Source organism: Heterocephalus glaber, unplaced genomic scaffold (genome assembly GCF_053883595.1).
Source record: "Heterocephalus glaber isolate CG9 unplaced genomic scaffold, H.glaber_assembly_v1.0 deba00001504, whole genome shotgun sequence".
NCBI classification, from domain to species: domain Eukaryota; kingdom Metazoa; phylum Chordata; class Mammalia; order Rodentia; family Bathyergidae; genus Heterocephalus; species Heterocephalus glaber.
Window position 1 is genome coordinate 25,936,721 of NW_028258324.1, and position 133,089 is coordinate 26,069,809.

General features: G+C 37.7%; 2 protein-coding genes and 1 pseudogene across 10 annotated transcripts; 2 read left to right on the forward strand and 1 right to left on the reverse strand.

Annotated features, from left to right (window-relative positions):
- The first annotated feature begins 11,520 nt into the window (after positions 1 to 11,520).
- Hps3 (HPS3 biogenesis of lysosomal organelles complex 2 subunit 1) lies at positions 11,521 to 54,867 on the forward strand. Of its 8 annotated transcripts, none has more exons than XR_015440859.1 (18): positions 11,545 to 11,866; positions 18,725 to 19,219; positions 19,762 to 19,933; positions 20,030 to 20,115; positions 23,834 to 24,026; positions 30,052 to 30,133; positions 36,799 to 36,953; positions 37,893 to 37,998; positions 39,900 to 40,081; positions 41,049 to 41,229; positions 41,977 to 42,210; positions 43,395 to 43,580; positions 43,921 to 44,109; positions 45,058 to 45,165; positions 48,733 to 48,939; positions 50,994 to 51,088; positions 54,208 to 54,337; positions 54,433 to 54,866. XR_015440859.1 is itself a non-coding variant. In XM_004834422.4 (18 exons), the coding sequence occupies exons 1-17, from the start codon at positions 11,650 to 11,652 to the stop codon at positions 54,333 to 54,335; spliced, it is 3,012 nt and encodes a 1,003-aa protein (XP_004834479.1). In that variant the 5' UTR covers positions 11,545 to 11,649; the 3' UTR covers positions 54,336 to 54,337; positions 54,433 to 54,867. The 8 variants fall into 8 exon arrangements, 3 of the variants coding, with proteins under 3 accessions (XP_004834479.1, XP_004834478.1, XP_004834481.1); XM_004834422.4 differs by having other exon boundaries at positions 50,998 to 51,088; positions 54,433 to 54,867; XM_004834424.3 differs by adding an exon at positions 13,696 to 13,835 and having other exon boundaries at positions 11,732 to 11,866; positions 50,998 to 51,088; positions 54,208 to 54,867.
- Cp (ceruloplasmin) lies at positions 43,651 to 96,099 on the reverse strand. Of its 2 annotated transcripts, XM_004834419.4 has the most exons (20): positions 95,603 to 96,099; positions 86,676 to 86,923; positions 82,907 to 83,119; positions 81,938 to 82,111; positions 79,908 to 80,162; positions 78,763 to 78,934; positions 75,860 to 75,999; positions 74,544 to 74,696; positions 73,559 to 73,773; positions 70,837 to 70,987; positions 69,163 to 69,375; positions 67,878 to 68,088; positions 66,339 to 66,478; positions 64,953 to 65,081; positions 62,091 to 62,197; positions 60,342 to 60,558; positions 59,737 to 59,876; positions 58,561 to 58,723; positions 47,643 to 47,747; positions 43,651 to 44,106 (listed from the first exon to the last, which is right to left on the reverse strand). In XM_004834419.4, exons 1-19 carry the CDS (start codon positions 95,746 to 95,748, stop codon positions 47,656 to 47,658), a joined length of 3,279 nt encoding a protein of 1,092 aa, XP_004834476.1. In that variant the 5' UTR covers positions 95,749 to 96,099; the 3' UTR covers positions 43,651 to 44,106; positions 47,643 to 47,655. The 2 variants fall into 2 exon arrangements, with proteins under 2 accessions (XP_004834476.1, XP_004834477.1); XM_004834420.4 differs by lacking the exons at positions 43,651 to 44,106; positions 47,643 to 47,747 and adding an exon at positions 55,606 to 55,746.
- Positions 96,100 to 117,392: 21,293 nt separating this feature from the next.
- Positions 117,393 to 118,717, forward strand: LOC101720573 (DNA polymerase epsilon subunit 3 pseudogene; annotated as a pseudogene).
- Positions 118,718 to 133,089: the final 14,372 nt, after the last annotated feature.

The window sequence follows — 133,089 nt, forward strand, 5'->3', positions numbered from 1 at the left end:
TAAGGCCGAACAGAGAAAAGGCACAAAGCAAGGTAAGAAACTAAAGGGAAAGGGGGGAAAATAAGAAATAAAAGAGCCAACAACAGTAGAACATCATGACAAGGATGAGTCAATATTTCTCAATTATAACTATCAATGTTAATGGCCTCAATTCACCAATCAAAAGAAACAGACTGACAAAATGGATTAAGAAACAAAACCCAGTAATATGCTGTATACAAGAAACACACCTAACTCAAAAGCAAATCCATAGACTGAAAGTAAAAGGATGAAAAACAGTTCTCCACGTGACAGGAATCCAGAAAAAGCAGGTGTAGCAATCTTATTTGCAGAGAAAGTAGATTTCAAACAAAACTAATTAAGAGAGACAAACATGGTCACTACATACTTGTGAAGGAAACAATCCAAGAGGAAGAAATGACAATCCTAAATATATATCCACCAAATACAAATGCCCCCAACTATGCAAAACAAATATTAATGGACATGAAAAACCAAATAAGCACTAATATAATTTTATTGGGGGACCTCAACACTCCTCTATCAAAAATAGACAGATCATCTAGAAAAAAATTAACAAGGAAATTCTAGAACTGAACCAAGCTATTGAACAATGGACATAATAGATGTTTATAGAGTATTCCACCCCCAAAAATCAGAATACACATTCTTTTCAGCTGCACATGGGTCATTCTCCAAAATAGATCATATGCTAGTTCTTAGGACATATCTAAGTAAATGTAAAAGAATTGAAGTTATCCCCTGTATATTATCAGACCATAGTGCAATACAATTGGAGATCAATAACATAAGAAACTGCAAAACTCCCACAAACACATGGAAATTGAACAACACCCTCCTGAACAACCAATGGGTGACAGAGGAAATTAAAGAAGAAATTAGACAGTTTCTACAAGTAACTGATAATGCCAGTACAACATACAGGAATCTGTGGGACACAATAAAAGCAGTTCTAAGTGGGAAATTCATAGCAGTGAATGCCCATATTAGGATAACAGAGAGAATTCAGTTAAATAACCTAATGCAGAACCTCAAGCTCCTAGAAAAAGAAGAGCATAACAAACCCAAAGCTCGTACAAGAAAGGAAATTATAAAGATCTGAGCAGAAATCAATGCAATGGAGACTAAGATAACGATACAACACATCAATGAATCAAAGAGATGGTTTGTTAAATGAATAAATAAAATCGATAAACCTTTAGCCAACCTTATCAAAAAAAGGAAAGAAAAGGCTCAAATCCATGCAATTAAGAATGAAAAAGGTGAAGTCACAACAGATCCAGCAGAAATCCAGAGGATCATCAATACCTACTTTGAGAACCTGTACTCTAATAAAATGGAAAACACAGAAGAAATGGACAGATTCCTACATACATACGAATTGCCAAAGTTAAATGAAGAGGATACAGAAATTCTAAACACTCCAATAACAATCAGTGAAATTGAAAATGTAATAAAAAACTTACCAACAAAGAAAAGCCCAGGTCTGGATGGCTTCACTGCTGAATTCTTTAAGACATTTAAAGAAGAACTATCACCATTACTCTTTAAACTCATCAAGGAAATTGAAAGGGAAGCAATACTTCCAAATTCATTCCTGGAAGCAAGTGTTACTTTGATCCCAAAACCAGGGAAAGACCCAACCCAAAAAGAGAACTACAGGCCAATCTCCCTAATGATCATAGATGCAAAAATCCTCAACAAGATACTGGCAAACAGAATACAGAGGGTCATCAAGAAGATCATACACCCTGACCAAGTCGGATATATTGCAGGGAGGCAAGGATTGTTCAACATCCATAAATCAATAAATGTAATACACTGTATTAACAGAGTCAAGGACAAAATCACATGATTATCTTAATAGATGCACAAAAAGCATTTGACAAAATCCAACACCCTTTCATGGTAAAAACGCTACAGAAAATTGGAATAGAATAGAAGGTCTTTATCTTCAACCTGATTAAGGCTATCGATGAAAAACCAACAGCCAACATCGTACTAAATGGTCAAAAACTGAAAACTTTCACGCTAAAATCAGGAAAAAGACAAGGATGCCCACTATCACCACTCCTGTTCAATATTATTCGGGAAACATTAGCCATAGCAATTAGAAAAGATAAAGAAATAAAAGGAATAGATAGGAAAGGAAGAAGTGAAACTGTCATTATTTGCTGATGATATGATACTTTACATAGACGATCCAAAAAACTCAGGCAAAAGTCTTCTAGACCTGATTGACAGATTCAGTAGAGTAGGTGGATACAAGGTCAACACTCAAAAAACAACAGCCTTCTTACATGCAAATAATAGACCCATTGAGGGAGACATTTGGGTAATAATTCCTTTTACAATAGCATCTAAAAAAAGAAATATCTAGGAATCAACCTAACAAAGGAAGCAAAAGACCTCTACACTGAAAACTACAGCATTCTGAAGAAGGAGATCGAAGAGGATATAAGAAAATGGAAAGATATCCCTTGTTCCTGGGTAGGAAGAACCAATATAGTGAAAATGGCCATACTTCCAAAGCTACTATATAGATTTAGTGCAATTCCAATTGAGATCCCAGCAGCATACTTCATAGACCTCAAGAAAACAATCCAAAAATTCATTTGGAAGCAGAAGAAACCTAGAATAGCAAAAGCTATTCTGGGCAACAAAGACTTGGCTGGGGGTATCACAATCCCCAACTTTAAACTATGCTACAAAGCTACTGTGATAAAAACAGCATGGTGCTGGCAAAGAAACAGACCTGAAGATCACTGGAATAGATTAGAAGATGCAGAAACAACTCCAGATATACTCAGCCACCTCTTCTTTGACAAAGGAGCCAACCACCCTCATTGGAGGAAAGATAGCCTATTTAATAAATGGTGTTGGAAAAGCTGTATTTCAACCTGCCAAAGATGAAAACTAGACCCATACCTATCACCATTCACTAAACTAAGATCGAAGTGGATTAAAGATCTAACTATTAAGACAGAAACACTAAACTTGCTAGAAGATAAGTTAGGTAGAACTCTTGATGACATTGGCATAGGAAAAGACTTTATGAATAAATCTTCAGTAGCACAGAAGCTAGCACAAAGAATCAAAAACTGGGATCTCATCATATTAAAAAGCTTCTGCACTTCAAGAGAAACTACCAACAAAGCAAAGAGACAACCTACAGTGTGGGAAGAAATTTTTAGCAGCTGTACCTCAGACAAAGGTCTACTATCAAGAATATATAAAGAACTAAAAAAATCAGACCCCCCAAATTCAAACACCCAATTCAAAAATGGGCATCCGAAATGAACAGACATTTGCCAGATAAAGAAGTAAAAACAGCAAATAAATATAAGAAAATATGTTCAACATCACCAGTCATTCGAGAGATGCAGATGAAAACAACACTGAGATTCCACCTCACCCCACAAAGAATGGCTGCTATCAAGAAATCAACCAATAACAAATGCTGGCAGGGTGTGGAAAGAAAGGAACCCTTCTCCGTTTTTGGTGGGAGTGTAGACCGGTGCAACCACTGTGGAAATCAGTATGGAGATAGCTCAAAGAACTAGGACTACAGTTCCCATTTGACCCAGCTATTCCCCTACTGGGAATCTTCCCCAAGAATTAAAAGAATCATACCACAGCAATATATGTGCACCTTTGTTTACAGTGGCACAGATTGTAATAGCTAAAACTTGGAAACAGCCCAAGTGCCCATCGATTGGAAACTGGATAAAGAAGGTGTAGTTTTTTATAAAATGGAGTACTACTCAGCCATAAAGAATTAGAAACTAGAGTCATTTATAGCTAAATGGATGCATATTGAGGCCATACTCTTAAGTGAAATAAATAGGACACACATGTGTAAATACTGAATAGTTTCTCTAGTGTTAGAAACTGAAAGTGTAAATGAGGATGAAAATGATTAAAATGAATAATTGATAATTTAAAATAGGAAAAGGTCCAAGGGTTTGGGGGTGGCGGGAGGGGAAGGGGAAAGGGAAGAAGGGAAAGGAAAAATTATGAGAAAGAAAAAAAAGTGGAATCAAAGTCTGTGTAAATAGGGAAGGGTGCAGGGGGTGAAGGGTGTACAGGTAATGGGAGAAAAAATAAGAACTAAGATACATCATGTTCAGGTACAAACACCCAATGATAAATGTAAATGTATTGTATACCTAAAATGTACCAATAAATATATAAATAAATAAATTTTTTAAAAAAGGAAAGTTTATGCAGCAGAATGAGCCAATGTGAGGACAGAATTTCAGATATAGAAAATAAGAATGCAAATAGTGACCAGGAAAAGAAAAATTTCTTTAAAATTGTAAGGGACCATGAGAAATCAGTCCAGCAGTTGCTAGATGATGCAAAGGACAATAACATAAGACTGACTGGAGTCAATGAAGAAACAAGAAAGATTTCAGATGACATAAAAAATCTGTTCACAGAAGTGATGGCAGAATACTTCCCAAGCAGGGGAAAAGAACTTGAGATACAGATAAGTGAGGCATATAGGAGTCCAAATAGCCTTGATAAACCCAACAGATGTTAATGGTCTCAATTCACCAATCAAAAGAAATAGACTGGCAGAATGAGTTAAGAAGCAAGATCCAACAATATGCTGCATACAAGAAACACACTTAATTCAAAAAGAAACTCATAGACTGAAAGTTAAAGGGTGGAAAACAATATTCCATTGGATGGGAACCCGAAAAAAAGCAGGAGTAGCTATCGTCTTTGAAGATCAAGTGGATTTCAAACTAACACTGATTATGAGAGACAAAGAATGACACTACATCCTTTTAAAAGGGAACAATTCAAAAGGAAGACAGGACAATCATAAATATATATGCACCAAACACTAGTGCGCCCAACTATATAAAACCAATACTAACAGACATGAAAAATCAAATAAGCACAAATACAATAGTAGTGGGGCACCTCAATACCCCACTGTCACAAATAGGTCAACTAGACAAAAAATAAGTAATGAAATACTAGCACTCAATTGAACTCTTGAACAAATGAACTTAACAGATGTTTACAGAGTGTTCCACCCCACAAAATCAGAATACACATTCTTTTCAGCTGCACATGGGTTGTTCTCCAAAATAGACCACATACTCGCTCATAGAACATGTTTAAGTAAGCACAAAGGAATTGAAGTTATCCCCTGTATATTATCAGACTATAATACAATGAAATTGGAGATCAATACCAAAAGAAAATGCAAAAATTTCATGAACACATGGAAACTGAACAACACACTTCTGAATAACCAATGGGTCACAGAGGAAATTGAAGAAGAAATCAAATGATTCCTACAATTAAATGACAATGCCAATACAACATATCAGAATCTATGGGACACAAAGCAGTTTTACAAGGGAAATTCATAGCAGTGAATACTCACATGAAGAAAACAGAACAAGCTCAATTACACATCCTGATGCTGAACCTCAAGCTTCTAGGAAAAAAAGAGCAGGACAAACCCAAAGCTCATAAAGGGAGGAAATTACAAAGATCAGAGGAGAAATCAATGCAATGGAGACTAAGAGAACAATACAAAAAAATCAATGAAGCCAAGAGTTGGTTCTTCGAAAGAATAAACAAAATTGACAAACCCTTAGCCAACTTTATCAAGAAAAGGAAAGGCCCAAATCCATGCAATTAGGAATGAAAAGGATGAAATGACAATGGACTCAGAAGAAATCCAGAAGATCATCAATACCCACTCTGAGAACCTATACGCTAATAAGATGGAAAAAAGAGAAGAAATAGATTCCTAGATATGTATGAATTACCAAAGTTGAATGAAGAAGACCTAAAAATTCTAAACAACCCAATAGCTATCAATGAAGTTGAAAATGTAATGAAAAACTTACCAACTAAAAAAAGCTTGGGTCCTGATGGGTTCACTGCTGAACTGTACAAGACATTTAGAGAGGAACTACTTCCACTACTCTTTAAACTCTTCAATGAAATTGAAAGGGAAGCAATACTCCCATATTCATCCCTGCAAGCAAGTATAACCTTGATCCCCCAAAGCAGAGAAAGATCCAACCATAAAAGAGAACTATAGGCCAATCTCACTAATGAACAGAGATGCAAAAATCATTAATAAGATACTGGCAAACAGAACACAGAAGAGCATCAAGAAGATCATACACCCTGACCACGTGGGATTTATTCCAGGGATGCAGGGATGGTTCAAAATATGCAAATCAATCAATGTAATACACTACATCAATAGAGCCAAGGACAAAAACCATGATCATCACAATAGATGCAGAAAAAGCATTTGACAAAATCCAACATGGATTTATGATAAAGACCCTACAAAAAATTGGAATAGATGGTCTCACGGTCTCTACCTCAATCTGATAAAAGCCATCTATGAAAAACCAATGGCCAACATCATACTAAATGGTCAAAAACTGAAATCCTTCACACTAAAATCAGGAACAAGACAAGGATGTCCACTATCACCACTCCTGTTCAATATAGTTTAGGAACCATTACTCACAGCAATTAAACAAGAGAAAGAAATAAAAGGAATAAAGATAGGAAATGAAGAAGTCAAATTGTCATTATTTGCAGATGACATGATACTCTATATAGAAGACCCTAAGAACTCCACCAAAAGTCTCCTAGACTTAATAACCAAATTCAGTCAAGTAGCTGGATACAAGGTCAACACACAAAAATCAACAGCTCTCCTCTACATGAACAACAGACTCACTGAGAGAGAAATAGGGCAAACAATTCCTTTCACAATAGCATCCAAAAAACTGAAATACCTAGGAATCAACCAAACAAAAGAAATCAAAGACCTCTTCTCTGAAAACTATAGCACTCTGAAAAGAGAGACTGAAGAGGATATCAAAATTGGACAGACATCCCCTCCTCCTCGGTAGGAAGGATCAACATAGTGAAAATGGCCATAGTTCCAAAATTGCTATATAGATTCAATGCAATCCCAATTGAAATTCCAGCAGCATACTTCACAGACCTTGACAAAACAATCCAAAAACTCATTTGGAACAAGAAAAGACCTAGAGTAGCAAAAGCAATCCTAGGCAACAGAGACACAGCAGGGGGTATCACAACCCCCAACTTGAAACTATACTATGAAGCTACTGTGATAAAAACAGCATGGTACTGGCAAAGAAACAGACCTGAGGAACACTGGAACAGATTAGAAGATGCAGAAACAACTGCAGACACACTGAGTCACCTCATCTTTGACAAAGGAGCCAAATGCCCTCACTGGAGGAAAGATAGCCTCTTTAACAAATGGTGCTTGAAAATTGGGTTTCAACTTGCCAAAGATTAAAACTAGACCTATATCTCTCACCATGCACTAAACTAAAATTGAAATGGATTAAAGATCTCAATATTAAAATAGAAATGCTGAACTGGCTGGAACAGAGGTTAGAACTCTTGAAGATACTGGTGTAGGAAAAGATTTTATGAACAAAACCTCAGTTGCCTGTGAACTAGCACAAACAATCAACAAATGGCATCTCTTCCTATTACAAATCTTCTGCACAGCAAGAGAAACCACCAGCAGTGTGAAGAGACAACCCACAATGTGGGGAAAAATTTTCACCTGCTCTTCCTCAGACAAAGGTCTACTTTCTAGAATCTGAAGACCTTAAAAAAATCAGAACTCTCACATTTAAAGACCCAATCCAAAAATGGGCATCTGAAATGAACAGACATTTCTCACACAAAGAAATAGAAAAGCAAATAAACATGAAAAAAATGTTCAACATCACTGGTCATTCAAGGGATGCAAATGAAAACAAAGCTAAGACTCCACCTCACTCCAGAAAGAATGGCTGCTATCATGAAATCAACCAATAACAAATGCTGGTGGGGCTGTGGAGAAAGAAGATCACTGCTCCACTGCTGGTGGGAGTGTAGACTGGTGCAATCACTGTGGAAATCAGTATGGGCATAGCTCAAAGAAGTAGGACTGCAAGTCGGATTTGACCTAGCTATTCCCCTGCTGGGTATCTTCCCCAAAGAATTAAAAGAATCATACCACAGTGATATATGTGGGCCCATGTTCATAGCAGCACAGTTTTTAACAGCTAAAACTTAGAAACAGCCCAATTGCCCATCAACTGGAGACTGGATCAAGAAAATGTGGTTTTTTTATAAAATGGAGTATCACTCAGCCATAAAAAATGAGAAATCAGAGACATTTATAGCTAAATGGATACACATTGAGGCAATACTCTTCAGTGAAATAAATAGGACACACATGTGTAAATATCAAATAGTTCCTCTAGTGTGAGAAACTGGAAGTGTAAATAAGGATTAAAATGTATAATAGATAATGTGAAACAGGAAGGAAAGGGGTAAAAGGGAAGGGGAAGTGGGAGGGGTAGGGGAAGGGGAACAAGGCAATGGAATTAATATGAGAAAATGGAAAAATGGAAACAAAGTCTTTGTAAATGGGGAGGGATGGAGGGGTTGAAGGGAGGGCTGGACAGTGGGGAAAAAATAAGAACCAAGAGAGATTATGTAAACATGCAAATTTCCAATGATGAATGTCATTATATTGTATACCTAAAATTTACCAATAAAATTAATTTTAAAAAAAGATGTACATGCCAATCTAGCATGAGACAGCCAGCATTGTTATGTGTATGTTATGTATCAGTTATAGCACTTAGAGATGCTCAAACACTGTGCAGTCCAGGCAATATCACATGATGTACATCTATGGACAGAATCATTCTTCTTAGATGGCACTCTATTGAAGGATTACAAATTTAGGTAAAAGTTTCTTTATGTCATTTAATAATGTCATCATGAATGTTATGCTAAAATGTTGTTGCTCCTTTGATCGCAAGTTTTCTCAGTGAAGCTTTATAATTATGTTAACATTCTTCAGTGATTCAACTCCTAAGACAACCATGATTGGTAAGAAAAATAACAATTCCTTTATCATACTGTATATTTCAAGGTGTTTAATATCTAGTTAAGATCATAAGATTAAACCTACTGCTATTCTGTTACTAATATAACAGATCTCCTGGATGTTCAGCAACTAAGTTTTGGGTACCAGAGTTAAAAGAAAACTGGGCTGGGCTGGGGATTTAGCTCAGTGGTGCCATGCCTGCCTCACAATTGCAAGGTCCTGAGTTGGATCCCCAGTACCCCCAAAAAAGATAACTGGACTAAGAGGACAGCCAATATTTTGGCCCTGGCCCTTCAAGGTCAATAGGACTAAGGACATGAAGGGACCTTTTCATAGGATCCTACAATTTTGGTGGGACCTCCATTTCCTCAATCTTCCCACAGGAAGATTGCTGGACCCCAGAAGACAGAAGTCAACCAATGAACAGTTTGCTAAGAAGTAGGGTTACCAGAGAGAAAAACATCTCCCATGCTTCTACAAGAAATCACATGGTCAAGCAAGACCGTGACCTACCCTGGTGGGTGACACTGATAGAGGAGCTGAGAGGCTTTGACATGGTTCCAAAAGTAATGCCCAAGGAGCCTTAACTGACCTTAATAGATAGCAAGAGGTTAATTTTGATTAACACAGGTCTCAATCTAACTTGATTTTGAAAAACTTAGTAGAAGAGTATAACCAAGGAGATACAAAAGTAATAGTAAAGTAAGCTTAACATAAAAAGGGGCTCTAATCATTGACCCCTGCTGACAGTTTCCAGCTATACTTGTAGACAGGTCTAGGCACCAGCTGGTTACAATTGCTATTCCAATCCCTTAATGGCAGAGTTTGGATGTACTCCTTCCCCAATCTGTCTTTCCATTTTGATGTTCATGCTTTGGTCATTCATGCTTTACTTTCTTGAAAAAGTTTATGCTTGCCAAGAGATTGCTAAACTCCTGGTCATCATGCAGATGGAAGCAAGCATAAAAGTGCCTGGGATTAGTTACCCCCACGTAAAGTCTACCCAAGGGACATACGAGCCATGCTTCATACATGTTGTACTTTATCCCAGATAATCATGATAATGTAACTGCAGCTCTGCAGGAGACAAAACACAGAGGTTCAGGCAATACAACAAATGTCTCCAGATCCCTCACAGAGTTCATGAAATTCATGGAAGTCCACTATCTTAGATTTTTCTTTTTATAGTGCCAGTTCTCCTCTTTTTACTCACCTATTTATTATTGCCATGCCTAATCAATCTGTTTCAAAGCTTTCTCACAAAGAAGACTGCAACCATTTCATAGGCAGTTGCCAAAGATGACATCAATAAGGTTCTCCTTCTTTAGTCCAGACAAAACCCCCAACCTCTGCCACTCGTCAGAAGGAAGTAGTTAAGAAAGAGATGCGCTGCCCATTTTCCCTATCTAAGCATAGACAGTCTGCAATGAAGGGTCCACTGCCACCATTCTGACAGTGACCACTCTAACCCCTCCCCCAGCACAGCTGGACCCAGTAACTCAAATCATTATCAGCCCTGCTGCTGATAACAATCACTACTCCCTGTGCTTTCCCAAGTCTCCCCCTTGGGCAACTATTAACCCTTGTGCTCGCTCAAGCCTTGATCTTGGCAGGTAGCTACAACCCCCTTTCACTGAACCCCTCCCCTCCATGACCTTAAAAAAGACCCCATAGCTTGTACAAGAGGAACTGGTCCGGTCTAAGTGTCAGAGCAGTCTCTGTCTCAGCTTTGTTCTGAAATAAACCTATCTTGTTGAGCTTGTACTTTTTTTTCTTTTCCTTCTTTTTCCTAACATTCCTTTTATGCAAAACAAAATTGCTCAACCCACACTACATTATTTTGTAGATGAATTGGAAAAAGTAGCTTTAAGTAAGACGTACTTAAGTTAAGTCTGTTAAATGGGGAGGGAGATGGGGAATGCGACCCTAAGTTTCCTGTTGAGATGTCAGATCCTATATAGGATATAGGCTACAGGATGGTTTTGGAAGCACTGGACTGACAGCTAGGGGATTTCCTTCCTCATTTTACACTCTGGGGCTACAACTAACCTTTTGTCAAATGCTCACAAGATGTTGTCCTCAGATTCTGTTATTCAAAACAATACCTTTTTGCAGAGCACCATCAAGGTTTTCCTCTTTGCAAAAAAAAACCTTACTAAAATCTTCCCTATTTGCGAGCAACTCTTTAATATGTTTACTCCCAAGGTGAACCAGGCATATCACATTTGTTTCTGCAGCCTCATTCTTCAGAAACTCAAAGACGACTGAGAAGACCTGACCTGAGCAATGCTCCTGAAGCAGGTAAGAAATGGTACAGGATAGCAGAGGATTCTTTGTTACAATGTGTCCAAGGACCAAAACATCAGTCTCACCCCCAAGAAATTACATGCAACGATAAACGGAAGGATACAGGGGTTCCTGGACCTGCCTAGCTCAGAGCTTGAGGCCAGGAAGCAAGCCTGCCGCAGGACGCAGACCTGGAGGGGCCTGGAGGGCGGGGCTTGAACCCTGGGGCCCAGCGAACTGCCCTCTACGCTCCCACCCCGCCCCGCCGCGGCCCCTTTAAGCAGCGGCGCTGGCACTCACGTGACTCGGCGCCGCTGGGTCGCTCGCGGAAGCGGTCTGGTTCGTGGTCGGCGGGGGTCTCCGGGCGCCCAGCAGGGCTGGCAAGCTGGCGTGGCCTGCAGCCGGGCGCAGGGATGGTGCATCTGTACAACCTGCACCCGTTTGGGTCGCAGCAGGTGGTTCCCTGCAAGCTGGAGCCAGAGCAGTTCTGCGGCGGGGGGTGCGACGCGCTGTTCGTGGCGGCCGGCTGCAAGGTGGAGGCGTTCGCCGTGACAGGCCAGGAGCTGTGCCAGCCGAGGTGCGCCTTCTCTACGCTGGGCAGGGTGCTGCGCATGGCCTACAGCGAGGCCGGTGAGTAGCGGCGGGCGAGGGGCGCCCGCGCTTGGGTCTGGGGCCACTTCTGTCAGGAAGGGCGACCGCCCAGGGCGGGGAAGGGACTGAGATCTTCCCGGAACCTGCTGTTGGCCTCTGTGCTGGGGGGGCGGGAGTGCTGAGCTGTGCGGGAGCTGTGTGGTTGTCGTGGCAACCGAAGGTGTGACCTTGCTTCTAGTGGGGCGGAGTCTCTGACAACTGCTAAGCTTTAGAGCCATCCTCTCAGAGCGGCCTGTTAAAAATGTAGAAAATTTCAAGAACGAGCAAAAGTGGGATGACGAAATCGTATTCTAATGCTTATGGTTCAGTACTTCCCGTCCTCCAAATTATCCCAACTCATAGCCAGTCCTTTTCCATCTGCACCTCCATCCACGTCTGGTCGGGTTTTAAGTGCTCATAGTCATTTGTGTGCTGATTTTTAAGTGTATGTAAATGGAACTTGGTCTAAAATTGTCTAGTTGTTCCCTCTCTCCTCCCTTAAAAAGCTGTAAGAGCATAGATTATATTCCTTTCCACCAGAAATGTGAAGCACTAGCGGGGGGGGGGGGGGGGCGATGATTGGATGGGCGTGTCCTATTGTAGGAAAATCCAATTTAAAAAAGTACTCTTTCACATTACAGAAGGATTTACCATAGGATTCGTCTAACTATCCATTGCACTTAATCTTTGATTCCTACTCTTCAGGAGGGATATAAAGTACAGGATTTACGGTGGAAAGAATGGTGATTGTGGTACTAACAAAGTGGAGACCATGAACCTGGAAGGTTACAGATTTCTCTCTCTCATCCCTACTCTGCACCCAATTCAGTATGAGTTTATAGAAAACTTTGGGTCTCAATTTCTGCTTTCTTAAAAACGTTGAATTATTAAATCAGTGATTTCCAGATGTTGGGAATTTTGTGACTCAATTAAAAACTGGAGCTACCATACCTAGTATCTTTTGTCAAGTAAAGATACATTTTTTAACAAAAAAACCTTAGTATTTACAGTCACCATTATTTATAATAAAGGATTAGTTTAATTTTATGAGCAAATGACTGTGCTATGATTATTTTTCTTTTCTTTTCTTTTTTTTTTTTTTTTGGTACTGGGATCGAACTGGGGTCCTTGCGCTTGCAAGGCAGGCGACAGAACCACTGAGCTAAACCCCTGGCCCGATTATTTTTCTTCTGACTAAGGACAACAGCAGTTGGGGCCTATATAGCACTCCACTTCGAAAACTACTCATTGTCCCTAGACATTCCTTTTCAGCACAAAAATTCTTATTTTTTCTTACTACGGGGGATTGAACCCAGGGCCTTTGCACTGAACTACATCTCCATCCCTTTTTATTTATTTATTTATTTTTATTTTGAGAAAAAAGTCTCACTAACTCACCAAGTTGCCCCGGCTGGGCTAGTGCTTGTGATCCTCTTGACTTAGCCTCTCAGAGTGCAGGGTTATGATCATATTTTTTATAGTATTGATAGCTTTCCCCCACCCTGTCCTTTGGAATTTTTACCTTCAGGAGTGCCATGGAACTGGTGATGCACATCTGTAATCCTAACTACTTGGGAGGCTGAGGTAGGAGGATCACAAGTTTGAGGCCAGCCTGGGCAATACAGCAACACCTTAACTGAAAAATAAATAAATAAATAAATAGCATTGTATTGAGTAAACACACTCACCTGCTCACCAGTTTCAGTGTGTGTGTGTGTAATGGGGGTGGGGAATATATACATGACTTGCTTTATTGTTTCAACTGGACTTTTATTCTAAAATTTGAAACGGCAGGCATTACATAAACCTCTGATTTTCTTGCCTGTCAGTACTGTTGATTCCTAGGATCCTTGGATGTCCGATACCTATACATCAAAATCACCTGGGAAGCTTAAAAAAAGTCCCCATGCCTGGGCCACACCCTCAGAGATCCAGCATAGTAGTTTCTCTGGAATCTGCCAACACTGGGGTGAGTCAGAGATGAGCCAGGATTGAGAAACACTGACTTGAGCCACGCTGGTTTCATGAGACCACAAATTGCATGATAATTTCATTAATAGAGGCCTTGAAGAACAAAGGTATTTTTATAATCTGGTGGTTGGCTGCCTTAAAAGAGTTCAAAAGTGATGTGGAATGACACAGTATCATTGTTTATGTAGCTCAAGGGCAGCTTTCCACCCACAGCTTAAACTTCAGCTTCTGGGTACAGCTTCTATTAATGCACTCATAACTGAAATTGAATAGGGTGACTCCTGGCTATGCCGATATCCAGAAAACTTTTCTTCCACTTCTCAGTGTTTCTCTTTTGGCCCCTTCCTCCCACAACCATTGGTGGAACCTGGGGATTTCTGTTCTCACTGCCCAGAGTCCTCCTCTGTTGCAAATCTCTCCTTGTCACAAATGGAAAGAGTTCATATATTTTAATTTACTATAAATACTGTGCAGGTCTCTTACCCAAGCAGAAAATATTTGCAGTTTTTAAAAAAATCTCAAATCAGCTGAAAACTATTCTCTTTGTATCAAATTTGGGGAATTAGGAAGAAAAGTATGTAGAAAATTTGAATAGTTTTGAATTTTTAGTATCATGATCAGTAATTTTTTAAATTTTTATTTAATGAATATAGATGATTTGTAAAGTAAGAAAAAAAAGCACTGGGCACATAATGCTTAAACATTTAGTTCCCTTTCCTTATGAAGATAATCACCTCCACAGAAGCCTGTAGACTTATTTCTTCAATTTGAGAGGCAGCATTATTGGGGAATGAACATGGGCCTTTGAGTTAACCTGATCCAGATTTGAGTCCCTGCTCCATTATTTGTTGGCTTTGTGGCCTTAGGCAAGTTACTTAGTTTGAGCTCAGATTCCTGATCTGTAAAATGGGGAGGTGAAATACATATATTGAAGGACTATTGTGAGTTTTAACTCAGAATTCTAAGCCTCTCCATTATGCCAAGTATAGTGGCACATTCCTATAATCCCAGTACTCAGGAGGCTCAGGCGGGAATATGGCTTGCTAATTTGAGGCCACCCTGGGGTACATAGTGCTTCAAGGCCAGCTTAAAATATAGCAAGACCTTGTCTCAACAAACAAACAAAACAAAACAAAGCAAAACCTCTCATCATAAGCTTTGTTAGGCAGATTGCTTAGCAAGTGCTAGTTCATTGCATGTAGAAGAATTCATTAATCTGAAAACACAACAGAATGTGACACAATCTATAATTATCAGATTTTATTTTTTATTTTAGTGTAATACATGTAGATATCAATAAAGAAACTATAAAGCACTCTTCTATAAAAAATTAAACAAAATTTTATAACAAAATAATTAAAGAATAACAATAGTTAATTCACTCTGTACCATAATCTTAAAAGAATGGCCAAAATGTTATTCAGAATATAAGTTATATACAGAAAACATTCTTTTACAAAAAAGAGATAGATAATAGCACAAGACTTTCTTTTCAGTGAACTAAGAGAAACTAGTAGTATAAATGAAACAAATTAACATGTACATTGAAATATTTTGGAAACAATGGAGAATCTGGGATATTATTTGAACTTACCCACATTTCCTATTTATCTTCTAATATGCTCTTTGTTTATATATGTATATATTTTGAGCTTCTAATAAGAGAAACCTTATGATATTTGAACTTTTGTGTCTGACTTATTTCCCTTAACATTATGTTCTCAAGTTTCATTCATTTGCCTACTGGATTTTAAACATGAATTACTGTATGGACTTTATCAGTGAAATAGGTACATATTTATAGGTGTAAAAATAAAAAGCTTTTGTAGTAACTAAGCAAATATTCTTACTTTTAAAATTTATTTATTAACTTGAATATAATAAAAGAAAAATAGGTAAGTTGGACATCCCCAAAATTAGACTTTTGTGTATCAAAGGATTGAAAAGGCTAACAGATTGAAAAGGCTACTCACGGAATCAAAGAAAATATTTTCAAATCATTTATCTGGTAAGGGATTCATATCTAAAATATATGAAGAACTACAACTCAATAACAGCAACAAAGTTGATTCAAACCAAGAGTTTGAATAGATATTTCTCCAAAGAAGACATATCAGTGCCCAAAAGCACATAAAAAGATGCTCAAGGTCACTAGTCATTAGGGAAATGCAAATTAAAACCATAATGAAATACCACCCATATTCATTAGGATGGTTATCATTTTAAAACATGAGTAAATGTTGGAGAGGATTCGAAGAAATTGAAACCCTTATGCATTGGAACTCATAGGAAAGTAAAATATGCAGCCATCTAGGAAAACAATGTGTTTCTTAAAAACAACAATAACATGAAATTACCATATAATTCAGCAATTCCACTTCTGCCACTTTTGGGTGTGTACAGAAAAGAACTGAAAGCAGGGACCTGAATAGATAGGTGTACACCAATGTTCATAGCAGGATTATTTATAAGCTGCAACTCAAAGGGCTATTGACAGATGAATAGATAAAATTACAGGCTATTAGCTTTAAAAAGGAATGAAATTCTGATACATGCTACACTATGGAGCAACCTTTAAAACAATTACTGTGCAGTTCTACTTATGTGCGGTATTGAGAGTAGTCAAATTCATGGAGAAAGAAAGTGGAATGATCAATTGCCAGGGTCTGTGGGAAGGGAAGAATGAGGTGTTATTGTTTAATGAATACATAGTTTTGGAAAAGATGAAAAAGTTCTGGAAGGTAGTGATGGTTGCAAAACACTGTGGATGTACTTAATGGCAGTGAACACAGTGAAAAACTTACTATACATGCAGGTATTTGTAAGCATCCTACCAAGATTTCAAGGAGAGCAGCTTCACACTCCATCTGTGTGACTTCAGTAACCACTGTCAGGGAAAAGTTGGCCTTTTTTTGAAGGCTCTATTATTTTGAAGGAGGAGGCAATTTGCTCGTTCATCCCTGTAAGTGTCTCCAGGAAGGGGCTACTCTGCTTACACACTGCTGGATGTAGGGAATGTCAGTATAACAGCAGCATTTTAACTTCAGTTTATTGCAAAAGCGCTGTTTTATGAAATAGTATTGGTATTATAGGTTCTACATTCAGAAGACAGAAGACCTGGTTAAATCCTAGACCTATCCCCTGCCCTCACCAACAGAATTCTAAAGGACAGAAATTTAAAAGAACTCTACTAAGCCAAGTGTGGTGGAGCACACCTATAACCTCATAACTCTGGGAGGCTGAGACAGGAATATCTCAAGTTTGAGCCCAGCTTGGCCAATTTAGAGAGTACCTGTCTCAAAAAAAAAAAAATGTTTAAAGGGCTGGGGATATAGCTCGATGTGAAGGTACTGGATTCAATCTGTAAAAAATGAACTCCACCGTAGTAGAAAAAGATGAACTGTCCAATATATTTATGTAATTCAGAAAACATGGGACTATTTAAGCTAAAAAGGAAATTTCAGAAGCCAAGAAGGAAACATAGAAGGATACATATCTGACTACATAAAAATGATAGGGTAAAAGAAGCCAATAAGCAAAGTCAAAAGTAGACTAAAATTAATCACTGTGCATGGCCAATGAAGGGTTAGTATCTTTTTTTTCCCAGACAACTTCAATTCCTTAAGAAATATAAATCAACAACTTAATTAAAAAATGGGAAACTTGCAGAAGAGTAACTATACATGGATGACATATGTAGAAAAAAACCTAGTTTTAGAAGCCGCCTATGTAATATAAATTGTACCAACTATTAGAGTCCCTGTTTCTGTTGCCACATAAAGTCACTGCTGGTAAGTAGCATATTCAGACAGTTCTGCGGGAAGCATGAGTTTCTCTCATATAGGGTGGCAACCTGGCAGTACCTATTAAAGTGTAAAGTGGACCTGTTCTTTGGCCCAACATTTTCACTTTTAGAAATCTATCCCATCCCTACCCGGCCCCCCAACCACCACAGTAAGTATATAGGTATAGGCCTGTGCATTCCAGGATAAAATAGGGTGGCAAAAACCTGGAAGTGCTTGAATATATATTAGTAGGGTAGTTAAGTAAATTATTGCACATGTGTGTATAACATATAATGAAAAAGATGTTAGATATCCATGTATCACCTTGTGGGGAAATATTTATCAATCATTTAAAAATATTGCAGATTGTTAAATATTTAGTATAATACAGAAAAAAGACAATACTGCTCTGTGCTGTATGTTTATACTGTATAAGAGAAAAATGTTGGCAGTCATACGCCAGGCTGCATGTTTACATTGTGTCCTCTGAGGTGAGATGGCAGAGAGGAGATGACTATGCATTTTGTTTTGTATCTCTTTACCACTTTACCATTTTGATTTCTCAAATCAAAATGTAACACCAAATATGTTACTCTTATAAGTTAAAATCTCAAAGTTAAGAGAACATTAACTTGGATTTTTTTTACTTAGTACTAGAAGCTTTATCCTATTTTTCAAAGTTGTGACTTTTGTGGGAAGGGGAGGGGATAAAATGCCAGTTCTGTTAAACTCAGAATTCCTTAATTTGTACCTAATTTTAATAAGTGACGATGATACACTTATATTGCAGAATCTTTTTGTCAGAAGAGCTTGGTTAGAGCCATAAATTTAGAGTTCTTGTGAAATGCTTAGAGTTAAGATAGGAAATAAAATGTACGTTTTAGTGTCATACGAATAATGAGGTCATCTTTAGACTCTAAAATGGGGGAAATTGTATTTCAGAACCTCAGTGCCTAATAATGTAAGTTAAAAATATCCCTGAGATTCTGTTACTTAGGGTTGTGTTTTATTAAGTCTGTAGCCACTGATGTGTTCCATTTCATTGAGGCAAAGTAAGTGGTTCTAATTACAAATTCCAAGTATACTCTTAATTCCTTTTCAGGGGACTATTTGGTAGCAATTGAAGAGAAAAACAAGGCTATGTTTCTACGTGCTTATGTGAACTGGAGAAGTAAAAGGGCGGAGAACTCTCGAGTGTGTATCCGAATGATTGGACATAATGTGGAGGCGCCCTTCCGGGAATCCTTCAAAGACCAGATGTCCATTGTTGAAATGCCGCTCTCTGAGGCCCCCTTGTGCATTTCCTGTTGCCCTGTGAAAGGAGACCTCCTTGTTGGCTGCACAAATAAATTAGTCTTATTTAGTTTGACGTACCAGGTCATTAATGAGGAATTCTCAATGTTGGACTTTGAACGTAGTTTAATTATCCATGTGGATAATATCACTCCTGTCGAAATTTCTTTTTGTGTTGGATATGTTGCTGTCATGTCAGATTTGGAAGTCTTAATCTTAAAACTGGAATCGGACTCTAAAAACAGAGAGAGAGTTAACCACCAGCCATATAAGACCAGCAATCCAGTAAAACAGACAAATGAAGGTAAATGATGAACTTAACTTACTTTCTTGTTTTAGGTGTAGAGAAAATGGTCACCTTTGAGTATCTCTAAAGAATGCTAGTATGTATCATGCCAAGCCATGATATTTATAGATTTAGTTATACTGACTACATCAAATTTGTGTTTATGATCTGGCTGTGCATATATATTATTGTATACTATGTAAATGTATCACTACATATGCTTGTTAGTGTAAATAATGGAACAGAGCCACTGCTAGATGAGGGATTTCTAGTCCCTGTTTGCACACTTATTAATTAGATGCCATTGAGTATCACCATCTCTGAATTTTCTTGTGTGTAAAATGGGGGTGATAATACATATTTTGTTGTACTTTATCAGTGGTTATGAGGAATAAATATGCAAGTACTAAAACTTTTGAAAATTACAGGGCCTAATTGTATGAAATATGTGTATATAAAATTATAATAAGCCTAATTGGTGAGAGAATACTGTGAAATCTACTTTTCCTTCAAGAAGGTAATACTAGAAGTTGTTATGCCTTTAACTTTTATTTTTTAAGATTTCAGTAATGAAACTTCACAGATTGAGTCAGATGATTTTGTTATCTGCCAGAAGCCCATGGAGCTTCTTGGTGAAAAAAGTGAACAATGTGGGATATCTGTTACACTGGAATCTACAGGATTAGCTGATGAAAAAATAAAATACTTCCACATCCGGCATCTGCTCTATAGGTATTAGCTTTTTACTCTCTAGTTTTTAGTATTTATGTGCCTGCTTAATGTACAGGGAAATTAAACTTTTTCCTCCTTATCTTTTTAAACCCACAGACGTTTTACTCCTGATATTTCCTTCTATGTCTCATCTGATGACATCAGGTTCCATTCCCTTCAGCTGCTACCCATTTACCAGACAGGTGAGTGTGGCAGTGCTACAGTGTGGTGAGGTGGTGGGGTCTGGGCTGGAGGGAAGATCAGTATAGGTACTAGATTTGTTTCTTCTACTGAGTCTCCCTGTGGCCCTGGACAAGTGTCTTGGCAAATACCTATGAGCACTAGAAAGGAAAGTCAGGTGTGCTCGGAGAAGTGAAGTCATGCAGAGGGTGTGACGAAGCTCATTTTTGTTTTTAAAATGGTCCCTATGTCCAGAAAAGGAAATTAGAGCCCTATTAAAGCAGAGATTTACCTAGATTCCATCTGAGTATTTGACAGAGCTTCCTGTGATAACCTTATGAGGAAGGTGGGAGATGTGGACTGAGTACAAATTCATTTAGAACAGTGTTTTTCAGCCCCGCTGCACATTAGGTTTACCTGGGCACTTTTAAAAGTAGTGATGCTCAGGCTCTACATGCTGGAAATTCTGACTTACTCGGTCAGTTTTGGGACCTGGCATCAATATTTTTAAGTGCTTACAAGGGATCTTATAGACTCCAAAATTGAGAATCAGCAGTAGGCTCTCTACTTGGTCATGGCTTGCTTACCATCTTTAGATATTATCTAGAAAAAAAATGATGTAAGTAATACCCTATTCAATGTCTTTATAGCTTTCACTTATTCTTTTCTTTTAGTAAAAATTTACTGAGTGTCTGCGTTGAACATTGTGCTGAACACTAGGGAAGCAGCAGTGAGCAAAAGTAGGCAACATGTTTGCCCTTTGAAGTGAACTGTCTAATGGCAGAAGCAGACATTAGTTCAATATTCACATTAAATATTCTCATAATCACAATTACACACCAAAATGAATGTTGTATGGGAAAGGAACCCCACTGTGAGAACCTATAACAGAAAATCCTGTTTCATTTGGGGGTCCTAAGAAAGAGAATCTGAAGGGTTAATTAGGGAGGGGGTTGGTGCTGAGGAACAAAAAGAGCCTTTCATGCAGAGGAAGCAGCAAAGACTGTGGTGGGAAATAGCCTTCTAGCTGAGGAACTGAGAGAAGTAAGAGCAAGGAGAGTCAGCAAGGGAGATGGGAGACAAGGCTGGAAACCAAACAGGGCTAATAGCTGTGAGGCTCAGCTCTTTAATTTAGTGAGTCTCCCATAGTACTCGGAATCTCTTTTCCATATGCTGTAGAGATTATGTGTTTATCCTCTACCCCAACCCCCATCACTAGCATGAGGGTTCTATGAGAGCACTTGCCATGTCCTGGGCCCTCTTATATCTGAGCACTGTGAGCAGCAGCACTTTAGCAGGTACCTGATGAATACTTACTGAATAGACAGTAAGCTGGGCCTTAAGGCATGAGTAGAATTTCTAGAAGATGGAGATTTTGGTAAGATATTACATAGAGGAACCACCATGTACCAGCTGTAAGATTGTTATGTGTGTTTGGAGAAGTGAGCAATACTATTTGGCTAGAATCCAGATGTGTTTAAGAAGGAAAAAGGAGAAAAAAATTGGACAGTGGACTTGGATAATTGCATAATGTGCAGAATTGGATTTCTGATGTTAACCAGTGTCGTTAAAGGGTGCCCATCAAAAGAGTCCTTAAAACTTTGCTTATGAAAAATTTCAAACATAGTATTTCAGTCACTTTTCTCATTGCTGAGACAGAATACCCAACACCCAAAGTTAAGGGAGAAAAGGTTTATTTTGGCTCACAGTTTGTAGAGGTTTCAGTCCATAGTCAGCTGGCTGCAAGGCAGAGTGGATGGCAAACAAGACTCACAGAGCAGAAACAACGTGGTGTGCACAAAGTAGCAAAAGCAACAAGGGAACCTTAACCCAGTCTTTCTGCCCCTTTTATCTGATCTAGATTACAGGATTGGGGTGGTGCCAAACCAATCAGTGTACTGGTTTAGTAATCACATGCCCTTAATCCCAGAATCCCACACTCTAGATACAGCCGCCTCTGAAAAACCCACCTATGACACATGAAGCTTTGGGAGGGACATTTAGACCCAAACCATAACACAGTGAGAAGATAGTACAGTGGACCCCCATGTACCCAAACACAGCTTTAACAGATACCTCGTGCCCACACTTCCTCCCTTCTAGGTTATTCTGTACAAATCCTAGAGTTAATACCGTATCCATCACAAATCTCTAAAAGGAACAAATTATTTTACTTACAAAAAATTCAAAGTACCATTTTACATAAAAAAATTCTTTGATATCATCATATACTGTTTTCAAATTTTCCTGATTAAATCTTTCCACAGTTAGTTTGAGTCGGATACTGTCTTACTTTTCTCATTGCAGATACAAAATATTTGACACCTACAAGTTACAGGAAGAAAGGATTTAGCTCACAGTTTGTAGAGGTTTCAGTCCATAGTCAGCTGGCTCCAAAGCAGAGTGTCAAGGCAGAGGAGAAACAAACAGTTCATGGCGTGTCAGACAGAAGGCAGCAAGCAGCAGCTGTCAAAGCCTTCTCTCTCTTCTTTTATACTCCATCCAGGCTATAAGCCTATCAATTGGTGCCACCCAAACCCAGGGTGGGGCTTCCATCATCCATATCCAGAATTATGCTAAATCCACTTAGTTATTACACATCCTAGCTCTAGCCCCTCTGAAAAGCCCCACCTATGAGGGCATGAGGCTTTGGGGGCACATCTAGATACAAGCTGTAACAGATACACAAAGTAAGGTTCATACATTGCAGTTGATTGCTATGTCTTCTAAGTCTCTTTTAGTATGTAGGGTTTTCCTTTGCAGTTTATTTAGCAAGAAATTGGCCTCTTACTATAAAATTTCCCCTAATCTGAATTTTGTCAGTTAACTTATCTCAGGGTCATTTAACATATCCCTGTATACATTGTATTTCTCTGAGTTAGTTGGATCCAAATCTCTGCCATCCAGTATTTGATTAGTCACATGTTGCTGTTGAACACTTGAAATATGACCAGTGTCATACTTAACTGGCAGGGGAGATACCATGATCACGAAATATGACTGGTGTAATAATTGAGACATCCTCTAGGTATAAAATACACACTAAAGTTTGAAGACTTCATACAAAAGCATGTATAAAGTATCTCACTGTTTTGTTTATTGCTTGTTGAAATTGTTATATTTTGGATATATTGAATATAATGTTATTAAAGTTTTAGCTATTGCTTTTTACTTTTAAAAATACAGTTACTAGAAAACTTTAACTTGCAGATGTGGCTCATATTATATTTTTATTAACAGTGCTGGTCAGAATACAATAGCTGGGCATGGTGGCACACACCTGTAATTCCAGCCTGGGCAATTTAGAGGGACCCTGACTCAGAATAAAAAGGGCTGGCAGTGTAGCTCAGTGTGAAGTCTCAGAGTTCAATCCCCAAAACTGGAAGGGAAAACCAGAACAAAAAATAAGTAAATATGTTACTATTATTATTATGTTTGTAACACAGGTAGCATGAGCTCTGCTAGGAAGCCTATGGGGTCTAGTGTACTGTCTTTATGATGTTAACAAGCCGTTGATGATCATTATTTAGTTCTGCACATTTATTAGGAGTTACTAGATGGTGATATTCTAAGTATGTCACTCTTTTTATTTCTTACTGGCATTTTTCTATAAAGAGCAACTTCTCCCTAGCAACTTTTTGGTTTCCTACTGCTATAGTTTGCATGAAAGTCTCAAGATATTTATTCTCTCCCTTTACTTACTATTTTAATGGTATTTATTTCTTTCATTTTTGGATTCAGGTTCTCTTACTTCTGATGAAAAAAATTCTCCTCAGGGAAAAGAGTTGCTGAGTCTTTTTTGTTTTTTCTCATTACCTCACATGGGCTACCTCTACATGGTTGTCAAATCTGTTGAATTAATCTCTGTCTACCAATACCCTGAGAAGTCTCAGCAGGCGGTGCTCACACCACAGTTTTTGCACGTCATCACCAGGTACTGTTACAGTGTTATATGCTGGACTTTGAGTCATTTGTTGTTCACTTTGCTGCCTAAGTGTTTAACTGAAAATTGTTTGGACAAGTTTAGAGCACTGTAATGAATGAGTTACATCTGGATCTTTAAATTTGTCTTTTGATGGTACATACATTCCTTTTGAGTGCTAAAGATTTAGACTCTGGCTTTGTCTTTGCTTTGTTTCCTTAGACTAGATGAGTATCCTTGTAAGGAAATCTAAGGTTCTTCATGAAAGAAATCTGCCTGCCTGCCTGTCATCAACCCTGCTTGAGTGCTCTGGAGCTCTTCCTCACTCTCCCCCTCTCCCCACCTTGACCCCCTCTGTCTCCCCCCTCCCCCTTTCCCTTTCTTTCTGGTACTGGGATTGAAGCCAGGGTCTTCCCACTAAGCTACATCCTCAGACCCTCCTTCCCTTGTAAAAAAAAATATTTTTTTTTGGTACCAGGGATTGAACTCGAGTCCTTACGCTTGCGCAGCAGGTGGCGAAACCACTGAGCTAAATCCCCGGCCCTGTAAAAAAAATTTTGAGACAGAGTCTTGCTAAATTGTGAAGCTGCCTAGGTTGGACTCAAACTTGTGATCTTCCTGCCTTGGCTTCCCAAAATACAGATGTGAGCCATCCCACCCAGCTGGAAGATGTTCATAGGAATCCTAATGAAAAGTCACTGGGGCTGATCGGAACATTTTGTTAAATTTCTCTTTTCACTGCTGCTATATTCTTTCCATGTGAATTATTTCATAATAGTTTAGAACTGTGATGGGGCCAGAAAGATGATCTGATTTTACCCCTTAATTGGTATAAATGGGGAAACAGTCACAGGGAGGTTGAGATTATCCACAGTCGTGTGGCTAGTTAGTGGTAGTTGTCTTCTATATCCAGTATACTGCCCTAGTATACTGGCATATAAGCTGGGTTCTGGAGAAGAAGTTTGATCTCATTTCCTTTTATCTCAGCAGTAAGTGATGCTTTTGGTTCTGTTTCCTGGTTTTTTTTAGCTCAGATTATGTTCAGGGTGTTGCCTTGGGCCCTCTGACCAAGCAACCATAAATAAAGTACACCGTCTACTTTCCAAAGCACAATATAAGAAAAACCAGAGGTAAGATTTTTGGAGAAAATTTTAAGAATTCATGAAAGTACAGTATTTACCAGGAGGAGGGAAATTACTTTTGGCTCAGGGAAGGTTCAGATAGGTGGTTGTTTTTGAAGCTAGGCCTGAAAGCTAGTTAGAATTTTGGCCAGTGAAGCTTAGAGAAGACTGTAAACAAAGGCTATATCTAGTTTTTCAGAAACATGCCGTAGTTAATTGCACAGAAGAGTGATTTATTTTTAACTGAATGATAGTGTCAAACTCTTCAGCAGGTACCAGTGTATTTCAGACTGCACAGAACCCACCTGGGGATTCTGATACCCACTCCTAGTGTGGCTGTTCCCCTGTGCTGATTTCTGATGCAAGGAGAAATGCTACCAGTGCGAGTGTTTCTTCAGTGAATAGTGTGAAATGTGGCTAGTCTTCCAGATTTCCAGAGTAATGTTCTTTAAATATGAAGAAGCTGAAAAATGAAGAAATAGTAGGGATAATGCTTGAAAACTAGCTGAGGCTTTGAAAATTAAACTGAGGAATTTTTTAAGGTTTCGACCACAGAAAGTGATGTGATTAAAGTACTGCATTAGGAAAATTGGTGATGGCTATTGAATATTGATAAACAAGCTATTAAAATGGCTAAAAAATGGATTATTACAGGGCTGTATCCCACAGGGGAATGATGAGGAGAAAAGGGAGGATAGACAGATGGGTTCAGGGAATCTTAGTTGGAGTCTGATGGGATAGCAGGGTGGAGGGCCATGAAAAAGTGCTACAGGGTTTTGAGCCTGATTTTATGAAAGAATGAAGATTAGTGTAATGTCAGGCAAAAGGAAAGTTTGGTTTAGACATTCAAATCTGAGATGTCTGTGGAATATCAACAGGGAATGCTAAGGAGGTTTTTGGATACATAGGACAATAGAGAAGGATAGAGAGGAAAGCTTAGAAGTTTGTTAACATTAAAAAGCAAAGGGCTCAATGTGGGAAAAAATCTTCACCTGCTCTTCCTCAGACAAAGGTCTACTATCTCGAATCTATAAAGAACTTAAAAAGATCAGACCTCCCAAATTTAAAGACCCAATCTGAAAATGCGCATCTGAAATGAACAGACATTTCTCAGACAAAGAAGTAGAAAGAGCAAATAAATACATGAAAAAATGTTCAGCATCACTGGTCATTTGAGAGATGCAAATGAAAACAAGGCTGAGATTCCACTTCACTCCAGAAAGAATGGCTGCTATCATGAAATCAACCAATAACAAATGCTGGCAAGGCTGTGGGGAAAGAGGAACCCTGGTCCACTGCTGGTGGGAGTGTAGACTGGTGCAAGCACTGTGGAAATCAGTATGGAGATACCTCAAAGAACTAGGACTGGAAGTCCCATTTGACTCCACTATTCCACTGCTGGGGATCTTCCCCAAAGAATTGAAAGAATCATACCACAGTGATATATGTGCACCCATGTTCATAGCAGCACAGTTTTTAATAGCTAAAACTTGGAAACAGCCCAAATGCCCATCAACTGGAGACTGAATAAAGAAAATGTGGTTTTTTTAATAAATGGAGTACTACTCAGCCATCAAAAATGAGAAATTAGAGACATTTATAGCTAAGTGGATGCACATTGAGGCAATACTCTTAAGTGAAATAAATAGGACACACATGTATAAATACCAAATAGTTTCTCTGGTGTGAGAAACTGAAAGTGTAAATAAGGACTAAAATGTATAATAGGTAATGTGAAATAGGAAGAAAAGGGGCAAAGGGGAAGGAAGTGGGAGGGCTAGGGGAAAGGATAGAAGGGAATGGGATTAATATGAGAAAATGGAGAAATAGGAACAAAATCATTGTAAATAGGGAGGACTGGAGGGGTTGAAGGGAGGGCTGGGCAAGGGTGAAAAATAAGAACCAAGAGAGACTATGTAAAGGTGCAAATTTCCAATGATGAATGTCATTATATTGTATACCTAAAATGTACCAATGATTAGAATGAATAATCGATAATGTAAAATAGGAAGAAAAGGTCCAAAGGGGTAGGGGTAGGGGTAGTGGGAGGGGCAGGGGAAAGGAAAGAAGGGAAAGGAAAAATGATGAGAAATGGAAAAAAATGGAAATAAAGTCTTTGTAAATAGGGAAGGGTGGAGGGGGTGAAGTGAGGGCTAGGAATGGGGAAAAAATAAGAACCAAGATGCATTATGTAAAGGTACAATTCCCAGTGAGAAATGTAATTGTGTTGTATACCTACAATGTACCAATAAAAGAATTTAATAAAAAAAAAAAGCAAAAGGCTGATTTTCAGAGTAATGCATATGACCTCAAGAGTGTGTAGGCAGAAAAGCCACTGAGATCTAAACTCTGGTGAAGGTCATGTTTAGTAAGTGAGAGGAGAAAGACTAGGAGTTTGAAGGATACAGAAAAGGCTATGAAACTGTAGCATCTCAGAAACCAAAGGAAAGGAGAGACACGAGAAAGATATAGAAATATTAATTACTGCCCCCAATGCAAAAAGATTGTCCCATCTCTTTTTTCTTCATCTGATTGCATATATGGACAGGACACTGAAAATTTAGTGAGTGGATCCACTAAAATTATACTACTCTCTCGTATATGTTAAGTTATTAAGTAATTTGGAACACAGATTCCTGAAAATATAGTATTATCAGGATTTGAAGTGATGTACAATTTCTGGGGTTTTTTCCTTAGGTAGACCACTATTGGAGCTTTTCTTAACATTAGCCCTAAAAGATACTCTAACATCATTAATTTGATTGTAGAACCATTTAGCTATTAGAATAGTAGTTCTTTTTTTTTTCCCTTGGTAGCAGGGATCGAACTCATGACCTTGCACTTTCGAGGCAGACAGTGGCACCACTGAGCTAAATCCCCGGTCCTAGAATAATAGTTCTTAATAAGTATCCTCACTGTTTTTTAAATCCTCTATCATTTTTACGTAGTTTTAATGTTACCAAGTAGATACATACATTAGAAATATCTTATTTGATATTTGTTTATCTTTTAAAAAAAGGTAATAATTTTTTGTTTGTAAGAACCAAGAAGGGGTAGCTGGATGTGGTGGCACATGACTATGATCCCAGTACTGTGTGGAAGGCTGAGGAAGGAGGATTGAAAGTTTGAACCCAGCCTAGGCAACTTAGTGACTTAGCAAGACCCCATCTCAACATAAAGAATGAAAAAGGGTTGGGGATGTAGCTCATTGCAAGGGCCCTAGGTTCAATTTCTAGTACTTAAAACAAACCAAAAAAAGAAGCAATATAAAATGTAAAATGCCAATCTTATAAATATATATAAAGTGGAAAACCCTGAAAAGTTCTATACCCTATAGTCAGCCATATTAGCAATTGGTATGTGTTCAGCCAACTTCTTTTTGGAATTCATATACTACTATGAGTGATTCTTTTAGAAAAGTTGATAATATTCTGCTCATTGTTAAGCACCTAGCTGTTTTACTTGGTAACGTAATCTTGGACTTCTTCCCATGCCAGCACATTTCACTTTGCCTTATTCTTCTTTATACTGCTGCTCGGTCTTCCAGCAATCCCAACAGGCTGGCTTAGTTTAGTATAGGGGAGGTGAGGCAGGGTCTCTGCGTCTTTATCCCCAGAACCTAAAGGTCATTGCTCTTTGTGGTCACAGTGGCTCACCCTATCATCCTGGCCCCATTGCAGGTGCTTGTTTTGCTTCCTACTTTCAGTTTCTTCCCAAGGTTTTAACCCTGCTCCAGGTTTCTAAGGGGTAGTGTTGCTGTCCCTGTCACTGTGACAGCTCCAAGGGTTATTTCCTAGAACTGGAAATCACAGAGACAGCTGGCCAAGGCTGAAGTGGGAGCACCACCGATGGTGGAGAGAGGCCTGGCTGAGCAATCTCACTGCAGTGCAGTCTCCCAGGTGTGAAGGTGTCAGAGTGCTGTGCTTGTTAGAGAAGCACTTCTCCCACTATAATGTCACCGTTAGCTTTGCTTTAGTCCTTTTATGTTTTCTTCAGAGTTTATGTTTACTTCTCCAACTTTCTAGTTTTTTAAGTCATTTTTGTAACTTACTACAAGATGGGTTTGTACCATACCTAAGTAAATAATCAACTATTTGTACTGTCAGTATTGGTATTCATTTAGATAACCCCAACAGGCATGTGTTGTGCCCTTATAATGGGGTCTGTAGGTCCTTTTACTATAAGCATCCTGGGGTTGTGGAATGAAGTAGAGGAGAGCAAGGACCTAGGAGGCAGGGATCTATTGGTTTTATTCTCCAGAGAGCACTTGGCTAGTATGAACCTTCCATGATCTAGTCTTTGAGACAAGGTACTGGACAAGGTGCTTCTAAACATTCCTTCAGAGAATCTCATTTTCCGTTCCACCATTGATTTGTATTTGCATGGTCTAAATGGGTTGTCCAGCGTAATCCAGGCTGAATGTCATCTTGAATGCAAGGGGTTAGTGTTGCTGTCCCAGTCACTGTGTTGACTCTAAAGGGCATTTCCTTTGGGTATGAGAGAAGTAGACCAAGTAAGGAAACAAGTTCCAATCTTGGCTTTGATCATCACACATCCATACCCTAGGCAGCTTCTGGGGGCTATTATGTTGTCTGTAAGATGAAGACATTGACCAAGTTCTGTGATTCTTAGATACAGATATAGATCAGAGTCATACACTGAGCTTACATGTCCAGGTTCAGACCCCCAGAGATTCTGATTCATTAGTGGTGATGTGAGGACTGGTTATACATTTGTAAACACACTCCCAAAGGGTTCTGAGGCACTCTCCTTTTTGAGAAGCAGTCTAACTTGTCAATATTTGAGTTTTATCCCACTTTCCATTGCTCTGTTTGTCTGTGAAGCCCTCCCCACTGTGAGGTGTGTGTTGATTCTTGACCTCCCCTTTGCTCAGCCACCTTTTTCTTCTTCCTCAGAAACAACCTGCAGTGTTTCACAGTGCGATGTAGCGCAGCAGCAGCTCGTGAGGAGGACCCCTACATGGACACCACCCTGAAGGTTAGTTAGAACTGGTAGTTGATGCCTACCTAGAACCTCAGGAAACCTGAAGATCCAAAGGGAACACATGAATACTTGTAGATTTGCTCTTGGGGCGAGGCTTGAGAAAGACTAAACGCTTTAAGGTTGTCTTATTTATTGGAGTAAAACTTTACATGTAAAATATTAAGCATTTTATGATTTATGATTGAAATGACAGCTTTTAGGGTTGCTTTGAAAACATTTCACTGAAGGTTGATTTAGTGCATAGTTTTTAAGTTGAGTGAAGAATATATATATATATATAATATAATTTCAGAGAGAGTAGTATACAACTGTTACTATACTACAATTTTATTTTTTTAAGCCCAGCCTTGCCTATTTATTTATTGGTACCTGGGATCAAACTCAGGACCTTGTGCTTACCAGGCAGGTGGGGCACCACTGAGTAACATCCTAGTCCAGCAATTTATTTTTTTTCCACATCCAAAGGTTTATTTACTTGACAAAAATACAAAGTGTTATCATCACGAATGGAGAGAGAACACTGATTAATAAAGTCTAAAGCTTATGCACTTCTAAAAAATCTGTCAAATACTATAAATATCACAAAGTGCACAAATAAAATTAGTGTTTTGATTAATAAACCAAGAAGTCTTCTAGAAAACTTTCTCTTTTTTTTTTTTGCTATTATCTTTTATTTTGCTCTTTATTTATATTTGAGTTTCTCATGTAAGAAAATCCATGCAATATTTAAGATTGTGTCTCTGATTTATTTCACTTAACCTTATGGTCTCATGGTGCATCCATTTTCATACAAGTGACTCAAGTTTATCCTTCTTAATGGCAGACTAGTACTCGGTTGTATATAAATGCCACATTTTCTTTATCCATTCTTCTGTTGATGGGCGACTTCCAAAATTTAGCTATTGTGAATTGTGCTGCTGTGAACATGGGTATACATGTATTACTGAGATATGATGTCTTTAACTTTTTGGGAAAGCACCTACAAGGGGAATAGATAGGTCAAGTGGAATTTCTAGTTTTAGTTTTTTGAGGAATCTCCAAACTGATCTCCATAGTGGTTATACTAGTTTACATTCCCACCAACAGTGTAGAAGGATTCCCTTTTCCCTGCAACCTCTCTAACATTTGTTATTATTTGATTTTTATAATGATAGCCATTCTTTCTGGAGTAAGATGGAATCTCAGTTTTATTTTAATTTGCATTTTTTTAACTGCCAGAAATGTTGAACATTTTTTTCATGTATTTATTGGCCATTTTTACTTCTTTTGGTGAGTGTCTGTTCATTTCAGTTGCCTGTTTTTTGATTGGATCTTTTATTTGGGAGGTTCTAATGTTTTTTAAGTTCTTTATTATATATATATATTTATTAATTATATTCCTTTGTCCAAGGAATAGCTGGAAAAATATTTTCCCATTCTGTAGTTTGTCTCATAACTCTGTTGGTTGTTCCTTCTGCTGTGCAGAGGCTTTTTAATTTGATATGACCTCATTTGTTGATTCTTAGTATTATTTCTTGTGCAGTTGGAGTTTCCTTCAGAAAGTCCTTGCCTACGGCTATGTCTTCAAGAGTTTCACCTATTTTACCTATGTTTATGTTTTATAGATCTTTGGTCCATTTTTATTTTTGCTTAATACATAGTGAAAGATACTGATCTAGGTTCAATCTTCTGTGCCGGGATAGCCAGTTTTCTAGTTAAGGATGCTGTCTTTCCCCCAGCGTAAGATTTTGGCCCCCTTGTGAAAAATCAGGTAGCTGAATATGCCTGGAGTTTTTTCTGCATCCTCTATTCTGTTCTTCTGATTCACATGTCTGGTTTTTTGTGTGTTTGTTTGCCAATACCATGCTGTTTTTATCACTGTAGCTTTGTAGTATAACTTAAAGTCTGAGATTGTGTTGCTTCCTGCCTTACTCTTGGTGCCCAGGATTGCTTTTGCTATTCTGGGTCTCTTCTGGTTCCATATGAATTTTAAGATTGTTTTTCCTAGTTCTGTGAGAAATGCTTTTGCTATTTTGATTATGATTTCATTAAATCTGTATGTCAGTTTTGGAAGTATGGCCACTTTGACAATATTGGTTCTACCTATCCAAGAAAAGGGTTAATCTTCATTTTTTAATGTTCTTTTGGATCTCCTTTTTCGGAGTACTGTAATTTTCATTGTAGAGGTCTTTCACTTCCTTGGTTAGATTAATTCCTAAGTATTTAATTTTACTTAATGCTAATGTGAAAGATATTGTTTCCATGATTTCTATGGGTTTTTTTTGTTTTGTTTTGTTTTTTGTTTTTTGAGACAGGCTGGTCTTGAACTCACTGCATTCCAGGCTGACCTCAAACAACTTGCTTCAACCTGCCAATTACTGGAATTACTTAAGGTTCTTCATGAAAGAAGTCTGCCTGCCTGCCTTCATCCCTGGCTGCTGTTTTTTCTCTTGGGCCCCCACCACTCAGCTTGCTTCTGCAGAACCAGGCTCTCCTCCCTGCAAGCCACAAACTGAACAAAAGCCCAATACAGGAGCACGAGAGTCTTTACTGTTTCATTTTCTTTTCTGCCTCAAACTTCTCTGTAGCTTTTAATTTTCCATCAGTTCCTTCCAAATTTCTGACAATCTATTTCTCATTATTTCTTCCCCAAGTTATTATTTTTCAGTGCCTGAATTCTCGATCTTGGAGAGGCTGGTTTTGTTGCCACCTGCTCCTCTGCCATCTTGATTCTCACAGTTTTATTTTTTAACAGAAATACTGGTGGCAGTTGTACAGAGCTGTTCAAAACAGTGCAGGTACAAGTATAGTCAGGAGCAAAAGATTAAGTAAGATGCATTGAAATGGTTTATACTATTATCAGATATGCCTATAATTCTTTTATTTTTTTAAGTCTTTAACAGTCTCCTGTAATTACTCTAAGAGCTATTGGATTTGCTAGATAAATAACCTCATTTTTAGTAAGAAGTAATATGGTTGATCTTAGAAAAGCACTTGACCACAAAATATTGACAATTTGTGATGATCTTCTGAACTTGAGTTTCTGTTCTCAGAAATACACTGATCATTTGCCTGATATTCTCCTATGCTATTTTACTTGTGACATATAAGCTCTTTAAATTGATATTTGTTATGAAGATACATGCTGCTATATTTTCTTTCTTTCTTTCTGTTTTTTGGGGGGGTTTTTTGGTACTGGGGATCAAACTCAGGACCTTGCGCTTGCAAGTCAGGCACAGTGCCACTGAGCTAAATCCCTGCCCCATGCTGCTGTATTTTCAAAGGTTAGTTGATGTCTACCTGGAACCTTGTGCAGCTTTTTGCAGAAAAGTAAGTGTTCAGTAACAGTGGTTACATTAATAAACAGCTTGAAGGTCTGAGGTACTCATACCACATACAGTCTGAGGTACTCATGCCCCAGTCACTGTCACCCACCTTTTTTTTTTTTTTGGTACCAGGGATCAAACACCAGACCTTGCGCTTGCAAGGCAGGCGGCAGAACCACTGAGCTAAAGTCCCGGCTGTCACCCACATTATAGGAAGTTTTATGGAGCGTGTAGTGTCTTAGTTCAGGGTGACTCTTGTTTTGCCATGGCCTCCCTATAGTTTTCTGTTGGTGACCAGACTTACTGTGTGTCTTTAGCCCTTTGGGAAACCAGAATCACAGATTTCTCATTTTTTGTATAAGATGCATATATAATCTTTTGAAGTAAGAGATGATTTTTAAAATAAGGATTATTTTTCTAGCAAAACTGGAAAGATGAAGGTGATGAACTATCCTCCATTCTTTCCTCTTTTTTTTTTTTTTATAAGGAAAAATGTTTATGAATTCAGGGTAGGCAAGAACTACCTAGGATACAAAAGACATGATGTATAAAAGAAAAAAATTGATAAATGAGATTCCATCCAAATTTAGAACTTTAAATGACATCATTAAAATGAAAAGTAGTCCTTAAACAGACCATATTTACAATGCATATAACCTATGACCAGAATATATAAAGAATTCTTAGAGCTCATTAATAGACAACCCAATTAAGAAGTAGACATAAGAAGATGATAAATAGCCAGTATAGCACAAGGAAAGGTGTGCAACTGTAGAATCAGAAAAATACTAATCAGTACAATAACAAGATTGAATTATACACTCGTTAGGGAGATGAAGTTAAAAAAGTTTTAAAAGCCTTGTCATGACCTTTTCTTTTTGTTGGATTCTCCCCCTTTGCGTTTAATTTGTCATGCCCAATGGATTCATTCTGCTGGGCTTCCTGGGGTTGTGATCCTCATTGTCTTTTCCTAGGTATTGTCTAAAATTTTTTGGAGTCCTGGTTTGATATTCATGAAGTTCCTGAGGTGTTCTTTATCATGAAAGTATCTTATTTCTCCATCAATTTTGTAAGATAGTTTTGCAGGGTACAATAATCTGGGTTGGAGGCTGTTTTCCTTTAGGGCTTGAAATACATCACTCCAAGCTCTTCTTGCCTTGAGGGTTTGCATTGAGAAGTCTGCTGTGATTCTGATGGGCTTTCCTTTGTATGTGATTTGTTTCTTTTCTCTCACTGCTTGTAGAATTTTGTTCTTCTGTTGGATTTCTGGAATCCTAACTATTATATGCCTGTGTGTAGATTTTTTTTTAATCAAGCCTAGCTGGAGTCCTATATGCCTCACTTATCTGTATGTCAGGTTCTTTTCCCCTGCCTGGGAAGTTTTCTGCCATCACTTCTGTGAACAGTTTTTTACGTCATCTGCACTCTCTCCTGCTTCTTCATTGACTCCAATCAGTCTTATGTTATTCTTCTTTGCATCATCTAGCAGCTGCTGGATTGATTTCTCATGTTCCCTTACAATTTTAAAGCAATTTTTCTTTTCCTGATCACTAATTGCAATCTTTTCTTCTGTATCTGAAATTCTATCCTCACATTGGTTCATTCTGCTGCACAGACTTTCATTGGAGTTTTTAATCTCCTGGAAATCTGTTTGTATCTGTTTTGTGGATTCCATTTTTTTCCTATGTTGGGATTCCATCATGTTCCTCAGCTCCTCTATTTTTTTAATCTGTGTCCTCTCTAGATTTATTAATCATGTCTTGCACCACAAGCACAATCTTTGGTGTTATCTGAGTAATTATTTCTGATTTCATTTTTCCCAGATCCTCTTTTGTTGCCAGTTCAGAGAGTCCAGGTAGTTGAGTATCATATTGTTCCATCTCGTTTCCCTTTGGGATTGCTGTAGGTGATCCAGAAGTCTGTTTTTGAGGCTTGTTTATGTGTCTTCTCATTTCCATGGAGGGGGGGTGCTTCTGGCACTTGCGCGGCTCAGCTTCCCTGCCCTAGGAGCTTGGGATGGCGGCGGGGGAGCTTCCTTCCGAGTGCTGGGACTGGCTCAGCTTCTCTCCCATTCTTTCCTGTTCATCCTTCTCTTTTCCTCTCAGCTGGCCTTTTTAAACCTCAGAAATATATAACCTTACATAGGGCACTGGTGCAACTGGGGGACATAATTCCTTTGTAGATTGAAGTAGGATCAGGCTACATTTGAAAGGATCATGATTTCATGTCTTCCTACACTCTCATAAAACCAGAGAGAATGAACAAGAAAGAGATGAAGGGGAAGAAAAGGAGAGGGCAGCATCTGGTGGGAGCTTGCTTTTCTGAGGCCATTTGAGTCAGGAAAAGGAAGAGCAGTAGTAATCTCATCTCGGACTTCCCTTCCTTGTGCTTCTACCATTTTTGAAATCCTGACACCATTGAGTGAGCACACAGTCACATAACCCACGTGCTGACTCAGGCTAGGAGCTATGGTGTCTGAAAAAGGTTTTACAACCTCATAGTCTGGTCCAAAGTGCATGTGATGTTCCCTCCCTTTCCTTTTGAGATTCTGGCTCTTCAGCACTTACCCACATCCACTTTAACTATTTTTACAAATGAAAACATAGACAAGAGTTGTTTCCCCAACCACATTATACAAAGGAATGATGATGATGACCCCAGAATCAAAATATTATTAATAGAGGAGAGATCAGAGGCCTGTCAGCATCATTTTGTGAGATCCCAGAAATAGCTCTTCCATTATCTTTCTAACACATTCTACATGAGTTATTGGTCCTCTCTAGGACCAGCAGCCTGGCTTCTTCAGTTTACCTCACAGGTCCAGCCTGTGAGCTCTTCTGGCTCTGCTTCTGTTCACACCCAAAAGGTCACGGTCAGGGCTCTCTGAACAAACAAGAATGTCTTGCACATACCCATCCACAAAGAAACCATCATATGCACTCTCCATGCCATAGAACATTCTTTCATAGTGTGTGAGTTTGCCTAGAAATGCCATTTGGGTGTACCCCAAGCCAGCCCACTATGAGTAGGCATTTCCCTGGGTGGCACTTTTCCAGCTTAGAGCTGCTCGTCTAGAGGACTCTGCCAGAGCCACTCTGCAGGAGTTTCTGCAGCTGTGGGATCCTCTTTCTGCATTTACTCAGTCAACCACTAAAGTTATTGATTGAGTAGCTCTCTAAAAGAAATGGTGGGTTACACAGACACAAATAACCTGACACTCTCTTAAGACTTATTGAGGGGTGAGGGAAGCAGAAGAGATTTTATGGAATAAATAGACTGATTCTTGAAGATTAAAATCCACATACCTTTATTTCTTTATTTCTTAAATTTGTGATTTTCTTTTTTCTTTACTAGGCTTGCCCACCTGTCAGTATGGATGTCTGTGCTTTAAGAATACAGCTTTTTATAGGCTTGAAAGCCATCTGTCATTTTAAAAATCATGTAGTACTTTTAACCAAGGCAGACCCTGAAGCCATTCCAGACAGAAGAGAATCGCCCAGGAGATTTCTGTAAGCATCCCCTTGCCCTAGACATTCCTGCCAGCTTTTGAAATGAATTGTAGTCAGTGTAACTTATGTGTGTCTTAAACTTTTTAAAAATCAAAACTTGGAATGAGCAGATAGCTTTTCTATTGTATTCTTTTTCCAGAGAAAGTAAAAGAGGTTCTAAAGACCTCTATTATGTCCTTTTTATAATGGACATGGAACTTTCAGAAGAAAATGGATTCTAAAATAGTCTCAGTAAAAAGCAGTGCTATTTTAGATAAGAATTTTAAAAGCATGCTTTTCTGTGTAATTAATGGGAAAGACAACATTTTATGCTAATTCAAGCTACAAAGCTTTTTCACTGTTTTTCTTCTTTGACCTTTTAGGAGTTATATTTTTATCCAAAGATTGTTTTCTAATAGTGCAAAAGAAATTAATAACAATGTGTTTCTCACCTGACAGCATATTCATTATCTATAAATATGTGCAGATCTACCTTAAAATCAAATCACATTTTCATTACATTAATGTCTAGGTAATTTGTAGTCTATTTTCACATTGCTCAGAGTCAAACACTTACTTCCAGACTAGTAATGCTTCTATTTGATGTTTTTTGGTCTCATGAAGGCTACAGGCAGGAGAGACCCTGGGCACAGGGACTTTCATAGCCTACAGGACTTTCGTAGCCCACTTGCTGAGCTTGGACATTTGAGAACACTTGTGGAGTGAATTGGAAGCAATTGGTTTGTCAATACATAATAATTATATTAAATGTAGTTGACTTGTGTAGTACTGAAAAGTAATGTTCAGTGAAAACCAACCATATGGCTGATCACTAAAGAAATCACTAAATGAAAGTGATTTCATAGTTATATATTTTATGGCACCCAATATTTACCACCAGTACTGTCATTTATTAACACATCTTATCTTAGCAGTTGTTAACTTTTGTTATGCTTTCAGTTCTAGAAAAGATACCAGTGTTAAGATCAAACCTCCTGTAGCTGAGGCTGGGTGGAGTTTGTATATTGTGAATACGATCTCACCAGTGCAACTATACAAAGAAATGGTACTTTTTTCAGACTTCTGATTCTTATTTGTAGATATTGAGTAAAATCGATGATCTTAAATTGATTATGTATATCATACATTCAGGATGCTACAGCCAACCAATTTCCAGGATCTGTGTAATGGAGGGGTGTATATCTTTCTTCACCCTCTTATTTTCACATCTTCTAACATGTGAGGAGCCATTAGAATTTCCTTCACTAAAATTAAGAGCTCCTTATTCAAACACACATTCCTAAAAGATCAGTGACCCAGGCTAAATATTAGTAGCTCTTTCTCTTGACTTTGAACCCTACCAAAGAGAAACAGGAAGTGAAGTTAGAAAAAAATCAAAGACTGTTTATCCCTACCTCTTTTCTTTCTTTGCATATTAGCAGATTGTTCTAGGACATGGTGGTTGCTCCAGCAGTACCTATCAGAAGGGGCCTGGAGTGGACAGCCTTACTCTTGTTCTAGGAGTGACAGCTTCGTACTCATCCCTGCCAATTTTAATTTTTAATTTTGAAATAATTTCAAACTTAGAGAAAATTTGAAAGAATAAGAATATGAAGAAACCCTGTATTTTCCCCATACAAGTGTGCCATAGTCAACATTGCTTCTCCTTCTGCTTATACTCCTATGCTTTCACAGCACAGATATTTTTCTTTTCTGATCCATTGGAAGGTAAATTTAATACATCATAACTTTTTGCCCCTCAACACTTCGTTGTATATTCTCCACATGTCAGGATATTCTCTTGTATAACCACACTACAGACACATGCTTGAGTAAATTTAACCTAGAAATGGTATTTAATCTGCAATTCTTATTCCAGTTTTATCAGTTTACCCAGTAATAGCTTATAACCATTTTCCAGCCCCTTCAGTCTACCAGTTTGCAATCAGGTAGTATATTTACTTATCATTTCTCTTTAGCCTCCTTGAGTCTGGAATATTTCTTCCTTTCCTTTTATTTTATGACACCAACATTTCATTTTTGAAAAATACCTCTTTCCCTTCTACCCTTTTTTAACAGTGTTCTTCATTTTGGGTTTATTAGATTATTTTTTCATGACTAGATTCAGATTATGCATTCTTAGTGTTTTTTTAGTATATAATATTTGGAGGCATATGATGTCCACCTGCTCCTCATTAGTGATGTTAATTTTGGCAAGCAGGTAAAAATGTTTCCTGATTTTCTCCCCCTGGCAATTTATGCTGATAATTACTGTGTATCAGCTTGGTCCTGTCTTTTCAATCTTGCTTAATTGAAGGCATTAGGTTTCGTCTAGATGATCTGACCACTATCATCTGAATATACTGATTGACTCAGATTGGCTAGTGATAATCTTTAGGAACGCTTGGTGACTTATGCAGTAGATGTAGTAGACCCTAAGCTCACAAAGTCAAAACTCAAGAAGGGATATTTGGTCTCAACTTGAAAGAGTTGAATTGCATCACTGAAAAAGTTAACTATTTCAGATATTTTCACTAGCTTTATCAAATTTGGACCAAATGATTGCCAAGTTAACTATATGGTTAGTATTACAGTATTATTGGGACCTTCTGTAACTCTTTTCTGAAAACTTTGTTTTTATGGTGCTGTCGATTGAACCCAGGGCCTTGCTCATGCTGAGCAAGCACTCTACCACTGAGCTACATCTTCAGCCTTCTTTGGTCCTTAAAGCTGTTAAACCAAGGCAGTGTTTGTACTGATATATGTGTTAAACTGGCTCACAGATTGTAGAGAAAGAAAACTCAGCTAAGGCCCTATTGAATGATGTTAAATAACGTATTTACTATATTTATTGTCAGTGTCTAATATGCTCAAATATGTCATTAACACAAGTTAGATGTGTTTAAGAACTGGAGGACTATTGGATGTGTTTCTTCAGCATCATTAGCTGTTTGTCTCTTGTTTTAGGTAGACTATAGTAATACCTACAAGACTGTAAAAACCCAGAGCTGCATCCACCTTCTCAGTGAGGCCCATCTGTTAGTAAGAGCTGCCCTGATGGATACCTGTCAGCTGCAACCTGGAGAGAAAGCAGAGCTTTTGGAAGCCTTTAAAGAAAGCTGTGGGCACCTTGGAGACTGTTACAGCAGGTTGTTAATGCTCCTTAGAGCCTTGTTACAGAAGCCATCTTGCATTTCAGATTTTTTTTTTTATCTGATATTATAAATAGGGGAACAGGTGAAGGGAGGTGGTTTTTGGTTTTTTGGGGGTTTTTTTGTTTTTTGTTTTTTTTTTTGGTACTGGGGATTGAACTCGGGACCTTGCACTTGCGAGGCAGGTGGCGGAACTACTGAGCTAAATCCCCAGCCCAGGAGGTGGTTTGTTTATTCACTTATTTCATAAGCATTTATTGAACACATACTGTGTACCATGCACTGTTCTGGGCTTAGAGACACAAATGACTGACCCATTCCTGTCTTGAGTCACCATTTGTTAGAAGAGCAGTCTCAAGTGCATCACTGTCCTGCCGCTTAACTTCGGAATTGGAAGGTTTTTTTAGGCCTTCAGGTGCCACCCCCCCCTCCCCCCGTTACCAGTGAAAAAATCTCTCAGTCCTATTACTTCTTTATCATCTGTTAGCTTAAAGTGTAGGTGTCATTTGGACAGTCCATGATTTTAATCTTAGTAGTTAGTGCTTTTATGATGTCAGAAAGAGACACTAGAGTGAATTAACAATTTTTGTTTTTGAGAATGTTGTTTACAGATTTTTTTACGTATGTTTCAGAGGCTTTCTTGACCTATGTGAATGATTGTAATTTAATAAAACAGACTTTTTCTAATAATGGTAACACCATTATTTTAGAGCCACGTCATGAATATTAAAATTCACTTAATGAATTAGTCTTTTTCTATATTTATTATAAACATACCAAAAGAAACTGCATCAATTAAATGACTTGAAAAATAAAACAGGCATTTATTCCAGTTACTAATGGCACTACAGAAGTATTTTGAGATTTATGTTTCTAGAAAGTATGATCTGTTTTATTATTAGCTATGTGAAATATAAAGATTTAAAATTTACAAACTTGAGGGATTTTGTTTCCTTCCCTTTAGGCTTGACACCCAGCATTCCCACCTCGCCTTGCCATACTATAAGATGTCTGGTTTGTCTCTGGCTGAAGTTTTGACCCGTGTGGATTGGGCAGCAGAGTATGAATCACAGAAATATGAGAGGGGATTGATCTTTTATATTAATCATTCACTTTGTGAAAACCTGGATGAAGAATTAAGTGAAGTGAATATTGTTTCTTAGTTACAACTAATATTTTTAACTCATTTTATTAATTTATTCTATATCATATTATTTGGAAGTCAATTTCAACTATTTTCATCTTTGTTATTCTTTTTCTCAAAAAAACTAACATGCCATTTTCCTTATTAATGATTACAGAGCCTGTGGATCCTTTTCTTGCCTAGTGACAGTAGCATGGGTTCTGGAATGTGGTCCTTGCCTTCCTTTCCATTTGCAGTCCTGCCCCCAACTCCGGTGCCCCTGTTCTCCAGATGTCCAAAGCAACTTAGAAAACCTTGGCCCAGTGACTTTAAAACATTAAAGAGTATTTTTAGTGCCTTATGTATATTAAATATAGCTGGAAATTGTAATATCAAATGCTTTGGAGAAAAAAGTTTTCTCATATAGATTACTTCACTGGGTATATTTTGAACTAAGTTGTTTTTCTAAAGTGTAATTTATTGAAATACTTATTTTTTTTCTGAATTTCTGTTAAAATAAGAAATGTTGGTCACAACCTGGTACATATTTCCACTGCTTTTTCTTCATTATTATTCAGCAGAGAGATCATGTCAGGTCATCTCAGATCTCTCATGTATCCAAATCAACTCATTTTTAATCAAAACGTGGTACTATAATTTTATCTTTAATTATAATGTTTGTATCTTATGTCTTTGGGTGTCTGTGAATATTCAATTTTGATTTCTTTTGGCTGATATGCCTTTTATTCTTTGTTCTTGCTCATCAAAGGAATTAGCAGCAAAAGTGGTTCAGATGTTTCACGTAGCTGAGCCGAAACAATTGCCCCATATTCTCTGTAGTCCTTCTGTGAAGAACGTGAATCCCTTAACTGCCTTGAGCTGTCTAAGGAAACTGGATACCCGTGGACTCTCCTCAGTCTTAGTGACACTGACAAAAGCAGCACTGGCTCTAAAGATGGGAGATCTTGACATGCATAGAAGTGAAATGAAAAGTCATTCAGAGGTATGGTGCTCTGCCTGTTGTCAACAACAGGAGGATACAGGAGGCTGAAATCCAGAGGAGTTTTGGCTTTTTATAGCTCATGCTTTCTTGCTGTAATGGGGAATCGACTTAATATTAGACAGAAAGTGATCCAAGTGGGACTTTGGATCTGACAAATGAAAAAGAAGTAAAACTGATAAATGACAGCAGTGGATAGTAAGAGATCTTTCAATTTAGTGTGAAGTACATTCAGCACACTTGTTGGTACTAAGAATATACAGGCTCTGCCCAGAGCCAACAATCTGATCTGGCATGAGAAATATGGTATATTCACTGAAGAGAGCGCAGAGTGATGTGTACTCAAATATATGCTTGTAAGCCTTATTAGTCATCTAGTAGATATCACAGGTGACTTTACAGAAGATTGGACATTTGAATGGTGTATCAAAGGAAAAAGGGTCATTTCCCTTGGAAAAGAAAGCCTTTAGGGACATGAATCAAAGATGTTAATCATTTAAGGAAAGAAAATTGGAAATAATGTTGTTTGAGCTTTTTTTGTATCCTGAGGCTATGCTAGGCCCCTTGCATATGTTAACTTCTTTAATTCTTACAGTAATGCTATGAGGTAGATATATTATGACTATTATGCAGATGAGGCAGGAAATAGACAGAAAGCTTAACTTGTCCCTGATCTCACAGTTGGCAAGTGGGAGGGCCATAGCTTGCTTTCAGAATCTGTGTCCTATACTGATATTTTTGTTGCCTAAATGTCAGATGCCCACAGTAAAACTGTGGCTGTAAAGTAAAAGCTGAAATGCTTTATTACTTTGCAAGTGACATGCTGTATTATAATAAGAGAACATGTCAGCATCGGAGCATCTGCTTTAAAGAGTCCTGGAAAAAAATTAATTTTCTTTCTGTAAGTTCCTTAAGTTTGCAAAAAACTTTTTTTTTCAAACTGAATTGAACTAAATCTAAGGCTCTCTACAAAAATTGAACATCTTGATGTTTACTTAAATATTAATAACTTCTGTCAGGCAGTTAATAATGTCCTGCTTAAGGTTCATAAACTAGTCTTTATTTTAAAAATGTGATTTTAATTAAATTATTAACCCTGAATCCCAAATGCATGAGGATATACCTGTGAGAGGATAATCTGAATGCAGTGTACACTTCTTTTCTAAATTTTTTTTTTTTATCGGAAGATGAAGTTGGTATGTGGCTTCATTCTGGAACCTCGGCTACTGATTCAACAGAGGAAGAGACAGATTGTTCCAACGGAGCTTGCAGTTCACTTGAAGGAGACTCAGCCTGGATTGCTTGTGGCTGCAGTCCTGGGTTTACAGAAGAATAACAAAATTGGAATTGAAGAGGCGGATTCTTTCTTTAAGGTTTGTCACATTAAAAATGTAATTTTTCTGAGTAGCTTGATAAAAATCAGTGGAAACGCAGGGAGAACAATAAGAAGTGAGATTTTTATTTCTTTATTGAAAAAACTGGCTTACACATAAGTAACATAAAAGTACAAATACAGAATATTTCTGGAGAAACTCTATTCATGCAACCATGCAACCAACAACTATTTCTTCTTAAGAATGTCTAAGTTTGTTTTTGCCATGGTACTAAAGCATTATTTTCACGGCCCACTTGATGGTGTGGTATTCAGTCTAGCTATAATTTGATCAGTGCTGTATTTATTTGGGACACAAGGGCTGTTTTTCTGTTTTTAAGGTGCTCTGTGGTAAGGATGAAGATACGATTCCTCAGCTCTTGGTAGACTTTTGGGAAGCGCAGCTGGTGGCCTGTCTCCCAGATGTGGTACTTCAGGAGCTCTGTTACAAGCTCATATCACAGTACACCTGGAGATTATCTAAGAGACAACTTCCTGATACCACACCCTTGAGAACATCAGAGGATCTGGTAAGATAATAGAATGATATTTTAAATTAAACTAATACATTATAGATTACAATAATCTGTCTTATTGTTAATGAGTTGGAATTGAACCTAGTTTTCTGTTACAAATATCTTACTTAAGCTATAGTTAAAAATACACCTAATACTTGTCTATTACCAAAATTGCCCATATTTAAGTAATTTTAAGTTCTGAAGAATGCCTCATATTTCTCCTGTGTTACTTATTCACAATAATAATACCTCAGTATTCAAAGCATGTGGAAAGGACACCACCATGTCTGTACTTCCTCAGCAGAGGATTGATAAGGAGAACATGAGAGAAGAGACTGCTACTACCCTCCCAGATGGGAGAAGAACTTCAGAAAGCTAGTTGGCAGGGAGGCTGCCCCAGAGGGCATACATTTCCTGTCAGCTGCCCACAAAAGAACAGTTCTTTAGCATTACATAATCACCTTTTCTACTCTTCTTGCTCCCTTTTCCTTTTTCAGCCTTTTGCCTCTCATGGCTGCCACCATACCTAATATGAGTTAACTGAAAAGGTTGCTAGCTTCTTAAATAAGGGTTGGTCCATGGGAATTGTCTTGAACTGATGGAAGACATTTTGCCTCCCAAATGAAATAGTATAAATAAAAACTATTTCCAGCATTACTGTTAAGTCTTTTTGAGTATAATTAGCTTATAAGCAATATGGCTCTTTTTGTTAGAAAGTACTTGATTGGAATATTTTAAATTTTAAAATATAAGCAAATATTTAGTGCAGATTTTGAGAGGCAGAAACAAGGCTGAACCTCTAGAGTAATACATCTGAAAGATTTCCTATTGCTAGGACAGTGTATACCTGATTCTGTGATGTGGCAGAGGATTAATGATTGCTTACCTTTTGTGAATGAGTGTGGAGAATTTGTTATTGTTACTATATTTTGTTTATGATACTTTCCTTTTATTTTGTAGATAAATGCCTGTAGTCATTATGGCTTAATCTATCCCTGGGTTCATGTTTTAATATCATCTGATTCCTTAGCCAATAAAAATTATACAGAAGACCTTTCAAAATTACAGGTAAATAAGATGCCATTTTTTGATTTAGGATTGGTAAAAATCAAGTGCACTGTTAATCTAGGATGTATCATTTTCGGGGGCAAAGTCTGTTGTTAGGCATACTTAAGAGCTTTGTTGGAAATGGGTGCCTCTGCCTGGAGCTGCTGATGGGGTGTGTGTGAGCTGAGAGGCCAGCCTCACTGAGGTAAGTGGGCAGGCTGTACCAGGTTACGTGACCATTGTCATCGTTTTCAGGATGTGTTTGAAAACACTTTGTGAAATTAAAGTGTAGCAAGTGTGTAGTGGTGTTCTTAACTGATGTGTGTGTGTGTGTGTGTGTGTGTGTGTCTCTGTGTGTGTTAACATAATGTAGACCTTTAAACCAAGCCAACCACATATGATTGGTTGTATCCTATTAGGAAGACAGGTCGAAGTAGCCAGCTTATCTGGCTTCTTCTACCAAAGATTTTCAAAAAATAGTGAAGTATAATTAGAGGATTTAAATCATCCTGTTCTGACCAGGGTGACAATGAGAAAGCCTGCATTTGACTTGGTGGATTATGCTTGGCTTAACTGTGCATATGATTTTATTTAATGTAGCTCAGTAGCCCAATGACTGAATATTGTTTCCACATTTGTTTTGTTTGGTCTGCCTAATATAGCTGACAATATGTAAAAATTAGAATTTTGTGTCAAGAATTGTGGTTTTCAAGGCCCTCAAAATTCGCACCAGAGCTGGCAACCTGAGACCTTTATTGCTTCTGAGACCTGGGGGCTGGAGCCGACCAGTGGCCCCTCGTGGGCAAGGCTCATGCCATCTCGTCAGCACAGCTCTCAGTTTGCTGTTGTCTAGCCTGGAGGCTGAGTGGCTCATGTCTATTTTTCTTATACTCAACTGCCTGTATGCATTTTCATTCTGAGTTTGTAGTCCCTGACTTAAACTTTAGCAACATTATTGCTTCTGGAACCAGATGCCAAATTGGGGGTGAGCTTTGAGGTAGAAAGCTTAAGAGGCCTTGTTGCTTAGACTCAGCTTCCAGACAGGACTGCGTTGTCCTCAGAGATGGAGTTATTTACATTTGTCTTTGACAAATCACCAATGAAGATTCTTGTTATCTAGTACGTTTTTGATGCAGAGGCTTCTAAGGGCTTAGCCTTTGATGTGTTCATTTTACAAATATTGCTTGAGCATTGACTGGAAATCATGTGGACAACAATGGACTCTGCCCCTTCTCCCAGAACATTACATAGTAATGACATATTTAAAATTGGAATAAGTGCCATTTTAAATTTCCACTGTGAAGTTGTAAATCATATTTTTTTTCTAAAGCATATTTATAATCATTGTGTGGAAAAGTATAATTTAGTGATCTTTTAAAATCCATTTAAAAGTATTTTAAAAGGGTACATTCTTCCTGAGAATCTTTGCTATTAAAGGATAGAAATGTTGCTGGGTGTGATGGTATACACCTGTAATCTCAGCACTCTAGGAGGCTGAGGCAGGAGGATCACAGAGAGCCTGGACTCCAGTACCAAAAGAAAAAGAAAGGATAGAAATATCAAAGTAAACTTTTAAAAATTATTTTTCTAATTATAGCTTTTTCTGTATTATCTCTGTGTTAGTCTTAATCATTAAGAAGAAAATAAGTATCAAAAAACAAGATTTCACCTAGAGAAATGGGGAAATTCAGAATCACCTAGAGAGCTTTTCCAAAATTGTGTAACTGTCCTCTCCTCCCCTCCCCACAGATTTGATATGAATGTCTTTTTTCCTCAAATATTTTAAGATTATATTTGTGCTATAAGTAAGATCTATAAATCATTTATATAGCCAAAAGCTGCTATTTGGAAGATTATAGTAAATATCCTGCTCTTTGCCAAAATTATCGTGGTTCTCATCCTACCTACCCCCATGTCCTTGCCAACCATCTTTCCTTAAAAACACAGTTATGATTGTCTAGACAGAGAAGACAGATCTGTGCATTGCAGCCCTGCAGACTCAGGACTGAGGATGAGGGTGGATGGAGAAGGGAATAAATAGTGCATTTGTTGGGTTTGGAGAGGAGTCCATTTCCAATATTGAAAGAAAATGGAGTACTCTAAGAAACAGACTACATTAACAGTATTTCAAAGAATAACAGTAATCTTTGGACCACTCTTCAGCCGGTGAAATATGTGCTGTTTAGTGTTTCTCAGCTATAGTAGTCATTATCAAACTTTTAATTATATGTATAAAACTAAGTAAATGCTCTTAAGTAATCCATTTTGTACCAAGTAGTGACTCATTTCCATTTTTCACTGGGTTTGGTGCCCTTTTCCTTCCTGCCTCACCCATTTTTCCAATAGATCAAGGGTAGCTATAGAAATAATCTGTTTTCTTTCTTGTTGGGAGATCCTGTGAATGGGAGATTATCACTTTTTTTCACTTTTGCCATCTTACTGTCAGGAACTTATGAAGATGAATAATTTGTTAAACTGCTGAAAGAACAGATACCAACCTTATTCTCCTGGCTATTCCTTGATAGACATTTGGAATAAGATAATCATGCTGACTGTGAATAGATAGTTCATGTTCCATGTCCTCCTGTAAGTCTGAGAACATGCTGTAGCAAAAAAGATACAGGGAAAAGAATCCAAGATATGACTGTCTGTCTTATAGGTGAAAGGGAAAATGATTATTTTTGTGTAGAATCAATACTATATACAAATTAAAGTAAAATACTATTAAAGTTGCTTAAAAGTATAATACTAGTGAAGATCTACGTACTGAAATAATGGCTGTTCCTTGTCATTCAGCAAATGAGGTAAAGAGTATTGGTAAAAACAACAGTGTTAGTTTTTTTAAATATTAAATTTTTTGGTTGTATACATAGTACATGCTCATGGAACATTTGGAAAATACAGAAAAGTATGAAAAGAAAACCAAAAAATGGGCTTTGTCCTTCTATCCAGTGAGCTAATCTGTTTCAAATGTAGTTCTCTTCCAGAAGTATTTCTTTATGTGAATATATCTGCATGGATTTTATTAAAGTGATCATACACTAAATATAATTTTGTATTTCAATTTTTTACTCATCATTTTATCACATTTTTTTCTTAACTGGCCTTTGAAAACATAATTTTGATGACTGTTATATCCCATCATATGAATGTACTATAATTTATTTAACTCATTTAACTTAAATGTTTGAACATTCAAACAACTTCTGATTTTTCAATATTCTTATGATGAACATCGGAGATAAATCTTTGACTACCACATATTGATTATTTCTTTAAGATAGAATTTTAAAGAATTTCCATTAGTTTTAATTTGCAGTCCATCCAAAACAAATGAAATATTTTTAAATGATTATTTCTATTAAACATCTTTATTTCTTTAAACTAGAGATGGATGAGTTAAAGATTATTTAATACTTCAGTCCTCTCAGTGCTACAAAAAAAAAGTGTTCTAAAATTGCAGTGTTTGTTGTTTTTGTTTTTGTCTTTGCAAGTGAGGGTTAGTTGGGTTTTTTTTAATGTATGCTACATTGTGTGTTTTAGTTTTCAGATGCTTCATTCCCTGACCTATCACTTTTCTGTTCATAGTCTCTTATATGTGGTCCTTCATTTGACATAGCTTCCATTGTTCCCTTCTTGGAGCCACTCTCAGAAGACACTGTTGCTGGCCTCAGTGTCCATGTTCTGTGTCGTACCCGTCTCAAAGAATACGAACAGTGCATAGACACACTGTTAGAGAGATGTCCAGAGGCGGTCATTCCATATGCTAATCATGAGCTGAAAGAAGAGAACCGGGTATGCTTTTTGAATTACGTTTTTAGGCTTGTTCAGTGACTATCAGATTTGATACTCTTGTTACTTTATAAAATGGGAATGATTTATGCCAATCCAACTTTACAAAACTGTGTGGATCCAGTGAATATATATATACTTAATGTTATATGTTTTGAGTACTGTTAATGCTATTAAAATGCATGGTGATGACATGTTACCATCTTTAAAAATTTTTGGGGGGGATTGTGGTAGCTTTCCCATTACTGCATCTCTGATTCCCTAGAGTTTCCTGCACCTTCAGTTTTCCTTTCAGAGCTTCATGCATTGTCCTCTCAAAGACTCCTTGCCTGGCCTCCCAGCACTTTCTCTGTAATCTGGGTGGACATCTCCCTGACTACACAACTCTTGCATTCTGCACACCAGTAAAACCACCATCGTGTGGTGATACTGCCAAGGTCTACTATAAGAAGGAGCAGTAACCAGATTCCCTTAGACCATCATGGCAGGAACAGCCTCTGAGTGCCTGGATATCTGAGCACAGTGAAATTAATTCTGGGGAACCAATTCCCTCGGAGGCTTCTCTTGAACAGGGGTCATAGAGACTCTTGTCAAATGAAAAGTTTATACTTTTGTATCCTGAGCCTACAATTTCTGAGATGACCTCAAGGCATCTATCTTCTTGTCCCCAGAGTACTTAGTTTCATTTCGTTATTTTTTAAGAGTAGAAAGAATTTATTGAGAGAAAGATAGCTTTTGCCTAAGAGAGACAAAGGGGCCCAGAAAGTGTGTTCCCCTAAAGTGGGTTGTCCCCACTTAGTGTCTTTTTTAATGGTGCTAATCTCTTCAGCAACTACACCATCTTTAGCCCCAACTTTACTTACATATGCTTCCTTTTGGGCCAGAATTTAAGATTTTTCCAATTTTTCTGATCTGCTTTTTGCCTGTGATTATCTCTATAAGTCTGGCTAAAAGCAGCCAGCAGTAACCATGTCACAGCCTGAACTTTAGACTGTCCTGAAATTTCCTCTCCAAGCAATTAGTCTGCCGCCTTTACCTTCAGTTTCCCACAGTCAAAAGATGGGTGAAGTATAGATAAATTTTCTGCCAGACTATAATATACATGGCTTCTAGTCCAATTGCTCATAAAATCCTTGCTTGACACTGAAAACTCCTGGCCTTTACAGACTATTCTTCTAAGCTCTGACTAGAATTGCCCATCAGACTATGCTTGAGGCATTTTAGGCTTTCTTCAGCCCACTTCTTCAAACTGCTCTGCAAACCAGTTCTAAAGGCTTCTGAGCAACATGGTCATGTCTGGTTAGAGTGATTACCCCACTTCTCTAGTACCAGTTTTTTATATTGTTAGCTTTCCCAAAGCTGGGACACAAGACCCAACAACCACAACTTAAAAGAGGAGAGGTTTAGTTTGGCTTGTGGTTTCCAGGTTTTCAGTCCATGGTTGGCTGGCCCCAAGGCAGTAACATCATGGTAGAAAAGGGGAATGGGAGAACAAATCTGCTTAGTTTATTGTGGCTGGGAAACAGAGCAAGGGAGCAGTGCCAGGAAGGAAAAGGTGAGGAACCATATATAGATCTCAGGGTCACACCACTGTGACCCACCTTGACACACTCAGAAGTGTACTTTACTAATCACCCAGGAGGGTCTCAGACCAATCAAGTTGATAGTCCACCTTCACTGTCACAAAGGTAATAACTTAAAAATTTAGGAAATATAATATATAATATTTTCTATATTATGTGGTGTTTAGTTTAGAAATTAGCAGGTTTTAAACTGTAGTATTTTTTCTTCTTTCCTGCTTGCCACCTAAGATATGATAGCAGGACATGCATATTTCTTCTTCAAAATAGCCATGTACATATATGTATTCCAGGTTACAAACTTTACTTTTGTTTCAGTTTATGCAGAAGACTGGGTGCTAGTATTACTTCTGTTTAATGAAGTTGAATGCTTTAACCAAATGATGTATTTTTGCTCTTTGCTTTCCTTCATGGTCTTCTCATAGGAGAGCTGAGTGTAAAACACATCAAACTAAAATTTGTTTATTTTTTCCTAAGACAGACTCTATGGTGGAAAAAACTTCTACCTGAACTTTGTCAGAGAATAAAGTGTGGTGGAGAGAAGTATCAGTTTTACCTGTCATCATTAAAAGGTAAAATTATTTTTTGATTATGAATTTAAATTTTAGACTTGCTGGGGCCTTGCTTTCTCTAATTTTTTCATGTGACTCTCAAGTGAGATGAAGAGGCCTTACAGAATCATCTGTAGAGCTTACTTCCAGCATCTGATGCCCCCTGCCCAAATGTGAGAATTCCTTTATCTTTTCTGGTCACAGAGCTGACACTCTTTTAAGGTAATATTTTCAAACACTTAACAAATTATCATAGGCATAGAAACTCACAGCCTCAATATTTTAAACATTTGTGTAGCCATTATGATAATTATATCTTTTATGAATGCGCTCAATGCTTAATTTACTTCAGGTAGGAATTTATTAAGATTATGAGTATTAAGCATCATTGTAGATATTAAAGAATAAGTTCTTTAAGAATTAAAAAAGTTGAAAGTCTAAATTGTAAGGTTTTTTTACAGCATAGGTAATTATTTGAGTCAGGCCTTTTTAGGTTCTTTTTCTTTTTTGATACTGGGGATCGAACTCAGAATCTTGCGCTTTCAAGGCAGGCACGGCACCACTGAGCTAAATCCCCAGCCCAGCATAGGTAGTTATTTGAATTTTCATAATTCTTAGTCATTTACCAGTCTTGATAGATACGTCATTTTCATTTTCTGTGTTGTTGTATGTTAATATTGCTAGTTAATTGTTGGCCTGATGACAGAGAGCATGGGTACATTCATTGCAGCACACATAAAATATTAGAAACTGGCAGTATTGGGTGGAATTGTATTTTCCAGTTGAGAGAATAGGTTTTTAAATATTAGGCAGAGCCAATGACCATTGAAGAACTGGAGTTCCATTTCTCAAGAGATCTTCCTATTAGTAGCTGTAGTACATTGAGAAGAGCCCAGAATGGGAGTCTGGATGATTAGAACTGAGCTCTAGGTGTGCCACTTATTAAACAACCTGGAACAAGCCAGTTTTTTAATATGTTTGATCTAATGAGATGTTCAGGACTCACTCTAGAGCAAAATATTGGGCAAAAAAAGAAGGTAAGGTTGGAGATGGTGGTTAGAAACATAGAATATGTTTAGGAACTTGGATTTCTTATGTCTCTAATGCAACATTTCCCAACCTTTACAGTTTGGCAGTTGGAAAATTGTCCAGGTATGGGAAAGCTTCCTGTATTACAATGTTAAAGGGCATCTTTGACTTCTACCTGCTAGATCCCAGTAGCGCTGCCCAGGTTATGACAGATAAAAATATTTCCAGACACTGGCAGATTGTCCCCCAGGGGACAAAAGTGTCTTAGCTGAGAACCACTGCACTAATGTGAAATGGGTTAGTGGATGGCTTATTTAAAGGAAGTGTTTGTTACTGACTTTGTAATAATGAACTGTGATTTTTTTTTAAAGTTATAATATGGTAAATAACAAAAATAAGATTTTAAAAGTCATTTTAAATCCTACTAGCTGGACATAGCTATTTTTACCAATTGATAATGCTAGACAATTTTAAACTTGGATATTTATATTATAAGTCATTCCTGGTTAACTTCTAGATTTGGGTAGCTGTTAAGTGATTAGGCAAATTATTTTAATCTTTTCTTAACCTTAATTTTCCCAACTATAAATCAGGCACATTACCTACTACTATAATCTCTTTAGAATGTGGCTTAGATTAAATCAATCAAAATCTCAAATGATTTTTGAAGAAATTAAATTAGAAGTTATGCTCGGAAGTACTATATCAGCTTTTGAAATACTCTACAGATATAAGGTATTGACCTTTTTCTAGGAGGTATAACCTGTAGTAGCCTTCTTTGTTGGGAAAAGAGAATTGAGCAGTGGTGAGATTTCTGTTGGCTCTATAAGTGCTCAACACTAGCCCCAAAGTCAATGTTTTGTATTTAGGATACTATCTAAGGGTAAGTGAACTGACTTGAGAATAAACCATCAGTAATTCATGTTTTTTACGCAAGTTTTATAAACTAGTTAGCAGTTTTTTAAAAGTCCTCTTACATGTCAGATGTATTTTGTATTTTAATTTTCACAGGAACTCTGGAAGATAACAGATGTACTAACACATTATAGATGAGCAAATAGGACTTGGGCCTTGCAATGATTTTCTTTTTTTTTTCACTTTTTTTTTGGTACTGGGGATCGAACTCGGGACCTTGCGCTTGCGAGGCAGGCACCAGAACCACTGAGCTAAATCCCTGGCCCCTACAATGATTTTCTTAAAGTCACTCACCTATTAGGGTTGTAGTGTCTGGATCCCTTCCCAAGTCTGTCTTATGCCAGAGGTAGGGATCTTTCTGATAATCACTGCTGCTGCATTCACTAACTTTTCAGCAACAAAGCAGGTCATTCCTTTGTGTAAAGGGTAATTTAGATTGCTAGCTATTGGACGTGATTTAGGGTAGAATTTGTATTGCATTAACTGTGCAAATAGAATAGGGTGGGGCATACAAGGATCACACAGGGAATGTCCCTGAAGTGTGGGTAGAGTTGTAAGACTAAATGCATGTTTATTGGAAATGTGGTTCTCAGGTGTCACCCTTCTCTTCCCGGGAGAGCACATATCTGTTGAGGAGTAATAGAATCATAAAACTATATAGTTATCTTTACAAAAATGTTAGAAAAAAATTCCTTAACATTGAAAATGTTTATTAGAGCACCTTTGCAATTAGAAGAAAAGGTAGTAGTCATGAAAATAGATTTGTGCTTATTAATAATATGAAAATTTCATAATAGAAAGGTGCCAATTTTTAAAAATGTTATCCAGCAGTTAATGGTTTTTCCTGTTCTAGCAAGCAGTCTTTATATGTTAGCTACAGTATAGTCCTAACATTAAAACAGTATTCAAATGATTGTATTTTTCTTTAGAGAATAGAAGTCTATTGAAAAATAATGTAGTAATCTAGCAATGAAATGGTAACTCCAGTAGTATAATAAAATAAATTTCATAGGGTTCTAGAAAGGGTGCATTAAGAAGCTATTAAAATCATAAAGTAATCTGTGGATTGAACAGGCTATTTTCTTCTTAGTTCTAACACTTTATTGTCTGAATTAGCTTTTAATTGGTTGAGTAAAATGAAAATTGGATGAAAAACACATTTTCATTTCTAACTCAGGTTTTCTTTCCATAAACAGAAACATTGTCAGTTGTTGCCGTGGACCTAGAATTAAGGGATTTCTTAAATGTTCTCCCAGAAGATGGCACTGCAGCGTTTTTCTTGCCTTATCTTCTTTATTGTAGTCAAAAGAAATCATTGACATAAAGGTATAATTTGAAAAACACCACAATAGCATATGAAACTGAACTTTTAAAAACTCGGTGCCAGGTGAAAATACAAGCCAATGATTTTTTTTTTACAGGCGATTTCAAGATGCTTAACTTACCATGTAGTGGGAACTATTGATTTCTTAATTACAGCCTGAACCCACTTAATTGTACAGAATGTAAAAAAGCTTCAAGATGGAAGACTTCCTGAAAGAAACCATGTGTTTTTAAAGATGGATACTGACTTTAAATCCAAGAACAGCATTGACTCTGTTGTTGGGGACAAAGCAGTCACTTTCATCCTGGGAACACTTTGAGGGAACTTCTCCAAGTGTGTTTAAAATGTCCATAATTTTATTTTCTTGATTTTTTTTCAGATTTCTCTACTAGGTTACTTTTCTTTTTAAATGATTCTCTTTGAGAAAGATGTAAATGTTTTGCTACAATAAAAGACTGAAATATTTTCTTGTTACTTTTAAAACTCATACTGTATTTCTCTTAATCCAATAAAGTAGAAGTTTACAAAGCTGACTTTTTGTCTTGGTTATTAACATGATTTGCTGAATGCATGTTTTTTTTAGCCTTTTTGCCATTTTTTTACTGATATGTACTCTTGGTCTTTCAGCTAGAGTGTATATGAAAAGAAGGAATTATATCATGATAATTACAACTGTCTTCTTTTTCAACTTCTTGTTAAACAATTTTGAGTCCAAGTTCAGCTCAGCGATATGTCTGTTGAATCCAGTTAAGGCTGGCCAAAATTTCTAATTGCTTGGTGTCTGACCCAACAGTATTTTAAAGTCTTTCTTCTGATGGCAATTTCTTAATTTATTATCTTAATTTTATTTTTTACCAAAATGTAATATAAAAGCATTGTTTCTCATCTCTATCTTTCTCTAGTTCCAGATGAGGTTCTTTTGACCATGGTTTCAAGGGTTCACAAAAACTCAGATCGGCCTATTTTTGTTTTATTTCACCCCTCCTGCCCACTGGTTCATTAGGTATGTCAGTAGTATGTTAGAGGGATTGATGAGAAGGTGATGGTTGGAGACATTTTAATGACCCTTAATAGTGACCCTTCGAAGACCATCAGGACAATATCTGATCATAGATTTTTTTTTTAATGCAGTTTTTTAGTGTCCTAATAGTGGTAGCGTGAGTGGCCTATATTAATCAATTTTGTTACCTATTATATAGTTATCTTTCATATATAGTCTATATCTATCTGCAAAATAGTAACAGCATACTTCCACAAATGCACAGAGCTGTTCAAGTCTTTTGTTTTTAATGTTTATAGCCATTCCATCGTAAGTGTTCCATTCAAAATTGTCACACACGTTACCATGAACCATTGTTTTATCTTTTTTCCCACTTATCACCAATTTCTTTCTTTCATCCAGACTTGGTTTCTATAGAAAAAGAAATTTTAAGATCATTATTTAAAGTAGTATATTTTATATGGTTTAAAAGATTAGTAAATTAGTAAATTGTGCATTAAATGTATTCTAATTTCTTATGTGTTATCTTGTTTAATCATTCTTAATTCATTTATATTTTTCTACTTTTCATATGTTTAAAAATCTCACTCTAGTAGTGCTTTAATTATTATTTATTTATTAATTATTTAATTATTTCCCTCCCACAAGATTCTTATTAATTATAAAGGGGAAAATAGTAAATTTACAGTGGATGAACCTGTTATATATCACTGTCACAAAAGCTCAAACTTAACCAGTATGGGAAAAAATTACTGTCTTGTGCCGTCTGACATGGAGTAATGAGAAAAATGCATCACTTCTGTGATAGTCTTGCCAAAAATATGTACCCTAAGCATAATCTGAGGAAACTTTAGAAGAACTCAAATTGAAAGACATTCCGTAAAGTGACTGCCCTGCACTCTTCATGTCTGTGAAAGACAAAAGACTGAGGAACTGCCAGGCACTGTGGTGCACCCCTGTCATCCCAACACTGTGGGACTCTGAGGCAGGAGGATGTCAAGTTCAATCCCTGCCTGGGCAACTTAGCAAGACCCTGTCACAAAATAAAAGAGCTGGAGATAAAGCTCAGTGAGAAGGTCCTGGGTTCAGTCCCCAGTACAGCAAAACAAACCCACACAGACTGAAGGAACTGTTCCAGAGCAAGGGAGATTGAGAGATATGCCAACAATAAGGGCACAATCTAGAATTTCATTTTTTTCTGTAGTACTTTTTTTTTTTTTAGGATGATGAGTGAAATCTGAAAAAAATCTGTAGTTTTTAATCATTTTTAATTTCTTGATTTTGATAGCTATATTATGGTTATGTACTAGAATATTCTTGTTTTTAGGAAACCTGGGTATATATACTTGCACACACAGACACAATTGTGTATATATCAGGGAGAGCAGGAAAGGGAGGTAGGGGAGAGAAGGAGAAAGCAGCTGTGGCTGTGTGAAAGTTAATGTTTGGACAATCTGAATGAGGGGCATTTCGGAAATCTTTGTTTTACTCCTGCAACTTTTCTGTAAGCATGAAATTAGGTGCAAAGAAAGTTTTAAAAATTTAACTTCATTGAATTTAACTTCATTTAACTACATCCTCCACTCTATTTTAAATTTTTGAGGCAGGGTCTTGTTAAGCTGCCCTGGCTGGGCTTGCATTTACAGTCCTTCTGCCTCAGTTTCCCAGAGTGCTAGGATTATAGGTAATTTTTTCAAATGTGTGTTTTCCTTCACATTTGCTATTTGTGCTACAGGTTTTTTTGTACAGCTTTAAAACAATCTCTCCTTTCTTAACCAGTCATCTCCTCCTCCAGGCATGTACACAGTATGAGTCTCTTCAGTGACCTTGTGTGTAGGATTCACCTGTGGCATCATCCTCTGTATGCCAGGCATTTGCACATGTGAATTCCCCAAATGCCTCTGTGTTCTCTCTGAGAAGGATCATCCTTTTGTGTGATTTACCTGCAAGCTAGTGTCCATTAAAGACTATTTATAGTTTTCATTCTCAGCCCTTTGACTCTTCACATTAGTCAAGTTCTTGGCATTAACACATTCACAATGGGGCCATAACTCATATGTCTTACTGCTGACAGGCAACTTGGCAGCACCGGAGGTACATGTGACTCTCCCATCAGATGGCATGGGACTGTTGGATCAGGTGGTACGAGCCACCCAGTGAGACAGTGATGCATGTACCACTAGTGGTTCAAGCTGGTGGGAACATGTTAAACAGTGGCTTATTTGCCTTTTCAAGTCTTTGATTATTAGTAACTGCTTTTTGTAATACAAAGGGCTTTAATGCAAATAGTTTTCATGATAGAAGATTTGTTGTAAGGTCCAGGAGCAGAAATTAAACTTCATTTGCACTAAGAATTAATCTTTCAGTGATTTTTAAATCTTGAAATATATTCATTTCTATATTTTCTTCCATTTATATATTTTCTTTTATCCTCATTTTGATAAGGAAACAGACTTGTTCTCTTTACATAACTTTTCTATTGGATCAGCCATTTCTAGTTCCACCATTTTCTGATCTTAGAAACTCAGAAAAACCAAAATCTACATTTACAAGGCAAGAATTTCATTCTTTATACATGATCCACAAAAAGGCTTTTCATTTTCTGGTATTTTTAGTGCATGTGAGTGTGTGTGCATGCACACTCACATGGAGGGTTGTTGCAGGAGTTGGGGACCAGGGAATTTAAATATATATTTTCCTGTATCTCTCACAAACAATAATAATGTCTTCCCTTCTCTCTGAAACCATAGAAAGATGCAGCTCTGCCTGATTGACTGTTAAAAATTATGTTGGTTTGTTAGAGATTGTACAGTTACTTGGAATTAACCTGGGCTTCTCTTACAGATGAGCTGCTACCTAGAAAGAAATTGATGTTTTCTGTTAAAGAAATTAAATTCTAAATGTACCTTGAAAGTTGAGGTTTTCTTCTTGGTAAATAACTAATGTGACTACTCTTTTATATCAACTTTAGTTATAATTACTCTACATCAAGTGGTGTCTGTTTGTATTAGTTTAAAGAGTGCTGGTTCTTTTCTAAGTACCAGCTCTCAGGAAGTGAGCAGTATCCCTCCCTATTTAGCAGTAAAAATCCCTAATGGAGGTAGAGGAAAGAAAGCATGACAGCAGATTCTCAGATGCTTCGTACTGGGGGAAGTACTTAGGCGAAATAGCATCTGAATTATATTCATAATATATGACTCCTAGAATTACTAACTGTATATTCACCTTCATTTGGCAGAACAGTGTAGGTGGTTTCCATCCCAGCATGAATGTGGTCAGTCACATGGCAGTGGAGTAACCAGATTCCAGGTGTTTTGGGAAACATTTCAAGGGTTTGGTATGTTCCAGGAAAAACGTCAAAGACATCAGAACTATAAATGCCCCTGTGCTTAATTAGAAAAATGACAAATATTATATAATATTTATAAAAGTTCATCCAAATCTTTCTTTGACTAGCTAAGGGATATTAGAAAAATTGATAAATTTTTTTTTTTTAAGTGAGTCTCTGCACATTTCTGTTTAATACAAACAGTGAGATATGTGGTCGTGGTCTGTATATCTCCTCTAAGGTCCCAGTACTATGGACCATCGTCTAGTGGGTATAAAGGATAGAAGATGTAATGAGAGTGAGTTCAGTAGCCTGGACTACTTGTGCCTCTGGTTTGCCTCTTTGTCAGAGCACTTGAGCTTCATGGAGGAACTAAGCTGTTGGGCAGAGAGAATAATAAAGGGAGCAGCAGCAAAAGAGGCCCGTAGAGAGAAACCAACAGGCAGTTTAGGCAGTCTCATGTAGAAACAGGAGTAGGATGTATTTCCAGGGATGGAATTGAAAGTCCACTGAGAACATAATATACCTATATAAAACAAAATTCACATTATAAAATGAACTTTCTGCAGTTTGCTTATTTGGTAGCTTCTTCATTTTCTACATTAACAGTAAGAAAAAAGCATTTCCAAAAGAGCCATTGGTTCCTGTTGAAATCACCATAGGGTCAGAAATAGAAGTAGGATTGAGATCTAGGGAATTCAGTTGCTTATCACCTAACTGATGATCTTACTTTCCTCAGGCCGCTTAAAACACTCAACCCAGAACAGGGAGGGGTACGCTAAAGTCTTGTCTGATCTCTGCTATCTGATTCATCATTACATGGACACTCCTGCTCCTCCCCATTAGCAATTCCACTCAAATGTCTTACTCAGAACGTGTGAATAGAACTCCATGAAAATCTAGTAAAGACTATAAATCCGAAGAACCCAAGGTATAACAAGGCTGGAATGTCAGTTGAAATTGCTCTAATCTTTGAAACTTTCAATTTTTCATAAATATATCTGAGGAAATATTTTCTTTGTATTAAAACACATCTAAATATAGCAAGAATGACTGCCACGGATAGCTCTTACCTTATATTGGAAGCTGTGGCCATGAAAATGCACAGAATGCAAGTCCACTTCATTGCCCATGCCTAACAGATACCAGGTGACCTCATCCCCCACATGCATCGTGAGGCCTTGTAAGTTTCCAAACATTCTTCCATTGATAGCTGGGGAAAACAACACAATCTCATATCACCTTTCAGGATACCTTAAACCAGTAACTTTCACAGAAATATAATTAAAAGGAGTCTTTTTGATATAACACAACTTGTTTCACTACAAACGGAGGAAATGAATATTTGAAGGTCACTAATGCCAGACCCTGCTTTCTAGTCATTTTGCATCAGAAGCCTTGAATCTTAAAAAGGAATGAGATTTGGAATTGGGAGAGAAATTGGTAAGTGATTTTAGCATAGTTCGTTTTTTGAACAGGATTCTACCTCACAAAGTGAGGAGAAACTAGTTTATAAATAGTCCTCAATAAAATTTTACTTGAAAGAAGGAAAATGGTTTTATTTATTTATTTTTTTGGTACTGGGGATCGAACTCGGGACCTTGCTCTTGCTAGGCAGGTGGCAGAACCACTAAGCTAAATCCCAGGTGGAAAATGGTTTTAGAATCATTTGTCATACCATGCATTTTATTGCTTTCTATGAATTCTTCATTTTCTTTGTTTACTCTCTTGGGATGCTCAGAGTATGTTTCAATGTTGTCATCTAAGTACCAAGATTCATTCTCATCGAATACTAGAAACAGGAGGGAAAGTTCCAGTTTCTTTTTGGGATTGAATACCTTGATGTAAGATTTTCGACAGACAATCAGTGAGCCAATCAATCCACTGTAAAGGTCCTATAAACAAGTGAAAACTTCAGTCATCCTTGCAATGTAAGTCTAGATTTCAGAAAACTGGGACCATGTCACCCATGATCTCAGGGATTTTGGAAGGGCTGATTTAAGTAGTAGACTTGGCAGGTGCTGCCAACTTCCAATTTAGTAACTTCTCACTTGAAGTAGTTAAGTTGGAACCAGTGGTGAACAGGGCAGGTGTGTGATGTATAAGTGAAAATACATGCAGAGGCCAAAAATCGGCTTAGCTAATGAGCAGCAATTTAAAAGAACCCCAGATAAAGAGCATTGCTTTGTTTATCCCATAAGCTCATGAGCTCATGAAGCTGTGCTGAGCATTGTGCTAGTCGTGATAACTCCATCAAGAATGAAACAAGCCTGCTGTCCTCTAGGAGCTCAGTTTTATAGAGGGACTAGAGGAACAGAAGACATAGAAGCAGAGAAACTGAGTTCAAGGCCAGCCTGAATTACATGGTAAGACCCTGTTTCAAAAAGGAAACAAAACAGGAAAGTGTTACCACAGTGGAGTTACAGAGAATGCTGATGGTCACAGAGGAGGAAGACCACAACTGACTCAAATCTGTGAGTAGTTTGGTTTGGATGCATGTCATTGATGATGGGTTAGGTCTTTGAAGTGCTTTTGAGATATATCAGAAATTTGAGAATTCATCTTATATGTCATATATACTCATTGAAAAATTGAACAGAAAATAGCAGAAAATTTGCATTTTAGTACAGTCATTCTGGTGAAGTAAAGACTTGGAGAGGGAAGAGACTTGTGGGAAGGGCCATGGCAGTAGTCAAGGCAAATTTCAAGAACCTGAACTGTGTAGGTGGCGAGAAGGAATAGACTGAGCTATAGATAAGGTAATTGCTTGAGAAAGTCAAGGGGAAGTAGGTTCTTGGTAATTCCGTGTTCCTGCTTGAACAAATGAGTTTTGTTTCTTGTGGTGTTGTTTATTACAACAGGAAGCACAGAAGGAGGTGGAAGAAGATCCCAATATCTATTTTAGAGTTGCTAAGTCTCTGTAGCCACTACTGATGGAGATGCCCAGTATGTGTATGAACAGGATGAGAACTCAGAAGGGAGATTGAGGCCAGAGGTCTAATTTTACAGAACAGACTGAGTATAACTTCTGATTTGTGGTTATTGAGTGTTATTTTTGGCTTTGAACTGTTTCATCAAACTACCTTCAGTTCTGTGATTGACTGCTGGCCTCAGCTTTCTTGTTATGTAATGAACTCTAAAACTACATGCCTCAGTTGTTTGAGTTCAACATATTTTCATATCAAAAGGGAAATAAAATATTTCATTGATACATAATTGCTGTGTCATCTATAATCAGTACCCATAAGTTAGTTATAACTTTCTTCAAAAATAAGCAAGCTGAAAAAATGGAAGAAATTGCAGATTAGCTTACTTTCCTGGCATTTTTAACATAGAGTTGGAGCACAGGAAAACTCTAACCTCATCTTCCTTCAATTGTGTGTCTATTTTGGTAATTGTCACAAAATATAAATGATTTAAAGTTTACCTTAACTTGATCTACAGTTGAATAGTAAGCCCATGGGATACAAGCCATGTCCTCTGGTCCAGCGCCAGATCTTTCTGGGATTTGCCATATGTAAGTTCGAGTTTCACCTAAATTAAATGTTAATATATCTGGTTATATTTTGTTTATATTTGACCTTGATAACTAGTGACCCAGGAACTGGAAATGTCAGAGTAGTTTTTTAAAAAAAATAATATTCAAACTTCTTTTCAGGAATTTAGTTTTAAAATAAACTCTAGGACATTTTTATGTCTTTTTTTTTGGTGTGTGTCAAATATGAATTAACTGGTTATGCTGTACCTGCCATGTCACAAAGCCAAGAGGTGGCCATTCCAATATAATTTGAAGAAACTTTCCAAACCAGTCTTTTCTAAGCTTGAAGTATGTTTTCATAATATACTTTCTTTTTCACCTACCAATGTGTCCTCCAGTGACTAGCATCTTCTTTATAGTCATCTCTGTGTCTGTGTAGGAACCAGCTTGTGGAATTCCCTTAGCTTCACCATGATTTCCTTTCCTCCTCCTTCTCACTCACCATCATCCTCAGCCATGAACCTCTTGATCTTCTGGGTCACTCACTGATCACAATTTTGTTTACCTGCTCTCTATTCCAATCTGTCACACCATACACTGCTCTGTCACTGCTCTGTGACATGCAGCACATAATTTCATCCTGGCCCTTGACACTTTGAAAATGGCCAGTTGCTCCAACCTCTTACCTTGCCAAGACCTCCACCTTCTTCCCATGTGCTCCTGGCTCTGCTACAGTCTCATCTCCATTCCAGTCACCTCAGAGCATCTTGTGCAGCCTTGACTTTCTGCCATGTCACCAATCCTTACTACACTCACTGTACACTCCTTTATGTAGGCCTCCTCATATTACATATGTAAATAATACTGTCAGACTTTAAACAGAGTCTGACAAATCTTGACTAGGGAATCAAGCAAAACATGAAGGATATTCTCAAGGGGTGTAATAGACTTATTTTTCCTCAAGCCCTCATTCTTAGCTGTTCCCATGTCTTTACTCTTTAAACAAAATATTTGGCATTTGGGTTGATTTACTACCTGAACATGTTATCTATCCATCTCTGCTTTTACTTATTACCGTAAGCTGTGAACCTACATTTCCTTCTCTGCTGTCCTTCCTACCCTGCTCTTCTGCCAGTGGTCAGTGCCCTGAACCTTGGACTCGTCCTTGGCTTCTCTGTTCCCTAACACTCCCTACTGGCCAGTTTGTCAGCAGGTCCTTTTATCACCACCTTTAAAACAGAACTGAAATATGACTTCTTGCCACTTGAGCTGCTTTTGTTCTGTTCCAAATCTTGATAGTTTGGGTAATTTTTTTTCTCAGATTATTGCAGTAGCTCACTGACACTACACTTGCCCCCAACAGTCCCTTATCCACACATTATCCAGAACAGTCTCTTATAAAGTGTTCATCAGATCATCACCTTTCAACTCAAATCCTCACATAGGTGATTAGAATAAAATCTCAAGTACCTGGTCCTTGCTGCTCCTGCTTTCCTTGCTTCCCATCTACTAAAACACTGTTCCTTGTTTGCTCTATGCTTCCCTCTGGCCTCCTTGCTGTTTCTTAGACACATCAAGGTTCTCTTATCTTGAGGGCTTAGAATTTCCTCCCACAGAAAGCAGAGCTGCATTACCTCTCATCAGTTAGGTAGGTGTCTGCACCAGTGTCCTCACCTTCCTCAAAGAAGCCCCCCTGACTGCCCTACCTAAGACCACCCTTGCTTCTCTCCCTCTCCCTCCCACCTTGTGAATCTTTTTGGGGGGTTTCCAGAAATTGAACTCAGGACCTTGTGCTTTCCAGGCAGGCACTGAGCTAAATCACGGGCTTGTGTGAATCTTCTTCATAGCATTGTTTACTGCTCAGCATCATGAATGTATTTTCCTTAGGAGATTAAATTACCTCCCTTAGAAGAGCATGGGGGCCATAAGGGCAGGGAATTCTATTTCTATTCCCCTAAATTTACAATAAAGTTATTTTTTCTCAATTGACATATTTGAGAACTGCTAAGTTATTGAAAAATGGTCTTTTTCTAGAAGCCAACTTTACAGCTAATAGAAGAATACAGTTCTGATTAAAGAAGCACACACACACACACACACAGTCCACACTGTTTCCATTCTATGTTAAATAAAAACTTGCTGAGCACCTAGGACATGCCAGACACTGGACAAGATATAGGAATTTTAAACGATTAAGTGACAGCCGAGCTCTCTGGACACTGTCTGGGACACCGGCAAAGCAGTCCTGTGCAGTGCAGTAGATGCTTTCTGAGAGGTGTTCTAGTTGAGCATGGAGGAGCCTCTCCCTGATTCACCCCTTAGGTATTTGTGGATGTCCAGTACCTTCCATTTTTTTCCCCCTTAGAGCTCTCCTATAGACTGTCTGTCTTGGTCTCGGTCTCTCCCTCCCTTCCTCCCTCCTTCCCATCCCTTTCTTCCTTCCTTCTCTCCCTTTCTCGTTCTCATTTTTGAACCCAGGGCCTTTGCATCGAGCTACACTCTCAGTCCTTTTCTTTTTTAAAAATTTGAAACAGGATTTTATTAATTCACTATGTTGCCCAGGCTGGGCTCGAGCTTGCTCCAGGCTCCTAGAGTTCCAGGATTCCAGGTAAGCACCATAGCACCGACTGATTGTATGGAATAAGGATGTGCTATACACAGGCATATACACAGACTAGTCCCTGTATTCCCTCACCTACCACCTCTCACTTCACTTCCTCAAGCTACACTTGTTTGGAAGGAATACTTCTGTGAGACTAGTCATTTGTGGAATGGCTACAAAGTGAAAGACACTTTCCCAACCATGAGTACCTGGTAATGTTGGAGTAACTGTAGAATCCTCTGTTTTCACCCCATGGGCATGTATTGAGTAGGGCCTTGTTGCCATGTTTTTAAAGACAATTTTAATTTTGTCTCTAACATCTGCATGAAGTTGTGGACCTGAGAACAGTGAAAAGAAAGAGCGGTTTATTTACCTGTCAGATTGAAACTTCTTAGTAATAAAGGCAAAGATCAGGTAACTTTCTCAGCACGAAGGCTGGAGTGTTTTCTTCCCTGTGGCTTTGTGCTGTTGTAGTGTTGGATTGATGGTCCCAGAGAATATGGGATAAAAACACAGGAGACACCTCCCTGTAAGTATGAGACTGTATGTATCCACATCCAGGGTTCCAGGGGAGAATTTGGCCTGCAAGTCTCCTGCAGGGTAATATCTAGCCAGGGTGAGCTGGTCTCTGAACAGGAGTCATTTTGTAGCACTCATATTTCTCAGCATTCTGAACTCCAGACCTTCCTGAATACCAGATTTGAAAGGACAGGGCTACCTCTCCCAGTTCTGCCCTCTAGCAAGTCTTAGCTTCTGTTACCCTGTAACAGTGCTCCTTTCCCTTAGGTGTCTTACTCTAGGGGCTGAGGATAACCAAGCCCCTGGGGAATGTGATAGTGTAGAAACAAGGGGTTGGGGGTTTGTCTCCTGCACTTGAGGATTTTCAAGAAGATCCAAGACAAGTTAGATATTCTTAAAGTGGCTCTTGAAAAACTGAAGGCTGCTTTCCCTTTGCCTTGTGTGAAGTAACACTTTTTCCTTATTTTATATATGTATATGTGTATATATATATATATATAGTCATTAATAATTTATGTCTAATTTTTAAAATAAGTGGCTGTGAATTTTGTTGTTATTTTGGTGGTGTGAGATATTGGAGAATTTGATCAAGAAATTCACCTGGAAGTAGTTTCCTGGAACTTAAAAAAAAAAAAATCTAAAAGAATCAATTTGATAAACACCAAACATACAGTTTCATAACGGACAGAGATAAGTAATATTTTATTAACCATATTCTTTAATAAACATATTTTTTGTTTGTTTTTGTGGTACTTGAGATTCAACTTGGGGCCTCTGCTCTGAGCTACATCTCAAGCCCTTTTTATTTCTATTTTTTAAAATTTTGAGATGGTCTTGGTAAGTCACTAAGCTGCCCAAACTGGGCTTGAATCTGTAATCTTCTTGCCTCAGCCTCCAGAGTGCTGGAGTTACAGATGAGCACCACCTTGCCTGGTTTAAGCTAATATTTATTGAATAACTGCTTTTTAAAAATTTTGATTTGAATTTTTTAAAAGCCCACAGAGAGGTACTGACTGTTGCTACACAAAGCAGCATATCACCAGCCCACACTTGATAAAGAGGAGTTGTTAACCTACCTAGAATTCCCAGGTGTTCTTCTTCAGCTTTTCTCTCCACCGGAACTGTGAACGTGCTGTCAGTGTATTGCCGATATATAGCTTTCTTGTACTTTGAGCCTATGTAAAACTCTCCCTTATCCAAAAATGCATTTGAAGCACTTAAAAAAAAAACCTCAGTTAGTATTTATTTTAATGAAGATGAAAACTAAATTTCAAGTTTTAAATTTTCAATAAAATATAATTTTTTTAGAGTAATTGTGGTACTTTTTAATCACTTTCCACTCCAGTAAGAAATAAAGACTTTAAAAACAGGTGTAGTTGAAAATGCACCTAGTATCTGAGTGAAGCCACTTGAATCTTGGCCCTGACTGCTACTCTTAGAATAACCTAGCTTGTCATCACCTGTTGGAGCTTCATTTTCCTTGTCTCTAAGATGAGGTAGTCGACTGGATCATCTCTAAGGTTTCCTTATAGCTCTAAAATTGTATGAGTTCAGAGTCAATCAATGGTATGTTCTCTGGTTACTGCAGTATTCAGTACAGGAACTGAAATGGTATGTTTTTCCATCCATTCACCTTCCCTGAAGTTTTCCTTGACTCCTAATGGCTCCTGTAGCCTTTTAACAATTATGTCCCAATCACTGACGTAAACTTTTACCCCTTTACCCTGTAAACTGCACTCAACTGCCACCGTCAAACTGACCTGCCACAGGGCCTAACTAGGAAGGTCTCCAGTCACGTGCTTCCCCATCTGCCCATCCCACTGTGTGACCGAGGGCCCGGGTCACACCCGTGAGGTCCTGCATGATGTGAGTGAGAGGATAGAAGACACAGTGCTTGGGAAAGTGCAAAAGCGCTACTGGAAGTGCAGGGCGATTCTCCTCTAAGTGGATGCTTTTCAATCTCCACTGACCATCTTCTACTTACGTTTATTCATGCCAAATTTATTTTTCACTTTTCCACAATGCACATGTTATTAATGGTTTTCAACCATATTTGCCTATAAGTACTTGAAGAAAAGAGCTGCTGTTCTGCTGTCACATATTTTAAAAGTTCTATATATGAAAGTTTTAGGGTTGTGAAATTATTAATTGGTTAAAAATAAAATTTCAGAGAAAAAAATACACCAATAATAGTTGGTAAAAAAAAAAAATAAATATGTCAGCTCTGAATTTGGGCCTTAATTTTGGTTAAGTTTGAAAATCAATGACAAGAGAAGGGCATGGGAATGTGGGACGACAATCCAATGGAAAAGAAAGCAAACTGAATGACTCCAAAGAATCAAAAGACAGAAATGAAAGTTCCCGTGAGACAATTGAGAAAAGCAGAAATAAATGAGGACAGGCTCCTTCAAAGTGTTTTGTTGTTGCTTAAGACACAAGTGTTTCATTTTCTAAAAGTCAGCATAATTCTTCTTTAAAAGGGAAACCTGTGGTTCCGCCATCTGCCTCACAAGTGCAAGGACCTGAATTCGATCCCCAGTACTAAAGAAAAAAAAAAAAAATGGGAAACCTAAAATTTCAGTGAACAAACTGGAAATCAGAGTCTGGAGAATTACTTTTGATCCTGTAAATGATGCAACTCCTTTTCCCATTCCCTGTGTGGTGAATAATCCCATTCCACCTCGACTGCTGCAATATAGTAGGTCCTTTCTCCCAGGAAGAGAGTGGAATCCTCCTCGGACAGTTGCTTGCATGGGTTCACAGTATATTTTTGTTTCATGCCACCTGTGTAGTGATCCGTTGTAAGGCACTCAACATCAAAAGTCCCTGGAGTGGTAAATAAGAAAACATGCCATTCTTGTGCTCAGTACTCTCTGTGGCTCCCCGCCTTACCCAGAATCAATAGCAAAGTCCTCATCGTGATGGCGGATGACCTGGCTACTTGAACCTCTGATCACATCACCCATTGCTCACCTCGCTCCAGCCACATAGGCCTCTTCACTGTTCTTAGATCAGGCCTGTGTGTGTGCCTCTCTCAGGACTTTGCCCTTGCTGTTTTCTCTACCTGGAATACTTCTCAAATGTTCACATGCTTCATGCTCTTGCTTTATTCAGGTCTTTTAATTATCACCTCCTGAGAGAATCTTGACCCCTTCCTCTGCTCTCTTTTTCTTTATGTATTTATAATCACTTAACATACTGGTACATGTTTAAATATACTTGCTTATTGTCTGTCTTGTTTTGGAATTTCAGCTCCATGGGACATTTTATCTCTTTTGTTCATTTTTTTGTATTTACATTTGTCCAATGAAAAGGCAACACTTGGTCAATCTTAAGTTTTAGTGACACATAATGAACAAATAAAACCTGAGACACATTAGCATGTTCTCAGATTCTGATTGAAATGCTTTCTTCTTTGCTTAGTTTATTTGTTCAGAGTCAGGCCTTTCGGTGAATCTGAATTGGCATGACTACAGTTCTAGAATAAAATACTCATTGGCAAGCAGCCCACAAGCCAACACTACATCTAGGCTACAGAGTATGACAGACTTAGACACAGAGCCTCTTCGGGAGTCATTCCCTTTCTAGTCTGCTTTCCCATCTGTCTTTAAAAGAATCACAGTTGAAAAGGGGGACCTCCTTGAGGGTTCAACTGTGGAAATAGAGGAAACTACATCCCGCTATTCTCACTCCTGTCCCTCCCTCACCCTCTAATAAATAGAAGATGGGCCTATTTGGTACATACTTCTGCCGATGGTGGCCCCAGCTTAGCCTTTCAAAGGGAGGCGGGGCACTTAGAAAGCTTGGAAAGGGTTGAGTTTATCACCCAACATGTTCCAGTTCAATGAAAATCCACAAATAGACCCAACAGAGACTTGTCTTCGCTTTAAAGAAATATACCTTCTGTGTCAGGGTGCATGAGGAGTGTCAGACTTGTTTGAGGGAAGAGGTTTGCTGTGTCTCTTCTTTCTCCTCTTGACAGATACGTGTTTCCTGAAAAGTATATCCCGTGTAAATCAGCCTCGTTTCCAGCACTGAACAAGTACCACACAACTGAATCTCCCTGGCACATGGTGAGACCAGGCTGGTTCCCATTCATGAATCCATTCATGGCTGTTAAAATTGGGAAATAACATTTTTAAAGTGATTTATGTAATGTCCTGGTGCATGACAACCTCCTTGACTCTCCAAGCCAATTTTAAGTTTTAAAAGACTAATCCAAGCCTGCCCAACTTTCATGTTTCTACTGTCCCCAGTACTCCCAGAGCACCCCCTGCCTGGCTCCAGGAAGCAGAGATAACAGTGTGGTTCCTGAAGTTCTGTGCCAGTGTCCCTAGTGTCCTGGGGACTTCACTGTTCTGCCAGCTAGAATGAGACATTCTACCTGTTGTTCTCAGTACTTTCAATGGTCGTTATTTGTGAACACCTAAATCTATAAATACTAACAGCTTTTCCTGGACCTCATAGGCTGGAAATGTGTTTATTATTTTAGATGAAAAATTCTGACTCATCTTGAATAATAGGGAAGTGTATACACAGGAAATTTTCTCTCACTGTTCTTTCCAACAGATAATATCCTTGATACCTCCAAAATGCAAAAGTGTAGGACTAAAAGTATTTTAAAGATTGTGGGTAGTATGTCTAGAATCAGGCCAGCTTTTAAAATAAACAAGCTGAAGAACTCTCACACAGAACAGCATCTGTTTGTAGCTCGTTTGTATTTTTTGTCTATTAACTGGAGTAATTTTTACCATTGTCCATTAGTGGTATGGGCCTTTTGAACAATTAGCCCACTGTCTCCAGAATGTAACCACATTTTAGAATTACACTGAGGAAGAAAAAAATAAATCTGACTCTAGACTTCAATTAAATAAAAGTCTCTGGGCTTGTCTTGGGCACTGGTGGTTATTAAATGCTCCCAAGTGTTTTCTGTTTTTTGTGGTTTTTTTGGTACCAGGGATTGAACTCGGGTCCTTGCGCTTGTGCAGCAGGCAGTGAAACCACTGAGCTAAATCCCCAGCCCCTCCCAAGTGTTTTTGATATGCAGTCATGGGTGAGAATCATGAGAGCAAAGATTGTATCTTTTCATACATTGAATAATAAAATACACTTGTCATTATTCAGCCATAAATGAGGAAAATGTCTAACTCAGTAGTTCTCAAACTGGAACAAACATCAGATTCACCTAGAGGTTTTGTTAAACATAGATTTCTGGGACCTATTATCCAAGTTTGTGATTTAGTAGCTCAGGGTTGGGCCCAAGAATCTGCCTTTCTAACAAGTCCCTACATAATGCTGAGGCTGCTCTGCAGGGGCCCCACTTTAAGGATCACTCATCTAATTGGTGTGTCTTGTATGTCTTATTACTTTGAGTTAAATGAAATGATGGGTAATTGGCTGACACATTAAATAATCAATGACATCACCCTTGGCATTATTGTATTTAATCATATATTGAAAATCAGTAAGCAAAGCTATTTGCATTTTGGTTTAATTAAAAGTATTAAATATGCAGTACTGAAATAACTTGACAGATTAGCTTGCTGTACTTTTAGTGAAAGGTATAATACTTACAATGCATTTTATTAGATTCTTGAAAGTCTGCATCCTCCTTATTCACTTGATCAGGTGCAGTTGTAAATATTCTAATATTATCATCCAGGAGTAAGCTCTCATTCTCATCAAATACTGTAGGAAACAAATAGAACTCCTTGTCTACATCTTTCTGCAAATCAAGACAGAACAATGAGGTGAAGACAGGATGAGTACAGCAGAAGGCTTACATGTACTCAATGCTATCTATGCACATACAAGCTGAAGGAGGAATGAGAACAGAAGTTTCTGCTCATCTTTGTAAATTAGGCTTATGAAACATTCCAGTTGACCACCCAAGCTCACACTGCTATCTGTTGAGTGGATTTTAGTTCAGCGTGGTAATCTGAGCCTTTCTCTGCTCTGAAAGTTCTGTATCTTCTTTCTTCCTGTCCCACTGCCATACTAAGTGAAACCACTAAAAATTATTAAAATAGGGGGAAATTTGTGTATGTGCTGGAAATCAGGGAAGATGCCATCCACATTCAGAAAACTCTTAAAAATTCTTGTAAGGCAGAGCAAGGTGGAAGCAGCAGTCTGAGGGCCCAATTGTCTTAAGTGGAGAAATAACCTGCCAATAAACTAGACAGATTCACACACTCTCCAGTCAGCTGAGCAAAATTATTACTCTCTCCCCCTGCCCCCTGGTTAAAATAATAATGAGGAAGAGGAGGGGGGAGGGGAGGGGGGAGGAGGAGGGAAGGGGGAGGGGAGGGGAGGGGGAGGGGGCCAGGAAAATGCTGTCTGGCCTATGAGATAGTTCAGTCATTCAGAAAAAGGCAGTTAGTCTAAGGAATAGAGAAATCATTAGACAGTATTATATGTCTTTCCATTAAGATCATTCTTTCACAGGAAAAACATGATTATCCAAGTGAAAAAATCCAACTAAAGCAGAGACCTGAAAGATAGATCCTACAGAGAACTGAATCAATGATGAAGGAGATCTAAAGAAAGCTCCCACAAATCAGATGGAAAGATTTAAAGATGGAAAGTGTATATGTATAACTTTAGAAAGAGAAGTTATAAAAGGGAAGACACAATCATAAGAAACAATAGTCAAAATGTTCACCATCATAAAGAAAAAACCAGTCTTTAGATTCCAAAGCTTCACTAAGAACAAGACAAAATTAATAATACAGACTTCTAACTCAAAATGTCCTGGTAAAATTTTTGAATTTCAGAAGCAGAAATTCTTCAAGAGTCTGTATTAAAAATATTATCTAAAAGTGGCTTTTATAAAATGTGACATTCTGACACTGGCTGTTCCCCTAGTTTTCCCTGAGATGTCTACAAAGCTGCCTTCTTGAAATTTAGATCTTGCCTCAGATATTATTTCCACTGTCGTCCATTATTCTGTGTTTAAAGCACTTGTTACTTTCTGAAGTTATCTTCATTTTGTATGTATGCTTATCCCCCCACCCTCATTTTCCCCTACATCTCCTGCACATATACTAGGATATAAATCCTACTAGAACAGGAAACTGGCTTGACTTATTTACTGATGAATTCTGTGCCTAGTACAGGATGTTTTTTGAATAGTACAAATGCAATGTTTCTTAAATAAACATTCATAGTAAGCTAGAAACAAACAACTATTTGTCTTCTATCAGAATGGTGAATATCCTCAAATCTGACAATACAAAATGTGACATAAAAAAGAAAAGAAATTATTAAGGAGCTCTGAAGTATTCTAGAGGAGACCTATTAGTTTGAAACTTGAAAAAATAGGGAAAAGATCAAGTATTTGTCATTTCCTTCCTGTATATACTTCAGGGTAACCACATAACTCATTATACAGGGTAACCACAAACTCACTATAGGAAGTTTCTGTTTGTAGAAGAATTTTGGCTAGCAAACAAAGAATGATGCAATCAGAATATTACATTATATAACTTTAATTAGTTTAATGAATCTAGGAGATCATCAGTGACTGATAACATCTCCAATTGAAAGACAACTATACATTATGCATTCAGTAATAGGAGTAACCAGGATCACAACTGAAATAGTTTTGTAAGAAAAGAACCCAATCTGAATCTCCTCAAACCTTTGATTCTAGCCACTGACTTATGGGAAAACAGAAGTGGAGAGACAGAGATAGGTTAAAAGATATCACAGGGTTGAAATAAGTAAAATCTAGACATGGAAACCAGGACAAATGACTCTTGCAACAGAAAAATTGCAAGAAAACAATTTTCAGGAACATGTCAAATGTAATATGTGAAATTATTTGGATGCAGATTAAAATAACACAAAGCAATTATAAGACAATCATGGAAATGTGAACACTGATTGGATACTTGACAATAATAAGGAGTTATTATTATATATGTGAGTATTAAGATGTGACAATTGAAATGTGGGCATTTTAAAGGAGTTCTTATCTTTTAAAGGCACATAGTAAAATATTTTAGAGATAAAAAAATCAATGAGGTTATAATGGTATTTCCATTTCTAGGTCGAAAGGCCATGGTCTGATTTTATTATAAAAAATCATAGGTCCCACAAACTCTTTCATTTCCAATCCATCTAGGAACAATCATGTTAGCCAGGAAAATCTTTGCACAATACAGACCTCATAAGGCTGAGAAAAATTTAAAGCAAAAATTATATGTAACACCCTCACTGCCTCAAAACCTAGAATTTTCTTTATGAATTCAAAGAGACTGACAAATCATTTTCATCTTTCCCTGATTGGATTTACCTGTCTTCCATTTGCATGTAAACTCCCTTTCTTGCATATTTTCATTGGCCCAATAAGCCCAGTGAATATATCTTTGGTGGGATCCACAGCAGAATAATACATCCCAGATAGACACACAGGATCTGCATAAGTGGGTCCCACTTCTTTGGGGACAGTCCATTCATAGGTAAAGGTTTTCTCTGGTGCCACATAGGAGGCTGAATGAGGAGGCACCCCTGTGGGAAAGGTCACATAAGAGGTTAAGTGTTCTTTCTAATGCAGTCATTTGAACAACAAAGTAGTCTGGGTTAGCCTAGGATAAACCATTTCTGGGTTTCTTGTTATGACTTATGAATGGAATCCTACTTGTGCTCCTGTATCAGATTAACAGATTGATGTGATTTCCTCAGGAAGCCTCCTCTAGAACCCTGTCTGGAGTTGGCGTCCCTCTTTGTGCTCACACTTCCCCTGAAAATGCATTATAAATGCTTATAATGCTAAGAGAATAAACTCTACTATGAAGTTATAGTGATAAGTAAATTTATATACTATAGTCTCAACCATACTTAAAATATACATTATATATGCACAGATGAAAGTGGAGGAATTATATAAAAATATAATGGCTGTCTATACAACTTTAGATAATTGATATTTTTTGTTATTCTTTTCTTTATTTAGAATATTTTTCAAATATTTTAAAATAAACATCTAACCTTCTTGTAGGAACTTTTTAAAAATTAAAGTTACACAAATAGTACTCCAAAAATATAGTTGACATAATCCAATTAAGTTCTTACTACCAATGTCAATAATCATCCAAGGAAGTCAGGATAAAATTCCTTTAATCAATTAGGATTGGTAGAAGAGGTTTATTTGCTTTTTTGGCATACTGCATGAAAATGATGTGTGAGCAGTTTCCTGGGGAATTCCTGCTGGATGCTGCAAGTGGCCAGTGTGGTGGCTTCCTGAACAGTGTTGATTGGTTAGACAGTTCCGTACTCACTTCCTTTTGAGGGGCTGTAATGTGGGGCGTAGTATGTGCCCTCATTGTCCTTGCTGAATCTCACCCCAGTCGGCTCAATACTGAGGGGATATGGTCCTTTGTTATGAAAGGTGACTTTGATGGTGTCTCCCACCTCTGCCCATATGACAGGACCTAGAAAAAAGGAGAGAAGTAGTTTCTTTCACTAGTACATACCACACAGTTAGTTTCTGTGTTCTCTGACAAGCATCACTGAAAAGAACATGGTTATTGGTTGCAAATTGGAAAACTTAATTTTTCTTAAGTCCATTATTAATCTGACATGGCAAGGTTAGACAAAGGTTAGGACTTTTTGCTCCAACTTCAGGTTAATTAAATTGGTTATCATTTTTGCCAAAGTCAGTTAATTAACTTTATACACTTAAGAAAAACTATTTGGAGTGTCTACACTCTCCTCACTGTGTCTTCTGTTGGCTAGAAGTACACTATTTGTCCCAAGAGTCAGGAGTCAGGGGGTGCTATAAACCATGACAACTGGAAGCAAGGAAGTTACATTGTGTTGGGTGTAAAGGACAACAGTGTTTTGGATTTTTCATCACTAAAATTAATATTATTTCCAATTATAGAATAAAATATAATTATATAGTACACAAATAATTTATGTAATATGCAAAATTACATTTATTGAGTTTCCTATCTGTACTTCTGAGTGTTTATGTATAGTAACTCATTTAGTCCATTACAATTTCATGAGGTAAGAACTATTATTCCTATTTTACAGAGGAGATCAGGCACAGAAAGTTGAGTAACTTTCAAAAGCCACACAACTTACGTAAGGACAGTCTGCATGTTGCCCAGTGCTCTTCTGCCTGGTACCCAGTGAGAGCAGTCTCTGGGCTCCCCTGAGGGCGGCCTGCACAGGCTTGGGACACAACCAACCTGTCTCATGCATAGATTGCACTCTATTTCTAAGGGAATGTGTTTTTAGCTAAAAGTGGACTGTATCAACTTAGGTACCTATTTAAGCCAAGTCAGTCTCTCACACACACAGACACACAGACACACACACACTCACACACAATTCTCATCTATTTAAAGTAAAAAATAATAATAATCTGAAGTCAGCCTGACTTTCAATGATGAAGATTTGCTGTTGGTAATTCACATTTAGAAAAGTAGTTAGCTTCTACTTTTTTATTGATGTTTGATCCTCCACATGCCTAATTTCTCCATAGACATTATGCCACAGGTCCTGAAAAGCTCTGTTCTTTCTAAGGTTGGGGTGTTCCTAGGGGGACAGTATATATTGCAGTCATGTATACGTGGCACAGACTCACCCAGAATGCCAAGATGTTCCTGCTCAGGGCCTCTTTCCTTTCGATTTGTGAAGGAGGCATCTGTGTACTCACGATAAACCAACTTTTTATAAGAACCACCAATTCTTGTAGGACCTTGTTCAAAAAATACTGCCGAGTCACTGCCAAACGCAAAAGGGATTGAAACAAGTGTTGAAGTGGAACATAAAGCAGATATTCACCTAGGGTACCAGTTGAAGAGAAAAATTCTGGCCAGCACTTAGAGATGAGTTATCACCTGTGGCTTAAAGCTATGTCCATACTAGTTGCTCAAGAAGAGGCAGACAGTTCTGGCTGCACTTAGATGGATGCTCCATGAAGGAGTAGAGAATTACAGAGGAGATTTCACTTTTCCAAGTGAAGTGAAATACTTTCAAGAAGGCCCATATCAATCCCTGACAGTTGATAAATTTTTCTACAATAGAGCCTTTTCATCCAATTGCAGAATATTTAAAACACAGTAGCTACTGTTCATTGTGTAGTAGCACTGGCCAGGGGCTCAGGAGCTTTCTTATTTACTAAAATTCACATGACAACACAACAAAATTGGTATTATTTTCTCCATCTTACAAAAAAATTAAATTTCAGAAAGATATTTGACTTGCACAGAGTCACCCCACTCATTTCTTCTTTCATTTGACAATGTGTTGGATGCTTGCTTTTATCTAGGACCCCTGGTATGTGTTGATGAGATAACCACATGCAATCTGGATTCTTCCTCATCCGCATGAACCCTACATCTGCCAGAGGACACAGACTGTGAATCAATCAATGTAAAAAAATGGAATAAGCACCACATGTGAGGAGACTTCTCCTGGGGAAAGTGATGGGAGAGGACTGAGCTGCAAAAGGCTTTCCAGATCAATTGATTTTTAAAACTAAGGGAAAAGTAGAGTTTGCAAGATGACAGAAAGGATGCAGTGGAGGATTACAAAGAGGAAACAGCGCCTCCTGCTGCGCAAGCGCAAGGACCCGAGTTCGATCCCCCATACCAAAAAAAAAAAAAAAGAGGAAACAGTCTTCGAGAAGGCTCAGAGGAGAGAGCAAACATGGCATGCTCTAGAAAACATGGCAGAAGCTTGGCATGCAGGGCTGGCAGAGGAGTGAATGAGGCTTGGAGAGAAGGGGGTGGGCAGCAGGACTTAGGTAAGGTTTTGGTGCTCCTTTCCAGGCCAGTAAATGAAAGATTTAAGCATTGTGGATTAGTGTTTTAGGAGCATCACTCGGACAGCTGTGTGGAGACTATTTTGGAAAATGCAAATCTGCAGGAGGAAGACCAATTAGGAGGATGCTTTGATAATTTCTGTGAAAGATACTGATGGCTTCAGAGGTACTGGAAAAAGATAGAAGTGCACATTTTCAGAGATACTTAAGATATAATGAGGCAGTACTTGAGGAGATGTTGGTGAAGGAGGGGGAGTCAAGAATGGTGTTCAGGTTTTAGACTTGGGTATTTGGATGGATACATGAATTGATAGGTGATTTGATTCACTGAGAGAGGAAGAAACTCAGTTTTGCATTGCAGCAGTGGATTCAGTCTTAGACATGATGAGTTGGACAGGCCTCATCCAATGGAGTTATCCCCAAGATCTCTGAAATGTGAATCTGAAATTTATAAGACCCTTCAAGGTTGGAGATACAGCTTTAGGAGTAACACATCTGGATGTCACTGTAGCCTGAGACTAAACATAAAAGCAGAAAACAGAACAGATATTTGTACATCAGTGTTCATAGCAGCATTATTCAGAAGAGCCAAAAGGTGGAAGCAACCCAATCGTCCATTAACATATAAATTAATGAAATGCAGTATATACATAGACAAAATATTGTTCAGCTTTAAAGAGACATGAAATTCTGGTATGTGCTACAAAATGGGTTGCAAAGAGGTAAAAATATTTTCAATTGGTCCATTTTTCATTAACTGTGCTATAAACCCTTATTCTTAGACTTAGCTCTGTTGACTCCTGAGTAAGCACGCAGCCTGAGCAAAGACTCACTCCAGAGATAAGAGTCTTCTCAAATCCTGGGAAGCCAACAGGCTAAAAATAACTACAGAGAAATACAGAGGGAGGAAGGGATGAGAAGAAAAAGTAGGGGAGGAAAACAACAGGTGTCGGGGGAAATAGATTGCCCAGATAGACTGTGAGCCTTGGATCCCAGGCCATGGGGGATGGGGAGGGACACCTGCGTGCTAGGAATAAAAACACAGCTTCTCAACTGGAGGGTGCAAGTCTCTGTATTGGTGTCACTCCTGCAAGAGTTGGTATTGAAAGCCTTACTTTCACTACCGCTGGATTTTCTTTTCTTTTTTTTTTTTTTTGATTTGGACAAATGAGAGCATTTCTTACAGGGTGAACCTTAAAAACATGCCAAGTGAAATAAACCACTCCCAAAAGGACAAATACTGTATTATTCCACTTGTATTGTTTAAAATAGGCAAATTCATAAGGACAGAAAATAGAATAGAGCTTAGTAGGGAGTAGAGAATGGATAAAATGGAGGGTAATGAATAGAATTTCTATTTGGGTTGATGAAAAAGTTCTATATATGGATGGAGATGATGGTTATACATTGTTAATGTACTCAGTGCTACTGAACTGTATAAGACTGTTTCCAGAAATGAAAACGAATCAATTTCTAATTTTATTTCATGTTTTCTTAGAACTTTGTTGAGCACTTGATAACATTTCAACATATATTTTTTAATAGACTCAAAAGTTACAGTTATCAAGCTCAGACTATTATATGAAACACCTTAATAAGTATTCAACAGTGTAGTTATTCAATATCAGGTGCCAATTGAAATTGTAATTGCTGAATCAGACTTTTAAGTTTTTGTTTTGAAGGGGATATATTTTGAAATAATAGTCTTTTGGGGGAATTACCTTTCAGGAGCTGTTAAGTTTTCATTGGTGAAACTGTCTATACCAGAGGGAGCATAGTTCCAGATGATTTCCTCAGCAGCAATGTAGTAGTGTCTAACATTTTCCCCCAGGATATCATTCTCTGATGAAGACTTGTTACAGCTCTGAACCTGGAAAAAGGCCTGCAGACCAGCTGCAATGACACGGAAGGAGACACTTGTTAATGGAATCAGTGTTTCTCTTTCTTATTGCCCTGTCAACACTGCTGATGAAATGGTGGATGAAAACTGAAGAAATAGATAGGGACAATACTAGAAAGTAGGGTGAACAGCTGAAAATAAATTACTGATGGACAATTCAAGTTTTGAAATATATATATCTTTTTATGTATATGTAAGCACAGAAAAGAGACCTTAAGCATATGTATTTTCAAAGTGTGGTACCAGTTTCTGAGGTTTTAACTCAGGAATTCTTTTGATGTGAGAAAAAGATAAATTTATAGGTAAATAAAGAGGGGCTTTGACATATTTTAAGGTGCAATGTGAGTGGAGAAAGAGGAATAGCATGATTATTGTTCTTTTTCACAAAGAGTTGTGCACCTACTCTACTGAGTTTCTGTGACCCAGGTCATTTTTGATAAATGCAATCACATCTTCAGGGCAAAGTAACATACCCAAAGACCTGGGTTAAAACTAATTTCCTCAGGCGATCAATATCACAAATATTTTTCAAGAACAAGGAAATTTTTTTATAATCTTATGTTAAAAAGATGGAGGAAGAATTTATCATGTTAAAGCATGGAATAGCCAGACATTAACAAAGAACAAAGTTGGTTATAGTTGGTTTTTACAATCTTATATATTTTACAAAGCTAAGAAAGTATTTACATATAATGCTATACTTTCAGAGCAGGAACAATTATTGTTTTCTAGAAGTGAATGCTCTTTTAGATCTCATTACTTTATTAACATTCCAGTCTTTCAGTCTTTTATTACATTATGATACATACATTATGGGAATAAAACCAAGATACAAATTTAAAGCTCAGATCATTCCAAAGATATCGTGCTTTGAGATTCTGATTCCAAATAATCACCCCACTAGTACAGTAACTATGACACAACTCTTTTTTTCAACTGGCAGCTAAGTTTGGGTAAAGGTCCTACCTTTCAGATGGTTTAGATTCTGACAGCTAAGCATCCACACTCCAGGGTTCTGGGCCACCATAAAAGCATCCACAAGAGTAGCGGGAAAAAGATTGATTGTATCAACATGGTAGTTCTTGTTAGTCAATGCTTGTCCATGAAAGAAAACTGCATGCACGTCAACTTCATTACCCATCCCAAAAAGATACCACTTCACTCTGTCTTCTGCACACATGGAGAGCCCTGGAAGACTTCCAAAGGTATATCCATTCACAGCTGTAAACCAAAGGCAGAGTTTGTGACCAATAAATACTGGTGCCTGGGAGAGTGATAGTTACCTGTACAGAAATAGAATCAATTTGAGGTAGAAAATACCCAGCACTCACAGCTCTTCTCTCTTCCATACCCATGTCAGTCATATCAGTCACAGAACTCTTTCATTTTGGATCTGAATTAAGGCTGAGGATTCTTATCAGTACCATATTATCAGATGAGCACAACACTAGAGATGAAACCTGTCTGCTCTCCTTGCTATAAATTATACATGTTAGTTGTATGGATATGTGTTTGTAAATACAGACATGTATGTATATACATACATAGACACAAAACATACATACATATAGAGAAAAGATTGAAGGCTATTTAGTAATCCGTCGATTGTTATTCACATTAGTAAGATAGTACAGATAATTTAACTTTCTTCTTTTTTGCTTCTCAGAACTTTACCAATTTTCTAGTATGAATTTCTTGTGAAATAAAAAAGACTTCTTTAAGATTGGAAGACAAAATTGGAAGAGATATTAAGGAAGAAAGGAAGAAATGGAGAGGAAGGGGAGCAAGGACCAAGGACAAGAACCATGAAAATCTAAAAGTCAAGAAGCAGTATGACCTATGACCCTTGGAAGGAACTTGAGTCACTGTTCAAACTAGGTGGGTCAAGAAATTTCCTGGGTGGAAATCATTTCTGGGAAGGACTGTGACTGCACAGATGTGACCGTTGTGCCAAAACAAGGCTACTCAGACTAGAAGTCTTTACCTAGCATCTATTTCTGTTAGTGTATAACAGAGGTGGGATCGATGGAAAGCAGATCTCCCATCTGATATAAGCAATAATTGGCAGCAAAAATACGTAGTTTGTTAGTTTTTCTACTTTGGTAATGCAGTTATTCTTGTTTTCTCAGTTTCTGAGTAAAAATGGTTTATTTATTTATTTTGCAGTACTGAGGATTGCACCCAGAACCTTGTGCAGTCTAAGCAAGTGCTCTATGACTGAGCTACCATCCCCAGCCCTTTCTAAAATTTTATTTTAAGACAGAGTCTAATTATGTTGCCCAGGCTAGCCTTGAACTTGTGATCCTCCTGTCTCAACCTGAGTAGCTGAGATTACAGGTGTGTGTCATCATGCCCATCGTTAAAGATTATTTTGAAGAATTTAAGCACAAACATAAACTATACTTACTGGTTTACTTAGTTTTGAAGGATTTTACTCCTCCTGCAAATTCTGAGAGATAGGTAAATTTACTAAGTTCATTACTTTGTGTCTCAGAATTAAGAAAAAAAAATCTAGTCTAGAAAGAAGACATGCCTAGGAGATATAAAGTGAAGTAAGATATAAAAAAGAATGATGTTAAGTCAGAGAGGGCTGGTGAAGGCAATGTAGTACTAAAAGGAATACCTTTCAGAACTAGTGGTTTAGAACTATTTTCTTAAATATAGTTAGATATTTTACAATATAATTTTAAGCATTTAGTTTAATAATCTTAATTGGTTGGCTCAAATGATTGCTGAAATGAATTTGGAGGATAAATATATAAATGTAACCTACATATGGATTACACTGTGGGTGATGATATTTTAGCTTTAATCAGATTGGGAACAAGTTTGTTGTGTAACTTTACCTGGCTTAGTGTTTAATTTTGACCAGTTTAGACAGACATCCAATTACACGTCCACTATGCTTTGTCATCAAGGCCTAGTTTGTAAAGGCTTAAACGCAGCAGAATTAATTAAGAAAAAAATTAGAGTTAACGTGTTTTCTGTAATCTTACAATACATTCTGTTACTCTCCTGGAAGTCTTCATTGTCTTTGTCAACTTTCTCTGGTTCCAAGCAGTAGGTTTCAATATTGTCTTCTAGGTACCAGCTGAGATTTTCATCCACCACAGAAAACATTACCACAAATTCTTGGTCGAGATTTTTTTCTTTTTCCTTATCCAGAGAATCTGAAGTGAAAATGTCCAGTTTAGTAAATCTAAATTTTTGGCATGTGCTTTGACTTTTCAGGTGATTTACAGTTTTAAAATATTTTTAGTATTTATTTTTCTAATAAGCCATAAATCTGGACCAGTCCCTCCTGTTTTATAGACATGGAAACAGGGAATTTCATGCTCAGTATCCTGTACTTGGGAGACACTTATATATCAGCATATTCATGGACTACATAACTATTAAGGTCTTCTTGGAAATGGGTAGGTCAGTTTTCAAAGCCATGCCCATATTTTCTAGCACATATAGCCACAAACTTAGACCCAAAAAATCTTTTCAAGTAACTAATTAGAATTCATGTAAGCATTGTATTTCAGGCTCCTGAACTATGTTGCCTTTTTCATGATGGTACCAATAAATCCTATGATACCATATTTACCAGTGTAATGCAGATAATTCAGCTCTGTCACCATGAGGGACCACTTATGGAATCTTCACATGTGGGAAAGTCATCTGGTCTCTTCAATATCACTGTTGGAAGTTAAATCCCGAAGATCTATGCTCAAAAAAGCTCTACTTCTTGTAGCTCAGCTTTTTTGGTGGCTTCCCCACACGAAGGACTGTTTCACTTATACCTCCATCTGCCAATCATCCCAGCTCTCACCTTCATTTTTTTCTAAATTCATCTTCTGTCTCCCTTACTCAACATCAACATGAAAAAGTTTGATATATTTAAAAAATAAATAAATAAAATCAAACTACCCTGTCCTGTAGGGACATGGGATAATTTGAGCAATTGTGAGAAAATGTACCTTTTTTACAGATTATTAAGGGTCCAATGAGTCCTGAAGCAATATCTTTTGGAGCATCAATGTGGGAATGGTAAATCCGAGTCGCACAATTGCTGTCCCCCTCACCAGGACTCTGTTCTTCATTGGCATCCAATATGTATGTATACTGCTCTCCTGGAAGCACTTTGTCATCTGCCTTGTGAAAATCGGTGGTGTTATCAGGATAGATGGCCCCTAGAAAGAGGATACAGTGGAATTACAAAGTGAATTTTTTTTTAACTTAACAGTCCATCAATTGTTTTAGCAAACTTTCAACATTTAATAGATGCCTCTTGGGGGTGCAGTGATGACCTCTTGGAACACAGAATTGAGAGACTAAGAGTTAGGGATGTAGACACTTCATGTGGATTTTTATTATTTTTGAAACTTGATTGAGCCTTCAGAGAGCAATAATAGATATGTCTTGGGGATAGTGAATATTGGTTTGCAATTTAAAGGGCAGCTTGTGCCTTAGAGCCACAATGGTATCAAAGGCCAAGAAAAATGACTTCCCTTTTTTACAATTGGCAACTTCTTATATAATATCAGATTTTTCCTGTAAAGTGACAATAGACATTCAAAAATTTTTACTCTGTATTTTGGAAATTGTCAAATACAGAAGTTGTGATGAACCTCCATATTTCTCCAAATTGCTTGAACCTCCCATGTACCATTCAAACAGTTTAACCATGATAAACTCACAGCCAATTTTGTTTCCTCCATAACCCTACTCACTCTTATCTCCAGCAGTGCTGAATTATTTTAAGGCAAATTCCAGAAATCATATTACATTCATAAATACCTGAGTATGTATGTCTAAAACATGAGACCATTTTTTTGCCTTTGTTTTGTTTTAAGAAAAGCACAAAAGCCCAGCATGGTGGCCCATGTTTGTAATCCCAGCAACTGGGAGATTGAAGCAAGAGGATTGTAAGTTGGAGTCCAGCCTGGCCACTTAGTGAGACCCTGTCTTAAAACTAAAAACTAAAAATGAGCTGGGTATATAGTCCAGTGTAAAGGCCCTGGGTTCAATCTACAAAGAAGGAGGGAGATGAGTAGGAGTAGGAGGAGGAGGAAGAGAAGGGGGAGGAGTAGGAAAAAGAGAGGGAGTAAGAGGGGGAGGAGGACAATACTATTATTATACTTTGAAAATGAATGCTAATTTTTAATATAACGTGAAATTGTAAAATGGAAAAAGAGATGACAACTAGTCATTTACGCTGTTAAGGTAGTTGTTTTGTTTAGAAAAACAAACTGAAAAAGGAGATAATGTAAACATTTACCTTCTAAAACAATTCCTTTTTTAAAAAGGATAATAATCAGGGCCGGGGATTTAGCTCAGTGGTTCCGGTGCCTGCTGCACAAGTGCAAGGTCCTGAGTTCAATCCCCGGTACCAAAAAAAAAAAAAGATAATAATTAATCAATCTAGTTTTATACTAATTTTCAGAGCTAACCTTCATAATTTCAGAGAACTGTAGCATGACTTTGATTTTTCTAATGATAATTGCTTATGTTTATTAAGCTATTATATGTACTTTTATTGTTCCTATTTTATAGACAAGAAAACTAAAGCACAATTTAGGTATCTTGGTAAATGTCACCTCTCCATTAAAAGGTTAAGCTAGGTGTGACTATTAATTGTGATATGTTAATTTGTCAGGAGTAAGAAATGCCTAGCAGATTAGCAAAACATGGTGCTAGGTGTGTCTGTGGACAATTGACATGTAGACCAGCAAACAGAGAGGGAAGAGCCACTCCAATTAATAGGTTTATAACCTGGATAGAAGAAAAAGGGAAGGAAGTGTGCCCATTTTGAAGAGGTCCAGTCTTCTCAAGCAAGTGCATCTTTCACATTGTCACCTCTGGTCATCGGTCTCCTGGTCTCATTTCTTCAGCCTTCCAGTGCAAACTTGCACCAAAGACTCTCTAGCGAGCTCTCAGACCTCCGACCTTGGACTGGTGCTGTATCCTTGGTCCCTCTCATTCTTCCACCTTCTTGGGCTGAGCAGCTCCTGGACTTCCTATCTCTCCAGCACATAGATGGCCATTTTGGATTTTCCTGCCTCTGATCCTGTAAGCTTACCTAATAAATCCCTTTGCATAATTATCCGTATATTTTCTACTGATTCTGTTCTTCTAAAGAACCTAACTTAATTAATACACTGAGACTCAGCCTTGGCCTATTAATTCAAAGTCCTGCTCTTACCCACAATAAAAACCACTTCTTTTGATATCATCATCAAGCACAAGTTGAGCATCACCAGTCCAAAAATCTGAAATCAAACTACTCCAAAATCCAAAACTATTTGAAGATCAACATAAAAATGCCATACTCTGAAACTTTGTTTCATTGACAAAATTATTGAATATATGTATTTAGATTATCTTCAGCCTATGTGTATAAAGTGTATATAAAACATAAATGAATTTTGTGTTTCGACTTGGGTCCCATTGACAAGATATCTCATTATGTATATGCAAACAGTCTAAAAATCTGAAGAAAAAAAAACAACAAAAAACTCTTGAAATTCAAAACACTTCTTGTCCCAAAAATTTTGAATAAAAGACATTCAGCCTATACCATGAATGAGATCACAGGCATCAAATCTCATCTTTGTCAGTCCTTTTTTTATTTTGTATTTTGAGACAGGGTCTCACTCAGTCACTAAGTTGCCCAGGCTTGCCTTGAACTTTTGATCCTCCTGTCTCAGCCTCCTACATCCTGGGATTATAGGAATGTGCCACCATGCCCAACATGTACCATTCTTTATAAGTGCTAAGTCTGACATTCGAATGACTCTTCAGTTAATTGCGTCTCACATGTGACTCGGGTGTCACCTAGCCACATGTAATATTTGCCTAATGTATAAGATGACTCATGCCACCTAAACTAGTTTATCCAAAATTAGGATGGAAAGTGACAGCAGTTACAATATTAACATGTGTAGAAATTTCAGGGATAAGACAATCCCCATTTTGAGACCTTTCTTTTCCCTCTGGAGCTTTGCCTATTGTAGGCTAAAGTACATATTCTATTTTCTCTTATTCTTATTTATATTTCTTATTTGGCTGGAAAGGAATTAGACCCTGGAAGAGGCCACATCTTTCACTGACTTTCACTATCTGAGTCCACCCAGAAATCTATGACATTCACACTTTACACCAATTTGCACAACCAGGAGAAACACAACATTATAATGATGAACCAAAGTACTTTTTGATGAAATGGTGTAGAGCTAAATGACATAGGTACAGGTCTTGTCCAAAAGGCGAATGTTATAGATTAGATCTAAAATGTCCTCCAAAAGTTTTATGTGTTCAAGGGTGGGGTTTTTGGAAGGTGATTGGATCATGGAAGAACTACACTCTTCAGTGGATGAATCTATTCATGAGTTCATACCTGAATGTGCTATTAGGAGGTAGAGCCTTGAAGGAAGAGGTTAGTCACTGGAGGTGTGACCTGGAAGGACATATTCTTGTTCCTGAGTTTTCCCTTTTCTGTCTGCTTTCTGGTCACTATGGGTTAAGCAGTTTTCTTCCACCAGGCCCTTCCGCCATGTGGCTTCTGCCTTGAAGTCAGCTAACCATGGACAGAACCCACTGAAACCATGAGCTCAAATAAACCTCTCCTCCTTTAAGTTGTGGGTGTTGGGTATTATGTCCCAGCAAGAAAAAAGTGACTGCTACAGAGAGATGTTTGGTTACTGAAAAGTCAAAGGAAATTCCAGCTCCCGCATGTGCTGAACTTACCCTCATGCTCCTTATAGTAGGTTATTCCATGTGCATGAAAAGTGTAGGCCCTAGAGGCAAAGTTTTTAAAATGTATATAAACCTTATCTCCAGTTTCAGCTTTTATAATAGGGCCTAAAAACCCTAGCCAATCTGGCTTTTCTATAGTTTCACTAAAGGTTTCATCTGTATACTGATGATAGAGGGCTTTCTTGTATATTCTTCCAATTCTGTCTGGGCCATTTTGAAGATAGATATTGTACTGCTCCCTGCAAAAGAAAAAGACAACTTTATCAGAAGCCAACATTTCTGGGAATTACATTATGACTAAAAGAAAATTAATAACTATATCATATTAAATGTTTTCCTATTATAGGGAAGCCTCCAAAAATGAAAAGGAATCCTGGAGTTTAGTCTCATCATTTTATTTATGTGAGGTGTTTCATATCAGGTATATGGCAGAGGACTATCTGCAGTCATCATAAAAATGTGATACATATTACTGGGTAAATTTCTCAAGATTTTCATATAAAATAGAGGCATTCTGGAATACTGTAGAATGACAGTTAAAGTGAAATATTATAATAAAGCAATTAGGTTTTGTTTTCACTGTGGTATAGCCCTTAGCTACAGGAAAAACTTGTTATTATAAGGAATCATTGTGAATATATGACATCAAAGTTTGTATGTAATATACGTATATGCACTTTTTCTGTAAAATTTAATGACAGTTTATTATTCTATCATTTTTATTTCTTTCAGTGTCTCTAAATGACGATCAGAATTGATGCATACAATGTGAGTGGGTTTTAAATTATCTTTGGATTTAAACTATCTCTTGTTTTTTTAAATTCTTCACTACAGCGGATAATTGACATTGAAAGTGTATGTTGTGAGTAGTGTCAATTAGTAGTCACCTAAAAGTTTCCTAAATATATAAGCTTAGTAAATAGTAACCAAGAGAAAAAAAATAAGAAAAGAATAAAAATGAACTTGGTATTTGAACTTAAACCGATCCTTAAATTACTGACTTTAACTGATAGCTCTAGATAACTCAGTGGGACCTATTATTGAGCAATGTGTTGTCATTTAGAAAGATGCACTTAAATCCTGGGCTTCAGCTAGCCCCTCTACAACCAAAGTCTCTTCTACTTGAAGAAAAACTGCTTGCACTGGGGATGATCTTGAATTTGTGTGTGTGTGTGTGTGTGTGTGTGTGTATGTGTGTGTGTTCTTGTTTTTGTCTCAGCATTTTTGACACCTTATCATTGTGGGGCAGAGCAGCAGGATAACTTGCTTGAAAAATAAACTTCATCATTTTCCTCAGCTGTAAGCTCATCAGAAAGAGTGAAATATAGTTTTACTTCCATTCTTCAATACAAGAGCAGAGCTTGTCCAGGAGCTCTTGATTTTCATTGCCACAGAGTTTAAAGACCTTTTCCATAAGTTTTCTATAAGTCTAGGTGTCTACCCTAGTGTTTCTTAAGTTTCACCGTACATAATTAACTACCGAGGCAGTAGGCAAAATTCAAGTCCTGGAGCCCAGCTCCTTGATTCTTATTGCATATGTTGGTTCAGGCAGGTTGGGCAGGGGATGTTATAGCTCGGTGGAGCCGGGCCTATCTGTCAAATGCAAGGTCCTGAGTTCAATCCCTGGCACCGGAAAACAAAACAAAATAAAACACCTGTCTGGTTCGGGCAAGCTGGTCTGAGCTCATGGGTAACCTGAGTGGGAAAGCTTTCAAGATTGAAAATGAAGACACCAGTCCAGTCCCAGAGGTGGTAAAATTCCTTGATTCCATGAGATAGAAAGGTGAGAGGTTCTGTTTCTAGGCCATATCATAGTAATGGCCAGATCTCTGCTGGTGGTAGTTCCACAAATTAAACCCCTGTGGTCAGGGTACATGGTTGTTTAGCAGTAGTCCTGGTAGCTGAGTTTGGGCAGAGAAAACAGGTACGTAGTAACAGAGACATATTTCTCTGAATCTATATTGATCAGGGGCTTTCTATGATGAGTATCCCATAGTTACCACCATATATGGACAAGTTCAATTTTCCAGTGTTATATCTTGTATCTAGATGTCCCCCCAAAGCCTCATGTGTTCAGAGGTGGGGGTTTTTGGAGATGGCTGGATCTAGGGTGTGTGAATATGGATTAAGGGTGTGTGTTAACGAAATTGGTTTAGCATAGTTCTAGGTATGGATAGTGGAGGCCCCACCCTGGGTGTGGGGGGCACCAACCAATAGATTTGTAGCCTGAATGGAATATAAAGCAACAGAAAAAAGGGCAGCCTCACTGCTTGCTGCTTCCTGCCTGCCTTGCTTTGCCATTAACTATTTCTTCTCTGCAATGGCCCTCTGCCATGCTGCTCTGCCTCCTAGCCAGCAGACTATGGACTGAAACCTCTACAAACCGTGAGCTGCAAAAAACATCCTCCTTTAAAGTATGGGTGTCAGATATTTTGTCCCAGCAACAAGAAAAGTAACTAAGACATCCAGGATTGCATAACCTCAAGGAATTCCCAAAGCAGGCGATGCTCACTAAAAAATGACTGAGATGATGTTTTCTTGCCCCCAACAAACTCATCTGGTAAGAAGGCCAAGCTGGAAGTTAGAAAACTGAAGTGATATTTTCGCACCCAATGTAAAGCAGAAAAATCATAGGTATGTTCTCCTTTCTCCTATTTGTTTTTATCTTCTTACTGTTGGTTAGTTTTCCAGTATGTTGGAGCAAATTCCACCATCCCCCCAAATTAGGGATGGTTCAGAGAGACTGAAGGACATGGGAATGCATGGAAAAAGTGCAATAGGTGTGAACTCAACCCCAAGCCCACAGAGTTAGTATGGACAGGAGGCATTTTAATACATATAATGCTTTAACAACAGCAAAACAGTGAGGCACTGAAGAGCACAATTAAAAGCAGAGATTCATCTAGTCCATTCTGCTGAGACAGGTCAACAAGACTACAATTTCAATCAGACACATAGCTGCAGTTGCAAAGTCTACACAGAAGATGGAGCTCCATATTGGCCCCTCCAGAAAAACCTTGGGCCAATAATTATCTCATATGGGCATGTTTAAGACCCCCAGTAAATTTTTTTCAGGGTCCAGATAACTTCCTGTTTCTAGGAGACTACTCTGATAATATTTAATCGAGATGTGCTCTCCCATGCCCTGTTAATACACATTTTACATAAGCCAAAGTTTAAATATAGTGCTCACATTCTTAAGGCTTTATTTAAATAGTGTGGATTTTTGTTTTCTGAAGGTGACTCTATAGCACTTATATCACATTTCAATATACTATAGAAAGCTTTGTCAAAATGCTTTCATTACATTAAAATTTTCCTGAATTAATCCTTTCTTAAACCAGGCATGGTGGCATATGCCTGTAATCCCAGAACACTAGAGGCTCAGGCAGAGGGATCATGACAAGTTTGAAACCACCCTAGGCTACATAGCGAATTCAAGACCAGTCTGAACTACAAAGTGAGACCCTGTCTCAAAACATACATACACACATATCATTTTGTAAAATAGGGGAGAAATTGCCTAGCTTTTTAACTCATTTTTTCTTTTTTTTCAAACCCCAGTGTAACAATTTATTTTTATTTATTAGTATATGTTTGCAGTACATAATGGTAACATTTATTGTGAGAGGTTGGTAGACATACATAACAAATCTTATTTGTTTTCTTATCCCTTACCTTTCACTCTCTGGCTTCTCTATCTCATGTTACACAAATACTTTTTTGAAGTGGGAGGATGTGTGAAAAACTACTTCTAGAATAATTGATTTGAAACTATAATGTAGTATAGAAAAAATTTTTAACATTTGGAATTCCTTTTTTATGTATTGCAGTATGTAAACTGGCTTTTCCATCTTGCCTTTTTACTGTGAATTCCCTTTAACCAAGTTGGGAAATATTTCACATCACATGGTTTTTTGGGAGGTCTATTTGCTTATGATCTGTCTCCAAAGAAACATCAAAAGGTCATCAGGGAATGTCTATTTAATTTCAAGAGCACAGCTTGAGGACAAAGGGTCAGTTACTGGAAGCTTGCAGGAAGTTTGCCAGTCAGCTATTCAGCCACAAGAATCTATTATAATCAGTCTTTGAACCAAACAAATAATTCGTATTAAATTGTAGTTTCTTCTCTTGAAAACCGTAATATGCTCCTTTCTATTCATTACAGTAGATATGTTTCCCTCCCAATAACAAAATTTTCTATTTTTATTATCCTCCTTTAAAATAAAATGCTAACTCCTACAATTTATGGTAGACTCAGACCCAGAAGCAAGTTTTTAAAGATAGGGGATCTTTCTATATTGCTTTAATAAGATAATAATAATACTATTCCTCTCATGAATTTAGAATTCACTCAAATGGTCTCTGTTTATGTTTATACATAATTACTAAAAAACATGACTATTATAGCTGAAAAGTTTTTGAATGTTTGGCTTCATTAATTGAGAAATAATGTGTTAGACTTTAATTACTGCATGACAATCACACGGCAGCTTGAACTAATACTCATTTATAACCTCACAGTTCTCTGAGTCATTAGTCTGATGCCTAATGACTGCATTCTCTGACCAGGACATAACAAGGCTGAAATGAAGGGATTGCTCGGCTAAGCATTTGTCTGAGGCCCTGTGGGAAAATATGCTTCTTAGACCAGTCTGGCTATGGGCAGAATTCAGTTTATTGATATCGTAAGATTGAAATTCCTGTTTGCTTGTGCCTGGGGTCTCTCTCCATTCCTTAAAAACACCTACATGCTTCCCAAGCGGCCTTTTCCACCATTCAATCAGCAATAGTGTGTGGAATCCTCCTCACATCTCTTTCAATCTCTGACTCTCTCTTCTGCCACTAGAGGACTCTACATTTAGATGAGGACACCCAGACAGTATCCCTAAAGTCAGCTGTGCCATTGACTAAAACATAAACTGTGAGGGTGGTAGTTCATCCTACTCAAGTTCTGGAGACTCAGAGCAAGACATCTTTTGGGGGCTGCCTACTACACACAGCAGTCATAAGGAAATAGGAACTTGGCAGAGACTCACTCTGGGCTATGTAGCAACAACTTACATGAACAATAGTTTTTTTGTTTTTTTTTTAAACAAGGCTTGCTTCACCAGTGCAACATGAATGTAGTACCTAATGATCAACCTTCCATTTTCACTATTCTCAGAAGAAATAGAAACTATGATAATAAATTGTAGAGCTTGAAAAGTATGAAATATTGTAGTCATTTAATTACTTCCTTAATAAGGCTATCTTGTATGAAGTGTTTGTACCACAGTAGCTATTGCTTATTGATTTTTATTCAGCAACTTTAGAGAATGAGTCACTGTAAGTGAATTTTTCAGGTAATTTTACCTAAAAATTGTACTTCTTTTAAGAACCACTTAAAATTTTTAAAATTAATTTTGGGAGGATGTTAAAAATCATTAATTGGGAAGCCATCAGGCTTAGCTAGCTCTAATCTCTAACTGGAGGCTTTACCAACCAGACTCTAGGGATTTTCCACTTTAATCAGACACATTTTCTTAATCTTGCTTCCTTAAACACCTCATAAAATTTCCTTCTCCCCACCCTTAGGTGAACCCTCTGTGTCTCCTGCAGCCAGATTCACAAATTATTGAATGCTGAAATAGACTTGTTAAATTTTTAGTGTACCTAAGTTTATCTTTTAACAGGGATAAAATAAACGGCTTCAGTGCAGGATTTTTCTCTAAAATACTTTGTTTTCTTCCCTGTTTTCTTAAACAGGATATAATAGAAAGTCACCTTTTTGCTCATAACAGTAGTGAAGATGAGCATTTATTGAGCACATTGCATTCTGATCGCCCAAGATCACATTTTAATTATCATTGTACTGGACAGTGGTGTGGCATTAGTTTGTTGTCTGTTTCCATGGTCAGGATTTGAGCTATTTTGCTTCTTAGCCTTTGGGTCTACTCGTAATAACACCCTCACTGTATCATTTGTTTTTCAAACCTACAATGGGCTGGAAAACTAGGTAACAAAGTTTGTAAAACCCGTACATTAAGAAATCCACCAAGCCTGAGTGAGAGCCTACAGAGTCACGTATGGAAGGGTTTGTTAATGTCTGTTCTTGTGGTTAAATACATTTTCACTTATTTCCAGTTTTCTAGAGGTCACTTGGAAAAAAGTAACCTAAAAACAATAGTATTATTACTTTTATATTTTATTTTATATTTTATTTTTAAATTTTATGTATTTATTATTTATATATTATTATATATTTATTATTTATCACTATATTTTAAATTTGTTTTATTTTTATTATATTTTATTTTTATATTTATTATTTTTTTAAAATTGTATTATTATTTTTGCTATTATATAGTCAATTCAATAAATATTTAAATGATGCCTACTATGAGCCAAGAACACACTGTTGTATTTACTAATTTTTTTTGGGGGGGGTACTGGGGATTGAACTGGGGAGCTTGCGCTTGCTAGGCAGGTGGTGGAAACACTGAGCTAAATCCCTAGCCCCCTGTATTGACTAATTTTTATGTATATAGTCTTAATTCTTATTATAAATAATTAGAATCAGGAACTATTATAAGTAAATTACTTTCCATCTACCCCATTAGAAAGAAATAATATTGGAATTAAAAGCAGAACTCTATTTTCTTAGCCAACAAAGTAAAAAAAAATACAAGCCTTTATTCATTGGTGCTCATATATTCATAAATATTAGTACCTGTGCTCTAGGTACTAGTGATCAAGCCGTGGTCATAACAGAGTTCCTGCCATCTTAATATATATCTTCTTCATGATCCCAGACCTTTAAGGTCATACCCAACTTAAACCCAGTTCTCTACCTAACACTCATCTTGCACTCATTCACATCTTATTCCTAATATTGTTTATTTCTACTTCTTTTTAGCCATCACACAAGAGAGCTAACCATCCCTAGTAATACTCTTATCATTTTTCATTGACTGGGCTGGACAGGTTGCAAATCTGGGACAAAGAAGGGAACAAAAAATTGCTATCATACTCATCTATGCAAAAAGTTTAATAAAATATTGGCAAAATTGTAAAGCTGTGGTCACTGCTCAGATGTATGGGAAAAAAAATCACAGACCATGTGACCAATCCCACCCAGGGTCTGCAAAAGTCTAGGCCGCTATTGAAACCACAAAAGATTATAGCTCAAACGCAAAAAGAAAGCTGAACTTCAACTGGAGAGTGCACAGATTTTCTTTTCTTAAGTATCTCTATTAAGTAACAATGGTGTAACTAAGTTTATACCCACTGTATAGCCTCCCTGGAAGGGCAGGCCACAAGAGTATTTGAAAATAAATGAATCCTCCCACCAAATTTTTACCAATCTCTTTCACTCTTGTGTTTCCTAATTTCTAGTTAGAGACTTCTTTATTGGAGCATAGTTGGGGAACTGTCTTGCACTAAGTTTGTGCTCAGTAAACTGATTTGAGTTTTGACAATGAAAAATAGCAGGCAGTTAATGGTGGCATGGAGCAGGGCAACACATTTCTTTATGTATTTATTTATTGCAACAATAGGGATCAAACTCAGGTCCACGTGCACGCTAGGCAAGTGCTGTACCACTAAGCTGTCCTCTGAGCCTAGCATTTTTACTTTTTAATATGCCTGACTTGTTTCCTTAGAAATAAAAATCATATGTAGTTTACATTGTATTTAACCAGGATAACATTGAATCTATACAAAATAACGTTTCAAGTGATGCTATAAAAATATGGCGTACTCCTAAGAAGAGAATACTATTGCTAAACCAGGTTTCAAAAAGTAATAGTTGCAAGATGCACTAGTTGTCTTTATACCCAGTTATCTTTAGGTCAGAATTTTCCTTACTTCATATTACTAACTTAATGACATAGCAATTGGATATTATTGTCAGCTATGCATTTATTTTTTGCATGAAAAATTTCAACCATATATAAAATTAAACAGGATGGTATATATTCATTAATAAGATATGATATTTAGCATATTTATTTAACTATGTTTTAAAGATACAATCTCAGCAGTTGCTGGTCAGTGGGCTTATTTGTATTTAATCACCATTAAAATACATCTGTTAATGTAATGAGTGTTGGTTTTGAATGCACAATTTCCATTTGGTGGTAAATGTTTAATTAACATTATTTAAAATGATGGCCTCAATATAAATAAAGTTCCATGATAAAAAAACTTCAAATGATACCTGTATATTTTGCTTTATTGAATATAGTGAATATTGCTTGACACAAAGGGGCTTTCAAATCAAACATGAAAACATACATTTCAACTACATAGAGTTTTCTCAGGGCCACAAAATAATTATCTAACACTTTTTGTACATATATGTGATTGCCAAGTACAGTCCCATGCTGAGTTTTACATCCACTCACTCTTCAAACAACCCTATGAGGTGTGATTCTTATCCCCTATACAGACGGAGACTTGACACTGTGAAAGATGAATTCTATTCATTCACTTTGCAGGGTGACCCAACAAATATTAGGAAGAATCATATTTGTTAAAGTTGTATTTTATTTCTATAAATGATGTTTAGAAAGATTTTTAAAATTTCATCCTTACCCTTATTAAGCAGCATATGGTATCATAAATATAACATTCTATACAGTCCTTGTTTAAATTAAAAATCTTCTGCATCATCAGACAAAAGGAATGCTGACGGGAGAAGCAATAGTGACTGGCCAGCCAACACCATTTCCCAAGACCAACAGGAAAGGATTAAGTTTCCTGTCTAGTGAAAAATATTCAGAATATAGAGGAGACTGATTAAAGTGTCTTGGATTTCAAGTCTGCTTCGCAGTTTCTGTGTGTAACAAATTAAAGAAATATTTCATTTTACTGGCTTTATGTTTAAATTCATAATTTGTAGATTCAGTCCATAAACAATAAAAATAGTGACTTACTTGTCAACTGAAATAAGTGTCTTTTCCTCCTTGTCAGAGGCATAGTTCCAAGTTGTCTCATTAATTCCAATGTAATAATGCTTATCTTTTGTCCAGGCTGGAGTACTACATAAAAACAGAAAAATGCCAAGCACAGAAAGCTTCATTTTCTTCCTCTCTTGGAGCTGGAGAAGCAATGAAGTAAAATCAGAAGCAGACAATTTTATAAATAAGGCTTTCTTCCTTTCTTTGCTTGATTGACACAATTTAAAGTTGCACAAGAGTAAATGGTTTCGTTAAAGCAAATAACGTTTTCCAATTCAGTTAGGTTCTCGTAAACCCAGGGAGAGAAATAAAACCGTCTTTGGTTGCCAGGCTTCCCTGACTTCAAATAAAAAGTCAACAGTTATTGTTGGGCGCTAGAGTATGCAAAACTCTGTGCTTTCTTCCTTTCATTGTGTAAATTCCAGGAGGGCAGAGATCATCTCTGAATGCTCCCTTTGTTCCTCCAACAATATGATGCAGTGCAGTGTCCTGCATAAGGCAAACTTTTAATAAACCAGGCCAAAGATTATGTAAAATGAATAGAAATGTCAGTTCTGTGTTGTTTCTAAAAGCCTAACAAACACTTGTAACCTTAAGATCTGAAACATGATACTTAGCATGCCAAACTTTAGTAGCTAACAAAAGAATTCTACTTTGAAGGAGTTGTTGACTCCAAACTTTGAGCAGGTCAGCACAGAAACTTTGTCAGAGATTCTGTATTGCTTTATGGTAATTTCTAACAGAGCATAGCAGTGGTTGACAATTTTGTTTGAATCATCAAAGAAATCAGCCATAAACTGGGGTTAGTGGTGTGCACCTGTCATCACAGTTACTCTGGAGACTATTACCAGGAGTTTGAGATAACATAATGAGATCCTCCCTTAAAAAAGAAAAATCAAATGAACCTATCATCAGGCAAAACATAATCTTAGTAAATACAAAGTACCCTAGTCTTATTAGCCTGGAATTTATAGTGGAAGACTTTTAATTAAAACCATAAGTCATGAAAAATGGAATACACAGTAACAGGGGTAAGAGCTGTGGAGAAAATAAACCAGGGAAGGGGGATAATGAATGCTATAAAAATAGCAAGATAAAGATCAGAATCTTGGGCTGGGGATTTAGCTCAGTAGTTCTGTCGCCTGCCTCACAAGTGCAAGGACCCAAGTTCGATCCCCGGTACCAAAAAAAAATCAGAATCTTATGCTCTTAAGATTTAGTTTCCTCATCTGTAAAACAGCCTCACAAAAGAGTAACTGAAATGATACACATTAAGGCTTAAAGGAAGAGCTCCTTTCACCATCTCAGTAGCAATCTTTATTTTGGGGGTACTGGGGATTGAACCAAGGGCTTTGTACATGCCAGACAAGTTCTCTGCCACTGAACTATACCCGCAGCCCTAGCTGGTAACATCTTTGCTACATGGACTGATACAAAAAACTGAGTCTCAGCACCTCATGCCCAAGCCTTCTTCTGGAGCTGCCTTGAACAACTCTGCTCTTTTGACCACTGAGAGGTCCAGAGTGGGGCTAATGTCCAGACTCTTCTGACCAAGTCCCATGGCTGGCAAGAGCTGCAAAGGGGGTCTTTTCTGGAAATGGCTCACATGGAGGCAGCATCTTTTAGCAGTTCACTCTCTGGAGGGAGGGGCCATGTTTCTAACTGGCATGAAGTCACTATGAGCCAACAGATATCCTAGTGGTTTCCTTCTCTTTATTCTGTGCTCAAACTCAGCACCAGCTCTGTAGCACTGAACAATGGTGACCGGAGTATAACAACCAACCTCAAAGTCACTTCTTCCAGCAAACTCCCCTGGCCGATCATCCCACAAACAAACTGGCTCAAATGATTGCTCATGGTACCCTCTGTGGTGGTGAAGGGAACTGGTTCCACAGTGACACCCCAACTGGGCATGGGAACCCCTTAAACTGTAGTGTAAGAAGGGTCCTGAAATCCATATTTCTGTCTTGCTTTGTTCGTTTTTGTTTTTTCAGACAAGGTCTCTCTGTGTGGTTCAGGCTGGCCTTGAACTCACTAAGTAGCCCAGGCTGGCCTCAAACTTGCAGCAATCCTTCATCCTCAGCCTCCCAAGTGCTGAGATTACAGGTGTGCACAACCACACCTGGCTCTTTCTGTCCTGCTTTGTGGGAATTACTGTTCCCATTAAAAGGCATGTGACTGTTCTGTGACAGGAAACAGGGAGAATTCTCTGAGCCTCGGGATTATTTAAATAAGAGGGAGAAGTCATTGGGGACTATAGCAAACAAGCCCTTGGATGAGTCATTTAACCACTGCAAGCCTCACTGCCCTGTCTCCAGCACTGATGCTAAAAAGTGGACTTGGGATAATGTTACAGTTGAGAATTTTCTGCCCTCAAATGCATCACCCTAAAAACAGCATGGTACTGGCAAAGAAACAGACCCAAGAATCAGTGGAATAGATTAGAAGATGCAGAAACAGCTCCAGACATACTCAGCCACCTCAACTTTGACAAAGGAGCCAACCACCCTCATTGGAGGAAGGATAGCCTATTTAATAAATGGTGTTGGAAAAACTGTATTTCAACATGCCAAAGATTAAAACTAGACCCATATCTATCACCATGCACTAAACTAAGATCAAAGTGGATTAAAGATCTAAATATTAAAACAGAAACGCTAAACTTGCTGGACGATAAGTTAGGTGGAACTCTTAAAGACATTGGCATAGGAAAAGGCTTTATGAACAAAACCTCAGTAGGACAGGAGCTAGCACAAAGAATCAACAACTGGGATCTCATCTTATTAAAAAAGCTTCTGCACTGCAAGAGAAACCACCAGCAGAGCTAAGAGACAACCTACAATGTGGGAAAAAAATTTTAGCAACTGTACCTCAGACAAAGGACTAGTATCTAGAATACATAAAGAACTGAAAAAAATCAGACCTCCCAAATTTAAAGACCCAATTCAAAAATAGGCATCTGAAATGAACAGACATTTCTCAGACAAAGAAGTAAAAGCAGCAAACAAATATATGAAAAAATGTTCAACATCACCAGTCATTCGAGGGATGCAGATGAAAACAACACTGAGATTCCACCTCACCCCAGAAAGAATGACCGCTATCAAGAAATTAACCAATAACAAATGCTGGTGGGGGGTGTAGGGAGAAAGGAACGCTTCTCTGTTGTTGGTGGGAGTGCAGACTGGTGCAACCACTGTGGAAATCAGTATGGAAATAGCTCAAAGAACTAGGACTGGAAGTCCCATTTGACCCAGCTATTCCCCTGCTGGGTATTTTCCCAAAAGAACTAAAAGGATCATACCATAGTGATATGTGTGCACCCATGTTTATAGCAGCATAGTTTCTAATAACTAAAGCTTGGAAACAGCCCAAGTGCCCATCAACTGGAAACTGGATAAAGAAGATGTGGTTTTTTTAAAAAATGGAATACTACTCAGCCATAAAGAATGAGAAACTAGGGACATTTATAGCTAAATGGATGCATATTGAGGCCATGCTCTTAAGTGAAATAAATAGGACACACATGTGTAAACACTGAATAGTTTCTCTAGTGTGAGAAACTGTAAGTGTAAATAAGGATTAAAATGAATAATTGATAAGAAGAAAGGTCCAAAGGAGTAGGGGAAGTTGGAGGGGAAGAGGAAAGGAAAGAAGGGAAAGGAAAAACTATGAGAAAAGGAAAAAATGGAAACAAAGTCTTTGTAAATAGGGAAGCCTGGAGGGGGTGAAGGGTGCACAGTTGATGGGGAAAAAATAAGAACCAGGATACATCATGTACAGGTACAAGTACCCAGTGATAAATGTAAATGCATTGTATATCTAAAATGTACCAATAAAAGAATTTAAGAAAAAAAAGAAATGCATCACGCAGCATAGCCTGGAGTAAGATAAGAAAAGCAGGATTGGGACACCAGAAGAAACTCAGTAGAGCATCAAAAGAAAGAGGTGTCTCTATTGCCTATCTCTTAGCTGTGTCTGTCAAAAAGTTTTAACCTCAGAATCCTAGATTTACCTTTTAGTTTGTTATAAACAAGCACTATATGTCTAAGTTAATTTAACTGTGTGGTAATTGGAGTAGAGCTACATTGTAGAAGTTTTAATCATTTTTCATGGTTTCTTTTTGCTGGTGGTGTTTTGAAGATTTCTGGACTGGATGAGTCTGATCTGCCTTTAGCAACTGAGATTCTGAGGTTGATAATGGCTAAAATCAAGCAAGCAGCTTGCTTTACTGGATGCCACTTTGGTTTATTTCTGTCTGGCTGGATGGACTTTCTCAGACCTCCCACACTCCAGTTCAGAGCCCTGGTTTCTTTCTTGTTGGCCCTGAGAACTGGCATTTAACCTCTACTCAAGGCCAGCAAAATTACCAAGAAACAACCTTCACCTAGAACTATTCTTCACTTGGTGACTACTGGAGATAGACTCAAACAGCAGATCATTCTGTCCATGACCAGTCAGACTACTACACTGAAAGGTGGTTTTCTTTTTTTGTCACAGGAGGTTGCATAACTCTGGAATTTTGTGGTGAGTGTGGTCACATACAGAACTTTGATAATGAGTACACTGCCTTGCCCTGGCACAGTGTGAGCTTAGCTGATCCTTTTCACCTCTCTCAGTCAGTTCACAACTATTTAGGGAATGATTTTTCGTATAGGTCTTTGGTCACTGCATGTCCAGTTAGCTTCCCATTAGTAGGTCATGGCCCTTCTCAGCAGCTCCTGGCATGTAAGGCAGTCACAGGCAGGAGAAGATGGAGAGCTGACTCTAATCTGCTGGGAGACTTGGTGATGTAAACATCTATAGTACTATGGGAAAGGGGCCTTTTTTTATGACATAAACATTTCAATTAATCCTTTCTTCTTGTTCTCTCACTACCTTGAATGACACAGGGGGAAAAAACGCATGTGATTTATTCACAATGAAACAAAACCACAATAATAGAATGCCCCTTTAAAAATATTAAAGAATATAAAAAATTTAGACAAGATTGAATGCCATTACTCCTCAAACTCTTTAATGAAATTAAAAGAGAAACAGTACTTCTAAACTCATTCCTGGAAACAAGCATTCCCCTGATACCAAAACCAGAGATGGATCCTAGCCAAAAAGACAACTACAGGCCAATCTCCCTAATGAACATAGATGCCAAAATCTTCAATGAGATACTGGCAAACAGAATGCAGCAAATCATCAAGAAGATTATACACCATTACCAAGCAGGACTGCATCCCAGGGATGCAGGGATGGTTCAATATATGCAAATCAAAAAATGTAATACATCACATTAACAGAACCAAGGACAAAAACCACATGATCATCTCAATAGATGCAAAAAAAAAAAAAAAGCATTTGACAAAGTATATTCATGATTAAAAATCCTACAGAAAATTGGAATAGAAAGTTTTTATGTCAGTTTGGTAAAAGCTATCTATGACAAAACAATACCCAGCATAATGCTAAATGATCAAAAACCAAAATCAGGAACAAAACAAGGATGTCCACTGTCACCACTCCTATTCAATATGGTTCTGGAAACATTAGCCAGAGCAATTAGACAAGAAAAAGAAAAGAAATAAGGATAGGGAAAAAAAGAAGTTAAATTATCCTTATTTGCAGGTGACATAATATTGTACATGGAAGATCCCAAAAACTCCACCAAAAGTCTCCTAGATTTAATAACCAAATTCAGTAGCATAGCTGGATATAAAGTCAACAGTCAAAAATCAATAGCATTCCTTTACATGAATAACAAACTCACTGAGAGAGAAATTAGGAAAAAAATCCCTTTCACAATAATATCAAGAAAAATGAAATACTTAGAAATCAATCTAATGAAGGAAGTAAAAGACCTTTACATTAAAAACTACATTACTCTCAAAAGGAAATTGAAAGGGATTATCAGAAAATGAAAATATGTGCCTTGTTCGTAGATAGGCAGAACCAATATAGCAAAAATGATCATATTTCTAAAACTGTTATATAGATTTAATGCATTCCCAATCAAAATACCAATAGCATACTTCACAAAACTAGAGAAAACAATCCTAAAATTCATTTGAAACCAGAAGAGACCTAGAAGAACAAAAGCAATTCTGAGCAATAAGGGCAAGACAAGAGGCTTCACAATCCTCAACTTGAAATTATACTACAAAGCTACCCTCATAAAAACAGCATGGTACTGACAAAAAAACAAACCCATTGATCTAGGGACGAGAATAGAAAATACAGAATCAGAACAGAGGAGGATTCCAGGTAGGCATGCCACAGCTCCCAGCACAGAGGAGGCTTCCAGATAGGTGTGCCACAGCTCCCAGTGAAGAGAAGGTGAGCTGCATGGGCACCACCAGCACCACCAACTCCCTCCCTGTCAAAATGAGAAGACACATAAACAAGCCTCAGAACCAGACTTCCAGATCATCTAAAACAACCCCAAAGGGAAATGAGATGTAACACTCTAATACTCAACCACCTGGACTCCCTGAACTAGCAACAAAAGAGGATATGGAGAAAATGAAATCAGAAATAATTTCTCAAATAACAGCAGAGATTGGCCCCATAGTGCAAGACATGATTAATAAATCTAGAGAGGATACAGATAAAAAATAGAGGAGTGGAGGAACATGATGGAATCCCAACAAAGGAAACAAATGGAATCCATAAAACAGATACAAACAGATTTCCAGGAGATTGAAAAGTCTGCTGAAAGTTTGTGCAGCAGATTGAGCCAATGTAAAGACAGAATTTCAGATATAGAAGATAAGATTGCAACTAGTGACCAGGAAAAGAAAAATCTCTTTAAAATTGTAAGGGGCCATGAGAAATCCATCCAGCAGCTGCTAGACAATGCAAAAAAGAATAACATAAGACTGATTAGAGTCAATGAAGAAACAGGAGAGAGTGCAGATGACATAAAAAACTCTTCACATTAAAAAAAAAAAACTCTTCACAGAAGTGATGGCAGAAAACTTCCCAAGCAGGGGGAAAGAACTTAACATACAGATAAGTGAGGCATATAGGACTCCAACTAGCCTTGATCAGAAAAATCTACACAAAGGCATATAATTGTTAAGAATCCAAAAACCCAACAGAAGAACAAAATCCTACAAACAGGGAAAAGAAACAAATCATACAAAGGAAAACCGATCAGAATCATAGCAGACTTCTCAATGCAAACCCTCAAGACAAGAAGAGCTTGGAGTGTTGTATTTCAAGCCCTAAAGAAAAACAATCTCCAACCCAGATTGATGTACCCTGCAAAACTATCTTTCAAAATTCATGGTGAAATAAGATACTTTCATGACAAAGAGCACCTTAGGAACTTCATGAATACCAAACCAGCATGGCAAAAAATTTTAGACAAAATTCTAGGAAAAGACAATGAGAATCACAACTGCAGGAAGCCCAGCAGAATGAATCAAAAGGGCACAACAAGAAATTAAAAGCTAAGGGGGAGAAACCAACAAAAAGAAAAAGTCATGACAATGATAATTCAATATGTATCAGTTATAACAATCAATGTTAATAGTCTCAACTCACCAATCAAAAGAAATAGACTGGCAGAATGGGTCAAGAAGGAAGATCCAACAATATGCTGCATACAAGAAACACAGTTAATTCAAAAGGAAACTCATAGACTGAAAGTTAAAGGGTGGAAAACAATACTCCATGCAACATGATCCCCCAAAAAAGCAGGAGTAGCTATCCTCTTTGCAGATCAAGTGGATTTCAAACCCACACTGATTAGGAGAGACAAAGAAGGACACTACATCCTTGTAGAGGGAACAATCCAACTGGAAGAGATGATTGTCATAAATATCTATGCACCAAACACTAGTGTATCCAACTATATAAAACAAATACTAATGGACATGAAAAGTCATATAAGCACTAATAAAATAGTAGTGGGGGACCTCAATACCCCATTGTCACAAATAGATAGATCAACTAGACAAAAAACAAGCAATGAAATACTAGAACTCAAACTCTTGAAGAACTGAACTTAACAGATGTTTACAGAGTGTTCTACCCCACAAAATCAGAATACACATTCTTTTCAGCTGCACATGGGTTGTTCTCCAAAATAGACCACATACTTGCTCATAGAACATATATGAGTAAGTACAAAGTAATTGAAATTATCCCCTGTAAATTGTCAGACCATAGTGTGATGAAACTGGAGATCAATAGCAAAAGAAACTGGAAGAAAGTCATAGACATATGGAAATTGAACAACACACTTCTGAATAACCAATGGGTCACAGAGGAAATTAAAGAAGAAATCAGACACATCCTTCAATTAAATGGCAATGACAATACAATGTATCTGAATTTATGGGTCAAAATGAAAGCAGTCTTATGAGGGAAATTCATAGCAGTGAACATTCATATTAGGAAAACAGAGCGAGCCCAATTAAACAACCTGATGCTGAACCTCAAGCTTCTAGAAAAAGAAGAGCAGGACAGACCCAAAGCTCATACAAGGGAGGAAATTATAAAGATCAGAGAAGAAATCAATGCAATGGAGACTAAGAGAACAATACAAAAAAATCAACGAAGCCAAGAGTTGGTTCTTCGAAAGAATAAAGGAAATTGATAAACCCTTAGCCAACCTTATCAGGAAAAGGAAAGAAAAGGCCCAAATCCATGCAATTAGGAATGAAAAGAATGAAATGACAATGGACCCAGCCAAAATCCAGAGGATCGTCAATATCTACATCAAGAACCTATATGTCACTAAGATGGACAACACAGAAGAAATGGATAGATTCCTAGATACATATGAATTAACAAAGTTGAATGAAGAAGACCTAAAAATTCTAAACAACCCAATAGCTGTCAATGAAATTGAAAATGTAATTAAAAACTTACCAACTAAAAAAAGCTCGGGTCCTGATGGCTTCACTGCTGAATTCTACAAGACATTTAGAGAGGAACTGCTGCCACTACTCTTTAAACTCTTCAATAAAATTGAGTAAGAAGTAATACTCCCAAATTCATCCCTGGAAGCGTGTATCACCTTAATCCCCAAAGCAGAGAAAGACCCAACCGAAAAAAAGAACTATAGGCCGATCTCACTAATGAACATAGATGCAAAAATCCTTAATAAGATACTGGTAAATAGAATGGAGAAGATCATCAAGAAGATCACACACCCTGACCAGGTAAGATTCATCCCAGGGATGCAGGGATGGTTCAACATACACAAATCAATCAATGTAATACACTATATCAACAGAGCCAAGGAAAAACACCATATGATCATCTCAGTAGATGCAGAAAAAGCATTTGACAAATCTAACATGCACTTATGATAAAAACCCTACAAAAAATTGGAATAGGTGGTCTCTACCTCAATCTGACAAAAGCCATCTATGAAAGACCAAAAGCCAATATCATACTAAACGGTCAAAAACTGAAATCCTTCACACTAAAATCAGGAACAAGACAAGGATGTCCACTATCACCACTCCTGTCCAGTATACTTTTGGAAACATTAGCCACAGCAATTAGACAAGAGAAAGAAATAAAAGGAATAAAGATAGGAAATGAAGAAGTCAAATTGTCATTATCTGCAGATGACATGATACTCTATATAGAAGACCCCAAGAACTCCACCAAAAGTCTTCTAGGCTTAATAACCAAATTCAGTCAAGTGGCTGGTTACAAGGTCAACATACAAAAATCAATACCTTTCCTCTACATGAACAACAGAGTCACTGAGAGAGAAATAGGGCAAACAATTCCTTTCACAATAGCATCCTAAAAACTGAAATACCTAGGCATCAGCCTAACAAAAGAAATCAAACACTTCTTCTCTGAAAACTACAGCACTTTGTTTTTCTGTTTTTTAAAAAACTTTCTATATCCTTTGATTGGTACATTTTAGGTATACAATATAATGACATTCATCATTAGAAATCTGTACCTTTACATAATCTCTTTGTTCTTATTTTTCCCCCTTGCCCTGCCCTCGCTTCAACCCCTCCATCCCTCCCTAATTACAGAGACTTTGTTTCCTTTTTTCATTTTCTCATACTAATTCCATTCCCTTCTTTCCTTTCTCCTACCCCTCCCACTTCTCCTTCCCCTTTGTCCCTTTTCTTCCTATTTCACATTATTTATTAGACCTTTTCGTCCTTATTTACACTTTCAGTTTCTCACACTAGAGAAACTATTCAGTATTTACACATGTGTGTCCTATTTATTACACTTAAGAATATCGCCTCAATGTGCATTCATTTAGCAATAAATGTCTCTAATTTCTCATTTTTTATGGCTAAGTAGTACTCCATTTTATTTTTTAAAAACCCCACATTTTCTTTAGTCAGTCTTCAGTTGATGGGCATTTGGGCTGTTTCCAAGTTTTAGCTATTACAAAGTGTGCTGCTACGAACATGGGTGCACATATGTCACTGTGGTATGATTCCTTTAATTCTTTGGGGAAGATACCCAGTAGGGGAATAGCTAGGTCAAATGGGACTTCCAGTCCTAGTTCTTTGAGGTATCTCCATACTGATTTCCACAGTAGCTGCACCAGTCTACACTCCCACCAGCAGTGAAGCAATGATTTTCTTTCCCCACAGCCCCGCCAGCATTTGTTATTGGTTGATTTCTTGATAGCAGCCATTCTTTCTGGGGTGAGGTGAAATCTCAGCGTTGTTTTCATTTGCATCTCTCCAATGACCAGTGATGTTGAACATTTTTTCATATATTTATTTGCCATTTCTATTTCTTTGTGTGAGAAATGTCTGTTCATTTCAGATGCACATTTTTGAATTGGATCTTTAAATGTGGGAGGTCTGAATTTTTAAAGTTCTTCATAGCTTCAAGATAATAGACTTTTGTTTGAGGGACCACTGGTGAAAAATTTTTCCCACATTTTGGGTTGTCCATTCACTCTGCTGGTGGTTTTTCTTGCTTTGCAGAAGCTTTTAGTAAGAAGAGATTCCACTTGCTGATTGTTTGTGCTAGTTCACTGCCAACTGAAGTTTTGTTCATAAAATCTTTTCCTACACCAATGTCTTCAAGAGTTCTACCTAACCTTTGTTCCAGCCAATTCAGTGTTTCTGTTTTAATATTGAGATCTTTAATCCATTTCGATTTCACTTTAGTGCATGGTGAGAGATATAGCTCTAGTTTTAGTCTTTGGCAATTTGAAACCCAATTTTTCCAGCACCATTTATTAAAGAGGCTATCTTTCCTCCAATGAGAGTGTTTGGCTCCTTTGTCAAAGATGAGGTGGCTGAGTATGCCTGGAGTTGTTTTGTTTCTTCTAATCTGTTCCACTGGTCCTAAGGTCTGTTTCTTTGCCAGTACCATGCTATTTTTTTTTTATCACAATAGCTTTGTAATATAGTTTCAAGTTGGGGGTTGTGATACCCCTTTCCATGTCTCTGTTACCTAGAATTGCTTTTGCTATTCTGGGTCTCTTCTTGTTCCAAATGAATTTTTGGATTGTTTTCTCAAGGTCCGTGAAGTATGCTGCTGGGATTTCAATTGAGATTGTACTGAATCTATATAGCAGTTTTGGAAAAATGGTCATTTTCACTATCTGGACCCTTCCTACCCAGGAGCAAGGGATGTCTTTCCATTTTCTGATATCCCCTTCAATCTCTCTCTTCAGAGTGCTGTAGTGTCCAGAGAAGAGGTCTTTGATTTCTTTCGTTAGGTTGATTCCTAGGTATTTCAGTTTTTAGGATGCTATTGTGAAAGGAATTGTTTGCCCTGTTTCTCTCTCAGTGAGTTTGTCATTCGTGTAGAGGAAAGGTATTGATTTTTGTATGTTGACCTTGTAACCAGCTACTTGACTGAATTTGGTTATTAAGTCTAGAAGACTTTTGGTGGAGTTCTTGAGGTCTTCTATATAAAGTATCATGTCATCTGCAAATAATGACAATTTGACTTCTTCATTTCCTATCTTTATTCCTTTTATTTCTTTCTCTTGTCTAATTGCTGTGGCTAATGTTTCCAAAAGTATACTGGACAGGAGTGGTGATAGTGGACATCCTTGTCTTGTTCCTGATTTTAGTGTGAAGGATTTCAGTTTTTGACCATTTAGTATGATATTGGCTTTTGGTCTTTCATAGATGGCTTTTATCAGATTGAAGTAGAGACCATCTATTCCAATTTTTTGTAGGGTTTTTATCATAAATGCGTGCTGGATTTTGTCAAATGCTTTTTCTGCATCTATTAAGATGATCTTATGGTATTTCTCCTTGGCTCTATTGATATAGTGTATTACATTGATTGATTTGTGTATGTTGAACCATCCCTGCATCCCTGGGATGAATCCCACTTGGTCAGGGTGTATGATCTTCCTGACAATTTTCTGCATTCTATTTACCAGTATCTTATTAAGGATATTTGTATCCATGTTGATTAGTGAGATTGGCCTATAGCATCTTAAAAAGAGAAATTGAAGACGATATCAGAAAATGGAAAGACATCCCTTGCTCCTGGGTAAGAAGGATCATGTGCCAATGCACCAGAGTTGGTCAGAAGGCAGGAATGGGAGCAAGGGAAGATAGGACATAGGCTTCCCTGGGATTTCTACATGCAAGGCAGACAGGGTAAGCAGTTTAGGATTGGCTAATCTGCATAATCTCAATGGGTTTAGGGGCAAACACACTGTAGCTAGTTGCCTGGTACAAGGTCTTCTCTGTGTTGAGTTTGCACAGAGCAAATACTTGCTGGATTCATGAGAATTAGATAAGGATGTTATTGAGAGTATATGAAAGACAGGCTCACCAACAAATTCTTTATCATCTCTAGAAATTAGCTACCTATAATGTCTTCTTGGCCAGAAAATGTCACAACATATATAAAATATTAAAAAATTTCTTCATAGTACATATTAAAATAACCTGTATGTGACTAGGTCAGTGACCTTGTCTGCCCTCAATGAATCACAAACCCTTAGGATAGAACTTGCCACATTACTTGATGCATATTGAGAGAATGAATGCATGAGTATAATAATAGCTGCTAACATTTGTTAGGTGATTACTCTTACAAGACACAGTGCCAAGAACTTTATAAATTCATTTTATTTAAACTTTATGACAACCTATTTGTTAAGTATGTGTATTAATTTTCCATTGCTGCTGAAACAAATTATGCAAACTTAGTGGCATAAAACAGCCCAAATATATCTTAGAGATCTATATGTCAGAAATCTGAAACACATCTCACTGGTTTAAAAATCAAGATATCTCAGGGCTGTGTTCCTTTTTGGAGGCTCTAGGGGAGAACCTAGTTCCTTGCCTGTTGTAACTTCTAGAGGTCACCTATATTCCTTGGTTCATGACCACCTCCTCTATCTTCAAAGCCAACAATGGCATATCACTCTGATCATTTCTATTTCCTCCATCCATTGTTTTAAATGACCCTGTGATTCCATTGAGCCTACTGAGATAATCACGGATAACATCCTTGTTTTGATGACAGTTGATTAGAAACCTTAACTCCATCTGGAACTTCAACTTTCTCTGCTATGTAAGGTAACAAACTCAGTTTCTGGAATTAGAAAGTGAACATATTTGGGGAATGTGTATGGGTCATTGTTCTTCCTACAATATACTTCAAAGGGGTATTATTATTGTTGTTGTTGTTGTGCTCACTTTATAGATGAAGTAATGAATCTTTATAGATGAGGTCCTATTAATAGGACCTTGCCAAAACCCCACAGTAGGAGAGGCTGGGTTCATGTACAGGCCCTGCTTCAGATCTGAGGGTGTTAGAGCATGGCTCCAGGACCCGTGAGGCAGAGCCTCTTAGTTTCTCTGGGCTTTGATTCTGTGTTGAGGGCTGGTTGTCTTCTGACAAATTTGAAACTTTTATCTTAACAGTTTACTTAAAGGTGACTAGGCTTACAGTGGCTGATTTAAGGTGTTGGAAAATAAACCAATGTGATAATTTATTCATTTAAAAGTAAAGGAAGATTGGCAAAGAAAGTTTTTTTAAAATTTAAGGATACGATACTTGTTTACTACTACTCAGAAAATCATATTATAAAGTTTTCTTGGTAGGTATAGAATTGGAGCAAAAGAGTGGGTATTCCTAACATATCTTCCTTTTCCCCTTTTTTTCTTCACTTTCTGCACGAATAGTATTTCTGCCTAAATATCCAGTCCTGGTCATTAGACTCTGAGCATCTTCCTAGACTGGTGCAAGTAAACATCCCAGTGCTGCTTTCTTGGACCTCGACTCTCCTGGGGTGGGAGGGCAAGCAGATTGCTCCCTTCCATGCAGTTCCATTCACTAAATCATACTTAACAACCCATCAAGTCGAAATCAGTGACTGTGTTTTTAAACATACAAATGAGTAATTTGGGGGGTTTTTTTGAGATAGGATCTTCCTGTGTTGCCCAGACTGGTCTCAAACTTGTGATTATTTTGTTTCAGCTTCCTGAGTAGCTTGCATTATAGGAGTGTGCCACCACATCTAGCTTGGCTTTGGCAATTCTCTAAGAAAGGACTCTGACCTTTGACACTAGTAGTGGGAGCCAGGGTCTACATACAGAGAGCTGGGGCATGGAGCCAAAGTGGTAACAACTTAGAAGGTCCTCGTATTTACTCAACAAATCTTTAGTGACTCTCCAAGTCCTGGTGATTATTACTATTCACATTTGCAATAGGGGAAGATTCCTTCTATGCTACTATGTAACCTAACTAGGTGGGAGGTAGTAGAGTCTCTAGAGATAGCAGACTCATTAGTAAACTGGAGGAGAGGACATGGAAGTTCCAAAAGCCTTGATATCCTAATTTACGTTTGTGTTTTGACAGGGGTTATCTATTGCCTGTTGATATGTTAAAACAGCAGAGTGATATAGAAATTTGCAGTTATAACAGATCTGCGTTAAAATAAAATTTAAAAACATAGAAATGAGTGAATGGGTTAAACATTATTGTTGGTGAGATTTGGACAAGACTTACAGTTTGTAAAGAATATTCTAGTTTTATCAGCAACATGTTTAAAAGTCTCCAACTTGGGCCAGGGATTTAGCTCAGTGGTTCCACTGCCTGCCTGCCTTGCAAGCACAAGTTCCCGAGTTCTATCACCGGTATCAAAAAATGTCTCTAACTTGATGCTTCTATGAAGGACTAGTTCAATTCATATTTTATAAGCTCTTTTTAGTTTCAATATGAAAGAGAAAAATATTAATTTTGTCTGATATTGTAATAGCATTATCAGGATATTGATTTTTAGAAGTTCTCTGCTAGAGACACATGTGGGAATATTTTGGGTGAAATGATATGATGTCAGGGACTTGTTTGATAATACTCCAGGTATTGATGTATTACACAGCTAAGAAGTTAGAAAGTAAAAATAATGAAGTGTGACTTTGGTTCCAGTTGTCATGATGCACCCTGTATTTAATCAACCCTTGCTTCTACATGTAGCAGACATCCCGGCCTAGTACTAGTAGGCTATGAGTGGCACCTACTTCTTGCCTTCCATAGTTCTGCTATATTGTTTTATATCAGGAGTCAGACTGAAGCCCTGTGTGACTCAAATGGTCATGTCAGATGGCAGACTGGGTGAGCATAGCCCCTCCCTCAAGGGCTGCCACAGAAACCTAGGCCCTGGTCTAGGTAGTCCAGGACTCTGCCGAGTTATGTACAGGTGAGGTCAGTGTGACCTCAATTAAAATCCTTTCCCCTGAATTATGGCTTCTCACTGACCCGATGGGTTGCTTGCTAATTGCACCCAGTCCCAGTACCAGTTTGTTCTACTCAACCAAGATAAACAGTGCTTACTCCCTCACAGCCCTGCCTGGTGCCATCATGCCAGGAGTTCAGCAGTAATTCACTAGATGCCTTCAAAGCATACCCTGCTCCCTATTCCTTCCCACGATTGTATTCAATAAATACCAGATGTGCTTGGGGGCCTTTGTCTTTGCTGCCATCAGCAGCACTAACCAGGACCCAAGACTCAGCTTCTCCACTCAAAGTCTCATTTCTGTCTGTTCTTGAATTTGCCTTGTGCTGTGGTGGCTCACAGGCCAGGACCCCTGGCAGAGGGTAATGTCTTGGTAATGTCCCCTTCCCTGTTCCCTACATATACATATTCTTACTTACTGTCTAAAGTACAGGCTGTTAGCCAACCCACAAGACATTAATAACTCTCGGTAGTTCCATTATAGGGGCTACAAAAGTTCTTTTCCAGTCTCCCTTGTAGTTAGGAGTATCCAGGTAATTGAATTTCACCAATGAGACATAGACAAAAATTGGCTGGGAGTTTCTCAGAAAAGTTTCCTTTCCTAATAAAAGGGGAAGATGCGTTTAATGTTCCCTCTTTTTCCATCTTCTCTGTCCTTATTGTGTATGTAGTACCTGGAGCTGAAGAACAATTTGTAGCCATGAGGCAAACAGGAAAGGCCAAAGGAATGAAAGACATTGGCCTTTACACCATCTTTGACTCAGAAGTCACAAAACAGCAACACTTTAAGGTCTCTGTGGTCACCCTACTATCGTGACAGTGGGTGACAGCCTTGGGAGAGGTGGAGACTGTTGACAGGCTCCCTGAAAAGTTTAAGCAGTAGCAAGCTCAGCCTGTGCAATACCATGGACCCATCCTTTGTGGTGAGAAGCCAGTCTGGTTATGTGTAGTATTCAGAAGGAGCTGGATTTGAAAGGGCTGGGATTGAGTCCAGCAGATTTCTTGGCCTCACTCACTGCCTGCTTCCAGTACAAGACTCAGCAGTCTGTTTGCTTTCCTCACTTGTCAATATGACGAGTGATATGCCACACCTCTTTTAGCCTCAACTTTATACATAGTTCCTTTTGGGTCAAAATTTATGTTTTTCAAATTTTTCTGCTCTGCTGTTTGCCCCAAATTCTCATTATAGATCTGGCTAAAAGTAGCCAGCAGTACTCATGCCACAGCCTGAATATTGGGTTGTCTTGAAATTTCCTCCACCCGATCAATTAGTCCTTGATCTCAGTCTCCAGAGAAGTCTCAGAACATGGATCAAATGTAGACAAATTTTCTGATAGCGCTTTGCTGAGTTGCCCAGGGTGGGCTCAAACTTGTGATCTTTCTAATTTATCCTCCCAGAGTGCTGGGATTACTAGCATGTGCCACCATACTCAGATTTAAGGTATTATTTTTAAAGTTAAATAGTTTCGCTGTGATGAACACAGCAAAATTTATAGTAGATATTTTACATGTTTTCAAATTTTCATTAGCATAAGATAACATGACAATAAATATTTTCTTCATGTTGATACTTTTTCTAAAATCAAATGCCAGGTGGAATTATTTGCTTAAATTATTAGGATCATTATTTGGGTTCTTAGAAGATCAATTAAGCCAATTTATACTCACAAAAGTCTATGCAATGTGTCCATCTTACTACACAGTTACCACCACTTAAAAATTTTGCCTAAATATATTTGAGAGCTTATTTTTGTTTAAATGTGATTTTAAGGTGATTTGATTATTAGTTTGGCTGGGTGTTTTACACATTCAATAGATATTGATATTTCATCATATAGGCATTGTCCATTCAAATCGCTTAGGCATATATTACATGAATCTGGAAATTACATAATTTTACCTAAGTTTTATAAAGAAAATAAAACCAGAATATCTTGATCATCTCAAAATAATCTTTAAATGAATGACTGGTATAGAACATCATGTAAATGTACAATAGGTCAAATATCCTTATATAAACACTATAATTTATTTGAAAATGATCATTTCTAATTAATTTGGCAAATAGTTCTTATTTTTTCTTTCAAGTACAATGTAAGTGCCTTCTATTCTAGAGTCAATGTGTTCACTAACATGGAAATGAAATAGCCAGGTTTCCAAATCTTTTGGATATTTTTTGTTGTTTGATAGACTCCACAAGGAAGGTCATTGTGATAGTTGATTATATCAAACTGAGTAAATAACACCCAACTAAATTGGCTCAGCATAGTTCCGAGTGTGAAAGACCCACCCTAGGGAGGATTATCAACAGAATGCCATAAAAGGGAAATTAAGAAGAAAAGATTGCTTCTGTCTTCTTCAAAGAAGCTCTAGTCTTGGCTTTCACCTTGGACATTGTCTCTTGGCTTCCAGCATAGACTCTTCAGGTTCCAGCACTGACCCTTCAGCCTTCTGGAGTAGACTTTTCAGCCTTCCATTGTAGACCCTTCAGCCTCCTGATAGGGACTCGAAAAGGGCACTACAGGGAGCTCCAGACCTTCAACTGGGTCCTTTGGATCCCCAGTGCAGACAGATGTTTTGCACACTTCCACACCCGACTCTGTGGGTGGCCATTGTAAGCCAATCTTGTAAATTTATATATATATATATATATATATACATATTTGTATATATTGTATTATAGCTATTTTGCTAGTAAGCACTGACTGATACAGTAATAAACATCAGACTGATACAGTCCTGAATCCATAACCAGAAGATGAAACACATGAAATAGCTTCTTAAAGATACTAGTCATTTACTCCTCTTACTACTCTGCTCCTCAATTCTAATATACTTCATTAAATGACAAGTTAGAAAGCATTGAGTATTATTGCACAGATTCAACCATCAGGGCTATTTTTTCTTTTCTCTAAGTACAATTGAGGGTTTGGAGGAGAAATAAGTCCCAAAACATTCTAGCATTAGACAGATCACAAAGAAAATGTTGCACTCTTCAATATGTTAGCCTCACCAGCATCTCATATATCAGAGTGCTCTGGATTTCAAAGAACGACTAGTGTCGCAGATCCCTAACAATATTTCTAATGATAGATGTTGGTGATGTGAAGGACATCATTTCTCAAGATGCAGCTAATCAGGAAAGCGTATGGTTATGGCTACAGGAAAGAGAAAGCAAAGGGAACAGGAATTCTCCTGACACCTGCAGCCAAATCTGTCTCTCAGGGTTGGGGCTAAGGCCTAGGAACACTTAATAGCCAATTTCTCTCCTGAGCAGAGAGTTTAGGAAACCATCTCTCTGAGTTACTTTGAGTTTGAAAGATGAAGCCCTAGGCTTGGCCCAAATGGATGATAAGGTGAGAAAGAGGGAGATGAACTGCTTGGCAAACTAAAAGGAGAGTTATTTGCAGCTTTGGTGATACCAGAGACTCTTAGTGATGTGTGGAAATTGAGGACAAGAGCACCTAATGTCAAATGGTCAATGTTTTTACTATTTTTATTTTTGAAACTTTCACTGAAAGTCTGTGATTCTGATGACTTTGATTTTGTAGTTGCTTAAGAGTAGCAAAGGAAATGAAGTGTGTTCCATTTTTGGATTACACAGAGAGATGAGAAAGGGGGTCAAAGACAAGAGGGACAGCAGAAGCAGGAAATCAGTGCTGGGTGATGAGAAGAAACTTAGGTTCTCAAGACTCCCTGGAGGTAATGGACAGAAGATAGGAAGAAGACTGGGTCTCCACGCCATGCAGAATGACAGTCCACAGGACTGTTATTTAAGAAGATTAATTTTGTATCTAAGATAAAATTAATAGATGGCAGAGGATTCATTTCTAGTATGTCAGAAAATATAGAGACTAATATGAAAATTTTAACTATAAATTGACAATAGGAAAGCTGTCAGAATAAGATTGGAGTCACTTGTTTCAAACCAAAGAAAATAAATTAATATATAAAGCTGGGAAGTTATGAAGGCAAGGTTTTCACACTTGATTGGCTAATTGTATCTGTCACAAAAGACTCTGCCAGAACCACAACCTTATGCACAAAGAAGTATTTTTGCAAAGTCATCTGACCAGCAACGTTTTGTCTAACCTTAGGTTGAAATCACCCTTGCAGTTAATCCTTGTGGGCAAGAACTATTAATTCAGAATATTTTATATAATGCTCCTCATATTTTGACCTTTAAAAACTTTCCCTTGGGCCGGGGATTTACCTCAGTGGTTTTGTTGCCTGCTGCACAAGCACAAGGACCCGAGTTCGATCCCAGGTACCAAAAAAAACCCCCCCAAAAAACAACAAAAAAAACTTTCCCTTGCCTCAACCTCTTTGAATACACTCAGATTCACATATTCTCATTGCAATGCTTTGCTATCCCAAATGAATATCATTATTCTTCACTGAGCCAAATCCCCGGCCCTGGAGAATCTTTTTGATAATTGTAATTTAGGTTAACAATTCCCAAGGCACCAGTGCAAATAAGTACCTGCAGCCCTGACCTCCGGGAGAGATGACAGCTGTAGGGAACACAGTGTGGCTGGCTGGCTGTCAGGACCAGATAGTGTCCTTAAAGGGCTGTTCTGCTGCCCTGGAGATAAAAGGCATAAAGCTCAGGGGGTGCACCCTACAGGAATAATTAAATCGAGCCTCAATGTGGGCAAACTAGATGAGGTCTCCTGCAATGGGTTTAGAGGGAGTAGCTGCAGTTGAAAGCTAGTGATACTGGCACTGTGGGATAAACAAGATCATTCTTAAGAGAGGCAGTTTCATGAAGCAGTTAAGGGTATAGAGTGGAATGAGAATCAGTCTTTAAATTTAACTGTTTTTGATCTGGTTCTAGGCATTGAACCTAAGACTTCAACCTGAGTTGCATCCCCAGCCCTTATTTTATATTATTTTATTTTTACTTTGAGATAGTTCTTCCTAAGACACTAAATTACCCAGGCTGTGTTTGAATTTACAATCCTTCTGTCTCAGTCTATCGGAGTGCTGGGATAACAGCTGTACACTACCATGCCCAGCTTAAATCCAACTTCTACTTCCTGCCAGAGGAAAGTTCTTTATTAGTACTTCATTTTGTTCCCCTACAAGCTCCACACAACAATTAGCATGGTTCTAGGTATAGTAGAAGTATTTGCTGGACTGAATTATCTATTATATTTGATACTGTCAAAAATATCGTGAAACCTATAACCAAATTTTAACCTGATTAACTTTTGTTCCAATTTTAAATGTCTTTAATATAAAGATTTGAACATAATAATGGTAATTGTACTATGTAGGCATTTGCCTCAAAGATACAGGGAGTTTTGGAGGAAGTGTAGGGAGGTCACAGTGATTAGAGCTTGGGTCGTGTGTAGTGAGAGTCCACTACATTATTCCGTCTACTTCATTATATGAAAGTTCCGATAATAAAAATTTTTATGTCAAAAATTAAAGTTTAAGAGGAATAAACCTGTTCATTAAAGAATGGGAGAGTAAGCAGCTGAAAGATACAATTTTAAATGCTTATGATAAATTAGAGAAATGATGAGTCAAAAGGGCACATAAAACACAACTGTAAGGCAATACCATTGATGGGGTGAGGGGGAGAAATTCAGACAAACAATAGAGACTGACTAAAAATATAGAAAATAGAGAAGGATATCACAAGGGCAACAATTACCACAAAACCAACTGACACCTAATCCCACACTGTTATTTTTATAATATTGAAGGAACAATAAAATTAAAAGCCATAATTCTGTAACTCATTATAAAAATCATTTCTAGCAAGAATCATCAAGGGATACTTTTTAAGATACAAAGCAAAAAACTGAGAATTACACACACACACACACACACACACACACTTACCTCACAGGCTATCTATTGGTTACAAGAGAAAGAAGGAATGAAGAGAAGTAGAACAAATGATCTTAGGTTCTGAAACTCAGCAGCATCAGGGCTCCTACCACGTGCATACATCACCTGTGTACTCTTCGTGGTAAATTTTTTTGAGATGAATCCTTCCACAAAGAAATTATCAGACCAGTGCAGAATATAGAACTTTCTTCTATAAAGCCACGGCCTGGAACCTTCAAAAATAAAACGCTATGGATTTTGGTGAGAAAACGCCAGACGTAGTAATGGTGTAAAGCAGAGAAATGAACATAAGGAGGAAAGTAAGGGCACAGTGGGACTGGGCAGAAGCCCCGGCGGGCCAAAACCATCGCAGCATGGAAAGTTTAGACTCACTGGAGACTTGAGGAGGTGGGGCTGGGTACAAGAGGAAGGCTGTAACACGCTGGGCACTGTGAGACACAGTGTGGGCAATGTAGGGCCTGACGGGTGTCTCAGAAGTTCAGATGGTAGCGACGCGGGAAGTCTGGATGAAGCAGCAGCCTGAAGAGAAGCCCTGTGACAGAGGAGCCTCAGGCCCCTGCGGCAGCAATGGCGGAGAGGCCTGAGGACCTAAACCTGCCCAATGCCGTCATCACCAGGATCATCAAAGAGGCACTGCCGGATGGTGTCAACATCTCCAAGGACTCTCCGAGCGCCATCTCCCGTGCTGCCAGCTTCTTTGTGCTGTGCGCCACATCCTGTGCCAACAACTTCGCAATGAAAGGGAAGCACAAGACACTCAATATCAGTGATGTGCTCTCAGCCATGGAAAAGATGGAGTTCCAGAGGTTCATTACCCCGTTAAAAGAAGCTCTGGAAGCATATAGGGGGGAGCAGAAAGGCAAGAAGGAAGCTTCAGAACAAAAGAAGAAGGACAAAGACAAAAAAACAGATTCCAAAGAGCAAGACAGGAGCAGGGATGAGGATAACGATGAAGATGAAGAGAGGATGGAAGAACAGAATGAAGAGGATGAAGTAGACAACTAACAGGGTGGGAAGACTGGCACTGTGGGAGCTACCACTCTGAAACATGGTACATATTTATGTGAAGCTTTTCCCTGCTGGGCAAAGTAGTCTTAGGCACAAGTGCCTGGGAAAATCACAATAAAAACTGACTATAATTATCGTCAAAACCAGTGTTTCACCAACTCAGAGGATCTGAGTAGCAGAATCCTCTTTTGTTTAATCAGGCTGAAGTGTAAGACCTAGATGAGACTTAGCACAAGTAACGCCATCTTGTTACAGGCCCTCCATCTTGTCCCTGTGTGTTTCAGGTTCACTACAGGACACAGAGTTCCTGGAGTGTACTTATTTATCTGTTAAGACACCATGGAATGTACCATTGTTTCTGTGTAGGGAACATCCTGTTTGCTAAGTAAAGAACATCTGCAACTGCCCCCAACCGTCCCCTAACGGCAAAAATTCCCCTTCTGTAGTTCTGCTTGCTAAGCACCCCTGCAGCCCCTATAAAACCTTCCAACCTCCTGAGCTCGGGCCCTCTCTAAGCTTGTTTGCTTGGAGGGTGCCGTCTGGACAGACTAATAAAGGTCTGTTTTACTTTTCCAACTTGTCCGGTGTGTTCCCTCCCGGGTGTTGTTTGCTGCAGTCAGCTCCTCGGAGCGTTTGGTAAGGCCCTCGGTCTTACAGAAGGTTATTACTTTTTGGCAAGAGGTATTCTGAATAGCTAATTAAATAAGCGATTTGTTATCTTCTTTACTTGTGTGTATGGTTACATAGTTTTTTTTAATCCCCAGTCTTCCTGCCCCTCCAAAAAAGTAATAATAACTTCCATGCTGCCTGCTGTGTTCCAGATCACAGAGGCAGTGAAGACTCAGGAAAAATTAGGGCTTTGATTGTGGTTAGCCATGTTTGATTTACAGTAGCTCACTAAGAATGGTCAGAATGGGGTGGGCATGGTGTTACATGCCTGTAATCCCAGCTACTTGGGAGGCTGAGACAGGAGAATTGCAAGTTTTGAGCCCAATTTGGGCAACTCAATGAGACCCTGTCACCCAAAAAAAAGATAAAAGAGGCCAGATATGTAGCTCAGCACTCCCTCAGAATTTTTTTTTTTTAAAGATAACCTGTTCTATGGTTTCTTCACTTGACAGTAGCATTAATTAAGTTCTGGTTTCTCTAAACCTACTTAGCTGTGGCCCTTCTGTATTGCCTTTAGGCATCTAACCTGCTGGGTGGCTGGCTGTGCTCTGGGCACAGTATGCTCTTAAATTAGCAATGTAGATTGAAAGTTGATGAACAAGGGTGTATTACAAAACAGATGGCTTAACCTTAGTTTCACCTCACCCCTGCCATTGTATACCTTTAGGATTTGTCACCTCCTGGAAGGTGTAAAATCCCAGGCTTTCTCTTGTTATGTCCATTCCCCAGACTTGTGGCTATGGTTTTTCATTTTTTTCCTGCCAAGTTCCAGGCTTTACTTTGTCTAAGCACATCTTTTTCCCTCTTTACTTCTTTCTATTTCTTTTCTGCCTCTCCTGCTTTACATTCCCACTTTCTCTCCCCCTTTAATTCACTTCATCTGCAAATCTAGCAACTGAAAACTTACTTAATGTCCCAAAGTGCAGGTTCCTGGTTCCTTAGTTCTAATCCATATCTTAAACATGATTTTGTGAAACTCCTCTGAATATTGAGAAAGACCTGATGGTGCTCAAGAATCTAACCCCCTAGCCCAACCATTCCTTTGTACTGCTTCTAAAGTGTCTGTTGGCTTTTCTTAGCCTTTTCCTCTTTCCATTCAATGTTCCAGGCACCTCTTTGTCTCAGTCGAGCACTTGGGATTTGACAGGTGGTACAGTGTAGTTTGACACTGTTAACTGGTTAAATTAATACAATGAAAAGTTTGCTCATAAATGACCAACCATTGTTGAGATTATAATGCTTTGTACAAATAAAGAACAGTTCTTGTTTAAAAAAAAATAAAATAAAATGCTATGAAAGAGTATGAAAAAAAAATGGCCAAGAATCTCTTCTGATTTTAGGAAAGCTATGACAATGGCAACCAGCTGCTGTTATGAATTTTTATTAAATTCTGGATCAAAAACCACACATGGTTATAAAGAGTATTTTGGGGAAAGGTTTTTCACTTTCACTGCAGTTAAAAACATCCACTGAAAAATAAAAGAAGCAGAACCAAGTTTTAGGCTTCGTGAGTAAGGAACACAATGTCACAGACTTCCATCCTTTTCTGAAGAAAAATTGTAACCTCCCTCATTAGAGGTGAATCTAAAGAGAACAACAAACTTCTGAAAGGGATTTTAGACACATTCTTCAGCAAACTTAGCTCTATTTCTGAAATTTTAATTAAAAAAGAGAACTCTGGTTTTAATTAGCATTCCCTGGCATTGGAATTGGGTGGCAGGGAAGTCTAAAGGAGTTCATTGCTTCACAGTTATGTCTTTGTCTTCCAGCAGCTTTTAGTTGGGAATCTTTGTTTATCTTCATTTTGTTTTGGGGTTAAGTCTCTGTATAGATTCTTGTTTCAGGCAGAGTGGCCCAAGATAAACTTGAGTTTGAAGAGAGAATTTGTGTTGTTTTTAAAAAATGCAAATAATCTTGAACTCCAGAGTGGAAGACATATGTATATATGTTTATTTTTTCATTAATTATGGAATTTTTAAACTCCATACTTTGTTTTCTGCAGCCCAAATTCTATTTACTGAAACAAAGTACAGGATATTATTATATAATTAGATGTATTTTTCAATTCACAGTAACATTTTAGAAAGTTTTACGATATGAGACAATGTCATGTGATAATTTATTTTGCTGTTAAAAATGCAAACCTATATAGCATTAAAAACTAAGCAGTATTTAGATTACTTATTGAAAATTTATAAAGACTGTTCAAATATAAGATTAACCCCTTTCTTGCTTTCATTATAATTTCTAGAAGAAACTGAATCAAAGAACCATGATGGAGGGCCAGGGATGTAGGTCAGTGGCACAGTATCAGCCCTGAGTTCGATTCCCAGTACCAAGAGAAAGAAGAAGAAGAAGAAGGAGAAGGAGAAGGAGAAGGAGAAGGAGAAGGAGAAGAAGAAGAAGAGAAGAAGAAGAGGAGGAGGAGGAGGAAGAGGAGGAGGAGGAAGAAGAAGAACCATTATGGGATTAGAATTTGCCTTAACCACATCCACAGTCAAATGATAAAACAGGTATACTCATGGGCCTGCTGATCTTGATTGTCAACTCTACTGGATTAAGACTCCTGGAGAGGTGATGAGATTGTGGAGGCACATAGCTGAATGGGTGGTCAGGAGACAGGGCCTACTTGGAGGAAGTGGGTCATTGTGGCATGACCTTAGAGACTGTATCTCCCTTTCCTCTCTGGCTTTTCCCCTTTTCTCTGCTTCTACGCACCATGAATTGAGCAGCTTTTTCTCCACCGGGTCCTTCTACCATAATGTTTCTGCCTTGGAGCCAGCCAACTATAGACTAAAACCTCTGAAACTGTGGGCCAAAATAAACCTTTCCTCCTTTAAATCATGGGAGTTAGATATTTTTCCCAGTAAGAAGAACACTGACCGGGCAGGGGATTTAGCTCTGTGGTTCTGGCGCCGCCTCAAGCGCAAGGTCCCGAGTTTGAACCCTAGTACCAAAAAAAACAAAAACAAAAACAAAGAACACTGACCAATATAACACTTAAAGGTCCTTTGAGGGAGGATCAGTTCTATCAGGGATCTGACAAGTCAATGTTGCATCTCTCCTGAGATAGTAAATGAAGTATATTTAAATAGAGTCTTTTAAATCAGATTTATTTATGGATAACCAGGAAGTGGACAATAAAGATATAGAAGTATTAGGCAGCACAGTCTAGGCTTTCTTTTCTGGCTGCACTTCTCTTACCTTTGTGATCTTAGTCAATTTGTTTACATTTTCTGAGCTTGTATTTCTCATAAACATACAGTAGGGATTTAGAGCTTGTATGATCTGCTGCATAAGCCTTTGGTGTTACAATACCTGGACCACCAGGTGAAGACAGTAACTCTGTCAATGTTGGCTATTATTTTGCCAGAGTTCTGGATCAAAATCTTATAGTGATTCTGCCACTGAAAAATGTGAGTCACTAAATATCTAATTTATTTGTTCAACACACATTTTAATGAAAATAATTTAGGCTATGAAATGTCACAAAATTTTGAATCGCAGTTTGGAACCTTCTAATTTGTGAATTACATGTGCCTCTTCCTGCTCCCAAAGCTGTTTGCATTAGCTCTATTGAGTCTTCATTCTATAGTGTAGTGAAGTTCTTTTGGTAACCCCTTACAACCCTATATCTTGCACTTCCAGAGGCTTATGTTAATTTTTCCAAGCACCTGTGACATAGTCTTCCTCCTCCACTAACAACCCAATTCCTAGCCTCCCTCCTTCCAAATTTTTAGCAGTCTACCAGTACTAACCCTCATCTTTCAGCACACCACACAGTGCCTGGCGTACCAAAGCAGGTACTCAGAGGTATTTGTGGAATGCATTTAATATGATTTTTTCATGACTAATCAGAACACGGGACTGACTCACAAACTCCCTGGATAGGCAAATCATGTTGGTACTACCATCAGCTCCCTAGTTCTGCACAAAAACCTTGGGGATTTTCTTTTTCCCATAGCAGTTTCCCAGCTGAGTTGGAACAACACTGAAATAGTTTATTTTTGCTCCATGAGCAAAGCTAGAATATAGTCTTGAGGCTTTATTTTTAAAGATAGCTCAGAGTATTGGATCAGGGTTGAGAAATATTAAAGGACCTCAGAAATCAAAAATGGAAAGTGTGTGGGTAATTGCTATTTTAAATTTTGAGTCATCTGTCCTCTTAAGTATGTATTCAGGGATTTATTCTTTTACTTAATACATAGCACAATTAAACAAAAACACATTGAACAGTTTGATCATTGCTGATTTATGAAAAATAATTTCACCTAAAAGAATTAAATTACCTATAATTTTATATGTTCATTCTCTAGAAAATGCACTTTAATGAACATAAGCTATGCCTAGAAAAACACACTTCATTTTCTTTCTTGACTGACCTCATAAAAATAAAAGGCTATTGTTTGCCCCTTCACATTAGTGGAGGACACCAGGAGCTGCAAGGTGTATTTATTGATGAGGGTGATTTCCACTCTCACAGACTGAAGATCCTTTCATTTTATGCTCTGCCCTCTCACCCTAGTCAAGAGTTGCAGGTATAAAAATTTCATGTTAAATCTTCTTTCTATTTGGACAGAAGTTGAATCAGTAATCTAAAAATTCTGAAACAGAGACAGTTTTGAGATTAAAAAAAAAGCAGCAAAATCTCTCAGATTTGTGCTATAATTACTAACATCAGAGACCTGAAGGCCAGGGTCTCTTTGTCATCTTACCCTACCCACCTTGGCAATTCTATCTTTTCAAAGACTATGCTTATTTTTTCTTTTCCATGAAGTATTTGCCTTTTTTTATGAATAACAATAGAATCTAGAATGTCAAATTGTGTTATTTATCTTCATTCACTGGACCAGAATCCTACAGAAAACAAACAGCCTGCCATCACTAAAGAGAGAGGCCCACTCAAAAGCAGCAGGCACTAGACAGCATAGGACTCCCTCCACCCTTCAGAGACAGCTCTGAGGCAGATGAGCAGCCAGGAGGAGTAAAGGTCTCTTCATTGACATGTAAATTTGTCTTCCCAGCACACCGATGTACACATAAGTATCGGGACTCATGCAGGAGTTGGGTGTAAGGAAATGTCTTGTGACTTATGGAAATGGACAGTGGATTCCTGGGAGTGGTTTTTTAGCTAATCTATCAAGGAAGCAATTTTTTATAACTTTCCTTTCCTCTATTTCCCTTTTGCAAAAGTTCTATTTCCATATTTTCTATTATCTATCTTGTGTTTTGCTCTTTAATTATTTATGCTTTGGGTTTCTCATTTAAGAGAAACCATGTGACATTTAACTTTGTATGTCTGACTTATTTTCCTTAAAATTGTGGTCTGAAGTTTCATCCGTTTTCCTACAAATGACTCCGATGTATCCTTCTTTATGGCAGAGTAGTACTTCATTGTGTATAAATACCACCTTTTATTTATCCATTTATTTGTTGAGGAACATATAGGCTCCTTTCAATATTTAGCTATTATGAATTATGCTGCTATAAACATGGGTATACATATATCATTATAATATGATGTCTTTATAAAACACCTTTGTAAAGATACCTAGAAGGGGAGTAGCTAAGTCAAATGGATTTTCTAGTTTCAGTTTTTTGAGGTACTGATTTCTATAAGTTCTGGTATGTTGTACTGGCATTATCATTTGATTCTAGGAGCTGTCTCATTTCTTCCTTAATTTCTTCTGTAATTCACTGATTATTTAAGAGCATATTGTTTAATTTTCATGTGTTTGCATAATTTCTGTAGTTTCTTTTGCCATTAATTTCTAGTTTCATTGCACTATGATCTGATGATATGCATGAAATAACTTATTCTTTTGAACTTACTTCAGCCTACTTTATGGGATAGTATGTTGTCTACTTTGGAGAAGGTTCCATGTGCTGCTAAAAAGAATACATTCTGTGGTTGTTGGCTGGAAAACTCTGTAAATATCTATTAGGTCTATTTCTTAGAAGGTTGTCTTAGTCACTTTTCTCATTGCTAAGACAAAATACCCAACACACAAAGTTAAAGGAGGAAAGGTTTATTTAGCTCACAGTTTGTAGAGGTTTCAGCCCAAAATTGGCTGGCTCCAGGGCAAGTTGGCATCACCAAGGAGAAACAGTTCATGACGGACATAAGATAGCAAAGCAAAAAGGGCAGACTACAGCTCTTTCTATCCCTTATATCTTATCCAAGCTACTTAGAGGAGGGAGCACTCAAACCCTTAAGCCTAGTGTCCTTGATCCTGGCATTGCACCATGAATCATTTCCAAGGTCACACACTCTAGATGCAGGGACCTCTTAAAAAGCCCCACCTATGACTGCATGAGGCTTTGGGGGAACATTTAGACATAAGCCATAACAAAGGCATAGTTCAACTCTGATATTTCTTTGTTGATTTTTTTGTCTAGTTGATCTGTCTGCTTGTGATAGAGCAGTATTGAGGTCCCAACAATATTTGTGCTGATATTCATCTGATCTTTTATGTCCAGTAATATTTGTTTTAGGAAGTTAGATGGGGCAGTGTTCATTGCATATATATTTATAATCGTTATCTCCTCCTGTTGAATTGTTCATTTTTCTGTCCATACTTTTGATGAATTGTTTAATCTCCTGAATTTATATTTAGAGCCCTTGTATGGACTATAGCTCTTTTCTGTGCTGATCATTCACATTTTTCAATGTTTTATTTAGCTCTTCTAGCTTTTTATTAGTGTTTTCTGTTGTTTCACTGGTCATTTTGTTTATTTCACCCAATATCATTTAATTTATATCATCTGTGAGCTTGGCAAATGCTTTTGTGATCTGTTTTGTTATCTCCTCTAATATCATTTCAAGTAATTCAGCTATGTATCTTTTGGTTTCCTTCCCTTTGATGCCCCAAGGATCAGTTTTTGGAGAGTTGGGAGTTTTTGGAGGCATTTCTCTGGCTTATCATCTCATGTTTCTATTTTTGTTTTTGTTTCTGTGTTGAAGCTTGTGAATTGATTACAGTGGAAGGTTTTGTTTCTAGCATGGTGACCTCTAATTAAGATCTACTTTTCAATGGTGTTTTCTGGGCATGGCTAACTATTGGCTTTTGCCTCTGTCCCAGGCTCCAGCCTCCTCTGTTTAGTTCAGATGGGAGGTTGCAGCATATTTGGCCCAGTACGTAGCTTCATAGGAAAGGGCCACAGTACTGGTAATGATCCTGAGGCAATTCAGGTATAAGCATCCTGCAAACACCCATTAGTAGCAACATCTATGTCATCTTGGCTGTAGTAATCAAATCAGCATCACTTATAGTGTCAAATACAAAATGAATATTGGCAAATTCTAAGGACAAATAAAATACCACCCTTAACCATAGAAATGAGACATATAATTCTAGTATGCACATTAAGACAAATGAAATATTTGCCTACAATTGACCACTGGTAAATATCTACTAAATGGAACAACTTTGCCTCTACTAACAATAGCACAGTGTTGGAAGTAATAGCATACAGTTTACTAGCTATCTAGAGATTCACAAAACTTAGTTGTTATACCAGTAAAGGTAGAGGTAGTAGGGAACTGAGAAATGAAAAAAGTTGAAAATTAATCAATGGGATATGAGAAAAAAGAGAGAAAAGTCAGATAGGGGCTCCCATTGAGGGTAAAAGGAAATTAATAATGATAGAGACCTGTCACAGGAAAGAGTGAACCAGAAAAAGAAGAAAATGGTAAACAGAGAGCAAAAAACAGAAAATAAAAGGAAGAAGGAAAAAAAAGTTGAAAGTGAAAAAAGAAAAAGTGAGAAAAGAAACTAAAGGGGGAGGGGAGAAAAACCCAAGCCCCCAAGAAACTCAATGAAGGAAACATAAAAGTAATATAAAATAGAAAAATCAAAATCTGATTGTGTCAAAAATAAATTTCCTGTGTTATTGAATGAGTGATTCGTTCCAAGGTTTGCAGTCTTGGGATCCAGCCAGTCACAATTATCTATGCACAGCTTTAGGGACCATGGGTTTTTGAGGTGCCCTCCGTGCACTCAAGGCTCCTCTGTTAGTTCCCCCCAGACTGTGGTTACTGTCCCAGCAAGGGTGTGTACTTGTTCCTGTGTATAGATGGGGAATGTGACCAGGCCTCTGGTCTCTGCCTCATGTTGTGCGGGGGGTGGGAGTGGGTGGTTGGACTTAATGTCTGCAGTAGTGGGGCCTGGTTGCTCCAATCACTCTCAGCATTGACCTTGTCCAGGATCAGGTTGGTTGGTTATTACTTGGCTCTGATGCCTCATGCCATGAGGAAGCAAAATAGAGAGCCACCTTGGAGTTGGTGGGTGGTGGTCATGGCCTGGAGTCAGGGGGTGCTTGCATGCAGCACAGGCCTGATTATCATGTGGGGGAGGGGCGCCACTCCAATGCTTAGCAATTTTTTTCCCATTAAGTTTATTGGTACATTTTAGGTATAAAATACAGTTACATTCATTATTGATATCTTGTACCTTTACATGAGTATCTTGGTTCTTATTTTTTTCCCCTTCCCCTGCCCTCCCTTCACCCCCTCCACCCTTCCCTATTTGCAAAGACTTTGTTTCCATTTTTTTCCTTTTCTCATATTTTTTCTTTTCCTATCTTTTCCCCCTATGCCTCCCACTTCCCCTACTCCTTTGGACCTTTTCTTCCTATTACACAATATCAATTATACATTTTTTAAATTACAATATCAAGACCTAGGAGACATTACCACAGATCTTATAGAATTTAAAAAGATATAGAAAGAATATTACAAAAATCGTTTTTGAAATAAATTTGAAAACTAATAAGAAGTACCTTGGAAGACAAATTAAGGAAACTAACCCTGGAGAAAATTTAAAATTTGAATGGCACCTATTAAAGAAAGTATATTCCTAGCTTGAAACCTACCTATATGACAACAACAGGCTCATATACATTTTAACTGAAAAATTATATCAAACATTTAAAGCAGAAAAAAGAAGGAACACTTCTCCCCACATTTTAGGAAATCAACATTGTGCTAATCCCAAAACTGGATAAAGATAATAGAAGAAAAAAGTATGAACATAGATAGAAATTGGTTTAACAAAACAAATTATTAGAAGTCAGATTTGGCAATATGTAGAAAGTGGTTTTATCATAGGGATGGCAATATTGGTTCAGCATTGGAAGATCCACCCCCAAAAGTCATCATTTTAACAGAGGAAAGGCAAAAGCCATATGATCCTCTCACTAGTTGGAGAAAAAGTATTGGAATAAATTCTACAGCTGTTCATGGTAAAAGCTATCAGAAGACTAGAAGTAGAACAGAAACTTCTCAACAGATCAAAGACATGTACTCCATTCTTCCAGGAAAAATGCCTTATATGAATGGAGAAGATACAATGCTTTCTCCCTAAGGTGGGGAACATGGGCAGATATGCCTACTCTTCATCTGTCCATTAAACTTTGAAACATAGGCCTAAACCAAAGTAGTCTGGCAATAAAATGACACAATTAGGATAGGATTGGCAAGGTAGAAGCAAAATCTTTATATATAGATGAAATGACCATCTACAAAGAAAATACTAAGAAATCTCTAGGAGCCCCCAGAACTTGTATTTGAATTTAGCAGGATTAGAAAACACAAGGTATATATAAAAATTCAGGTCTATGTATACTTGCTATAAATGAAGAATTAGATATTGAAATTTAAAAGTTATGTAGGAGTACAAAGGACCTAGAAAAGTAAAAAGAAAAAGGAAAAAACAACAACAACAGTGTTGGAAGACGTTTAGTACCTAATTTTAAGAGTTCCTCTAAAGCTACAGTAATCAAGGCAGTGTTGGTGTAAGGAAAGACATAGAGATCATTGGAATAAAACAGAGAATCTAGAAATGGAACCACACATATGTGGTCCACTGAGTTTTGAAAGATTATTTAACATTAACATTTTAGAGAACATAAACTCAATTCAAGAGCAGAGGAAAAGATAGTGTTTTCAGCAAATGGCACTAGAACACCTGGTATCCATATATAAAAATTTAACCTAGACCCTTTATTTCCATACATAAAAATAGCTTGAAAATATCTATGAACCTAAATATGAAAGACTAAAACTATAAAACTTTAAGAAGAAAGTATAAGAGAAAATGTTATGAATTTAGGGTAGGCAAGAACTTCCTAGAATACAAAAAACATGATGTATAAAAGAAAAAAATTGATAAATGAGATTCCATCAAAATTTAGAACTTTAAATGACATCATTAAGAAAATGAAAAGTAGTCCTTAAACAGACCATATTTATAATGCATATAACCTATGACTAGAATATATAAAGAATTCTTAGAGCTCATTAATAGGCAACTCAATTAAAATGTAGACATAAGAAGATGACAAATAGCCAATATAGCACAAGGAATGGTGTGCAGCTCTAGAATCAGAAAAATACTAATCAGTACAATAACAAGATTGAATTATACACTCATTAGGGAGATGAAGTCAAAAGTTTTAAAAGCCTTGTCATGACTTTTTCTTTTTGTTGGATTCTCCCCCTTTGCATTTAATTTGTCACACTCAATGGATTCATTTTGCTAGGTTTCCTGGGGTTGTGATCCTCATTGTCTTTTCCTAGGGTATTGTCTAAAAATTTTTGGAGTGCTGGTTTGGTATTCATGAAGTTCCTGAGGTGCTTTTTATCATGAAAGTATCTTATTTCTCCATCAATTTTGAAAGGTAGTTTTGCGGGGCACATCAATCTGTGTTGGAGGCTGTTTTCCTCTAGGGCTTGAAATACATCACTCCAAGCTCTTCTTGCCTTGAGGGTTTGCATTGAGAAGTCTGTTGTGATTTTGATGGGCTTTCCTTTGTATGTGATTTGTTTCTTTTCTCTCACTGCTTGTAGAATTTTGTTCTTCTGTTGGGTTTCTGGAATCCTAACTATTATATGCCTATGTGTAGATTTTTTATTTAATCAAGGCTAATTGGAATCCTATATGCCTCACTTCACTGTATGTCAAGTTCTTTTACCCTCCTTGGGAAGTTTTTTTGCCATCACTTCTGTGAACAGTTTTTTTTTATGTCATCTGCACTCTCTCCTCTTTCTTCATTGACTCCAATCAGTCTTATGTTATTCTTCTTTGCATTGACTAGCAGCTGCTGGATTGATTTCTCGTGGTCCCATACAATTTTAAAGAATTTTTTCTTTTCCTGGTCACTAATTGCAATCTTATCTTCTATATCTGAAATTCTGTCCTCACATTGGTTCATTCTGCTGCATAGACTTTCAATGGCGTGTTTAATCTCCTGGAAATCTATTTGTATCTGTTTTATGGATTCCATTTTTTTCCTATGTTGGGATTCCATCATGTTCCTCAGCTCCTCTATTTTTTTAATCTGTGTACTCTCTAGATTTATTAATCATGTCTTGCACTATGGGCACAATCTCTGCTGTTATCTGACAAATTATTTCTGATTTCATTTTTTCCAGATCCTCTTTTGTTGCCAGTTCAGGGAGTCCAGGTGGTCAAGTATCAGATTATTCCATCTCCTTTCCCTTTGGGGTTGTTGTAGGTGCTCTGGAAGTCTGTTTTTGAGGCTTGTTTACATGTCCTCTCATTTCCACGAAGTGGGGGGTGGGGGGTTGCTGGTTGCTGCTGGCACCTGCGAGGCTCACCTCCTGTGCCCTGGGAGAGGTGGAATGGCAGCTGGGGATCCTCCTCCTGGGTGCTGGGATTGGCTCACCTCCTCTGCCCTGGGAGCGGTTGCTTAGCAATTTTGGACTTACACAAAGAAACGTCTTGATGAAGAAGTAAATACTTTTTTTTTTTTTTTGAGACAGGGTCTTACTTTGTAGTTCAGGCTGCCCCTGAACTCACTGTGTATACCAGGCTGGCCTCGAAATCCTCCTGCAATTCTAATGACAGTTGTGTGTTCTGCTTAAAAAAATAAAACAAAACATTTACATGATCATATATGTTTGGTCATATTTAAGAATAGACAAAATAATTTTACAACTGATTATCCTGTTATTAAATGAAAAATGTTATGGGAGAGGGAAATAAACTAAAATTAGGGAGATTATTGAGCTTTGGATTTGAATTATTTGGTCCTGGCTCAGCTTCTTACAGAATTTGGGACAAGTATTTTAATCTCTTGAAACTTCTTTCCTTAATTAGAAAAAAACTATAATAATATCTGCTTTTTCTGACACTCTGGGTCCCTCTGAGGCTTAAGGCTAATGAATATAAAAGGTTCTTTTGTCGTTGGGTTTTTTTCCCCTAAAACAACACCAAAATTCTCCACTTCCCTGGAGACAATTCAGCAGGCAAGGAACAACTCTCCAGTCAGCTGACTGAACATTTCTCTACAAGGGGCAGTGATTTTACTGGAGGATGGTTAAGAAGTTTCCTGGGTTTCACTGCCATCTAGTGGCCAGTCTTCATTAGCGATTGAATTGAAGGTTGGACTTTTAGAATTGTAGTGTAGTGCTCAGAGTCCAAGTAGAGAAGTTTTCATTTTTGATCAAAGAATCAAGGTCAAGGCAGCAAAATGGACCTATTCTCATAGCAAAGTTCCTCAGGAGAACAGGGGAGAGTCTACTTGACTCTGGCTGCAATGAGATTTTTAAAATGTTACCTCTTTTACAAGTCAGAATTATCCAGTGAGTTCCAAATCCACATCTTTTACAATGTACATACATGTACAAACGGTAAATTCTTGTCATTCAGTTACTGTCTCTGGGGCCATGACCACATTAGGACTTGGAAGGGTACTGCTTTCCTGGCTTCAGATGGTCACCTTTGTTTTGCAGACCCAACACCTGGAAAGCAGGCTCTGCACTGTGGTTTCAGTAAATATTGGACACACTCTTTTGAATGTAACTCATGTTTTCTCCATTAAGCCATGAGTGTATATTCAACATATTGTAGAACAAACTATGCATTTCTCCTTACTTCTTCCCTGCTTCCTGCTTCCCTAAACCCCTTTTAGTTGGGTTCTACCTGAAGGCTCAGCTGGGCCACGTTTCTAGACTAAACTGGATTGAAGCAGGCAGTACACTGACAGACTATCACCACTTTACTGATGGATTCAAGTACTTATTGTGCCCCTAAGATTCAGAGGTGACATCTGGACTCCTGAACTGCTCTCCATATTTTCTTCTTTGCCAGTCATACTCAGGAGCCAGGACATCAAGAAGTACCTACATTACCTCTGTGTGGCCCTCAGAGGTCTGAAAGTGACCCTCTTCACAGTTACATTACCCTAAGCTTTACCTCAGTTCTAACTTTGCCTGAAAGTAGTGATTTCTGTGTACACTGAGGTCTTCCAAGAGAGTGAACCTCGTGTAGACATGGACTTGAGGTGGGGGCATAACCAATTGTCTGCCACCCTGACACTTAGCTCATGAATGTCTTACAGCAAAGACATACTTTCTCTAAGTGATAGAAATGTTCCTTTTCTAGGACTTGCAGAAAAGCCATCAGTCATGGAGGTAAGAAGTTGAAAAAGGACTGCTTTGGGTATAAATATTAAAGACATAAGAAGCAAGAGTCTGCTGTTCATGAGTTCATGTTGAACACTTGCTTGTCCTGAGGCGTTGTGCTCAGGTGCTCCATAGAGCTGAGGAATGTAGAGAAAGGGCTCCACTTAACTTCATTTCCTTTAGTGTAAATGAGTCCATAATGATGGAAATTACAGGACCTTGAAGCACAGTTGTTAACATGTGTCTAAATGAAGTTTTCAGTCTCTGTCTCATTAGACCTAAAACTACCATGATGGGTTTGCAGTGATTGTTTGAAATACATTGATGGTATACTGAAAATACAAAGCCTTTTAATAGACATATTCCTTCCTGTTATAACAACCCTGTAGATACATATGGGAGTGAAAGCTTCTGTAAAAATTTTTTTGAGAAGAGAAGTTTAACAAATTCTAATTTAAAGGAAAAAGTGTTAAATAGACTAAAACTAAAAGCAAGAAGCTTTGCAACCTGATTTTGGTAGAGAAAACTCAGATGCTGGAAAAAATGTGAAGAAAAATTTTTAAAGGTGTAGGCAAGAAGGATGTTGGAATATTAGATGAAGAGATCAGATGCAAATGTAGCTAGTAACATATATGGCCTTTTAGGTGAAAAGACATACCAAATTCTTCTCTCTTAATCAGTGTTGGTTTGAAATCTACTTGATCTGCAAAGAGGATACCTACTCCTGCTTTTTTTTCGGGTTCCTGTCGCATGGAGTATCGTTTTCCACCCTTTAACTTTCAGTCTATGAGTTTCCTTTTGAATTAAGTGTGTTTCTTGTATGCAGCATAT

What these genes read in the sequence shown, in the direction of transcription:
- Hps3 (XM_004834421.4), top strand. Translation starts at nt 11,650, where the DNA reads ATGGTGCATCTGTACAACCTGCACCCGTTTGGGTCGCAGCAGGTGGTT. An exon ending in CATGGCCTACAGCGAGGCCG is followed by an intron (nt 11,867 to 18,724) that starts GTGAGTAGCGGC and finishes ATTCCTTTTCAG; the next exon opens with GGGACTATTTGGTAGCAATT. An exon ending in ACATGGACACCACCCTGAAG is followed by an intron (nt 30,134 to 36,798) that starts GTTAGTTAGAAC and finishes TTTCTTTACTAG; the next exon opens with GCTTGCCCACCTGTCAGTAT.
- Cp (XM_004834419.4), bottom strand. Translation starts at nt 95,748, where the DNA reads ATGAAGCTTTCTGTGCTTGGCATTTTTCTGTTTTTATGTAGTACTCCA. An exon ending in GGAACATCTTGGCATTCTGG is followed by an intron (nt 74,697 to 75,859) that starts GTGAGTCTGTGC and finishes CCTTTTTTCTAG; the next exon opens with GTCCTGTCATATGGGCAGAG. An exon ending in AGAATCTAATAAAATGCATT is followed by an intron (nt 69,376 to 70,836) that starts GTAAGTATTATA and finishes CAATTTTAACAG; the next exon opens with CCATGAATGGATTCATGAAT.